This window comes from Bufo bufo, chromosome 1, assembly GCF_905171765.1.
Source record: "Bufo bufo chromosome 1, aBufBuf1.1, whole genome shotgun sequence".
NCBI classification, from domain to species: Eukaryota; Metazoa; Chordata; class Amphibia; order Anura; family Bufonidae; genus Bufo; species Bufo bufo.
This window is the reverse complement of record NC_053389.1, coordinates 559,404,317-559,548,495: the sequence shown is the minus strand read 5'-3', so window position 1 is coordinate 559,548,495 and position 144,179 is coordinate 559,404,317. Positions and strand designations below refer to the sequence as shown.

The 144,179-nt window shown below is 42.5% G+C and overlaps 1 protein-coding gene across 1 annotated transcript; it reads right to left on the bottom strand.

Annotated features, from left to right (window-relative positions):
• Positions 1–52,756: 52,756 nt before the first annotated feature.
• Positions 52,757–120,074, bottom strand: CD36 (CD36 molecule). The gene is made up of 13 exons (XM_040414068.1): positions 119,955–120,074; positions 116,139–116,296; positions 111,748–111,892; positions 108,786–108,959; positions 100,109–100,200; positions 96,834–96,883; positions 95,250–95,319; positions 88,852–89,039; positions 88,211–88,329; positions 72,933–73,006; positions 67,879–67,933; positions 65,480–65,637; positions 52,757–52,982 (listed from the first exon to the last, which is right to left on the bottom strand). Exons 1-13 carry the CDS (start codon positions 120,072–120,074, stop codon positions 52,757–52,759), a joined length of 1,629 nt encoding a protein of 542 aa, XP_040270002.1.
• Positions 120,075–144,179: the final 24,105 nt, after the last annotated feature.

Genomic DNA, 144,179 nt, shown 5'->3' with positions numbered 1-144,179 from the left:
GAGGTGTGCAGCAAAGGATTTGTGAAGCCACAACACGCACAACCTTGAGGCGGATGGGCTACAACAGCAGAAGACCCCATCTCCACTACAAATAGGAAAAAGAGGCTACAATTTGCACGAGCTCACCAAAATTGGACTGTTGAAGACTGGAAAAATGTTGCCTGGTCTGATGAGTCTCGATTTCTATTGAGACCTTCAAATGGTAGAGTCCGAATTTGGCGTAAACAGAATGAGAACATGTATCCATCCTCTGATGGCTACTTCCAGCAGGATAATGCACCATGTCACAAAGCTTGAATAATTTCAAATTGGTTTCTTGAACATGACAATGAGTTCACTGTCCTAAAATGGCCCCCACAGTCACCAGATCTCAACCCAATAGAGCATCTTTGGGATGTGGTGGAACAGGAGCTTCGTGCCCTGGATGTGCATCCCTCAAATCTCCATCAACTGCAAGATGCTATCCTATCAATATGGGCCAACATTTCTAAAGAATGCTATCAGCACCTTGTTGAATCAATGCCATATAGAATTAAGGCAGTTCTGAAGGCAAAAGGGGGTCCAACACCGTATTAGTATGGTGTTCCTAATAATTCTTTAGGTGAGTGCATATTTTAGCTTCTTCAGAGTGCTCCTTCATCATTGTGTTTCTTCACTACAGTTATAGTGGATTTGCATCTGGACATTTATTTCACTTTGTAAGGAGTATAATACAGGTGACATTTTGGGAAAGTACGGTATATTAGGCATAAATACCATCCAGGTCATGGGTTTAATGACCTAAAGTACCAGAAAACCATAATTAAAAATTCACCCTAATTACATTTTCATGAAACCATCCTATTTTTTTCTTTCTTTGCATAACCCAAAAGAAATCCTCTTGAGGCTTGCTACTCTCCTCAAGCTAGCGATATATTTGTTAAATTCCAACATTTGGAAAATTTCTAAATTTTTCTAAGAAATGGGAGAGAAAAAATATTCTCTCTTCAGTTCAGTATATACAGTTACCAGGCATGGGATTCACCCAGTTCCCTCAGGTTCTCCAGATCCGGTTGTTAAAATTACAGCGGCAGCTGGAGATGAGCGATTCCATTCCATAGCTCCTTAGGCTTTTGAAAAGGTGGGTGGTACGTGTATAGTGTATACATGGTGTATTTATGTGTATGTATACCATGTGTATGGTGTATTTATGTATGTTGCATATATATGGTGCATGTATATTTAAACGTGTCGTGACGCTGCATGTGCGCAGTTAAGTAGGGAACCTGTTAAAAATTTGAATCCCACCCCTGTACAGGACTTATGGGAATTGGAGGTGCATTTCAATACTAGAGATATGATACCATTTATTTTTATATGTTTTTCTGTTTTTGCTATGTTTCTTCTGAGGACTGAGGACAATATCTAAGGAAACCCTCATGTGCCAATATTTAGGTAACACATATTGCATTTATTGTTTTGGTTGCCATTTATCATCTGATTTATCATATCTCTGCTTTTTACATGCCTGTAACTTCACTGCACTTTATCTGTTAGTCATCTGTCATAAATCTTAATTATGTAGTAAATATTTTCAAGTATACATGACACATACAGCTAGAAGCTGCAATGTTTTTTATTTTTACCAAAACCAGCATATAATATTATTATTATTATTATTATTATTTTAGGCGTCATTACCTTAAAGTGTCTACAGAACATTTTAATAATAATAATCTTTATTTATATAGCGCCACCATATTCCGCAGCGCTTTACAATTTAGAGTGTTTATGTACAAATCAAAAGACATCACAAAATGACAGGGTAAGGGTGCATTCACATGACCATAATTCTGGGTCCGCATCCGTTCCGCAATGTGGAACAGGTGCGGACCCATTCAATTCAATGGGGCCGCAAAAAAAATGCGAACAGCACACTGTGTGCTGTCCACATTCATTGTTCCGTTCTGCGGCCCCTCAAAAAATATACTGAATGTCCCATGTTGTGGTTGGCTTTGTATGTCATTTCCAAAGAATATATTGATAGTGCCTTTTGTAGCATTTTTTTTAAAATAAGGACAGGAAAATATTTTTCTTTCCTTTTTATATTAAAAAAAGATAAACAATTGTGTAAATTTAGCAAAAATATCATGTGTGAATGTGCCCCAAGTCTTCTATTTGCAGAAAGTGTTGGGGAAAGTATATTTTTGCAGTTCCCCTGACATAACTTTTAAAGTGACTCTAATCTAACAAGTCATTTAAAAAATATTTTATAATGGAAGTGGTTGTTCCTTAGAATGTTTTTTTTTTTTTTTTCTCATTTACAGGATTATTATGCACTGATACAGTGGTCCACAATTACTATTGATACTGAATCTGAATTCTGGTGTAAATTGTGCCAAAATAATTTTTAGTGCATTTCATTATGCCACATTTGCTAAGGGAGCATGGATTTGTGGGAAAAGGGGCATGATTACTTGGTGAAAGGGGAGTGACCTAAGGTGACATTTTGAACCAAAATTCTATTGCGAAGTGAGCTAACCAATGGTATCTAAAAAGTGTCTAACCCTGCATCATATTTATTATTCAGTCTAAGCCAATATTTTTAAAGCTTATGCCATTATTGGATTTGTAAATCTGCCACAGTATTTTCCATTTTCTAAAATAAAGAGAAAACATGGATTGCACATCCACATGTAATCCAATACTTCTCAGCACAATTTATAAACTTGTACACGGCGCATTTATTATATAGTTTTTGATGAAAGTACATACGCCTGATCACCATATCAAGGTAGCCTCTTTTGAGTGGGTCCCTACACTAAATTAGCGCAGCACTGCATGGCAACCACCACTGCTGAAACACCACACCCACAGGCAGGGCAATCCAGCAGCCCAACAGCACCCCTGGTGTCAGGCTAAGCCTTCTTTGGCACTGGGCCACACCAACTCAGCACCACAGTGACAACATACCTCTTCATGTGGTCTCAGAAATTAAGAAGATACAAGTTTGAGCCATCTATAGGATGTATTTTGGATTTTACAGAGACATAAGGGCTTAAGATTTTAAAAAAACTGTCTAACATTTAGACTGTATGAACCTACTAGACCAGGCAGTCCAACGATCACAGGGGCTCATAGGGGCTGTGTGATAAATTTAGTGCATTGTTAGACACTTTTGTCTAACTTTGAGCCCATTGTTGGTTGGCTTATTTTGCACCAAACTCCTGGCATAATTTCAGTGCATATTGTGGTATCTTGAAACATCCCCACATTTCCTGCTAAACTACATACACCCCCTTGTCAAGCATGATGCAAAAATTTGTCTACAAAATTCGGTCAAAATGTAAATTTGAGTCGATAATCATGTTAAGCCAGAATTTGCCACACATTTTGGTTAGTAATTCTGCCAATTGCTGTCAGAAATTAAACCATTACTAATTATTTATTTCCTAACCATGCAAAAATTTACCTACAGCTTTACACATAGCTATGGCTGCCTAGTTTTCATAATCATATAGTTTATTAGATTTCACTATACGGAATGCTTTTCAATAATTATTAATAAATATTGTATTTTTGCAATGCAACAGAAGAACTAACTCCACCAACATGTTTTTACACCAGTCTGTAACGGGGCTTAGGCCAGGCCTCTGCTTTTTTTATTTTGGCCTAATTTAAGTGTTGCATTGGTCTACCATGTAGGGAAGAGCAGGAACTCAGCTGTTTTATGATGGCCAGGCTCCTGCTCTAATGGCATGGATCGGCAGAATTATTGTTCTGGGCCATTAAAACTCTTAGATGATGAGATCCATAGCGACATTGGTTTCTAAGTGGTTTCAGAGGCAATGTGCTACCTCTGTCAGCCATTGGGACCCCCACAAATCGGACTGCAGGATGCTGATGTCTTTACAAAGCAGTATGGATATACAAAAACTACAATCACCTAAAATAATTGTCATACGATACAAATTAGGGTGGGTTCACATCTGCGTTCTGGATTCCATTATGGCTTTTCGTTATAACATGATTATAATGGAAGATAACAGAATCCATAAGACGGAAGTCAAAACTGAAGCCTTTAAAAGGCATTCCGTTTTGATCCGTCTTCATAAAAGTCTATGGGAATCATAACGGATCCATCTGGTTACTGTTATGCAAGACAGAAAACAAAGTCCTGTCGACAGGACTTTTATCTCCGTTCTGCATAACGGAAACGGGACGGATACGTTATGATTCCCATAGACTTCTATTAAGATGGAATGCCTTTTAAAGGCTTCCGTTTTGCATTCCGTCATAATACAAGTCTATGTTATAATGGAAAGCCATAATGGAATCCAGAACGCAGATGTGAACCCACCCTTAATAAAATATGAATCTTAATTAGTTAATAGATATCATAACAATAAAATGGTGGAAAAGTGCATAAACGAGAGATGATAAAAACACGAAAATCCACCTTCCAAAGGGGATAAATATAACAGAAAAATAAAAAATGCAAAAAGACAAGAGCAAAAACCATTGAGACTCTCTCAGAAGGAAGCTAAGTCGAACCGTATGTTGGAGTTTTCTTCCTCCCTGGTAGGTAAAATGTTTACGTACATATTCATCATATGTTGGTTTTACTTGGAGGCGGCTAGATAATGTGTATACCTGCAATACATGTTAAGTTTATATACAACTTAGGGCTCATGCACACAAACGTTTATTGTGTTCCCTTTACAGGCTGTATTTTGATTCGTATACGGAACCATTCAATTCAATGGGTCCGCAAAAGATGCGGACAGCACTCTGTGTGCTGTCCGCATCCGTTGCTCCGTTCTGTGGCCCCGCAAAAATTTATTGGCATGTCCTATTCTTGTCCATTTTGCAGACAAGAATAGGCATTTCTATAATGGGCCTCCTGTTCCGTTCCGCAAATTGCGGAAGGCACACGGGCGGCATCCATTTTTTGCGTATGCGGTCGCGTGCATGAGCCCTTATAGTTAGGTACCTTACTAGTTGCCAATCTTACGGGTTTTTTGCACTGGCTTTTTTTTGCTTTTTTTAATTTTCTGTTATATTTATCCCTTTTGGATACTGTATATTGTTATAATCACCAACAGGAAGTTGCCTTTTCATGTTTTTATTATCTTCTGTGTATGCACTTTGAAATATTTTTATTGTTATTATGATATTGATAAACTTAAAGATTTATATTTTATTAATTTGTATCGTATGACAAGTACTGTAGCTGACTATACTACAAGTAGTAGTCAATTATGTAAGCAGTCGCATGTCAACATCCCCTTATGGGACTAATAAGTGATATAATTAAAAATCAAATAGATTTCTGTTTAAAAAAAATCTCCAAGTTAAAAAATCCTCTCTTTTGAACTATACAACTTGAACTATAAAATTATCGATATTTATCCTGCACAGTGAATGTCATAAAAATGGCAGATTTGTTGTTTTGTTTTTATTACCCATGTGCTAACCCAAGAATGGAATGAAATGTGGTCAAAAAATCTTATTTACCACATATTAGTACCACTGAATACTACAATCGTTCCTTCAAAAATCAAGCCCTCACACAGCTCTCTAGAAAGAAAAATCTTATGGGTCTTTGGGTGAAGTAATGCAAAAGCATTTTCTTTTTTCTTATTTTTTATTGTGAAAAAGTATTAAAACTTAAAAACGAAATATATATGGTATAGCTGAAATCATCCTGACCCAGCTGATAAAGTTACCATGCTATTTATGTTGCAATGTCGCAAAATGAAAAACATGAAAAAAAAACTATTGTGGTATTGCTTTTTTTCCATTCCTCCATAGAATGAGGTCCTATAAGTTAATCAATGAGTTAAGTGTAACCCAAAATGATGCCATTAAAAACTACAAATTGTCCCACAAAAACACAAGCCGTCATATGGCTATATTGATGGAATAGGCCCAAAACAGGTATGTCACTAAGGCGCTAAAGTAGGAAGTCCCAATTTATTGATCTGTATCACTGCCACACAAAGTAGTGTTCAACATTTCTGTATTCTACTGTATATATGTAGCATGATGGCATTCTGTATGATCTATGGGTCTGATATGCAGAAAGCTGTCATGCCATTGCTCAAGTCTTTGAAAATATCCACTTTTGGATAAAACTTACAGATTGCAGTTTCTGGCCAATCCGAATTATGAAGAGAAATGTAAGTTAATTAATAATGGACCACACAAAGTATCAGGGTCACTTAGGGTAATTTGATAAGTATAATTTATGGACAACTTTTATTAATAGATTATGTAACTATGGCCATCTGAGCTTAATGTCCCTGGGCTTTGATATATTAATTAGAACAGATAGAGTGATTTTATTTTTTTATTACACAAAGATAAAGTACTTCCAGTTCCAAAAAATCAAAAGTCATCTTTTCCTGCTCAGTGTTCAGTCTGTCACAACCTGAAGAACTGTCCAACAAAATGCAGTTGCAATGTATTGGTAAATGATTGGCCTGTTTTTACAAAAAGTGGTAGACAGGAAGAGATGTTTAGATGATATTGCCTGGTAACTACTTTCAGGTTGATGTTGAAGCCTTTCTACACTGCGTGCAGAATTATTAGGCAAATGAGTATTTTGACCACATCATCCTCTTTATGCATGTTGTCTTACTCCAAGCTGTATAGGCTCGAAAGCCTACTACTAGAGTTGAGCGAACACCTGGATGTTCGGGTTCGAGAAGTTCGGCCGAACTTCCCGGAAATGTTCGGGTTCGGGATCCGAACCCGAACCGAACTTCGTCCCGAACCCGAACCCCATTGAAGTCAATGGGGACCCGAACTTTTGGGCACTAAAAAGGCTGTAAAACAGCCCAGAAAAGAGCTAGAGGGCTGCAAAAGGCAGCAACATGTAGGTAAATCCCCTGCAAACAAATGTGGATAGGGAAATGAATTAAAATTAAAAAAATAAAAATGAACCAATATCAATTGGACAGAGGTCCCATAGCAGAGAATCTGGCTTCACGTCAGCAGAGAATCAGTCTCTTCATGCCATAGCAAAGAATCTGGCTTCATGTCAGCAGAGAATCAGTCTCTTCATGCCATAGCAGAGAATCTGGCTTCATGTCACCCACCACTGGAACAGGCCACTGTCACATATTTAGGCCCCGGCACCCAGACAGAGGAGAGAGGTCCCGTAACAGAGAATCTGGCCTTATGTCAGCACAGAATCTGTCTTCATGTCATAGCAGAGAATCAGGCTTCACGCCACCCACCACTGGAACAGGCCACTGTCACACATTTAGGCCCAGGCAGAGGAGAGAGGTCCCGTAACAGAGAATCTGGCCTTATGTCAGCACAGAATCTGTCTTCATGTCATAGCAGAGAATCAGGCTTCACGTCACCCACCACTGGAACAGGCCACTGTCACACATTTAGGCCCAGGCACCCAGGCAGAGGAGAGAGGTCCCGTAACAGAGAATCTGGCCTTATGTCAGCACAGAATCTGTCTTCATGTCATAGCAGAGAATCAGGCTTCACGTCACCCACCACTGGAACAGGCCACTGTCACACATTTAGGCCCAGGCACCCAGGCAGAGGAGAGAGGTCCCGTAACAGAGAATCTGGCCTTATGTCAGCACAGAATCTGTCTTCATGTCATAGCAGAGAATCAGACTTCACGTCACCCACCACTGGAACAGGCCACTGTCACATATTTAGGCCCAGGCACCCAGGCAGAGGAGAGAGGTCCCGTAACAGAGAATCTGGCCTTATGTCAGCACAGAATCTGTCTTCATGTCATAGCAGAGAATCAGGCTTCACGTCACCCACCACTGGAACAGGCCACTGTCACACATTTAGGCCCAGGCACCCAGGCAGAGGAGAGAGGTCCCGTAACAGAGAATCTGGCCTTATGTCAGCGCAGAATCAGTCTTCATGTCATAGCAGAGAATCAGGCTTCACGTCACCCACCACTGGAACAGGCCACTGTCACATATTTAGGCACAGGCACCCAGGCAGAGGAGAGAGGTCCCGTAACAGAGAATCTGGCCTTATGTCAGCACAGAATCTATCTTCATGTCATAGCAGAGAATCAGGCTTCACGTCATCCACCACTGGAACAGGCCACTGTCACACATTTAGGCCCAGGCACCCAGGCAGAGGAGAGAGGTCCCGTAACAGAGAATCTGGCCTTATGTCAGCACAGAATCAGTCTTCATGTCATAGCAGAGAATCAGGCTTCACGTCACCCACCACTGGAACAGGCCATTGTCACACATTTAGGCCCCGGCACCCAGACAGAGGAGAGGTTCATTCAACTTTGGGTTGCCCCGCAATATAATGGTAAAATGAAATTAAAAATAGTATTGAATGAGGAAGTGCCCTGGAGTAGAATAATATATTGTTAAGGGGAGGTAGTTAATATCTAATCTGCACAAGGGATGGACAGGTCCTGTGGGATCCATGCCTGGTTCATTTTTATGAACGTCAGCTTGTCCACATTGGCTGTAGACAGGCGGCTGCGTTTGTCTGTAATGACGCCCCCTGCCGTGCTGAATACACGTTCAGACAAAACGCTGGCCGCCGGGCAGGCCAGCACCTCCAAGGCATAAAAGGCTAGCTCTGGCCACGTGGACAATTTGGAGACCCAGAAGTTGAATGGACCGAACCATCAGTCAGTACGTGGAGGGGTGTGCACAGGTACTGTTCCACCATGTTAGTGAAATGTTGCCTCCTGCTAACACGTTCCGTATCAGGTGGTGGTGCAGTTAGCTGTGGCGTGGTGACAAAACTTTTCCACATCTCTGCCATGCTAACCCTGCCCTCAGAGGAGCTGGCCGTGACACAGCTGCGTTGGCGACCTCTTGCTCCTCCTCTGCCTTCGCCTTGGGCTTCCACTGGTTCCCCTGTGACATTTGGGAATGCTCTCAGTAGCGCGTCTACCAACGTGCGCTTGTACTCGCGCATCTTCCTATCACGCTCCAGTGTAGGAAGTAAGGTGGGCACATTGTCTTTGTACCGGGGATCCAGCAGGGTGGCAACCCAGTAGTCCTCACACGTTAAAATGTGGGCAACTCTGCTGTCGTTGCGCAGGCACTGCAGCATGTAGTCGCTCATGTGTGCCAGGCTGCCCAGAGGTAAGGACAAGCTGTCCTCTGTGGGAGGCGTATCGTCATCGTCCTGTGTTTCCCACCAGCCACGCACCAGTGATGGGCCCGAGCTGCTTTGGGTGCCACCCCGCTGTGAACATGCTTCATCCTCATCCTCCTCCACCTCCTCCTCATCCTCGTCCTCCTCGTCCTCCAGTAGTGGGCCCTGTCTGGCCACATTTGTACCTGGCCTCTGCTGTTGCAAAAAACCTCCCTCTGAGTCACTTCGAAGAGACTGGCCTGAAAGTGCTAAAAATGACCCCTCTTCCTCCTCTTCCTCCTGGGCCACCTCCTCTTCCATCACCGCTGATAACGGCGTCATCGCCACTGGCCATGTTGGTGGAGAACTCGAAACAAAGCAACAGGGCACACAGGTCTCGCATGGAGGCCCAGTCATTGGTGGTGAAGTGAGTCTGATACGCAGTGCGACTGACCCGTGCGTGCTGCAGCTGAAACTCCACTATGGCCTGCTGCTGCTCGCACAGTCTGTCCAGCATATGCAAGGTGGAGTTCCACCTGGTGGGTACGTCGCATATGAGGTGGTGAGCGGGAAGGCCGAAGTTACGCTGTAGCGCAGACAGGCGAGCAGCGGCAGGGTGTGAACGCCGGAAGCGCGAACAGACGGCCCGCACTTTATGTAGCAGCTCTGACATGTCGGGGTAGTTGCGAATGAACTTCTGCACCACCAAATTCAGCACATGCGCCAGGCAAGGGATGTGCGTCAAACCGGCTAGTCCCAGAGCTGCAACGAGATTTCGCCCATTATCGCACACCACCAGGCCGGGCTTGAGGCTCACCGGCAGAAACCACTCGTCTGTCTGTTGTTCTATACCCCGCCACAACTCCTGTGTGGTGTGGGGCCTGTCCCCCAAACATATGAGTTTCAGAATGGCCTGCTGACGTTTACCCCGGGCTGTGCTGAAGTTGGTGGTGAAGGTGTGTGGCTGACTGGATGAGCAGGTGGAAGAAGAGGAGGAGGAAGCTGAGTAGGAGGAGACAGAAGGCAAAGAATGTTGCCCTGCGATCCTTGGCGGCGGAAGGACGTGCGCCAAACAGCTCTCCGCCTGGGGCCCAGCCGCCACTACATTTACCCAGTGTGCAGTTAGGGAGATATAGCGTCCCTGGCCGTGCTTACTGGTCCACGTATCTGTGGTTAGGTGGACCTTGCCATAGATGGCGTTGCGCAGTGCACACTTGATTTTATCGGACACTTGTTTGTGCAGGGAAGGCACGGCTCTCTTGGAGAAGTAGTGGCGGCTGGGAACAACATACTGTGGGACAGCAAGTGACATGAGCTGTTTGAAGCTGTGTGTGTCAACCAGCCTAAATGACAGCATTTCATAGGCCAGTAGTTTAGAAATGCTGGCATTCAGGGCCAGGGATCGAGGGTGGCTAGGTGGGAATTTACGCTTTCTCTCAAATGTTTGTGAGATGGAGAGCTGAACGCTGCCGTGTTACATGGTTGAGATGCTTGGTGACGCAGGTGGTGGTGTTGGTGGTACATCCCATGTTTGCTGGGCGGCAGGTGCCAACGTTCCTCCAGAGGCAGAGGAAGAGGCCGAGGCGGCGGCAGCAGCAGCAGAAGAGGCCGAGGCGGCAGCAGCAGAAGAGGTAGCAGGGGGAGCCTGAGTGACTTCCTTGTTTTTAAGGTGTTTACTCCACTGCAGTTCATGCTTTGCATGCAGGTGCCTGGTCATGCAGGTTGTGCTAAGGTTCAGAACGTTAATGCCTCGCTTCAGGCTCTGATGGCACAGCATGCAAACCACTCGGGTCTTGTCGTCAGCACATTGTTTGAAGAAGTGCCATGCCAGGGAACTCCTTGAAGCTGCCTTTGGGGTGCTCGGTCCCAGATGGCGGCGGTCAGTAGCAGGCGGAGTCTCTTGGCGGCGGGTGTTCTGATTTTGCCCACTGCTCCCTCTTTTGCTACGCTGTTGGCTCGGTCTCACCACTGCCTCTTCCCCTGAACTCTGAAAGTCAGTGGCACGACCTTCATTACATGTGGGGTCTAGGACCTCATCGTCCCCTGCATCGTCTTCCACCCAGTCTTGATCCCTGCTGAACCCACTCATGAGACGACCTTGACGCGGTGAGTGGCTTACTATGCTTTGGCCAAAATATAAACCAATGTCTCATCCAGCATGGAGGACAGAGTGCTGGATGTAGTGTGCGATCACATTTGCATTTTCCGTTTATATATGTATTTCGCCATAGTGATCTGCACCTACAGGCAGGTTGTGCTGACCCAACCCCTTATTTTTTTCTTTGTAGTATATATTGGAGGCGTGGCGATCTCCTTGGAGTCATTGCACACCTGACCAGTTAATCTGTCCTTGAGGCTGGTTTTAAAGTCAGTATAAAACTGAGTCTGCTTGTATAGAACCTACCATTAGCCATCTGGCTCCAGGAGAAGTGTATGGTGGGTTCAGCATGCATGTTGGTACTTGCATCCCTGGATCCGATGAAAGCTGTAATGGCACCGGACGGGGTTACAAGCAAAGTGTACTTGGCTTGCATGCTGACCTGCATTCCCTGGATTTTATGTGGCTGTCATGGCCCATGAACAGGTGGGAACAAGAGTTAGGGACCACTCATGAGACGACCTTGACGCGGTGAGTGGCTTACTATGCTTTGGCCAAAATATAAACCAATGTCTCATCCAGCATGGAGGACAGAGTGCTGGATGTAGTGTGCGATCACATTTGCATTTTCCGTTTATACATGTATTTCGCCATAGTGATCTGCACCTACAGGCAGGTTGTGCTGACCCAACCCCTTATTTTTTTCAATGCCTGTACCTGCTCAGACCTTACCATCCTTAGAACAGCATTGGGCCCCACCAAATATGGCTGTAAATTCTGGCGGCTACTGGGACCTGAGGTAGTTGGTACACTAGGACGTGTGGCTGTGGCAGAACTGCCACGTCCTCTCCTAGCACCAGAGGGTCCACTAACACCACCACGACCATGTCCACGTCCGCGTCCCTTATTAGATGTTTTCCTCATTGTTCCCGTTCACCACAATTTTGAGAATGGCAAATTTGGGAATAGTTTTTCAACCCAGAACAAAAAATGTGCTTTTACGGTCACTACAAATAACTTGACCAGCTAAAACAGTACAGATTTGGTTGAATAGAAATATGAGGCCTGTTTTTTTTTTGCGCTGTGTGACAGGTATAGGTTTAATCACAGAATTAGACTTCTATCTGCCTGGTAGCGTGTGTCTTAGGTTTTTCTGAATGACACTATCAGCACCTTCAATGTAAGATATCCTTTTTGGGATAGATTTCAAGTAGGCCTCATATAGCAGAAACTAGTTATTTTGAGAATGGCAAATTTGGGAATAGTTTTTCAACCCAGAACAAAAAGTGTGCTTTTACGGTCACTACAAATAACTTGACCAGCTAAAACAGTACAGATTTGGTTGAATAGAAATGTGAGGCCTGTTTTTTTTTTGCGCTGTGTGACAGGTATAGGTTTAATCACAGAATTAGACTTCTATCTGCACGGTAGCGTGTGTCTTAGGTTTTTCTGAATGACACTATCAGCACCTTCAATGTAAGATATCCTTTTTGGGATAGATTTCAAGTAGGCCTCATATAGCAGAAACTAGTTATTTTGAGAATGGCAAATTTGGGAATAGTTTTTCAACCCAGAACAAAAAATGTGCTTTTACGGTCACTACAAATAGCTTGACCAGCTAAAACAGTACAGATTTGGTTGAATAGAAATGTGAGGCCTGTTTTTTTTTGCGCTGTGTGACAGGTATAGGTTTAATCACAGAATCAGACTTCTATCTGCACGGTAGCGTGTGTCTTAGGTTTTTCTGAATGACACTATCAGCACCTTCAATGTAAGATATCCTTTTTGGGATAGATTTCAAGTAGGCCTCATATAGCAGAAACTAGTTATTTTGAGAATGGCAAATTTGGGAATAGTTTTTCAACCCAGAACAGAAAATGTGCTTTTACGGTCACTACAAATAACTTGACCAGCTAAAACAGTACAGATTTGGTTGAATAGAAATGTGAGGCCTGTTTTTTTTTTGCGCTGTGTGACAGGTATAGGTTTAATCACAGAATTAGACTTCTATCTGCACGGTAGCGTGTGTCTTAGGTTTTTCTGAATGACACTATCAGCACCTTCAATGTAAGATATCCTTTTTGGGATAGATTTCAAGTAGGCCTCATATAGCAGAAACTAGTTTTTTTGAGAATGGCAGATTTGGGAATAGTTTTTCAACCCAGAACAAAAAGTGTGCTTTTACGGTCACTACAAATAACTTGACCAGCTAAAACAGTACAGATTTGGTTGAATAGAAATGTGAGGCCTGTTTTTTTTTTGCGCTGTGTGACAGGTATAGGTTTAATCACAGAATTAGACTTCTATCTGCCTGGTAGCGTGTGTCTTAGGTTTTTCTGAATGACACTATCAGCACCTTCAATGTAAGATATCCTTTTTGGGATAGATTTCAAGTAGGCCTCACATAGCAGAAACTAGTTATTTTGAGAATGGCAAATTTGGGAATAGTTTTTCAACCCAGAACAAAAAATGTGCTTTTACGGTCACTACAAATAATTTGACCAGCTAAAACAGTACAGATTTGGTTGAATAGAAATGTGAGGCCTGTTTTTTTTTTTTGCGCTGTGTGACAGGTATAGGTTTAATCACAGAATTAGACTTCTATCTGCACGGTAGCGTGTGTCTTAGGTTTTTCTGAATGACACTATCAGCACCTTCAATGTAAGATATCCTTTTTGGGATAGATTTCAAGTAGGCCTCATATAGCAGAAACTAGGTATTTTGAGAATGGCAAATTTGGGAATAGTTTTTCAACCCAGAACAAAAACTGTGCTTTTACGGTCACTACAAATAACTTGACCAGCTAAAACAGTTCAAATTTGGTTGAATAGAAATGTCAGGTCTATTTTTTAGGCGCTGGGTGACAGGCTCAACTTGCCCCTGATGTAGTATATGGCCAAAAAATAACCACACTATTGATGGTTAAATGCACTTGGGTGACACAGGCTCAGCCTGCACCAGATGTAGTATATGGCCAAAAAATAACCAGACTGTTGATGGTTAAATGCACTTCGGTGACACAGGCTCAGCCTGCAGCTGATGTAGTATATGGCCAAAAAATAACCAGACTGTTGATGGTTAAATGCACTTCGGTGACACAGGCTCATCCTGCAGCTGATGTAGGATATAGCACAAAATAACCACACTATTGATGGTTAAATACACTGGTGATAGCTTGTGCTGGCGCACCACAAGTCACAAAATGGCCGCCGATCACCCCAGAAAAAAGTGATCTAAAAACGCTCTGGGCAGCCTCAAAAAAGTGAGCAAGTCGATATTAGCACTTCAATGATCCACAGCTGCAGATCGATCACAGAATGAAGTCTTTTGGAGGAGTTAATCTGCCTAATCTCGCCCTAACGTCGCAGCTGCAACCTCTCCCTATGCTTGAATCAGCAGAGTGACGTGCAGCGCTACGTGACCCAAGCTTATATAGAGGCTGGGTCACATGCTGCACTGGCCAACCACAGCCATGCCAATAGTAGGCAAGGCTGTGATGGCCTCTTGGGGCAAGTAGTATGACGCTTGTTGATTGGCTGCTTTGCAGCCTTTCAAAAAGCGCCAAGAAAGCGCCGAACACCGAACCCGAACCCAGACTTTTACGAAAATGTTCGGGTTCGGGTCCGTGTCACGGAAACCCCAAAATTCGGTACGAACCCGAACTATACAGTTATGGTTCGCTCATCCCTACCTACTACCAATTAAGCATATTAGGTGATGTGCATCTCTGTAATGAGAAGGGGTGTGGTCTAATGACATCAACACCCTATATTAGGTGTGCATAATTATTAGGCAACTTCCTTTCCTTTGGCAAAATGGGTCAAAAGAAGGACTTGACAGGCTCAGAAAAGTCAAAAATAGTGAGATATCTTGCAGAGGGATGCAGCACTCTTAAAATTGCAAAGCTTCTAAAGCGTGATCATCGAACAATCAAGCGTTTCATTCAAAATAGTCAACAGGGTCGCAAGAAGCGTGTGGAAAAACCAAGGCGCAAAAAAACTGCCCATGAACTGAGAAAAGTCAAGCGTGCAGCTGCCAAGATGCCACTTGCCACCAGTTTGGCCATATTTCAGAGCTGCAACATCACTGGAGTGCCCAAAAGCACAAGGTGTGCAATACTCAGAGACATGGCCAAGGTAAGAAAGGCTGAAAGACGACCACCACTGAACAAGACACACAAGCTGAAACGTCAAGACTGGGCCAAGAAATATCTCAAGACTGATTTTTCTAAGGTTTTATGGACTGATGAAATGAGAGTGAGTCTTGATGAGCCAGATGGATGGGCCCGTGGCTGGATTGGTAAAGGGCAGAGAGCTTCAGTCCGACTCAGACGCCAGCAAGGTGGAGGTGGAGTACTGGTTTGGGCTGGTATCATCAAAGATGAGCTTGTGGGGCCTTTTCGGGTTGAGGATGGAGTCAAGCTCAACTCCCAGTCCTACTGCCAGTTTCTGGAAGACACCTTCTTCAAGCAGTGGTACAGGAAGAAGTCTGCATCCTTCAAGAAAAACATGATTTTCATGCAGGACAATGCTCCATCACACGCGTCCAAGTACTCCACAGCGTGGCTGGCAAGAAAGGGTATAAAAGAAGAAAATCTAATGACATGGCCTCCTTGTTCACCTGATCTGAACCCCATTGAGAACCTGTGGTCCATCATCAAATGTGAGATTTACAAGGAGGGAAAACAGTACACCTCTCTGAACAGTGTCTGAGAGGCTGTGGTTGCTGCTGCACGCAATGTTGATGGTGAACAGATCAAAACACTGACAGAATCCATGGATGGCAGGCTTTTGAGTGTCCTTGCAAAGAAAGGTGGCTATATTGGTCACTGATTTGTTTTTGAATGTCAGAAATGTATATTTGTGAATGTTGAGATGTTATATTGGTTTCACTGGTAAAAATAAATAATTGAAATGGGTATATATTTGTTTTTTGTTAAGTTGCCTAATAATTATGCACAGTAATAGTCACCTGCACACACAGATATCCCCCTAAAATAGCTAAAACTAAAAACAAACTAAAAACTACTTCCAAAAATATTCAGCTTTGATATTAATGAGTTTTTTGGGTTCATTGAGAACATGGTTGTTGTTCAATAATAAAATGAATCCTCAAAAATACAACTTGCCTAATAATTCTGCACTCCCTGTATTAAACATTCTTTGGTGACAACTGGGGCATTCTTTGGTGACAACTGGGGCATGATATGTAAGGTAAAACAATACTGTATCTACTAAAGGAATCGGGTGCTAAACTGCTTAGGCCCCTTTCACACGAGCGAGTTTTCCGTGCGGGTGCAATGCGTGATGTGTGTACATGGGTCTGTGTACATGAGCGTTTTTTTCACGCATCCATTCTGCATTGTGTGACAAACGTAGCATGTTCTATATTCTGCATTTTTCACGCAGCCCTGGCCCCATAGAAGTGAAAAACGCATTGCATCCGGAAGCAAGTACGGATGCAATGCGTTTTTTCACTGATGGTTGTTAGGAGATGTTGTTTGCAAACCTTTAGTTTTTTTATAACACGCTTGAAAAACGCAACAAAACGCTTTGCACCCGAGAGGAAAAAACTGAACAACTGAAAGCAATTGTAGACAAAACTGACTGAACTTGCTTGCAAAATGGTGCGAGTTTCACTGAACGCACCCTGAAAGCATCTGGACCTAATCCGTCACGTTCATGTGAAAGAAGCCTTAGGCTATCATGGTAAAGCATCAGCGTTCTACAAATGCATCCTGTTTGTACATTATAAATGCAAATTTTATATTATTTGGTTGCTCGCCTATGTGTTGATTTAGTTAATTTTGTTTACTGTTTAAAGTCACTGATTTTCAGAACACTTTTGATCTCATAGAGACATATTAAAAGTTTTGATCAGTGGAGGTCTGAGAGCTGAGATCCCCAGCAGTCGCATTTGAATAGCATGCTCTTTCCTTACTGCAGTAGATGGAATCAAGGTGAGCTCATAGACTTCTGCAGTGAGGAGAGACAGCCTGCTTTGTGAATGACTTTCCTTATTCTACTGATCGGTGGGAGTCTCTGCACACAGACCCGTGTTTATTGGATTTGCTCCATGGGTGCCCTCATTTTTTTTTTTTTTTTTATGAGGAAATCCTATATACCCCAGACATTACACACTGTTTATTTTATTTTTAACTAGCAGAAGAACTACGGGTATATTTAATTTATTTAAGTAAATGTTTGTGTGTGTGGTTAAAAGATATCGACAGTATCCACTATAACAGTGACATCTATTAACATTGACCTCCATAGTCCCCCACCACTTAACACTGACCCTCCCCCACAGTGACCGTCTCCTTAAAATGGGACCTCCACAGCAGCCCACCCCCTTAACTTTGATCTTCACAGCAGCCTGCCCCTTTAACAGTGAGTTCCACAGCACCCCACCTCCTTAACAGTGAACTCTACAGCACCCGCCCCTTAAAGGGAACCTGTCACCAGGATTTTGTGAATAGAGCTGAGGACATGGGTTGCTAGATGGCCGCTAACACATCCGCAATACCCAGTCCCCATAGCTCTGTGTGCTTTTATTGTGTAAAAAAAAAATATTTGATTCATATGCAAATTAACCTGAGATCAGTCCTGTCCCTGAGATCAGTCCAGCGTGAAGGAGCCCAGCGTCACCCCGCATCCTCAGAATCTCCTCCTTGCTCCCCTATGTCATAAAGCTAGAGCGCCGTAATCTCGCAATGTGTCAGGCTGTATTACCGAGTTCTGCTCAAGACTCGATGTGCCCGATATGGAAACTGAGAGCAGACTGGTGCAGGCGGCATGTATAGCTAATTTTGTACTAGCTTATAGTGTGCTTTCAAAACTTAAAATACCTTTGACAAAAAATTTACAATGGAAAATAGATCATTTTGTATTCATGTTACCATATTACTACTGTAGACAAAGAACCTGCTGCTGTCAGAGGTGTTTTAGTTTATTTTTTGTGTTGCCCTGGTCTGGTGGGGGCCCATTCCTGGAAACACATTCCTGCTGCAAACTGAGAACCTGCTGCTGTCTGTCCTGAAGAGTTAGGCTAAGCTATGTGTAGGCCTTATACTCAAACGTTACCATCTACCTGCTGCTGCTGTCTGTCCTGATTATGCTGAGTTATGTGTATGCCTTATACTAAACCATTACCTTTAGCTGCTGCTGCTGCCTGCACTGCTGAGTTAGGCCGAGCTATGTGTAGGCCATATACTTGACCATTATCATGTAGCTGCTGCTGCTGTCTGTCCTGATCATGCTGAGTTATGTGTAGGCATTATACTACACCATATCCTTTAGCTGCTGCCTGCCCTGCTTAGTTAGGCCGAGCTATGTGTAGGCCGTATACTCGACCGTTATCATGTAGCTCAAACTGGTGTGCATGTTTCATATTCGCCCATGCCAGGGATGGCCAACCTGAGGCTCTCCAGCTGTTGCAAAACTACAACTCCCATCATGCCCGGACAGTCTACAGCTATCAGCCTACAGCAGGGCATGGTGGGAGTTGTAGTTTTACAACAGCTGGAGAGCCGCAGGTTGGCCATGCCTGGCCAATGCGCTCTGTTCATCATATATTGTCAATATTTATATATTTTTATATATATACAGTACAGACCAAAAGTTTGGACACACCTCATTCAAATTAATTTTTTTTTTTCATGACTATGAAGGCATCAAAACTATGAATTAACACATGTGGAATTATATACATAACAAACAAGTGTGAAACAACTGAAAATATGTCATATTCTAGGTTCTTCAAAGTAAACCTGACAGGGCACACCTGTAAAGTGAAAACCATTTCAGGGGACTACCTCTTGAAGCTCATCAAGAGAATGGCAAGAGTGTGCGAAGCAGTAATCAAAGCAAAAGGTGGCTGCTTTGAAGAACCTAGAATATGACATATTTTCAGTTGTTTCACACTTGTTTGTTACGTATATAATTCCACATGTGTTAATTCATAGTTTTGATACCTTCAGTGTGAATCTACAATTTTCATAGTCATGAAAATAAAGAAAACTCTTTGAATGAGAAGGTGTGTCCGAACTTTTGGTCTGTACTGTATATATGTATGTGTATATATATATATATATATATATATATATATATATAATCTTTTTAATAAAATACAATCATGCGGTGTTACGCTTCAATCACAAAATAAAATTTTTATACTTTATTTTATATTTTATTATTTTGCTTAACTTGGGTTTTGGGGGGCCCTGTTTTGGTTCTTACTGTAGCAAGGTGGGGACCGCATGTGGCCTTCTCTTGTCAAAAGGTCTTGTGCAGTTAACATTGTACAGGACTGATTGATGAACCTAAATTTTTTTTTATTGTTTGTTTAAATACAGATTTAGGTTCAAACACGCTGTTGTCTGTCGTCCTGAACAAGATGCCTGACTTCTGTGTTGACCTCTCGACATGGTTGGGTGAGACTGACGTTATACTCATCCATGTGGTAATCTGTTTTTGGGAATGGAGCGTTATTGCCACATGTAGATATCGATATATACAGTCGTGGCCAAAAGTTTTGAGAATTACATAAATATTGGAAATTGGAAAAGTTTCTGCTTAAGTTTTTATAATAGCAATTTGCATATACTCCAGAATGTTATGAAGAGTGATCAGATGAATTGCATAGTCCTTCTTTGCCATGAAAATTACCTTAATCCCAAAAAAAACTTTCCACTGCATTTCATTGCTGTCATTAAAGGACCTGCTGAGATCATTTCAGTAATCGTCTTGTTAAATCAGGTGAGAATGTTGATGAGCACAAGGCTGGAGATCATTATGTCAGGCTGATTGGGTTAAAATGGCAGACTTGACATGTTAAAAGGAGGGTGGTGCTTGAAATCATTGTTCTTCCATTGTTAACCATGGTGACCTGCAAAGAAACGCGTGCAGCCATCATTGCGTTGCATAAAAATGGCTTCACAGGCAAGGATATTGTGGCTACTAAGATTGCACCTCAATCAACAATTTATAGGCTCATCAAGAACTTCAAGGAAAGAGGTTCAATTCTTGTTAAGAAGGCTTCAGGGCGTCCAAGAAAGTCCAGCAAGCGCCAGGATCGTCTCCTAAAGAGGATTCAGCTGCGGGATCGGAGTGCCACCAGTGCAGAGCTTGCTCAGGAATGGCAGCAGGCAGGTGTGAGCGCATCTGCACGCACAGTGAGGCGAAGACTTTTGGAATATGGCCTGGTGTCAAGAAGGGCAGCAAAGAAGCCACTTCTCTCCAAAAAAAACATCAGGGACAGATTGATCTTCTGCAGAAAGTATGGTGAATGGACTGCTGAGGACTGGGGCAAAGTCATATTCTCCGATGAAGCCTCTTTCCGATTGTTTGGGGCATCTGGAAAAAGGCTTGTCTGGAGAAGAAAAGGTGAGCGCTACCATCAGTCCTGTGTCATGCCAACAGTAAAGCATCCTGAGACAATTCATGTGTGGGGTTGCTTCTCATCCAAGGGAGTGGGCTCACTCACAATTTTGCCCAAAAACACAGCCATGAATAAAGAATGGTACCAAAACACCCTCCAACAGGAACTTCTTCCAACAATCCAACAACAGTTTGGTGAAGAACAAGGCATTTTCCAGCATGATGGAGCACCGTGCCATAAGGCAAAAGTGATAACTAAGTGGTTGGGGACCAAAACGTTGACATTTTGGGTCCATGGCCTGGAAACTCCCCAGATCTTAATCTCATTGAGAACTTGTGGTCAATCCTCAAGAGGCGGGTGGACAAACAAAAACCCACTAATTCTGACAAACTCCAAGAAGTGATTATGAAAGAATGGGTTGCTATCAGTCAGGAATTGGCCCAGAAGTTGATTGAGAGCATGCCCAGTCGAATTGCAGAGGTCCTGAAAAAGAAGGGCCAACACTGCAAATACTGACTCTTTGCATAAATGTCATGTAATTGTCGATAAAAGCCTTTGAAACGTATGAAGTGCGTGTAATTATACTGTATTTCACTACATCACAGAAACAACTGAAACAAAGATCTTGTCACGACCATGGTCATGGTCGTGACTCCCCCGCATGCAGTTGCCTGCGGTTTGGTCTTATTGTTCAACCACTGGTGAGTGCTGTTAATTTGTTGCCTCACGTGTGGTTGCCGCTGGCAACATGATGTTTTGGCAGTATAGCGGCCTGAGCGGTTGCTAGGCAGCTTGCTGTCAAGTGCATGCGGTTGCACCTGGCTTGGTGTGTTTGTATGTGTGTACTTTCCCGGTTTCTTGTGCACGAGGTTTTGTATGTGTGTATTGTGACACTTTTCGTCACCTGCGGTTGCCCGTGGCAACGTGTGGTTTGTGTACATGTGGTGGCAGTGTCTCGGCCTTCTGGCTGTTTCCCAGGACATGGTTGCCACGCATGTCGTTGCCGGCGGTAACAGCTGCAGTGTGATTGTTGTTTGTACACTTTCCCTTTAAGTGGCTTTTCCCCTTGCCTGGTGTAGGAAGGGTTAACTCCCTTCTTAGTGTGTGAACACTGGGTGTGTGTGTGTGTGTGGCCACTTGGGGCTATTTAGCTCCTGCTGGATGCCAGACTCTGAGGGGTACTTCAGCCATGGTTAGCTGATGTCATCCTCCTGGTTTATACCATCTGCCAGTGAGGGCCACCCTTGTGGTCATAAAGTTTATGTCTGATGTTATGAAGATGTTTCTTTGGTCTCTTTGTTTATTGCAGCTATGGTTTCCTGGGTTCCTGTGTGATGTGTGGTGTGTGCTGTGTCCGTTTGTATTGTTGTGGGTTCCAGGCTGTGTGTCTGTGGCAGGTAGGTGGTGTTACTAGTTGCATTTACCTGCCATTGCCATAAGCTGTTTATGTTCCCCTTTCTTTGCAGCTTGGCCAGTGAGACTCCTGTTCATCCGTATCTAGGAGGAACAGGTCGTCTTACACTGCTTCTAGTTCAGGGTCATCCTGAGGTCTAGTAGGGACCCCAAGGTTCCGGAGTATGAGCCCTCCTACCATCAGGGTCGGCTCATACAGCTAGGAGTCAAGGTCAGAATTAGGGACGTATTAGGAGGTGACCTGCTCCCTGATTCCTGTCCTGGCCTAGCAGCGACCACCATCTTCAGTCATCGCACGGCTGAGGGTTTTCCCCATCCTCAGCCGTGACAGATCTAAAAGCAGTTTAGCAGCAAACTTTGTGAAAACTAATATTTTTGTCATTCTCAAAACTTTTGGCCAAGACTGTACATTTATATTTTATGTTACTTCTTGACAAATATGTAATGATAATTTGCACATGCTAATTTTATATAAACACAACTTAAAAATTTGCAGTATAAACTGTGGAGTATATAATATTCTTTAAGCCATGTCACCATTTTGCGAGTGGTTATACTGATTTCCATGGTTGCGATCATGTGACCGCTTAGATATGATGCGTTTGTGGCTCAGCTTGCGTTTAATTTCAGGTGTGAACACGTGATCTTTTATCATGTGAACGCTCTGTGGAAGGACGCTCACGGCCTTTGTGCGTTCATCAGTCGATGCGAACACATGATTGCATCACATGTTTCTTTCTGCACAGTTAGGCCTCCTGCACACGGACGTTTTTTTTTCCTGTTTACTGGCCGTTTTTTGCGTTCCGTATACGGTCCGTATACGGTCCGTATACGGAACCATTCATTTCAATGGTTCCAAAAAAAACGGAATGTACTCCGTATGCATTCCGTTTCCGTATTTCTGTTTTTCCGTTCCGTTTTAACATAGAACATGTCCTATTATTGCCCGCAAATCACGGTCCGTGGCTCCATTCAAGTCAATGGGTCCGCAAAAAAAACGGAACACATACGGAAATGCATCCGTATGTCTTCCGTTTCCGTTCCATTTTTTCCTGAACCATCTATTGAAAATGTTATGCCCAGCCCAATTTTATCTATGTAATTACTGTATATGCCATACGGAAAAACGGAACGGAAAAACGGAACAGAAACGGAAACACAATGGAAACAAAAAACGGAACAGCGGATCCGTGAAAAACGGACCGCAAAACACTGAAAAAGCAATACGGTCGTGTGCAATAAGCCTTAACAAAACGGGACACTATCTCGGATCAATGCTGGTTAGTTCTTAGCCCACTCCATTATGTTTTTAATCGGAACAGCTGATTTCTTTAAGATACAATTGGTTTTTGACAATTTTTTTTTAAACTTGTCACTCTGATTAACCCCTTCAGGACCCTGCCATTTTTCACCTTCAGGACCAGGCCATTTTTTGCAAATCTGACATGTCATTTTATGTGGTGATAACTTTAAAATTTTTACTTATCCAGGTCATTCTGAGATTGTTTTCTCGTCACATATTGTACTTCATGACAGTGGTAAAATTGAGTTCAAATAAAATAAAATAAAAATTATAAAAAAAATTCCAAATTTACCAAACCTTTTTTTAAATTAGCAAATTTCCAAATTTTAATTTCTCTACTTTATAATAGATAGTAATACCTCCAAAATAGTTATTACTTTACATTCCCCATATGTTTACTTCATGTTTGGATCATTTTGTGAATGCCATTTTTTGGGGGGGGACATTAGAAGGCTTAGAAGTTTAGAAGCAAATCTTTAGAAGCAAACCCACTTTTTAACCCCTTCACGACTGCAATACGTTTATATACGTGATATTTGCACATGCCCTGTGCAGCTATCACGTCTATAAACGTCAAACCAGCTCTTTAATATAATCGCTGCAAAGCGCTTGGATTAAAGCTTCTGCCCCTGTCCTGCTACTGTCACGGACAGCATACAGTGCAGTAATGCTGGCAAGGGACCAATCAGAGTGGCCCCTTGCCGACAATCGATTCGATTGGTTAGTCTGTGCAGACTAACCAATCGGATCACGGCAGTGAAAAAAATGCCGGTTTCAGGCTCTGATCTGCGCTCTGCAGATCAGAGCCTGAAATCAGGTAGTGTCTCTGTGCCCTCCGATCTGTGTGCCTCCAACACCCCCTGTCCGCGCCTGCCCCTGATGCAGTTCCCCCGCCCGATCCATATTCATGTAGTCCCTGATGCGGTCCGCCCCATGCATTCTCCCTGCCCCTCCTGCCCCAGCCTCCCTCAATGTTGGCGGCCATACCCCCCTCACCCCCCTTTCCAGCACTGCCCCCGATCCCCCTGCTGTGTGTGATGGCGGCGGCTCCATTCCTGAGCCGCCGCCATCAGCAGCGGGTGTCAGCTCTATGCTGACACTCTGCTGTAACCCCATAGATGCCGCGGTTGCTGCATCCATGGGGTTAATAGAGGGAGGGAGCTCCCTCTCTCAACCATCGGGGCTGCAGCGCTGTGATGGCAGTGCCCGATGGTTGCCATGGCAACCGGACGCTTTGCAAAGGCATCCGCTTGCCATGTCAAAGGCGTCCGGTGCTGCCACCTACAGGGCATCTAATAGTATTATACTTTGCAATGAAAGAGTATATAAATATATATATAATAAAAATGAAAAAAAATAAATAAAAAAATTGTAAATTAAAAAAATATATTAAATATATCACATGATAGACCCCGTCCGATAAACACCATTAAAAAATAATAATAATGAAAAGTGCCAAAAAAGCTATTTTTGTCACCTTACATCACAAAAAGTGCAGCAAGCGATCAAAAAGGCTTATGACCCCCAAAATAGTACCAATCAAACCGTCACCTCATCCCGCAAAAAATGATACCCTATTTAAGACAATCGCCCAAAAAATATAAAAGCTATGGCTCTCAGACTATGGAGACACTAAAACATCATTTTTTTGGTTTCAGAAAATCTATTATTGTGTAAAACTTAAATAAATAAGAAAAAGTATACATATTAGGTATTGCCACGTCCGTAACGATCTTCTCTATACAACTATCACATGACCTAACTCCTCAGATGAACGCTGTAAAAATAAATAAATGAAAACTGTTCCAAAACAGCCAATTTTTTGGTCACCTTGCCCCATAAAGTGTAATAATGAATGATCAAAAAAATCCTATGTACCCAAAAATGGTACCAATTAAAACCTCAACACTTTCTGCAAAAAACGAGCCCCTGCACAAGACGATCGGCAGAAAAATAAAAAACATATGGCGTTCAGAAAACCAATCCAGCAAAATCTGCCTTCCAAAAACCGTATGGCATTCCTTTCCTTCTGCGCCCTGTCGTGTGCCCGTACAGCAGTTTACGACCACATGTGGGGTGTTTCTGTAAACCGCGGAATCGGGGTAATAAATATTGAGTTTTGTTTGGCTGTTAACCCTCAATGTGTTAAAGAAAAAAATGTAATAAAATGGAAAATCTGCCAAAAAAGTGAAATTTAGAAATTTCATCTCCATTTTCCTTTAATTCTTGTGGAACACTTAAAGGGTTAACAAAGTTTGTAAAATCTGTTTTGAGTAACTTGAGGGGTGTATTTTCTACAATGGGGTCATTTATGGAGGTATACACTATGTAGGCCCCACAAAGTGACTTCAGACCTGAACTGGTCCTTAAAAAGTGGGTTTTGGAAATTTTCTTAAAAATTTTAAGAATTGCTTCTAAACTTCTAAGCCTTCTAACGTCCTAAAAAAATAAAAATGACATTTCCAAACTGATGCCAACATAAAGTAGACATATGGGGAATGTTAAGTAATACATATTTTATTAGGTATCACTTTCTGTTTTAGAAGCAGAGAAATAGAAATTTGGAAAATTGTGAATTTTTCAAAATTTTGGGTACATTTTGGATTTTTTCATAAATAAAGGTGAAATATATTGACTCAAATATATGACTATCATGAAGTACAATGTGTCACGAGAAAACAATCTCAGAATGGCTTGGATAAGTAAAAGTGTTCCAAAGCTATTACCACATAAAGTGACGCATGTCAGATTTTTTAATTTTGACCTGGACACTAGGGCATCAATGACCCTTGGTCATGAAAGGGTTAAAGACAGTTCAGGTCTGAAGTCACTTTGGGTGGCTTACATAATAGAAACCACCCAAAAATGACCCCATTTTAGAAACTACACCCCTCAAGGTATTCAAAACTGATTTTACAAACTTTATTAACCCTTTAGGTGTTCTGCAAGAATTAATGAAAAATAGAGATAACATTTCAAAATTTCACTTTTTGGGCAGATTTTCCATTTGAATCCATTTTTTTCAGCCAAACAAAACTCAATATTTATGGCCCTGATTCTGTAGTTTACAGAAACACCCCATATATGGTCGTAAACTGCTGTAAGGGCACACGGTATTGCACCGAAGGAAAGGAACGCCATATGGTTTTTGGAAAGCAGATTTCACTGGCATAATTATAAGCTGCCATGTCACATTTGAAGACCTCCTGATGCACCCCTAGAGTGCAAACTCCAAAAAGTGACCACATTTTAGAAACTACACCCCTCAAGGGATACAAAACTGATTTAACAAACTTTGTTAACCCTTTAGGTGTTCCACAAGAATTGATGGAAAATAGAGATGAAATTTCAGAATTTCACTTTTTTGGCAGATTTTCCATTTTAATCCATTTTTAGCAAGGATTAACAGCCAAATAAAACTCAATACTTATGGCCCTGATTCTGTAGTTTACAGAAATACCCTATAGGTGGTCGTAAACTGCTGTACGGGCACATGGCATTGTGCAGAAGTTTTTTTTGACACCATGTCCCATTTGAAACCCCCCCTGATGCACCCCTAGAGTAGAAACTCCCAAAAAGTGACCCCATTTTGTAAACTACGGGATAAGGTGACAGTTTTGTTGGTACAAATTTAGGGTACATATGATTTTTGGTTGCTCTATATTACACTTTTTGTGAGGCAAGGTAACAAGAAATAGCTGTTTTGGCACCGTTTTTTATTTTTTGTTATTTACAACATCTGACAGGTTAGATCATGTGGTATTTTTATAAAGCAGGTTGCTACGGACTCGACAATACCAAATTGGTTGTTTGTTTCAGTTTTACATAACAAAGCATTTTTGAAAAAAAAAAGATTTTATACTGTCTCCACATTCTGAAAGCAGTAGTTTTATTTATTTTTTGGGCGACTGTCTTGTGTAGAGGCTCATTGTTTTCGTGATGAGATGATGGTTTGATTAGTACTATTATAGGGTGCATATGAATTCTTGATCGCTTGCTATTACACTTTTTGGGATGTATGTTGACAAAAAATTGCTTTATTTACACCGTTTTTTTTTTTACGGTTAGGTCATGTGACATTTTTATAGAGCAGGTTATTACGGACGCGGCGATACCTAATATGTCTACTTTTTCTAATTTATGTAAGTTTGACACAATGATTAGATTTTTTAAACAAAAAAAAATCATGTTTTAGTGTCTCCATAGTCTGGGAGCCATAGTTTTTTCAGTTTTTGTGCGATTGTCTTAGGTAGAATATGATGAGATGATGGTTTGATTGGTACTATTATAGGGTGCGTATGACTTTTTGATCGCTTGCTATTACACTTTGTGATGTAAGGTGACAATAAAATAGCTATTTTTACACCGTTTTTATTTTATTTTATTTTGTACGGTATTCACCTGAGGGGGTTAGGTCATGTGATATTTTATAGAGCAGGTTATTACGGATGCGGCGATACCTAATATGTCTACTTTTTTATTTATTTATGTAAGTTTTACACAATATCATTTTTGAAGCAAAAAATAAATCATGTTTTAGTGTCTCCATGTTCTGAGAGCCATAGTTTTTTCAGTTTTTGGGCGATTTTCTTAGGGTATTATTTTGTGGGATGAGATGACGGTTTGATTAGCCCCATTTTGGGGTGCATATGACGTTTTGATCGCTTGCTATTACACTTTTTGTGATGTAAGGTGACAAAAAAATTGCTTTTTTGACACCGTTTAATTTTATTTTTTACGATGATCACCTGAGGGGTTAGGTCATGTGGTATTTTTATATAGCAGGTTGTTACGGACGCGTAAATACCTAATACGTATACTTTTTTTTATTCACTTAAGTTTTACACAATAACAGCATTTTTTAAACCAAAAAAACTATGTTTTAGTGGCTCCATATTCTGTGCCATATTTTTTTTTTGGGGCAAATGTCTTAGGTAGGGGCTCATTTTTTGCGGGATGAGGTGACGGTTAGATTGGTACTATTTTGGGGGGTATACGCCTTTTTGATCGCTTGGTGTTGCACTTTTAGTGATGTAAGGTGACCAAAAAATGGTTTATTTAGCACAGTTTTTATTTTATTTTTTTGACAGTGTTCACTTGAAGGGTTAGGTCATGTGTTAGTTTTATAGAGTCGGTCAATACGGATGCGGCGATACCTAATATGTGTACTTTTTTTTTTTCCTATTTTTTTATGATTTTTTTCCCTTTATTTTGGCAAAAGGATATTTTTATTTATTTTTTTACTTAAACTTTTAAAAATTTTTGGGGGAAACTTTTTTTTTTCACTCTATTTTTTTTCCTACTCTGGGACTTCAACTTTTGGGGGTCTGATCCCCTTTACAATGCATGACAATACTTCTGTATTGTCGTGCGTTGGCTGTAAGTGTATTACACAGTGTAATACACTTATAGCTTCCTGCCTGTGACATCCAGGGGGCTTGATCTCACAGGCTCTCCCGGGAAGGCAGCCACGATGCCTAAGGAAGTTATCGGGTTGCCTTTCATGCCATCGGGTCCCCGTCACAGCAGCATGGAGACCCGGAGGCAGCACCGAAACCAGTAAGGACATCGTATGGCAGCGCTGACCGTGGCTCATCAAGGGTTAATGCGCCGTCATCGGTAGGGGTCCGGCTATCGTTAAATGCCGGACCTCTGCCGCGGATCGGGCGGGTGCATCTCCTGCACCCGCCCGATCACAGTGCCGTATAAATGTACGGCGCTGGTCCTTAAGTCACGGACATCTGCGCCGTACATGTACAGCGCGGGTCCTCTACGGGTTAATTAAGCACATATTATTAAGCAACATAGTGTTAGTGAAGTTATTATTCTCTTCACTGTATGGATACTTGTCTATCATGTACCTTATTTTTTAAAGTATAATGTATTTATAGACACATTACGAATCAGGCACATTTTTGGTGATGCACGTAATAATATTTTTATTTGAAAAATCACCTGGGTATTTAGCTTTGTACTTGGCACTATTTACTTTTGTCACTGCTTGAGAAAGATCCCATTGTGTGGACCAAAAAGTAGCTTTTTGCTTACTAAACACACAATTTCTTGAGGAACTGATGAGGCATTTGGTATTCTACCTCTATAGGGGCCTTTACAATCTTAAAAAAATTAAATAAAAAATTTACTATGGAAAATATTTTTTATGCATTGGATGTAAGCGAAGAGCAAACATACTGCTGTTGGGGTTGCATAAGTTTATTTTAGTTGTTTCACCATTATGGCAGGGGCCCATTCCTGGGAACACTATCCTGCTGCAAACTAAGAGCATGCTGCTGTCTGTTCCTGCTGACTTAGGCCGAGCTATGTGTAGGCCTTAAACTACACCATTAGCTTACCATCTACCTGCTGCTGCTGTTGTCCTGATCCTTCGGAGCTATGTGTAGGCCTTATACTACACCATTAACATTAAGTGCTGCTGTTGTCCTTATTCTTCTAAGTTATGTGCCTGATCATGAAGAATTTGCCCCTGGACTAAAGGGTCCTTACAGCAAAGTTATCATTTAAAATTGCACTATAACATAACATTATTAAAAAACAAAAGCACATGTTAAAACGGAAAACTATTTAGTAATAACTTTTAAATAAATAAAAATTTGCACTATGGCAATTTGGTCAGTAGCTCCTGGAGGTCCCATAATTCCTGCAGATCGGTATGCTGCATCTCCTCCAGCTGCTGCACCCTTTTGTTCAGACTCCGCAGCTGCACCCCGATGTCTGTCACGGCTCTTTGCTGAGTCTGCTGCATCTTTTAATTTTTTTTTTAAAATTTTAATGATTACTGTAATAAAAATTAAAAAAATTTAAGAAATTCAGATTAAGAGGCAATTAGTGCATAGTGTGTAGTATTTGGTTAAGCACTGCCGATTGACATCTCAATCAGTTATTTAATGATATTTATGATCATATTTATACAGTTGGTTAGGTAATGATAGTTCAGTAGTGTATAATGTTAGTTATTTGGTTAGTTAATGGTTTTTATGTCAAATGAAGAGTTTGTGTCCAGGGTTGTTGTTTTCTATTACTGTAGGCACCTAAAGGGTTTACAAAGTTTGCAAAATCATTTTTTAATAGCTTGAGGGGTGTAGTTTAAAAAATGGGGTGATTTATGGGTGGTTTACACTATGTAAGCGCCAGAAAGTTACATATTAAATGAATTGGTCGTTAAAAATTGGGTTTGGTGATTTTTCTTATAAATTTTAATATTTGCTTCTAAACTTCTAAGCTTTGTAACGTCAAGAATAAATTAAATGTCATTTTAAAAGTGATCCAAACATGAAGTAGACATATGGGGAATGTTAAGTAATAACTATTTTTGAAGGTATTGCTATTTATTATAAAAATTGAGAAATTAAAATTAATAAATTTGCTGTTTTTCCAATTTTTGATAAATTCAGGAATTTTTGATAAACTAAAATACATTTTATGGACTATATTGTAAGACTGTCATCATGAAGTACAATAAGTGATGAGAAAATCTCACAATAGCCTGGATAAGTAAAAGCGTTTTAAAACCCACCTCTGTATAACGGCGCTGTACCTAAGAGAGACTTGTAATAATCAGAGGAGGCTAACAACTTCAAAAGGTCACCCAATCTGAGCACAGAAAATGAGTCCCACACCGGGTTTGTCTTAACCACTCTGTCAGAGAGCACATGAGGCAACATGTTGAGTGGGGTTACCGGGGACATGAGGCTGTTACTAAGGTTCAGAGCAGAGGACTTTTGGCACCAGTTAATAGTGATTCTGGTAAGGTCTCTGAGGTGTTGGGGAGAGGCACTTTGTGCCATAACAAATGCTCTCTCTGTTTCCCCAGTACAGCCCTCTCCATGGGTACATGTAAGAGCGCATCACTCGGTCTGGTTAAAGCTCAGATTTTGGTGAAAAAAGATGATCAGCCGACTTCTTATTTGAGAGATTGGGAAATTGAGCTAGGAATTAGGTTAGAAGAGTCTAGTAGATCTTTCATACTGACCCATTCGCATGGGTTTTCCAGATGTGTTAGGGTGCAGGAAAATTCGCTAAAAATTCTTACTAGATGGTACCGCACACACTCCTTTATAGGACTCATTTAATTACATTAGACAAGTGTTGGAGGTGCTTTGAGGGCACAGGCAGTATGTCTCACATTTGGTGGTTTTGCCCGAAAATCTAACAATTTTGGAGGGCCATAGAGGACGTTATCAATAAGATCTGCCCTGGCCATTTAACACTTACTGCCCCGTTAGTGTTGTTGTGGAAACCCGAAACTAACTTCACACCTCATAAAAATACTCTGCAGACTCACATGATTACAGCAGCCAAGCTCCTCATTCCTGTGCTCTGGAGGGCCTCGGATCCGCCAACCGTATCCATGTGGTATGAGAAAATGAATCACTTGTGCAGAATGGAGGAGTTGGCAGGCTGTGAGACTCATAACAGAAAGGGGTTCCTAAACATTTTTGATAAATAAAAATAGAATTATGAAAAGAAAAGAAGTTATTAACACATAAAGTGACACATGTCAGATTTGCTAAAAATGGACTTGAGCGAAATCAAATTTTTCAACCCATGGAGGTCTGGATTTGGTGTCACACTCAAAATTAAAGTGGAAAAACACACTACAGGCTGATCCAACTTTGATGTAATGTCCTTAAAACAAGTCAAAATGAGGCTCAGTAGTGTATGTGGCCTCCACGTGCCTGTATGACCTCCCTACAACGCCTGTGCATGCTCCTGATGATGTGGCAGATGGTCTCTTGAGGGATCTCCTCCCAGACCTGGACTGAAGCATCTGCCAACTCCTGGACAGTGTGTGGTGCAACGTGACGTTGGTGGATAGAGCGAGACATGATGTCCCAGATGTGCTCAATTGGATTCAGGTCTGGGGAACGGGCGGGCCAGTCCATAGCATCAATGCCTTCGTCTTGCAGGAACTGCTGACACACTCCAGCCACATGAGGTCTAGCATTGTCTTGCATTAGGAGGAACCCAGGGCCAACTGCACCAGCATATGGTCTCACAAAGGGTCTGAGGATCTCATCTCGGTACCTAATGGCAGTCAGGCTACCTCTGGTGAGCACATGGAGGGCTGTGCGGCCCTCCAAAGAAATGCCACCCCACACCATTACTGACCCAATACCAAACCGGTCATGCTGGACGATGATGCAGGCAGCAGAACGTTCTCGACGGCGTCTCAAGACTCTGTCACGTCTGTCACATGTGCTCAGTGTGAACCTGCTTTCATCTGTGAAGAGCACAGGGTGCCAGTGGCGAATTTGCCAATCTTGGTGTTCTCTGGCAAATGCCAAACGTCCTGCACGGTGTTGGGCTGTAAGCACAACCCCCACCTGTGGACGTCGGGCCCTCATATCACCCTCATGGAGTCTGTTTCTGACCGTTTGAGCAGACACATGCACATTTGTGGCCTGCTGGAGGTCATTTTGCAGGGCTCTGGCAGTGCTCCTCCTGTTCCTCCTTGCACAAAGGTGGAGGTAGCGGTCCTGCTGCTGGGTTGTTGCCCTCCTACGGCCTCCTCCACGTCTCCTGATGTACTGGCCTGTCTCCTGGTAGCGCCTCCATGCTCTGGACACTACGCTGACAGACACAGCAAACCTTCTTGCCACAGCTCGCATTGATGTGGCATCCTGTATAGGCTGCACTACCTGAGCCACTTGTGTGGGTTGTAGACTCCGTCTCATGCTACCACTAGAGTGAAAGCACTGCCAGCATTTAAAAGTGACTAAAACATCAGCCAGGAAGCATAGGAACTGAGAAGTGGTCTGTGGTCACCACCTGCAGAACCACTCCTTTATTGGGGGTGTCTTGCTAATTTCCTATAATTTCCACCTGTTGTCTATCCCATTTGCACAACAGCATGTGAAATTGATTGTCACTCAGTGTTGCTTCCTAAGTGGACAGTTTGATTTCACAGAAGTGTGTTTGACTTGGAGTTACATTGTGTTGTTTGAGTGTTCCCTTTATTTTTTTGAGCAATGTATATATATATATTTATATACTCATAGCGAGGTAGAGATGTATGATGTAACCGTAACTGGCTGATTTAGTAATTACCACACCAGGTACTACTAACTAATCATTTGTAAAGGGATGAAATAATTATTTGCATAACTGTATATATACATTACAGAGTGTTGGCGAACGATACCAAAGTAATGTAAGCATTGTACCTGGGCATTTTCTATCATGGATCTTTTTGATCCGCTCCCCGTGCCTCCTCTTAATATCAGACCATTTTTTCACAATGGCCATCTTCTTGTGGCTTGTTTGGAATTCACGCCAAAGTTTAAAGCGGATCCCCTCACAATCCGCAGTTTTTTATCATGGGCCCGGGTCCTGTCATACCCCTGCTCCAACATGCGCTGCAAGATAAAGATGCAAGCATATAATCCCAAATTATTTACATATACGGATTGAAAAGAATGTCATCAACAACACAGCAAAAAAAAGTATTTAAAGGTCAAATATTAGATTTAGGGCTCATGTACACAGTGTGCCGGCCTTTCTGTGCATTGGGGACCACAATAGACCGTGAAAGGGTCCGTGATCTGTCCGTTCTGCAAAGAAAATTGTGCATGAACTCCTTTTTTTTGGTTCGGAGGCACAGCCAAAAACACCACGGAAGCACTCTGAGGTGCTTCCGTGGGGTTCCGCACCAGGTCTCCTGGATCGCGGACCCACTGAAGTGAATTGGTACGTTTTCCGTGATACAGGGGGCACACGGCCGGCACACGGCCGGACCGCAATACGGCCACGGGCAGCACACGTTCGTAAAGTTACCGTTATAAGATCGCATTGTATTGCTTTTGTATGTGTGTGGGGTCTGAGCAATCGTATATTGGCCAGCTGAGCAGATGTACCTGTCTAGTGAAGTGAGGTGTACGGTATGGGGTGTACAGCTGGTTCGCCTCCCCGTAGTGCATCCTGGGTAACGCTAAATGAACCAGCAAATTATGGTGGTCAGACAAATAAAGCTTCTCCTGACCAACAGGACAAAAACTTTAATCTATAGATTATGTATGTGTGGGGGGTATATAGTGTGTGTTATTATATATAGGAAAATAAATGTGCAATGTGCTAGTGAGAGAGATTTCTCTGCTGTCCATACATACATGCTACAGAAATAGTGCTGTGATGTCCCAACAATACTAAGTTCAACAATCAGTATTATGTTGTCAGACCTGATTAAAGGTGAAGTTGTATGTATTGAGCTAAAATATTCGAATCAATAGTGGCGATTTGCGATCTCGAATACTTTGAAAAACTCTATCTGCATATAAAGCTATGATTATGACAAGCAGGGAATTTAAAGAGGACCTTTCACTAGATTAAAAAATCTAAACTAACTATACAGACATGGAGAGCGGCGCCCAGGGATCCCCCTGCACTTACTGTTATACCTGGGCGCCGCTCCGTTCTCCTGGTATAGGCTCTGGTATCTTCTCATGTTATGCTCCACCCAGTGGAACCTGCCGGCGTCTCTTTCTCCCATGCTGTAGCGCTGGCCAATCGCAGCGCTCAGCTCATAGCCTGAGAGGTTTTTTTTTTCTCTCAGGCTATGAGCTGAGCGCTGCGATTGGCCAGCGCTACAGCATGGGAGAAGGAGACGCCGGCAGGTTCCACTGGGTGGAGCCTAACATGTGAAGATACCGGAGCCTATACCGGGCGAACGGAGTGGCGCCCAGGGATAATAGTAAGTGCAGGGGGATCCCTGGGCGCCGCTCTCCATGTCTGTATACTTAGTTTAGATTTTTTAATCTAGTGAAAGGTCCTCTTTAAATCTAAAACAGTGCTGTAATGTACAATTACTTACCGTGATCAGGAGTTCTTCCTCACCATCTCGAAAGTTGCTGCCAACCATTTTCATCACTTATGTAGCTAATAGTGCGTGCGTGCGTACGTGCACGCGTGCATAATAGCACAATCGAAAAGAATTTCACAAATATCACGAAATCATGAATATTTGGCGAATATTTGCTTAAATATTTGTGATATATTGCGAATTTGAATATTGCCCCTGCCGCTAGTCCCCAAGGCTTATCACAAGCTTGTGTTAGATCTAGCCCACCAACACGTTCTCAGGGGTCACCTGGGGCTGCAGAAAACTCAGGATTGGATTCTACAGCGGTTTTACTGGCCCAGCATATTCAGAGAGGTTGAAGAGTTTTGTAAATCTTGCCCGACCTGCCAGATAACTAGCCCCCAGCCACATTTCAGTAGTCCCCTAGTGCCACTCCCGATTATCGAGGTACCGTTTGACCGAATAGCTATGGATCTCATAGGCCCAGTACTGAAGTCTGCCAGAGGGCATCAGCACATCTTAGTCATTCTAGACTACGCCACTCGGTACCTTGAGGCGGTGCCACTGCGACATACTCATAGCTAAGGAGTTAATAGAGATGTTTTCCTGAGTAGGGCTACCTAAAGAGGTTCTGACCGACCAAGGACCCCTTTTATGTCCAAGGTGATGAGGGAACTCTGTAAGTTACTGCACATAAAACAACTATGGACATCCGTTTACCATCCGCAAATGGGTGGTCTGGTAGAACGCTTTAACCAAACATTAAAAATATGTTGAAAAAGGTAGTGTCTAAAGATGGGAAGGACTGGGACCTCCTTCTGCCCTATCTCATGTTCGCAGTGCGAGAGGTACCCCAGGCCTCTACTGGGTTCTCACCCTTCGAACTGCTATATGGCAGACACCCTCGCGGTCTCTTGGACGTGGCCAAAGAGGCGTGGGAACAACAACCCACTCCACATAAAAGTGTCATTGAGTACATTACTCAGATGCCAGATCGGATAGAGACAGTGTTGCCTCTTGTTAGGGAGCATATGGAGGCAGCTCAGCAAGCCCAGAGTCGGGTGTATAATTGGCAGGCTCGGGTCCAGATCTTTAACCCGGGTGATCGGGTTTTGGTTCTGGTGCTGACCATGGACAGTAAGTTCCTGGCTAGGTGGCAGGGGCCCTAAGAGGTACTTGAGAAAATTGGAGATGTAAACTACAAGGTACACCAGCCAGAGCGGTGAAAGCTGGAGCAGGTTTACCATGTGAATTTACTCAAACCATGGAAAGATAGGAAAACCTGTACAAAAGACAGCCCGCGGCAGGGTTTTCTGGGAGAAGAGGTACCAGCCCCTCTGTCTGATGCAAGAGAGGCGGTTTCCACAGTAAAAATTGGTGACAACCTCTCCTCTAAACAGATTCAGGAGGCCACGGAGTTCGTTAGTCAGAACACGGATGCACTTCCATAATCCAGCATGACATTGTCACTGAGCCTCAGGCAAAAGTCTGGTTAAAACCATACCGGGTACCCGAAGCTCGGCGACAAGCCAGATCGGAGGAGGTGCAGCTAATGTTGCAGCTAGACTTCATTGAGGAGTCAAAAAGTGAGTGGGCCAGTCCTATAGTATTGATACCTAAGCTAGACGGGACGTTACGGTTTTGTAACGACTTTCGTAAACTTAAAGTATAACTGTCATATTTTTTTTTTTTTTGAGTATTGGATTGTGGTGATTAATATCTCCTTGGTGGCCCTATTTCAACTTTTCACTGTGTACTCAATTACCCCTTAATTCCACAGTTTTGTTCCCTGTACTGCCTATTTTTACCTGTGCTTAAAATCAGGTTGCTATGCAGGGTCCGTCTATGTGTTGAAGGACGGAGGACGCAGAAGCAGGCAGCGTGCAAGGTCAGATTACAGACAGCCAGGGACTGTAAGTAAATGATTAAAGCCAGGTCCTCCCCAGCAGCTGATAACAGTGCCTGGGCTGTGTGCACTTCTCCCTGTCCCTGCGCTTGGCAGACTCTCCCTCACTCAGCAGAGCTGGAGAATGCAGAGTTGAAGCAGCGCAGACCAGGGAAGGGAGATCTGCCATCTGCTCAGTGTATAAATGAAAGCAACATGTGGTAAGAGGACCCCTTTGTGCTGCAGGAGATTAACCCTTTAGGGGGAGGGCTATGGTTACTGACACTTTTGGGGGGCTATTGTTACTGGCTAGTGAGGGCAGGCGGGATTAGCCTCAGGGTGAGGGCAGTGGCGGCCATCTTAACTGAATAGTGAAATTGCAGTTTTATGCAGACTGGTTGCTAAGGGCTGAATCTTATTAAATATGGGGTAAGTCAGTCTAATAGTAACTGATTCTGGAATATCATGTTATTAGTAACTACATATATGAAAATTGAAATTAGGGTCTAAGTGTGACAGTTATCCTTTAATGATATTTCTAAGTTTGATGCGTATACCATGCCCCGGGTGGGTGAGCTAGTCGAGAAGTTAGGACAAGCACGGTACTTTTCTGTTTTGGACCTCACGAAAGGGTACTGGCAGGTGCCCTTAATGGAGGCTGCCAAAGAGAAAACTTCCTTTATCACACCTAAGGGGCTTTATCACTATAAGGTGTTACCCTTTGGTCTGCATGGCGCCCCTGCCACTTTTCAGCGACTTATGGACATTGTGCTTCGTCCACATCATCAGTATGCTTCTGCTTACCTGGACGATATTGTCATCCACAGTACCAACTGGGAAAGTCACCTACCCAAAGTGCAGGCTGTAGTGTACTCCCTTCGGAAGGCTGGACTAACCGCTAACCCAAAACAATGTGCAAATAGGGTTAGAGAAGACTAAGTACCTGGGGTATGTCATTGGGCGCGGAGTCATCAAACCCCAAGTAAACAAAATAGAGGCGATAAGAAATTGGCCCCAACCTGTCACCACTAGGCAAGTAAAGTAATTCCTGAGAATAGTGGGCTATTACATGAGGTTTGTTCCCCACTTTGCTACGGTGGCCGCGCCATTGACAGGACTTTTGAAGGGACAAAAGTCAGGGATGGTTCGCTGGGATAAGTGGGCGGAAGAGGCGGTCTCCGCTATGAAGTCAGCCCTGTGCGGGTCCCCGGTTTTGGTGACGCCCGACTACAAAAGGGAGTTTATAGTACAGACCGATGCCTCCGAAGTAGGCCTCGGTGCTTTACTGTCTCAGGAAGTCAACGGGGAGGAGCATTCCATTGTCTTCCTCAGCCGTAAGCTCACCCCAGCCAAGACCAGGTATAGTATAGTAGAGAGAGAGTGCCTCGCCATCAAGTGGACACTCGAGTCTCTCCGCTATTATTTGTTGGGGCGAAAGTTCTGCCTGGTGACTGACCACTCCCCTCTCAAATGGTTGAGCCAGGCCAAGGACAGAAATGCCCGGGTCACCCGATGGTTTCTGTCCTTACAAAACTTTGGTTTCCAGCCAGGTGAGGTCAAATACAAGACTGGAGTTTAAGTGCCGGTCCAGGTTTTGGCAGCACCTGGCTGTACTTTAATAGGTAGCTGGGCTCAGCAGCTGAGTCTATGTGTTTGGGATCTGAGGCTTTGTGCTGTGCTGGAGGGCTGAGAGCCGCACAGTGGGAAACAGGCCCCCTAAAGCCTGCTGTGGACCGCTTGAGATTTTTTGTTCTGTGGACTTTCCATTGTATGAACTAACACCAAGACTGCAAAGTGTCGTTTTGTTTTTGCCTTATGTGTGAATAAACACTGAAGTTTTGCTTTACAAACTTGTTGCCTCTATATTGCGTCCGCTTACCCTGCCTACCAGAGCGTATCCCCACACTCTGCAGAGTTTGAGTCACAGACATCTTAGCTTCCTCGCTTTTCTATCATCATCCCCCAACTTAGAGTCCCAAGAGTGTTATCCTGCTGCTCGTTGTGCTCCCCAATACCCCCAAATACTAGCCTGAAAAAAAAAGTGCTATACAGATAGTCCCCCCCATAGTAATAGTGCTCCTTAATGTCCCAACAATAGTAATTCCCTTCTAGAGTGCCATCATTAGTTACAGATAGTCCCCCCCATAGTAATAGTGCTCCTTAATGTCCCAACAATAGTAATTCCCTTCTAGAGTGCCATCATTAGTAATACTGCCCCTACTGTGCCCTCAAAGAGCCCCCAGTAAAAATAAGCCCCCCATATTGTTCCCCTAGTGGTAATAAAGCTCTCTACAGACCCCTCAGTAGTAATAAGGCCCCCCATAGTGTTCTTAGTAGAAATAAGGGGGATCTATAAGTCCCTCCTATACAGCCCCCAGTAGTAATAAGAAAGCCTAATTTCCCCTGTATTTAAAATGCCCACACAGTGCCCCCAGTATTTATATTGCCCCCTACTCTTATAATGCTCGCCTTAAAGTGCCCCCAGTATTTATAATGCTTCCAGTAGTGTCCTCAACCACTACCTTTTGCACTGATCAAATGACTGTGATGTCATCACATGTCCTTCAGCTTGTCCAGTGCATTAGATTCAATTGTATAGGTTTTCTGAGGAGGGCAATACAGTTGTATCTATCTGGCAGGCAGTACATTTGGGGCTTGGGACAAAACAATCGGGGCCCAGGCCCTGAATGTTTTAGCCTAGCAACTCCCCTGGTTATACAAAAAGCCCACCCTGGATGGGCAGAGCAGCATGGGGGAGGACAACCTGAAGCACCAATGAGGAAACAGGAGTGTGCCTCAGACTACCTCAGTGTAGACTTTGTAATCACAGGTCTGCCCTGTCACCTAGAAAAATCTGAAAAAGAAGCAAGCACTGGAGAAATTGTGTCTATAGATATTGACTATGTCCTTTATGAGCTCACAATTGGACATGCTGGACAAAAATCACAAACTTAGGATAAAGAAATTATTTAGAATGTTAGAAAAATACAGAAAGTACATAAAACAATACATTTTTGATACAAAAGTACAAATAACAGTGGACATCACTCACATTAAAATAGAGAAAAACTAATTAACCGTACTACATAAAAAATGTGTGTGGAAAGATTGGGGGAAAGACAGGAAGGAATGAGGAACAAGTAGAAAAAAAAAAGGGTAAGGCCTCTTTCACACTACCATTTTTTTTTTCCATTTTGCGGGCCGTTTTTTGCGTTCCGTATACGGTCGTATACGGAACCATTCATTTCAATGGGTCCGCAAAAAAAACTGAATGTACTCCGCATGCATTCCGTTTCCGTGTTTCCGTATCTCCGTTCCGTGCAAAGATAGAACATGTCTTATATTTGGCCGCAAATCACGTTCCGTGGCTCCATTAAAGTTAATGGGTCCGCGAAATGCATCCGTATGTCTTCCGTATTGGTTCCATTTTTTGCGGAATCATCTATTGAAAATGTAATGCCCAACGGAAAAAAAAAATGGAACAACGGATCTGTGAAAAACGGACCGCAAAACACTGAAATAGCCATACGGTAGTGTGAAAGAGGCCTAAAGAATACGTGGAAATTGGAAAATAATGAAAAGAGGGGGAAAGAATGGACAAAGGGAATTAAAAAAAATATATATTTAAGGACCTCAGAGGTATATGAGAGTATTTTAGGCCTACAAGTGGAATAAAAAAAACAATGAAGATTTAAGGAAGTGAATTATCATGAAAACAATTCAAAATAATCATCTTAATATAAGTACTGACTATATTGCACTCTATGGGCCCAAGTTCTCTATAGAAATGGCTGCATGTTGTGCATGGAAACATGAGACACACACAGACCCATTGTCCCAAGATCTCAGTCCCAGAAATATAAACTGAAAACTGTGAGTATTCAATGTACGTAGATGTAGTTCAGACCATGTAAAACTGTACTATTTAAAGTGTTCCTAAACCTTCAAATAGACTTTATTTAAACATATTCTAAATGCAAGGCCTCCTACACACGAACGTGTGCGCCCCGTGGTCATGTGGTCGCAAAATGCAGGCCGCAATGCACGAACACAGTCCGCGGGGCAGTCGCAGCGGATCGCGGACCCATTCACTTTAATGGCCGTTCCACAAAAAGATAGGACATGTTCTATCTTTTTGCGGAATGGAAGTACGGGACGAAACCCCATGGAAGCACTCCGTAGGGCTCCCGTAAGGTTCTGTTCCGTGCTTCCGTTCCGCACCATTCCGCATCTCCGGATTTGCGGACCCATTGAAGTGAATAAGTCTGCATCCGTAATGCCGAATGGCCATGGAACGACGCCAATGTATTGCGGATCCGCAAATGCGGTCTGTAATACGGCAACGCGAAGCACACATTCGTGTGCAGGAGGCCTAAGGGAATTTTTTTTTGTAATATACGTATTTTTCAAATATATATATTTTTTTTTTACTTTTCCTAGTGAAATAAGCACCTGACGTTCAGATGCATATCGCACTTTGAAAACTGTATGCTTATACACCACTGTGTACTGTGGTATGGTGTGCAGTACATGCCTGAGCATACATTTCTGATCCTGCCTGTACCATCATTGCTCTTCTCAAGCCTTACATAGATGTGTCTGGCCGTATCCCTGGTGAAATCCTTAGCCTTTGAGGCGTTAGCACAGTGGGCACAGGTAAAGCAACAATGTGCTATGTGCTGTGAGCTCCTGTCCTGTGCTCTCTCCACTCTGCTCATAGCCTGTACCAATGTGGTATGCAGGCTATTAGCAGTTCAGAGTGAGCACAGGGCAGGGGCTCACATAGCACATTGATGCTTTACCTCTACAGTGCTCAATATGGCCATAGGGGAATCCATACTGCAGTACACAGTGGTGTATGGGAGTATGGATTGCAAAGTGCGATAGACACCTAAACTTCAGGTGCCTATTTCACTTGGAAAAGTAAAAAAATAAAGTATAATACAAAAATAATTTCCCTCACATCCAGAATAATTGAAGGTTTAGGTACTATTAACCATATCTGAATAGACAATCATAAAGCACTCTGATAAATGTGGTTCATTTTATGCAGTTATGTTCAAAATAATAGCAGTGTGTTTAAAAAATGTGAATAATGCTCAAAATCCTTCTAATAGCTTTTATTTCCATACACACAAATGCATTTGGAACACTACACATTCTATTCCAAATCAAAACATGAAGAAAAATATATCAAATTTATGTTGTTCCTCTAAAAAAAAATTGAAGAAAAGGGAATATTAGGTTGTTCAAAAAAATAGCAGTGTTTGTATTCTTCTTTACAAACTCAAACATTCACTATATAAACTGAAAAATGTTTGAAGATTTAGCTTTCCTTCGAATCACTTAACTAATATTTAGTTGTATAACCGCTGTTTCTGAGAACTGCTGTACATCTTTGCTGCATGGAATCAACCAACTTCTGGCACCTGTGAACAGATATTCCAGCCCAGGATGATTGGACTACATTCCACAGTTCTTCTCTATTTCTTGGTTTTGCCTCAGAAACTGCATTTTTGATGTCACCCCACAAGTTTACTATTGGATTAAGACCCGGGGATTGGGCTGGCCACTCCATAACATCAATCTTGTTGGTCTGGAACTAGGATGTTGCACGTTTACTGGTGTGTTTGGGGTCATTGTCTTGTTGGAACGCCCATTTAAAGGGCATTTCCTCTTCAGCTTAAAGAGGACCTTTCACTTGTATAAACTATGTGAACTGAGTATGCTGCCATATAGAGCGGCGCCCGGGGATCTCACTGCACTTACTATTATCCCTGGGTGCCGCTACGTTCTCCCGTTATAGGCTCCGGTACCTTTTGCTTTTTAAGTTATAGTAGGCGGGTCTTCCCTTGTCCTGCGGGCGTCTCCTTCTCCTAGGCTGCAGCTCTGGCCAATCGCAGCGCACAGCTCACAGCCTGGGAGAAAAAAACCTCCCAGGCTGTGAGCTGTGCGCTGCGATTGGCCAGCGCTGCAGCCTAGGAGAAGGAGACGCCCACAGGACAAGGGAAGACCCGCCTACTATAACTTAAGGAGCAAAGGTACCGGAGCCTATAACTGGAGAACGGAGCGGCGCCCGGGGATAATAGTAAGTGCAGTGAGATCCCCGGGCGCCGCTCTATATGGCAGCATACTCAGTTCACATAGTTTATACAAGTGAAAGGTCCTCTTTAAGGCAGCATGACCTCTTCAAGTATTCTGATGTATTCAAACTGATCCATGATCCCTGGTATGCGATAAATAGGCCCAACACCGTAGTATGAGAAACATCCCCATATCATGATGCTTGCGACACCACGCTTCACTGTCCTCACAGTGTACTGTGGCTTGAATTCAGTGTTTGGGGGTCATCTGACACACTGTCTCCGGCCACTAGACCCAAAAAGAACAATCTTACTTTCATCAGTCCACAAAATGTCGCTTTAGGCCAGTCAATGCGCTCTTTGGCAAATTATAACCTCTTCAGCACATGTCTTTTTTTCAACAGTGGGACTTTGCGGGGGCTTCTTGCAGATAGCTTGGCTTCACATAGGCGTCTTCTAATTGTAATAGTACTCACAGGTAACTTTTGACCTTCTTTGATCTTCCTGGAGCTGATTGTTGGCTGAGTCCTTGCCATTTTGGCTATTCTTTTATCCATTCGAATGGTAGTTGTTTGCTTTCTTCCATGTCTTTCAGGTTTTGGTTGTCATTTTAAAGCATTTGCGATCATTTTAGCTGAGCAGCCTATCATTTTTGCACTTCTTTATATGTTTTTCCCTTCTCCAATCAACTTTTTAATCAAGGTACGCTGTTCTTTTGAACAATGTCTGGAACGACCCATTTTCCTCAAAATTTCAGAAAGAGATGCATTGTAACCAGCATGTACAACATTTGCTGCCTTCTTTCCTTAAATAAGGGCAATAATTGCCACCTGTTTTTCAAAGAATGAATGACCTCACTCATTGAACTCCACACTGTTATTATTTTGAACATGCCCCTTTCAATAAGTAATTGAAATACAGAGAATCAGCAGCATGCATGGCATTACTGTTAGGTCTGTTGGGTTTCTATTAATCTACTACACCTGCTAGTAAATTATTTGCCATGTAGAAATATAATTTCAACCAAAAACAGTGATTTATCAAGTTAGTGATGTCTAACTGCTATTATTTTGAACACAACTGTATGAGATTTAGTGTTAATTGAGCTACGCAGCCAAAAAATGTGCAGGTAAGTACTGCCCTCACTGTAATGCCGTAGCCATGTTGGTTACTGGCATTACAGTGATTGGCTTGCCGGAACGCGTCATCGGGTGCTATATAGCACCCGATGACGCATGTTCGGCTCAGTCTTAGTCAGGGAGAGCTGAGCATAGGAAGAGACAGACAGTGTAGGGAGTATTATTATGGAAGATTTCCGCTACTTCCGCCGGCTAGATCGGGATGTTGGGGCCGGCGCATGTGTAATAAACGCTTAGATGCCGATGCCCATAATGGGTAATGCTGTGCGCCGGCGCGGCATTTCACACTGAAGGGAGGAAGTTATCAGAAGAACCTAGGGCGGGCCAGAGTGGTGAAAGGGGAGGGGTTTCAGATAAATAGCGACGAGTGGCCTGGGCACCGTCAGCTTGACCGCCGCCCCATGGCACCTTCAGACCTAATTTTCATATTGGATAAAAGTGTTTTTTGAAGAAAATAAGCGACGGCCAGCTAAACAGTAAGTAGCATTCAATTATGGGGACTATAATGCTAATAATGGTGTTAGTGTTCTATAACGGTCAGTATAGGTGAAAGACTCCCTTTAAGGACTATTGTGTTTGACAGCAGCAATATATATTTTTAGTGCATCCTGCGCTAAATAACATCTAATAGGCCACTGCGGACAGTTAAATTATCTGCGCCACATCTCCTGTGTAAAGTGTTTGCATCCCTAAAATATCAGTGACATCCAGTGTACTTTTTCCGTAGACGGTGTCTGCTGCGGACAGTGACATTAGCTGCGCCACATCTCCAGTGTAACGTGTGCGCTTCAGAAATGTATCTATGACATACAGTGTACTTTCTCTGTAGACGGTGTCCGCTTCTGACAGTGACCTTACCAGGGCCACATCTGCAGTGTAACGTGTGCGCTTCAAAAAAGTATCTGTGACATACAGTGTACTTTGTCAATAGTGTCATATAATGTTTTAGTCTGGTTTCACACGGGCGTTGCTGGAAAAGATGCGGGTGCGTTGCGGGAGCATGCGCGATTTGTCCGCGCAAGTGCAAAACATTGTAATGCGTTTTGCACGCGTGTGAGAAAAATCGGCGTGTTTGGTACCCAGACTCGAACTTCTTCACAGAAGTTCGGGTTTGGATTAGGTGTTGTGTAGATTGTATTATTTTCCCTTATAACATGGTTATAAGGGAAAATAATAGCATTCTTAATACAGAATGCATAGTACAATAGGGCTGGAGAGGTTAAAAATAATAAAAATAATAATTAAAAAAAATAGTAATAGAGTAATGAGCGAGCACTCATACACTTGGCAACCAAATTGACATGTGCAGAAAATATTTATTATATCCCCATAAAATACAAGTAATAAAATTTATAAGAACAACGTAGCAATAATATACAACATTACAGTCACATATATTGTGGTAGATATGATCAACACTATATTCATATGACTCAATAGTGTCGATAAATTCAATAATATATATCACACCAAGAAACTTCAAGTATATGCTGTTATTTGGGAAAGAGGGGGTATTATCTTCTAGCGCTCTATCCCAATTTAGGAAACTGAATGTCACTGAAAATGTTGTAAGTGTATTCACTGGGAGCGCAACATGTTCATAAAGTGTCCACAGGAATCCTGATAATGTGAAAAGTCTCTTATAGCATATCCTTTTATGGTCGATATGAGCTTTGGATTGAAGAAAACTTTAAATCGATATTTGGCTTACCGTCTAGCGTCTGCTGTCTCCCTATTGCTTCAATGGAGCTTTAAATATTTGCCGGCTTATTCAGTCGCTCCATACAGCAAGCTGGTTTAAATTTCGCGGGAGTTCCAAAGATCGCGGGAGTTGCCACTCTGTTCCGCAATTTCCTTTGCTGCAGCTTTCGACGATAAGAATAGTTAATCCTTTACTGTAGAGATTTTCTTCTGTATGGCCATACAGTATTATCGGAGGCTTTTCAATGCAGGTACATCACTTGTTTCACCATACGCGTTACGGGTAGATTCACTCTCCCTTCCTCAGTGGTCCACTGAGGAAGGGAGAGTGAATCTACCCGTAACGCGTATGGTGAAACAAGTGATGTACCTGCATTGAAAAGCCTCCGATAATACTGTATGGCCAGACAGAAGAAAATCTCTACAGTAAAGGATTAACTATTCTTATCGTCGAAAGCTGCACCAAAGGAAATTGCGGAACAGAGTGGCAACTCCCGCGATCTTTGGAACTCCCGCGAAATTTAAACCAGCTTGCTGTATGGAGCGACTGAATAAGCCGGCAAATATTTAAAGCTCCATTGAAGCAATAGGGAGACAGCAGACGCTAGACGGTAAGCCAAATATCGATTTAAAGTTTTCTTCAATCCAAAGCTCATATCGACCATAAAAGGATATGCTATAAGAGACTTTTCACATTATCAGGATTCCTGTGGACACTTTATGAACATGTTGCGCTCCCAGTGAATACACTTACAACATTTTCAGTGACATTCAGTTTCCTAAATTGGGATAGAGCGCTAGAAGATAATACCCCCTCTTTCCCAAATAACAGCATATACTTGAAGTTTCTTGGTGTGATATATATTATTGAATTTATCGACACTATTGAGTCATATGAATATAGTGTTGATCATATCTACCACAATATATGTGACTGTAATGTTGTATATTATTGCTACGTTGTTCTTATAAATTTTATTACTTGTATTTTATGGGGATATAATAAATATTTTCTGCACATGTCAATTTCGTTGCCAAGTGTATGAGTGCTCGCTCATTACTCTATTACTACATTTGCCTTTAAGAGAGGGTGGGGTGATTCCCTCTATATGAGCTTGCAGCACCATACCTTAACTACTTGCTAGTGAGCCACCACAACCTACCACAATAAAAAAAAATAATTAACTCACCTTAATCCACTTGTTCTCGCAGCCCAGTTTCTCTTCTGTCTTCTTCTTTGAGGAATAGGACCTTTGATGAAGTCACTGCGCTCATCACATGGTCCATCACATGATCTTCTTACCATGGTGATGGATCATGTGACGGACCATGTGATGAGCGCAGTGACGTTACCACAGGTCCTTTTCCTGTGCATAGCAAAAATGAAGACAAAAGAGAAGCCGGGCTGCGCGAACAAGTGGATTAAAGAGGACCTTTCATCGGTCCAAACATTGTGAACTAAGTATCATGACATATACAGCGGCACCCAGGGATCTCACTGCACTTACTATTATCCCTGGGCGCCGCTCTGTTCTCCCGTTATGTCCACCGGTATGTTCGGGGACTTGGTTATAGTAGGCGGAGACTTAGGGGACTTGGTTATAGTAGGCGGAGTCTGCCCTTGTTCTGCTGGGTGTCTCCTTCTCCTAGGCTGTAGCGCTTGGCCAATCGCAGCGGAAAGCTCACAGCCTGGGAGGTTTTTTCTCCCAGGCTGTGAGCTCTGCGATGCGATTGGCCAGTGCTACAGCCTAGGAGAAGGAGACGCCCAGCAGAACAAGGGCAATCTCCTCCTACTATCCTACTATAACCAAGTCCCCGAACATATTGGAGGACATAACGGGAGAACGGAGCGGCGCCCAGGGATAATAGTAAGTGCAGTGAGATCCCTGAGCGCCGCTGTATATGTTATGATACTTAGTTCACAATGTTTGCACCGATGAAAGGTCCTCTCTAAGGTGAGTTTAATTATTTTTAATTTTTTTTTAACCCCTCCAGCCCTATTGTACTATGCATTCTGTATTAAGAATGCTATTATTTTCCCTTAAAACCAAGTTATAAGGGAAAATAATAATGATCGGGTATCCATCCCGATCGTCTCCTAGCAACCATGCGTGAAAATCGCACCGCATCCGCACTTGCTTGCGGATGCTTGCGATTTTCACGCAGCCCCATTCACTTCTATGGGGCCTGCGTTGCGTGAAAAACGCCGAAAATAGAGCTTGCTGCAATTTTTACGCAACGCACAAGTGATGCGTGAAAATCACCGCTCATGTGCACAGCCCCATAGAAATGAATGGGTCCTTATTCAGTGCGGGTGCAATGCGTTCACCTCACGCATTGCACCCGCGCGGAAAACTCGCCCGTTGGCCTTACAGGGTCAGCTCACCAGCAGGCCTTCACCTACAATATTTTACAGGGTCAGCTCACCTGATGGCCCTTGCATATAATTTTTTAGAAGGTCAGCTCACCAGCATGCTCTTGCATATAATGTTTTACAGGGTCAGCTCACCAGCAGGCCCTCGCATATGTTTTACAGGGTCAGCTCACCAGCAGGCCTAAAACTACAATCTTTTACAGGATCAGTTGACCTGAAAGCCCTCGCATATAATTTTTTAGAGGGTCATCTCACCAGAAGGCCCTCACCTACAATGTTTTACAGGGTCCGCTCACCAGCAGGCCCGCACCTAAAGTGTTTTACAGGGTCAGCTCACCTGCAGGCCCTCACCTAATTATACCTAATAGGTAATTTGCGCGCATGATGCCTTGCTTGGATGTGGTAGTCGTTTCTCAGGCTCCCTCTCCGGATCGAACCCTGATTCCCTGTTACCCGTAGTCACCATGGTTTGCACTGACAATAACATTGAAAGTTGATAGGCCAGACATCTGTCACGGCAGCAGGCCCTCACCCATAATGTTTAAGATGGTCAGATCAGCAGGCCCTTGCTCCAAATGTTTTTGAGGGTCACCAGCAGGCAATCAATCATAATTTTTCAAGCCTGTTTATGATGCCCTCCTTTATGTGTAACAAAGGGTGTATTGCAGTGCCGGTTCCTTGTAATTTTTGGCAGCCCTTTCACTTAGTGCATAGGCATTATGAGTGTAGGAGTCCCACTACCTGAACAATTGTACCACAATGTGAATGAGGCCTTCCTTTATGTGATATACAGGTTGTATCGTAGTGCCTCTTCGTTGTAATTTTTGGCAGCACTTGCACTTTATATACAAGTACATATGCAGGAAGGAATGTTTCCTAACAATTTTTCCTCTAAATCGATTTTTTCTTCAGTTTTGTGCGTATTATTGTCAGTCTGTAAAAGTGGCATACTGCTAGGACAACATCGTTCCCAGCAGCGACCTGGGAGTCCAAGATGCATCCAGACATCCTCCCCATGCTGTTCCCGAACCATTTCGGTGGTGTTTCCATCAATTTCTGACCTTTTCCTATGAACCAGGCACCCTCCCCTCTTCAGAGCAGGGGGTGTCAGGTTTAATGCTCGGGTTTTCCCATTGACTTCCATTATACTCAGGTATAATGATGTGTTCCATTATACTCAGCATCCCGATGTGTTCGGCCCAAGCACCCGAGCAATATGGTGCTCGATCAACACTAGGGACAGCACTTCACAGATTGGTAAAAAAAATAATGATCTGTGTTGATTCTATCACCTTAGTGCTGGTTCTTATGTCTTGATCAACACTAATGAGATTTCCTCTTTAAATGGCTAATGCACTGTGTTATCTGCGTAAGTTATGTAAAAACTTATTATGTTTTGAACTTTATATCAACTCTTTTTATCTATAATTGTAGTGGAAATCGAGGTTAGTGCAATGTGACTTCAAGCTAGACATCAGATAGTGATTAGCCTTTGACTCCTTTGATATGAGGCATAAACAGGACTTTTTATAAGCTGTGCAGTAACTCTGATTAGGGCCGCTGTATTTTATATATAAGAATGGATATTATATTTAGCTCAATTGTAATAAATAATAATTATTAAATCAGAGGCATGCTTATACATTTGTGTTCAAAATAATAGCAGTGTGTTTAAAAAAGTGAATAAAGCTCAAAATCTTTCTAATAGCTTTTATTTCCATACACACAAATGCATTTGGAACACTACACATTCTATTCAAAATCAAAACATGAAGAAAAATATATCAAATTTATGTTGTTCCTCTAAAAAAAATTGAAGAAAAGTGAATATTAGGCTGTTCAAAAAAATAGCAGTGTTTGTATTCTTCTTTACAAACTCAAACATTCACTATATAAACTGAAAAATGTTTGAAGATTTTGCTTTCCTTCGAATCACTTAACTAATATTTAGTTGTATAACCGCTGTTTCTGAGAACTTCTGTACATCTGTGTTGCATGGAGTCAACCAACTTCTGGCACCTGTGAACAGATATTCCAGCCCAGGATGATTGGACTACATTCCACAGTTCTTCTCTATTTCTTGGTTTTGCCTCAGAAACTGCATTTTTGATGTCACCCCACAAGTTTTCTATTGGATTAAGACCCGGGGATTGGGCTGGCCACTCCATAACATCAATCTTGTTGGTCTGGAACAAAGATTTTTGCACATTTACTGGTGTGTTTGGGGTCATTGTCTTGTTGGAACGCCCATTTGAAGGGCATATGTTTTCCCCTCTCCAATCAACTTTTTAATCAAGGTACGCTGTTCTTCTGAACAATGTCTGGAACGACCCATTTTCCTCATAACTTCAGAGAGAAATGCACTGTAACCAGCATGTACAACATTTGCTGCCTTCCTTCCTTAAATAAGGGCAATAATTGCCATCTGTTTTTCAAAGAATGAATAACCTTACTCATTGAACTCCACACTGTTATTATTTTGAACATGCCCCTTTCAAAAGGTGATCGAAATACAGAGAATCATCACTATGCATGTCATGACTGTTAGGTCTTTTGGGTTTCTATTAATCTACTACACCTGCTAGTAAATTATTTGCCATGTAGAAATATCATTTCTACCAAAAACAGTGATTTATCAAGTTAGTGATGTCTGACTATTATTTTGAACACAACTGTACATGGAGGGTTATTTACTGTCTATGTACAGTGTTCAAGGGCAAATTGGAAGCTAGCTCACATTAATGATGATGTCACTGTATTTCTTCAGTTATAACTGTATAGATATTAGGCTTTAGTGTTCAGCTTGATTGTTGTCGGATAATGATGGCCATATACATTAGACTAAAGTTGATTAATGTAAGGCTACTTTCCCACTACCGTTCAGAGCGGGTCCGTCTGATGTCTGCACAGACGGATCCGCTCCTATAATGCAGACGTTTGGATCCGTTCAGAACGGATCCATCTGCATTATAGTTTAAAAAGATTTGTAAGTCTGTAAGTCTGGACGGATCCGCTTGCCTCGGCACGGCCAGGCGGACCCCCGAACGCTGCAAGCAGCGTACAGATGTCCGCTTGCTGAGCGGAACGGAGGCTGAACGCTGGCAGACTGATGCATTCTCAGCGGATCCGCGTCCACTCAGAATGCATTAGGGCAGTACGGATGCGTTCGGGGCCGCTTGTGAGACCCTTCAAACGGAGCTCACAAGCGGACACCCGAACGCAGGTGTGAAAGTAGCCTTAGACTGATTATTTACTGACTGGATTTTCAGTTTCCAATGTTTCTGTCATGTTCACAATTACCATCATTCATTGGATAATATTTAACTAAATACAGGCTATAATTGTTTAAAAAGAAGTTGTGGACTGTGTATGAAATTTTCATCTGATAGTCATAAGAGAGATCTTTCATTCATAGATGAGAAATCTTTCACTGCAAAACACCACAAAACACGGACACCTGCAATGTGCGATCCGCAATTTGCGGATCGCACATCATAGACACTATAATAGAAAATGCCTTCTTTGGTCCGCAATTGTGGACAAGAATAGGACATGTTCTTTTTTTTTTCAGGAATGGAATTGCGGATCCCGTAAAAACAGATCCAAAAAAATGGATGCGGATCCCGAAAATGCGGATGCGGCTCCCGGAAATCACTTTTGTTCCAGCCCCATTGAAAGTGAATGGGTCCGCAAATTGCGGAACGAATGCGGACCCAAATTATGGACGTGTGAATGGACCCTAATATGTAGAATTTTAGTCAGCAGATTGATTAATATTTATAGAGAATACAATGCTGTATAATGTAAGCTTCAGCGAAGCAGCAAATGTGAACACAAACAACTGTAAACTATCAGTGCATTTAATGTTTAACTAGACTGATAAAATAAAGGCATTGTTATCTGGTTAAATGGTATATCTACTCCCAGTACAAATGTTAGTATATGTAAGACTAATCATTTACTGACTGGATTTTCAGTTTCCAATGTTTCTGTTAAAGCTATCCTATAAGCTTTGCTTTAGTACCACTTGCAGCTTGTATTCCATAGATGATAAGATTAACTACATCTTTCTTCTTCTCGTACTTGTAGAGTAGACACTTGGCCTCTTAACTACAAGGTCAACTCTAACTTCCAAGACCATAAGGAAGTGAAGGAATATTAGAATATTTTCCTTTGCTTAGCCATGTGCTTATGGACTTACAGTTGATAATTTTTATGGCCCAGTAAATAACAACTAAATCTACAAAGGTCACAGTACATAACAAGATTGAAAAAAAAAATAAACTTTGTTCATCCTTAAAAACATTTCAGTTTCCCAGATATTATTATAGTGCAGTCTGTTTGTGAAGGTGGCTGCAGACTTGTAGACCATCATTTGGAACTTTGGGCTTGGACATCAAATTTGCTTAACCAAGCCCAGGGGGAAAAACCTGGCTGTCGCATATTAAGAAACCTTGTATAATACCGAACTGCATCACTCAAGGGATCATCAAGGTCTTTCTAATGTTGAATTAAAAACACTTACATATTTCCAGTCCATCACCACAAATGCCAGCCAATCTATTTCCTCAACTGCTAAGACCATCTCAGTGCCAACAACTTGGGAGAGACTGATAGACTTGACAGCTGTGCATGTGCCACTTTTACTGAGGTGTACATAGAAAGGCTGCTCATCAGAAACAGAAGGTGCTAGTCTAACATTATTCCTGCAATATCTGAAAATAAAAGTATTTTTTTATAATATGTAAATACAATTCTTTTTATAATTAACCTTATAATTAACACCTTCAGGACCCTGCCATTTTTCACCTTAAGGACCAGGCCATTTTTTGCAAATCTGACATGTGTCACTTTATGTGGTGATAACTTTAAAACGCTTTTACTTATCCAGGCCATTCTGAGAATGTTTTCTCGTCACATATTGTACTTCATGACATTGATAAATTTGAGTCAAAATATTTCATTTTTATTTATAAAAAAATACCAAATTTATGAAAAATTTGGAAAAATTCTCAATTTTCAAAATTTCTATTTCTCTGCTTTTAAAACATATAGTGATACCTCCTAAAATAGTTATTACTTTACATTTCCCATATGTCTACTTCATGTTTGGATCATTTTGTAAATTACCTTTTTTTTTGGGACGTTAAAAGGCTTAGAAGTTTAGAAACAAATCTTGAAATTTTTCAAAACCCACTTTGTGAGGCTTACATAATAGAAACCACCCATAAATGGCCCCATTTTAGAAACTACACCCCTCAAGGTGTTCTAAACTGATTTTACAAACTTTCTTAACCCTTTAGGTGTTCTACAAGAATTAAGGAAAATGTAGATGAAATTTAAAAATTTCACTTTTTTGGCAGATTTTTCATTTTAATCAATTTTTTGGAGTAACAAATCAAGGGTTAACAGCCAAACAAAACTCAATATTTATTGCCCTGATTCTGTAGTTTACAGAAACACCCCATATGTGGTCGTAAACTGCTGTACGGGCACACGGCAGGACGCAGAAAGAAAGGAACGCCATATGGTTTTTGGAGGGAAGATTTCACTGGAATAATTTTAAGTTGCCACGTCACATTAAGTTGCCACGTCACATTTGAAGACCCCCCTGATGCACCCCTAGAGTAGAAACTCTAAAAAAATTACCCCATTCTGGAAACTACGGGATAAGGTGGCAGTTTTGTTGCTACTATTTTAGGGTACATATGATTTTTGGTTGCACTATATTATACTTTTTGTGAGGCAAAGTAACAAAAAATAGCTGTTTTGGCACCATTTTTATTTTTTGTTATTTACAATGTTCATCTGACAAGTTACATCATGTGGTATTTTTATAGAGCAGGTTGTTATGGACTTGACAATACCAAAAATGACCGAATATTTTTTATTGTCTCCATAAACTGAAAGCAATATTTTTTTTTATTTTTTGGAGATTGTCTTAGGTAGGGGCTCATTTTTTTTCGGTTGAGGTGACTGTTAGATTGGTACTATTTTCGGGGGCATAAGCCTTTTTGATCACTTGGTGTTGCACTTTTAGTAATGTAAGGGTACAAAAAAATGTTTTTTTAGCACAGTTTTTAAAAAAATTTATGGTGTTTACCCGAGGGATTAGGTTGTGTGATATTTTTATAGAGCCGATACGGACGCGGCAATAACTAATACATCTACTTTTCTTTTTTTCCCTATTTAAAAAAATGATTACTTTATTTTGGGAAAAGGACACTTTGTTTTTTACTTGAAACTTAATTTTTTTTGTAAAAATAAATTTTTTAATTTTTCACTTTTTTTTCCCCACTCTGAGACTTCAAATTTTTGGGGTCTTATCCCGTTTACAATGCATCACAATTCTTCTGTATTGTAATGCATTGGCTGCTAGTGTATTACACATTATAATACACTTACAGCCTGCTTCCTGTGAGATCCAGGGGGTTGGATCTCACAGGCTGTCACGGAAGGCAGGCACGATGCCTAAGGAAGGCATCAGGCTACCTTCCCTGCCATCGGGTCCCCGACACAGCAGCGCGGGGACCCCATGGCCACCCCGCACCCGGCAGGATCCTGCACATGCCGCGGTCAGTGCGGACCGCGGCAGTGTTAGGGTTAATGTACCGACATCAGTGTTTTCACCGATGCCGGCGCATACAACAGGGGTCTGGCTATCAGTGAATGCAGCTCCTGCACCTGCCCAATCAGCCCGCCGTACATGTACGGTGCTGGTCCTTAAGTCACGTCCACCAGTGAAGTACATGTACTGCGTGGGTCCTTATGGGGTTAAGACATGGATTATAAATATTTTGTTTTCTGTAAAAAAAAGTTTAAGTTAGTAAACCAGTTTATAAATGTGGGGAATTTTATGTTTTTAACAAATTTAAGTCAATCATTTGATTTTGGCCTGCCTTGATACAAAGACAGCTCTAAAGAGATCTATAAACACGGCTTCAAGGGGTATTCCACTTTTAACAAGTAATGCCCTATCCCTATGACCCCTATTTTTCACGAGATTGGGGTCTCTAAAATAAATAGAGCAGTGTTTCAAGCATGTACACTTCCACTCCATTTATCTCTATGAGACAGGTTTAAATAACTGCGTGCTTGTACTTGGCTAACTTTAGCAGTTCCATAGAGATGAATAGAGCAGCAGTGTATGTGGTCGACCTGCTAGTCCATTAATTTTGCAGGGCCCTACGGGGTATAGAGTCCCCATTCTCCACAATACACAGTAGATAAGAATAGAAAGCAAATATGACTTATTGGTTAAATAGTATGTTGTTAAATGAATATATAACTAGGGATGAGCGAATCGACTTCCGAAGTCGATTCACATAAAACTTTGTTGAATGTATTGGCTCCGATGAGCCGAAGTTATTACTTTGCGAAGTCTCGCGAGACTTCACATAACTTCAGAAATTGAGTTATACTGTAAAAAACCATTTCCCAAACTCCGGTTCGGTTCCAAGTGGTAATGTTTTTTTACAGTATAAATCAATTTCTGAACTTATTATGCAAAGTCTCGCGAGACTTCACAAAGTAATAACTTCGGCTCATCGGAGCCAATACATTCTAAGGCTACTTTCACATTAGCGTTTTTTGCACATCAGTCATGGATCTGCAAAAACGCTTTCATTACAATAATACAAAAGCATGCATCCGTCGTGAACGGATCCGATTGTATTATGTCTTCTATAGCCATGACGGATCCGTCTTGAACACCATTGAAAGTCAATGGGGAACAGATACGTTTTCTATTGTGTCAGAGAAAACAGATCCATCCCCATTGACTTACATTATGTGTCAGGACGGATCCGTTTGGCTCCACTTCGTCAGGCGGACAGCAAAACGCTGCAGGCAGTGTCCGCCCTCAGAGCAGAATGGTGACTGAACGGAGGCAAACTAATGCATTCTGAGCGGATCCTTTTCCATTCAGAATGCATTAAGGCAAAATTGATCAGTTTTGGACCGCTTCTGAGAGCCCATGACGGTAGCCTAATACTGTACAGAGTGCTCACTCCGTACAGTATTGAAACAAAGTTTTATGCGAATCGACTTTAGATGTTTTATTCAAAGTCGATTCGCTCATCCCTACATATAACCACACAGACAACTTTAAGAAATATAAATGAAAGATTCTTTTATTTTTGCATGGTATGCACAGAGCATATCTCAGTGTCTGTTATAAAGCATACAAATGTATTCATAAGAAAACTGTACATCATGACATTACATTTTTTTTATTCTGAATTGTATAATCATCTATGTCTACACAGTATTGCATAAAACAAAAAGGACAGGTCAAACATAATGTGCAACTAGAATTGTGCATTGGTCATTATTACATTTTGGTATAGCTACAAAACAAGATATTACACCAGGGGTCAGCAACCATTGGCACTCCAGCTGTTATAAAACTACAACTCCCAGTGTGTTTGGCTGCTCTTTTAAGTCCTATAGAAGTGAATGGAATATTCTGGAGGTTGAGTTTCAAAACTGCTGGAGTTTCGGAGATTGCTGATCATACTTGTCTATTCTTTAATTGTACCGCAGTCCCTATAAATATATATTTTGGCTATAAACATATATATTGACTTGTATACTGTTCTAATGAAAAATATTCTCATATTAATATTTTCCGACAGCTTTGTAAATGGTTTCATCCTCAGTTAATTTCTATTATACATTTTGCATTAGTCCTTTTTTATTTTTTCCATCATTATTTTCTGTGAACTTTGCGTTACTATTTATAATCTGATTTCTCTTTTTTCCTGAAAAAAAAACAAAAAACATGTTTAGTCGCAAAGTATAAAACTGCAAAGTACATTTTACCTACAGTGTAACATTGTAACATTAATGATGTAAAGTTTAAAACATACAAAGTGTGGCAGCTGCATTTATCCCTAGATCCTGTATAGGGTTCAAAGGAGGGCAACTAAAGTAATAACTGGAATGGGGGTACTACAGTACCCTGAAAGATTATCAAAATTAGGGTTATTCACTTCAGAAAAAAGATGACTGAGGGGAGATCTAATAACTATGTATAAATATATCAGGGGTCAGTACAGAGATCTATCCCATCATCTATTTATCCCCGGGACTGTGACAAGGGGACACCCTCTGTGTCTGGAGGAAAGAAGGTTTGTACACAAACATAGAAGAGAATTCTTTATGGTAAGAGCAGTAGTGATGGACGAACACGATCAAATGTTCGTGAACAGCTCGTTCGCAGCGGGCCCCATTGACTTTAATGGCAGGCAAACCTGAAAAACATTCAGGTCATATTTGCAGCTACCAATTACTTACTGGAAGTGTGCAAATAGTCCCACAACATGGACAGTGACATACCAGAGGGGGGTCATTGGCAAAAATGCCAACAAAATATATGTATTTTAATCAGGGGCCATTTTATGCGTCTTAAAGGGAAACTCTCAAAAATGTGTACTGCTGGAGCCTAGAAAATTATTTTAAGCCACGGGAATACAGGCCCCAAAAATTAGGCATTCACCTGACAGAAAAGAACTTGTGATGATGTGGCTGGAAGAACATTAGGCGGTTGCTGGATAACAATTTTACTGTAGGCCACTGGAGTACAAGCCCCAAAAATTAGGCATTCATCTGACAGAAAAGAACTTGTAATTATGTGGCTGGAGGTACATTAGGTGTTCACTGGCTAAAAATTTTACTGTAGGCCAGTACAGGCCCCAAAAATTTGGCATTAACGTGACATAAAAGAACTTGTGATAATGTGGCTGGAGGTACATTAGGTGGTAACTGGATAAAATTTTTACGGTAGGCCACTGGAGTAGAGGCCCCAAAAATTAGGCATTAACCTGACAGAAAAGGCCTTTTATGCCGCTGTATATACATAAGACCAGGACCATTTTTTGTTCTGGGTGGTGGCGGATATGTGTGAGCTGGCATATGGAAATTTAATTACACGTGATCGTCAAAGGTGTTGAATTCCTCAGAAATCCATGCCTCATTAATTTTTAGAAATGTGAGGTAGTCCACACTGTCGTGAGCTAGGCGAGTGCGCTTATCGGTCACAATATCCCCTGCTGCGCTGAATGTCCTTTAGGACAGGACACTCAACGAGGGGCAAGCCAAGAGTTCCATGGAAAATTGTGCCAGCTCTGGCCACAGGTCAAGCCTGCATACCCAGTAGTTCAGGGGTTCCTCGCTTCTCAGATCGTCCACATCTGCCGTTAACCCGATGTAGTCACCTGTCGGTCTATGCGTTCCCTGAGGCTGGATCCGGAGGGGCGGCTGTCGATGGGTTGGTTGCAAGAATGATCTCATATCCGAAGTCACCAACACATCTTCAAACCTGGAAATGCTGCATTTTGCCAGCCCTCTGTGATGCTGGTAATATGTCCGCCATTTTGTTTTTGTACCGGGGGTCTAAGTACGTTGCCACCCAGTAATGGTCTTTGCCCTTTATGATTTTTATACGGGGTACCTCTTCAAATACTGGAGCATAAAGACCCCCATTTGCACTAAATTGGAAGCGGTGGTACGCCCCGAAAAGTTTAAAGTCCCCCTCAAAGCCTGCTCTTCTTGATCCTCCTCCTCCCCCCAGTCACCATCCTCCTCTGACTCCTTTTCAGACTTCTGCTGACTTGTCTCAGATGAAGTAGCCCCCCCTGAAAATCTATTCAGCATTGTGACTTCCTCATCTTCCAGCTCCTGCTCCTCGACAGCTTGATCAATGACACAACGCAATGCATGCTCCAGAAAGAAGGCGTAAGGTACGATGTCACTGATGGTGCCCTGGCTGCGACTGACCAGTTTGGTGATCTCATCAAATGGCCACAGAAGTCTGCATGCATCGCGCATGAGAAGCCACTGGCACGGTGAAAAGAAACCAAGCTCCTCAGAACCTGTCCTGCTGCAGAGTTCGTACAGGTAGTCGTTAACGGCACATTTCTGCTGGAGCAGCCTATCAAGCATATACAAGGTGGAGTTCAAGCACGTTGGGCTGTCACAAATCAGATGTATGACGGGCAAGTGGGGTCGCCGCTGAACATCAGCAAGGCGAGCCATGGCTGTGTAAGATCTTCTAAAATAGCCAGAGATTTTCCTGGCCTGCTGCAAGACATCCTGGACCCGGGGTATTTGGCAACGAATCGCTGCACGACTAAGTTCAGGACGTGTGCCATGCATGGCATGTGTGTCATTTTGCCCTGTTTCAGCTTGCTCAGCAGATTGGCACCGTTGTTGCACACCACTTTACCAACTGTCAAATTGAGCAGAGTTAGCCACTGATCGGCCTGAGACCGCAGAGCTGAAAGCAGTGCAGGAATGGTGTGGCTCTTGGTTTTCAGGCACAACAGCCGCAGCACAGCATGGCAACGTCTCAGCTGGGGCATCAAGTAGGTTCTGGGAGCTTGGGGGGCACAGCGGAAGAGGCGGTAGCAGTGGAAAAGGAGGAGTCAGCTGAGGACGAGATGGAGGATGGAGTAGGAGGAGGAGAAGAAGAGGCAGGCCTGCATGTTATCCTTGGCGGTAACAACAAATCCACACGGGAGCCACGGATTGCATGCTTGACGGCTGTCAGAAGGTTCACCCAGTGGGCAGTAAAAGTTCTGTGGTCAGATGTATCTTGGCACCGACACTGTGTGCCAGAGATATATTCACTTGCTGCTGAACGTGGCCATATAGCTCTGGGATGCCCTTCTTGGAGAAAAATTTCCTTCCATTGCAGTGTGCCAATGGCCATAAATTTTCTAAAGGCCTCCGAGTCCACCAGTTTATATGGAAGTAGTTGCCGGGCTAGCAGTTTTGACAAGCCAGCGGTCAGCCATTGAGCAAGAGGGTTATCCAGTGTCATCAACATTTTACGCTAGAACATTTGGGCCACAGAAGCCTGCCTTCTTCCAGATAAATGCGACAACGGCATGGTGGATGGTAGAGTGGAGGACAAATGGGAGGAGAGAGGAGAAGGAGAAGAGGCAGGACGTGGAGCGCCGGGAGTGTGGCTTTGTGGGTTCTGACGGCGTTGCTCCCACTGGGCTCGGTGATGGCAGGCAAGGTGCCTTCTTAAGGCGGTCATCCCTAGGTGAGTGTTGGACTTACCACGACTTATGCGTTGACAGCACAGGTTGCCTATGGCAACACTACTGTCAGCAGCTGACTCGTTAAAAAAAGCCCACACTGCAGAGCCATGTGCCGGCGTCCTGGAAGTGGCTGTGCATGGTGGATGGATCGCTCCAAATACATTTGCAGTCTGCTTTTTGCCTTCTGTGCCCTGCGAGCTCTGCCTGCTTCTCCTCCTCTTCCTCCCTCTTTGCTGCTCTGTCTCTCCCTCTGAACTCCCCTCCTCTTCCTCTTTTGTGGGCACCCACGTGACGTCCATCAACACGTCATCATTGTCACCTTCACCACCACTGACATTAGAGATCTCGGAGTAGGCATCAACAGCGGGGACCTCCCTCCTTGGGTTGATCTGGGTACTGTCGTCAGACCGCTGGGTGGCGGCCGTTGCTACCTCCTCTTCCTCATCTGATGTTAAGAATGGCTGCGCAAAAGTCTGGGAATGGATAGGAAAATAATTCCTGTGACTTGAGTGGAGGGGCTATGGTGGTGGTGTATTTGGGGGTGCACACAGCAGAGAGTGAAGAGGGTGCAGATACAGAGGATGAGGAGGGTGCAGAAGCGGAAGTCTGAGTGAGCCACTCAACCAACTCTGGTGCGCCCTTTGAAGTAATTGCACGCGCCTTCTCCAACTTCCCACTTAGGCTCCGGCCTGGTGCACCTGCCCGACCCCTGCCACCCCTGCCAAATGGCCTGCCTCTTCCTCTGCCTATCATTTTCAAAATGACCCTGTGCCTAAATCCCTAGGGAAGAGCAATATTTGTGGAAGCAGGTATCTCGCAGGCCCCAATCAATATTTGGTGGAAACAGGTATATCAAACCCCTTAATGGGTATTTTGTGGAAGCAGGTATATCACAGGCCTCAATCAATATTTGGTAGAAACATGTATATTGAACCCCTTAATCAGTATTTTGTGGAAGCAGGTATATCGCAGGCCTCAATCAATATTTGGTAGAAACAGGTATATCGAACCCCTTAATCAGTATTTTGTGGAAGCAGGTATATCACACCCCTCAATTATTTTTTTGGCCACAACAGTTATATCACACCCCTCTGTGTATCACACCTATCGATAGAACACTTATACCCGTCCTTAAAAGGACTTTTATGGCCCTATTAGCTAGCATTTGGTGTCCCTAACAGCCTGTCCCTGCTCCACAAAGAAACCTCTCCCTACACTGGCAAAACACAGAATGTAAAATGGCTGCCAGATCGGGTTCTTTTATAGGGCGGTGGTGTGTCCATGTGCTGAAATGTCTCAGTTGGCTGTCCTATCCCACCTGATGGATGTGTCATGGGTAAAAGTTTTGCGCAATGCAAAAGAATATGGCACCGGCGGACATCGCCATATGTTTGCATGTTCGGCGAAACGCGAACGTGCAAAGTTCACCGCAAAATGACCGCTGGGCGAACCACAAGGCCATCTCTAAAGAGCAGTGAGACTATGGAACTCTCTGCCTGAGGAGGTGGTGATGGTGAGTTCACTAAAAGAGTTCAAGAGGGGCCTGGATGTATTTCTATAGTGTAATAATATTACAGGCTATAGTTACTAGAGATGGGTTGTTGATTCAGGGAGTTATTCTGATTGCCTGATTGTAGTCGGGAAGGAATTTTTTTCACCTTAAGTGGGGAAAATTGGCTTCTGCCTTTTACCTACTTTTTTCAGCCTTATAAACTATGTTACTATGTTACCCTGTTCTGTGAGTACTGAAGCAGCAGGGACAGGTACAGTATAAGGGTAAGGCCACACGGTCAGGTTTTCTGATTCAGTTTTGGAAGCCAAAACCAGGAGTGAATTCAAAACAGAGCAGAAGTCACATTTGTCCTTTATACCTTCTCTCTTTTTATAATCCACTTCTGATTTTGGCTTCTAAAACTACATGAGGAAACCTGACCTGGTCATACCCTAAGATATCTGTCCCATACTGACTCATAATGCTGTGGGGACCTGCATTATCTATTATGCCCATAGATGCATAAGGTGGTAGAATGTTAAATGTGCTGCAATAGAGGTGATATACTATCTACTAGGGTGAGGGAACACAATTTCCTGTAGTAAGTCTACTGTAGGTTCACACCACAATTAGTGGGAACGTTTGGAATGGTCCACTGGTATATTTTCCTGAATGTGTATGGATCTCTGCCGGTCCCCATTTTAGTTAATAGGTCTGGATGGAGACTTACAAACTTCTGGCAATTCCAAAATGCAGAAAGATCCGGTCAGCTGTTCCCTGCTAGAACAGCCGACTGTATCTTAAGTACTAGTGTGAAAATAGTCTTATCCAACCAATGACAGGCCATTGTTGTCTGAAAAGAAGTCGAGAAAGAAAGATATTTTCTTGAAAGAACGTTCCAGGAAAGACCTTTTGTCGATCGCCTGATTTTGTTTAAAAAAAAAAAAAAAGTAAGGTAGTATGTTAGCCAGTAGAAAACAAAACAAGAGTCTTGCAGGTCTGATACCTTTTTAATGGCTAACAAAAATAGAAGCAATGATGTTACATAGTGAGCTTTCAAGACATCTCAGGTCTCTTCCTCAGGCAGCATGGAGAAACAGCAATTTTTATATACACAAAGAGCAGCAACATGGTATAATGGGTGGATATTTGAAAAACAACGCAATATTGAAAAAAGCTTGAGAATGATATACATAAGCAGTGTGAAAGTTTTATGGTCTCTAAATTGATGTTAGCTCAGAGACCTGGTGCCCCCCCATCTCTGGTGTAGATCTTGCAGTGTGCCATAAAACTTTAGGACAAATTCAGTCCAGTTTTCAATGTGTCAACAGACGAGGACAAACGACATTTGGATTTCCAAAAGATAGCAGGACCTCAAAAACCCTGGGAGATTCACATGTTCTGCAGCCAATGTGGTGTACCTGATTCTCTGCACTTTATGTCACCTTGGGGGTCTCTATGTTGAAGAAAAGGACAGAAACTTAAAGGAAAGGATGAAGTCTCATCGCCACACAATTAAAAAGAAAAGGTACACTTTCCTGTGGCTAAGCATTTCTATAGCTTAAGACACAATGAAGAACACATGAGGGTAGTCTTATTAAAAGGCAATTTTATATGTCAAAGAGCCAGAAGAATTTTTGAATACAAATATGACACTGTATGACACACTGGAAACTGGACTAAACTTGCCCCAAGGATTTATGGCACACTACAAGATCTAAAGAATCTAGACCAAAGATAGTCAGGGCACCAGGTCTCTGAGCCAACATCAATTTAGAGACAATAAAACATTCACACCACTTATCTGTAAAGGTCTCTTTACTGTCACGGCAAGTGGGGATAAGAGGAACACCAAGAAAACAAAGAATAACAGGTAAACAGACTAGGACCCAAAGCTAGGGAGGAAGGAATAGTAACCTCCTAACAATCCCTGAGCCTCTCCCTGACTGCTGACAGTATGAACAGGTCCTGATGGTGAACAAACTCATACGCTGGAACCCAAGCCCTGCTGACACTGTATCAAACCCTAACTTAGGGAGAGAGGAATGAGTCATCTAGTACCTTCCACCGTGACAAACACACAAAGGAGAAAACAGGAGGACTTAGCTTGAGACAAGCGGGAAGTAGAGGATCCACAAACAACCAGTATAGAACTCCAGAAGTAAAATATCAACTGCAAAGTCAGCAGTAGGGGCCGGACTTAAATAGAGCCTCTTAAACAGCTAACGGGCAGAACCTGTGGAGAGGTGGGATTCAGAGCACAACAACAAACAGAAAGGAAACACAGAAAGACCTGTTAGATAGACTCACGTGCTGCAAGTCTATCCGATTTTCTCTCTCACGGGGCAGGCAGTTACACTGCCCAAACATCAGGCAGGTTAGTGCTATCAAGCCTGTGTAAAGGTGCTGATCTTTCATCGGGTAACAGGATCATTAATGTGGTCATCTAAATCATTATTTGCCGGCAGAAGATCATGCTGTCTAAACAGCACTCTGCTGCCGGCAAACAATGATTCAGTATGGGGGAAAAGCGATGGCTTAGTAATAGCAACTCCCCATACTGTGGAGGAGATTGCAGCATGTAAATGCAGCTTTCTCCTCCACTGACAATCATCTGCTCTATTGAGTAGTGCAAAAGGACCTTAAGATATTAAAGGACTCATTCTCAAGCTTTTTTTTTTTATATGCTTTTGTTTTGTTTTCCAATGTCCAATCATTACACCATGTGTCTGTTCTTTTATATAAATATTGCTATTTCTTCAGACTGTGGTATTAAGCCTGAGGAAGTGACCCGAGTTGTCTCTAAGTTGTCTCAAAAGCTTGCTATGTTGCATCACTGCTTCTATATTTGTTATTAAAAGGTATCATACAGGCAAGACTTTTGTTACTTTTAATGAGAGCAATTAACCTAGTTTCATTAAACATATATGGGCAGCCTTATCAACTGTAAAGGCCAGAATAGATCAGTCTTCAGATGATTGATTGCTCAACTGATGTTATACCAACTTCTACCTAATGTGCATAGCCACCTTAGGCATGTATAGATTGTACAAATAGTACAACATGAACAAAGTCAGAAATGTTGGGTTTCTACATAGTTACTGAGTAGAAGCAGACAAATATCTATCAAGGTCATCTTGTCTTAAGGTCCATTTACACTGGCCAATTTTGCAGGCGATTGTCAGGAAAGAGGTCTTCATGCAGTGATCTCCTCCACAGTATGGGGAGGTGCGATCGTTAATGCTATCGCTCTTCCCTATTCAGAGTCGTTGTCTGCCAGTACCAGAGGCTGTTTACACAGCACAATCTACTGCTGGAATTCGACGATTTAGTTGCCTGCACAAACGATCCACTTACCTAACGAACAAGTGTTTAGCTTGTTCATCGGGTAATCAGTGACACCGTTACACTGCCAGATAGTCGCTAATCAGCATTTCCGATCAACGCTCATTAACGATTATATGGCAGATTCCTGGTCCATGTAAAGGGCCCATTAGGTCTAGCTATTTTGGCTATATGAAAGCAAAAGCAAACCCCCTTGAGTGATTGTGGCCAATAATGTCCTTCCTGACTCCACAACAGCAGTTGTCTACATCTCCTGGTTCAATTAGTCTTCATAGTCATTATCATTAATCAAACAGGTAGCAACATGAAACAATTTTGTACTCACTTTCCTCCACAGCTTCTGACAATAAGTGTTATGGAGCAGGCAAGGAATATAACACAACCAAGGCAAAGAAACAAGATCTGTATGATCCCTAATGCAGTCAATGGGGTTGTTACGCTGGATTTAAATGTATTTGCTGAATCTTCACCAATCATGGCAGTCTAGAAAATAAGGCACAGATATATTTTATACCAAAACTCAGACAGCTCTGACAAAAGTAACCATGACCATAACAATTGGAAGCCAGTAAGTTAGACTTTCAGGAATTTTTGGGCATAAAGTAACATTAAAGGGGTTGTGCAGGGGTTTTATATTGATAACCTATGCTCAGGATAGGTCATCAATATATGATCGGCAGGGGTGCAACATCCGGCAACCCCACCAATGAGTTGTTTGAAGAGGAAGCGGCGCTCTATGTGAGCTCTGGTTCCTCTCCATTACACTGCCTGTCGCCTCAGAAGCAAGTGTAGTTACAAGTACTTGCTCCATTCAATAGAATGGAGCGAGTACTTGTAATTACACTACACCGCTGCTGCAAGGGAGACAATGCGTAGTGTATAGAAGAGGAAGTAGCGCTCGCATGGAGCCCGCCTAATCTTCAAACAGCTGATCAGTTGGGGTGTCGGGTGTCTGACCACTACTGAGGATAGATCATCAATATAAAACCCCTGCACAACCCCTTTAATTAAATCCTTTTTTTTTTTTCATGCACATAAAATCTTGAACTATTGTAGTTCTCACACTCGGCACAGGAGCTGTTTCAATAAATAGTTTTTTTTACTATTCTCAGTAGCTTATATGTCAGATTTGCTGTATATACAGTACAGGCACCGGATGAGAAGATTGTTCTCATTATCATTAGAGAGTGGGTGACTTAAAAGGGTTGGCCACTTTCTGGGTTACTGTTGACCAATGTGCATGTAAGATCGCTATATGGCACTAATACAGTCGTTGCTGATATTCTCTGCCGCTTGCTATATTTCATAAGCCATGTCTCCTTGTTGAGCAAATCTTCTGTGCTGTCCACATAGAGGTCCTGTCTAAGATGGCCACTGATGGAATGTCATGCGACATATCACTCAGCCATCTCCATTCAAACACACTGCACAGTGCAATTGCAGGTGGCAGATGCAGGGTATTTGAATAGGGGAGACTGGGTGATTTGCATGGTCACATTACCCTCCATCAGCAGCCATTTGGCTAGGGCCTCCATGTGGATAGCACAACAGGCTTGGCAAACAAGGGTCATACCTTATAAAATATAGAAAATGGTGCAGAGTATCAACAAAGGTTATATTAGTAAGCGCCATATACTCATCTTACAAACACACTGATCAACAGTTACTAAAAAGTGGCTGACTCTTTAAAGGGGTTGTCCACTCTAGGAGCCAACAACTCCTATATTCCTAATGTGTGCCCCATTAAAAAAAAACACTCACCTGTCCATAGTTCCCAAGAGGCTTGGATAGGTTAGTGTGCTTGTGTTCTTTTAAAAAAAATTTTTTGGGGGGGGGACACTTTAGGACCAGATGGATTGTTGGCTCTTAGGTCAGAAAAACCCTTTAATGACCATTTTATTGTACTACTGGATAGCTAAATGAGGTAGGATAGTAACACCCAGATAAGATTCTGTATGCCACTCCCTGCTCTCTGGATATGGGGGCTGTACTCCATGTAAGCACACACATCCTGGCATTAAAAAGGAATTTCCACTAAAGTAAAGGGATGGCATGTCACTGAGATAAGCCATCACTTACTGGTCAAAGGCGATCTGACTGCTAGCACCTCCACCATTCCTTAGAATATAGGGGGGACCTTAAATGATTATCCCTGCAGAGCAACAATCCCAATACCCGGGAACTAAATCGCAGCCCCATTTGCTGGAACAGAAGTGGATGACTAGGAGCTGTGTAGGAAAAATACAGAAGGGTCCTCCATTCCTTTGCTCTGTGGATTGAAGACCCCAATGGCTAGATCCCCATGTAACATACATAATACTGTGGCATATTCTAGCAATATGCCATAACATTGAATGACATGCACATCCCTTTACAAAATGCTCCCTAATAAAATTCTTTAGTTGTATTTTATACAATGAATGTGGCCATAATTACTGCCCCCGTAAGGCTGGTCTCTCAGCTTTCAGTGAATACAGACAGTGAAGAAAATGAACTCCCACCATATTCCTACACAAATAGGCAGATTTACCATTCAAAACAATGGGTAAAGTGTATAACCCCTGTGGGAGCTGCAACCATTCCAGTTTTCTACATTTATAACTAAAAATGGCTAAATAGAATGTTTATTTATTTATGTTTATTTCAGGGTTTAAATAATATGTAGAGACATAGAAATAACTGAACAATGCAATTGTTTCCAAGTAAACCTCCTCAAATGCTCACCTCATTTAACCACACGACAGGAAACATAAATTCTGACTGAAGTTTTGAAAAAATTCTGAAATATAAAATGTGAAAAAGGTAGTAAGTAATGTAAAAGATTGCATCTCACATTAAATGTACATCTAATGGTACCTTCACACTTGCGTTAAACTTTTCCAGTATTGAGTTCCGTCTTAGGGGCTCAATATCGGAAAAAAAACTGATCAGTTTTATTCTAATGCATTCAGAATGAAGAGAAATCCGTTCAGGATGCAACAGGATGTCTTCAGTTCAGTCACTGTACGGTTTTTGGACGGAGAAAATACTGCAGCATGCTGCGGCATTTTCTCTGTCCAAAATTCCGGAACACTTGCCGGAATTCAAGATCCGGCATTATTTTACATTGAAATGCATTAATGCCGGATCCTGCCCCAAGTTTTCTGGGAAAACTGATCCGGTTTTGCGGTCTGCGCATGCGCATGCGCAGACCTTTAAAAATGTGAAAAAGATAAATACCGGATCCGTTTTTTCCAGATGACAACCGGAATGACGGATCCGGTATTGCAATGCATTTGTGAGACGGATCCACATCCGGATCTGTCTACAAATGGTATCCGATTGCGTCCAGATTGGCAGATTGGAGACGGGACTGCCTGCTGGAATCCAGCAACGCAAGTGTGAAAGTACCCTAAGAGAGAGTTCACATCACCATTTAATTTTCCGTTCTTCTGATTAGTCATAAAAACAGGGGAAAAAAACAGGATCCTGTAAAAAAAAAAAAAAGGATCCTGTGCATCAGTTATGCACATTTGGCGTCCATTTGAGCCATTTCCATCTGAGATTTGTTTTTCTAGACAGAAAAAAAAGTACTACATACAGTCCATTCTTTTACAGGATCCATTTTTCCTGTTTTTTTTCTGACAGATCAGAAGAGCGGAAAATGAAACGGTAATGTGAACTCTTTCTTAGAATGTTATGTTCTATCTTCAATGATAAAAGATTCAATATCTTAACAGATGGAAAAAAAAAATATTTAAAGGCTATAAACACCATTGAAAGAAAAAATTTTCACTCATTAAATTTATTATGTGGAGAATTGGTAGCGTTAATTTTTTCCATTTTTGTTTTACAGTCTGCATGTGCTTCCTATACAGGGAGTGCAGAATTATTAGGCAAGTTGTATTTTTGAGGATTAATTTTATTATTGAACAACAACCATGTTCTCAATGAACCCAAAAAACTCATTAATATCAAAGCTGAATATTTTTGGAAGTAGTTTTTAGTTTGTTTTTAGTTTTAGCTATTTTAGGGGGATATCTGTGTGTGCAGGTGACTATTACTGTGCATAATTATTAGGCAACTTAACAAAAAACAAATATATACCCATTTCAATTATTTATTTTTACCAGTGAAACCAATATAACACCTCAACATTCACAAATATACATTTCTGACATTCAAAAACAAAACAAAAACAAATCAGTGACCAATATAGCCACCTTTCTTTGCAAGGACACTCAAAAGCCTGCCATCCATGGATTCTGTCAGTGTTTTGATCTGTTCACCATCAACATTGCGTGCAGCAGCAACCACAGCCTCCCAGACACTGTTCAGAGAGGTGTACTGTTTTCCCTCCTTGTAAATCTCACATTTGATGATGGACCACAGGTTCTCAATGGGGTTCAGATCAGGTGAACAAGGAGGCCATGTCATTAGATTTTCTTCTTTTATACCCTTTCTTGCCAGCCACGCTGTGGAGTACTTGGACGCGTGTGATGGAGCATTGTCCTGCATGAAAATCATGTTTTTCTTGAAGGATGCAGACTTCTTCCTGTACCACTGCTTGAAGAAGGTGTCTTCCAGAAACTGGCAGTAGGACTGGGAGTTGAGCTTGACTCCATCCTCAACCCGAAAAGGCCCCACAAGCTCATCTTTGATGATACCAGCCCAAACCAGTACTCCACCTCCACCTTGCTGGCGTCTGAGTCGGACTGGAGCTCTCTGCCCTTTACCAATCCAGCCACGGGCCCATCCATCTGGCCCATCAAGACTCACTCTCATTTCATCAGTCCATAAAACCTTAGAAAAATCAGTCTTGAGATATTTCTTGGCCCAGTCTTGACGTTTCAGCTTGTGTGTCTTGTTCAGTGGTGGTCGTCTTTCAGCTTTTCTTACCTTGGCCATGTCTCTGAGTATTGCACACCTTGTGATTTTGGGCACTCCAGTGATGTTGCAGCTCTGAAATATGGCCAAACTGGTGGCAAGTGACATCTTGGCAGCTGCACGCTTGACTTTTCTCAGTTCATGGGCAGTTATTTTGCGCCTTGGTTTTTCCACACACTTCTTGCGACCCTGTTGACTATTTTGAATGAAACGCTTGATTGTTCGATGATCACGCTTCAGAAGCTTTGCAATTTTAAGAGTGCTGCATCCCTCTGCAAGATATTTCACTATTTTTGACTTTTCTGAGCCTGTCAAGTCCTTCTTTTGACCCATTTTGCCAAAGGAAAGGAAGTTGCCTAATAATTATGCACACCTAATATAGGGTGTTGATGTCATTAGACCACACCCCTTCTCATTACAGAGATGCACATCACCTAATATGCTTAATTGGTAGTAGGCTTTCGAGCCTATACAGCTTGGAGTAAGACAACATGCATAAAGAGGATGATGTGGTCAAAATACTCATTTGCCTAATAATTCTGCACGCAGTGTACACAGCAGGCTGCTCTGTCTGATTTTACAGAAAATCCATCATCTGACGGGCTTTCTGCAACTCCTCCCGTCACCACAAGAGAGCGTGCACTGTAGTGCGCTGTAGAGCAAGTCTCAGTTACAATATGAAGCGCTTTGGGCTCCTGCAGGGGCTGCTCAGAGCGCTACAGCAGAGAGGTGATAATGGAAAAACCTAGTGACAGAGCGCACACAGGACTAGCAATGACAGTTCATAAAGGGGTTAGCAGGGTTCTTTTCCTATAAATATATATGTTAGTAATCCATATAACCATCGGTCATCAATCCACTCTGGCTGTCTTTTTGAAGCACTGATTTATTGATGAGAAATCAGCGCTTCACCAATCCTGCGCTTGGCCAGCGGTGTCTGTACTGCACGCTGTATCGCTGAGCAGAGGAGTAGCAAAGCTGCGATTGTGCACGTGAAAAGAAAACATTCTGGGGAGAGGCCATGTGAGTAGTGCTGAGGGAGCGCCCACAGAGCCTGAACCAAGAAGAGACAAGTGCTTGAAAACCAGGTACTAACAGAGGTTAAGCTGATTCCCAAAAAAACAAACAAGTGCATTTTTATTTTCTGCTGCATTTCAGTAAGATATTAGTTTATTGATTTATCATGCACAAAGGTTTCCATAGCCTTTAAATGTATATTCACTGGTAATCCAGCAATTACGTGATCCATGTTCTCCCAGTGTGGCATTAGATCACTTATAATTTGTGATTTGCATACAGAGGTCCCAGCTTCCTACAGCCCCAGGAATAAAAAATAAAAGTAATAAACTACTACTACTACTATCTGCTAAAAAATGTCTCCTATGTGTCATGGCTTTTTACACAGGCATCATAGATCCATGTAATATTGTGTCTAGACTACAGAATCTAAGAAAAAATGGTGAGCTTTAGGTCAGGGCTACACGGCGACACTGGTCACGCGTCAGCTGAAATCCAGCTGTGTTGTATTTCTAGCGACTACAGCAGCGATCCCATGCATTTCTATGGGATCACTGCTACTCAGCTGTCGCACGACCAATGTCACCGTGTAGCCCGAGCCTTATTCCTGGGCATTATATTGAGGATGTAGTGTAGACAAAAAAACACATACCGGTATTTGGTATTGATACCCCCCCCCCCCCGCCGCCCCCGAGGGATTATTTTGTGGAATACATTTTTCTGGTTCAACTAATTACATTTAACTGCAAAAGAAAAAAAAGGATAAAAGTTTAACTATCTTCCTATTTTCTCCCGTTTTAAAAAACTTAAAAAAAATAACCCACTAAGGCCCCTTTCACACGGGCGAGAATTCCGTGCGGGTGCAATGCGTGAGGTGAATGCACTGCACCTGCCCTGAATCCTGACCCATTTATTTCAATGGGGCTGTGCAGATGAGCGGTGATTTTCACGCATCACTTGTGAGTTGTGTGAAAATCGCAGCATGTTCTATATTCTGCGTTTTATCATGCAACGCTGGCCCCATAGAAATGAATGGGGATGCGTGAAAATCGCATAGCATACGCAAGCAAGTGCGGATGGGGTGCAATTTTCACGCATGGTTGCTAGGAGATGATGTTAGTTAATTGATAAAAGTCAATTTACTGTATTATTTTCCCTTATAACATGGTTATAAAGTAAAATAATAGCATTCTTAATACAAAATGCTTACTAAAATGTGGATTGAGGGGTTAAAAAATACAAAATAATTAACTCACCTCATCCTCTTGTTCGCGCAGCCGGCATCTTCTTCTTTCTTCTTCTTTCAGGACCTGCCAAAGGACCTTTGATGATGTAATCGCGCGATTACGTCATCAAAGGTCCTTTTGCAGGTCCTGAAATATGAAGAAAGAAGACTATGCTGGCTGCTCGAACAAGAGGATGAGGTGAGTTAATTTTTTTATTTAGTTTTTAACCCCTCAATCCACATTTTAGTAAGCATTTTGTATTAAGAATGCCATTATTTTCCTTTATAACCATGTTATAAGGGAAAATAATAAAATGAATAGAACACCTAACCCAAACTTCAGTAAAGAAGTCCGGGTTCGGGTCTGGGTATCACATTCAGTTTTTTCTCACGTTCGTGCAAAATGCATTGCACACGCGCTGAAAGCAATCGCAGTAAAAACTGACTGCAATTGCGTGCCTACTCGTGCGGTTTTCCCGCAATGCACACGCGACGCATCCGGAGCAAATCCGGGACGCCCGTGTGAAAGAGGCCTAAAGCTCCATCTGTGGAGAAGAAAAAAAATGCCAAAAGTTGAGTAAATCTTTGACTATGTATCACATGTCAATAGAACATAAATTGCACAGATGAGAAGTCCTGCTGCAGGAAGCAGATTATATTGTATACTTACTCTATTCTACTTGTCTGGTTAAAGTAAACATTCACCTGCAATCTCTTAGCGAAATGCATAGTAAAGCCTGTAGTCTGAAACGAAGGAAAACAGTGTTCTGGCTAAGCAATTAATAATTACATATAAATAGGCATAGCTTTTACTTAAGGCAAGGTTCACATGTCAGGTTCAAACAGGAGGTTCCATCGCAGATTGCCGTAAAATAAAAGGATGATATACCAGAATTTTGTCTAGCAAAATGCTGGCAGACTCAATTATATTGAATTGGATCTGTCAGAGACCAGTGGTATTCTCTAATTATGCTAAAATGTCAATGTGAACCTAGCCTTGGTACATTTTCTCATTGAAAAAACAAAACAAAAAACAGTAGTTCACTGATCACTGCAGAATCTTTCAGATTAAAAGTTTTTTCCTAGATTTTAATATTGATGACCTATCCTCAGGAAAAAGTCATCAATATCAGATCGGCATTGGTCTGACACCTGGCACCCCCCCCGATCAGCTGGTTGAAGAGAAGGCCATGCTCCATGCGAGCCAAAGGAGGATTGGCCATAGACTTTACAGGGAAATTTCCCGATGGGCCGATGTCCAGGGGGCAACCTGGGCCCTCCTCACAGCCGGCCAGTGGAAGTTTTTTGGGATGTATTTTGTGCTACTGGAGCAGTATTTTGAGATGCACTGTGGTATTTGGCTCTGTTGGGGTGGTATAATGTGCCACAATGTGGTATTCCTGGCCCTGCCTCCCATCAGTTTGGACCAGACTTCAAACCGGGGACACTTTTCACTTTTACTTTTTCAGGGCCACTTTAAGTTCCCAGTCCGCCCCTGGTGCGAGCGCTGCCTTCCCTTCATTGTTTACCTTCTCTCCATCGACTTTGCAGCAGTGAGCAGGTAATTACACGAAGCCGTCCCATAGAAGTGATTGGGACAGCTTGTAGTTACACCCGCTCATCTCTGCGCTGCAGACAACGAAGGGAAGGCAGCGCTCGCACGGAGCACGGCCTCCTCTTCAACCAGATGATCTCATACTGATGACCTATCCTGAGGATAGGTCATCAATATTAAAATCCCGGAAAACCCCTTTAAGGGTATGTCCACACGGGACATTTATGGAGTGATTTTTCCACCATGGAATTATGGTCAGAAAATCTTCGGCGTATTGAAGTATCAGTAAAATGGGTGTGATTTAAACGACTGTCATCCAAATGTCATGTAAAAAATAAATTTTAAATCCATGGCATGACCATTTATGCTGGGGCAAGTCCACAACAAAATCCACATTAAAATAAGTTTGCAGATTTGGATGCGGATTTGCGGCAGATTTTCTGCAGCAAAATACATCCCATATGGATGCATCCTAAATGGTCTAATGTGGCGAGACAACAGCTTTGCTCAAGCATTCTTGGGTATTCATTACTCATATATACAGTATATTAAAGTTAGGATTTGTATGTGTATAATTCTATATGATTATACACCATAGAACCATGTCCAGCCTGCGAATGTGTTGTGAAAATGATCTATACAATATTCAATAATATAAGAACTCCAGCAATAGCGTTGCAAAAAAGGAATCTTTTAATAGACACGTGCGGCTGTTTACAATTCATGACGTTTCGGCCCTATATTGGCCTTCATCAGACTACAGCAAAAAAGGAAAGAAAGAAAAATGAAATAAATAATGCGATCACATCTTGTATGTACATATTTATAAAGTGTGCCAAGGCAAGTGACATGGAGTAGGACACACAGGTATTGGGCAATAATCAAGGTCCAGAGGGTTCTGTGGTCATGTCCTCCTGTCAGTCCGTGGACGGACATATCATCGGTGCAGGTATTGTAATTCAAATCCATCATCATTGGGAGCATGTTAAGGTATATAATGTTCAACTAAACAGAAGTCCATAAAGTGCTGAAAAGTCCATGGGTATCAGCAACGCAACAGGAGTGGAAAAAATGGTCTAGGTGGAGCTTAAATCAAAGTAAAATGTCCCTATATTGAGGATAGAACGCTGGTGTATAAAACCACTGGGGGTGAGAACAGTTGGCCGCAAATCCATGGATAGATAAAAGGGATTTGGGAGGGGGAAGGGGGGGAAAGAGAGAGAGAGCGTGCAGGGCAGGAAAAGAGATAATGAAAATGCATAGATATGTGGCTGGGTATCCAGGAAGGATTACATTGTCATTAGATACTAAACTAATATACACTGTTGGCATTATGCAATTGAATGATGTCCTACCTTCTGCCGCTTTGGGGTAGATATCCAGGATACAGGCGTCTGTGTGGATGTGCAATTGCACTGTCTGGGATGCGCCTCTGGTGTAGTCGGACGCGCGCCCTTATTTAAGAGAGCGCGTCCGGTGGTAAAGGGGATGGCGCATGCGCACTCAATTCCAGTGCGTGTCGCGCCTCGTTCCTGTTTCTGGATGAGATCCGGTGTGTCTGTGCCGATGCATCTCAAGCCTCGCTTGTGATGTTAGTGTTGCGCATGCGCAGATGATGTTAATGCGTACCAAGCCTCGCTCTGAACCCCGGCAGGAATATAGGGGATAGTTGGAACGTGTGGAATATTAATAGCTGGTACAGAGGGAAAGTACAAATAGGGAGATATAATGGAAAGACGACATGTTTACATAGGGGAAGGGTAAAGTGGGGAGATGAAATAAAAAGATATAGGAAACATGAGTACAGATAGATGATAATGTTATTAGAAATATGGACATACAGACATAAACCATATATAGGTAACATACCAAAAAGGATACTATACCATAACGTGAAAAGGATACTATGGATGACCCAATATTGTGAAGGGTGGTGTGACTAATGCATCTAAAGAGGAACAACAGAGAGCATGAGATTGTGGTGGAAAAAATATATCCACATACTATCACTTATATAGATATACAGATACACAAATGTAGACTATACGATATATAGTATATATGATATATATGATATAATGACCTAGGTGGACTGATCGTGGGAGGGTCTTTGGGTATGGTAAGAGCCGGAGTAAAATGTGTAGGGTGAGGGGAGGACGTCATGGATGCTGGCCGTTAGGTATCGTAATGTACTATCAAATAAGGCTGTGAATTTCATAGTCCCTATTTAACCCCTTGGGTTCCAAGCTGTCAAGTGTGTGAATCCAGTATGCTTCCCTCTTTTTTAACAGTTTAATTCTGTCGCCTCCCCTCCTACTAGGTGTGATCTGTTCAATTACTTGGTATTTGAGTTGCGAAAGATTGTGGCCTGCTGATTCAAAGTGTGCTGGTACCGGGAGTAGTAAATTTTTGCGTCTAATATTGGATTTGTGCTGGCAAACCCGATCGCGTATTTTCTGGGTTGTTTCCCCCACGTATATCTTCCCACAGGGACATTTTAATAAGTAGACGACAAAATTAGTTTCACATGTAAAGAAACCGCGGATCGGGAAGCTTTTGCCTGACTGTGGGTGATGAAATTGGGGTCCTTTTAGTACATTCGAGCACTGGGTGCAATGTATGCAGGGGAAGGTTCCTATCTTTTGTTTTTGCATGAATGTTTGTCTCAGGGTAGTCTTGGCCGGGCCAATGTCAGCCTTCACAATTAGGTCCCGTAGATTCTTGGGACGGCGTGTACAAGGTAATATTGGATTTTTAAATTCGTTGATATCTGGATAGGCTTTTTGTAAAAGGGGCCAGTGGTTCCTAATGCTGTTGATTATTTTGTTAACACTCGGGTGAAAAGTGTGAACGAACGGTATCCTATTGGCTATTCCTGTCTGTTTTTTTGATTTGGGTTTGGATGTTTCATGGAGAAGATGTTGTGGATAACCGCGTGCTAGGAATCGTTGTTTCATTTCGGTGATTCTGGTTTCTTGAAGTGGGGCTGTTTTAACTATACGGCGTATCCGTTCGAATTGAGAATGTGGGAGTGACTTTTTGGTGTTTAAGGAGTGAAAACTGGAGAAGTGTAATAGGCTATTGCGATCTGTTGATTTTCTGTATAGATCTGTGGTAAGGGAACCGGTAGGAAGTTTGGTGACCATGGTATCAAGAAAGTTAATGGAATCAGAGTGGTAGTGTATAGTGAATTGTAATTCTGGGTATATAGAATTAAGGAATGTGTGGAATTCCAGTAAGGAGTCCAATGGGCCATCCCATATGCAAAAAATATCGTCAATGTAACGTTTCCATATTTGTACTTGTGTGAAAAGTGGATGTGGGTAAACGTGGGTTTCTTCAAAATCTGCCATGTACGAATTTGCATAGGGGGGCGCCACATTGGACCCCATAGCGGTACCCTGTTGTTGTAAATAGTAAGTATCTTGGAACAGGAAAAAATTATTCAATAGGACGAGCTCAAGTAGGTCCATGTAGAAGTCAGTTAAACTAGGTTGTATGTCCTGTGAAGAGAGTAGTCTACGAGCTGCTTGTAGGCCTTTTGAGTGTTGGATGGATGTATATAGGCTTACTACGTCCCATGTGACTAAAAGGGTGTTTGTGGATACTGGGGGTAGGTTGTGAAGTAAAGTTAAGAAGGAGGATGTGTCAAGCAGGAATGATTTAGTGCTTCTAATGATGGGGGTGAGGACTTTTTCCAGTAGAATGGACAGGGGTGAGAGAACCGAGTCAGTAGAGGCCACTATTGGTCGGCCTGGAGGATTCAAGAGATCCTTGTGTACCTTCGGTAGTATATAAATGACTGGCATAGTTGGATTAGATTTGGATAGAAAGGTCACTATCGACTCGTCAATAACTCCTTGTCCAAGGTAGTGTTGTAGGACTGTTTGTATTTTTTCTGACACTGATTTAGTGGGATCTTTTGTTAATTTGATGTATACGGATTGATCACTTAGTTGGCGATTGATTTCATCTATATATTTATGTTTGTCCATGACGACCAAGGCCCCTCCCTTGTCAGCTGGTTTGAGGACAAGGTCTTTCTTCTGTATGAGAGTTGAAAGAGCTTGTCTCTCTGTGTTATCTAGGTTGTGCATAAATTTATATTTGCCCATGGTTAAGTTTTTCCTGAATAGGGACATGTCACGTTGGATAAGGGTGATGAAGGTCTCAATGGCAGGTTGAGTTTTGGGGGGTGTGAAATGACTTTTGTTGCGTAGACCAAGGTCACGGATGGATATCCCTGATTTAGGCAAGGGGTCTCCTCTGTTGGTATCAATAGGATTACCGGAGAAATGGACCTTAAGTCTAATGTTCCTAAATAGTCTCTGTAGATCTATATCAAGTTGGAAGGTATCCAATTGATTAGATGGACAGTAAGAGAGCCCCTTTTCCAATAGGGACAACTCTGCCGGCCCAAGTGTGTGTGAGGATATGTTAATCACTAATGATTGTACCTGTGATCTTGTGGTGATGCCGGAATTTCCTCGTGTTGTGGTATTGGTTCCTCCTCTTTGGCCTCTTCTGCCCTGGGATCGCTGTTGTCGGTTGTCCGATCTGTATTGGAAATTAGTGTCGCCACTTGAACCTGACTGCGCTGAGTCCCTGGATGATGATCGTCGGTTGGCATAGTTGGGTCGGTTGTTGGTGACATCTGACCATCTGTAGACTCGGTTGTGTCTGTAGTCTTCAGTATCCCTGAAGAATTTGTTCCTCTTTGTTGTCTCCACTTCTTTGCGTTGCTGTGCCAGGGATGTCGTTAATTTCTCCTTGAGTTGATTGTAGTCTTCTGGTGTTATGATATCTTGTAGTTGTTCTTCAATTGCATGAATTTCTGTTTTGGTTGTGCTGATAGCGTTATGTAGATATGAAAGGGTTAGAGCCATCAGGTCAAAAGAGCACTTGTTGAGTATTTGCTCGAATTTCTCACAGAATTCCTGGTTTTCTTTGAAGAATGTTGGTCTAGTGCGTATACGTAACCCTCGCGGGATCCGTTGTACCTTTAAGTATTCGGCTATCGTTACGCTGTGCAATTCGTAGTTGAGCAATCGCCGTGATTCTCGCTCTAGGTCGCGTGCCTTGAATTCAGAAGGCGGTGTTTGTAGAAAATTCCCGGAGAGTTTGACATGGGACAGGATTTCAGAAATCTCCTCCTGTTGGTATGATAATGTGCCACTTGCCATGGTTAGGCAGGTGCACCACTCCGTCAGGGAGAGTAAATATATAGGCAAAACTTCGTGGCACTCTGCCGTCTGTTTGCCGCTGGAAGTCGGGTTCCCACCCCGTATAAACAATAATATAAGAACTCCAGCAATAGCGTTGCAAAAAAGGAATCTTTTAATAGACACGTGCGGCTGTTTACAATTCATGACGTTTCGGCCCTATATTGGCCTTCATCAGACTACAGCAAAAAAGGAAAGAAAGAAAAATGAAATAAATAATGCGATCACATCTTGTATGTACATATTTATAAAGTGTGCCAAGGCAAGTGACATGGAGTAGGACACACAGGTATTGGGCAATAATCAAGGTCCAGAGGGTTCTGTGGTCATGTCCTCCTGTCAGTCCGTGGACGGACATATCATCGGTGCAGGTATTGTAATTCAAATCCATCATCATTGGGAGCATGTTAAGGTATATAATGTTCAACTAAACAGAAGTCCATAAAGTGCTGAAAAGTCCATGGGTATCAGCAACGCAACAGGAGTGGAAAAAATGGTCTAGGTGGAGCTTAAATCAAAGTAAAATGTCCCTATATTGAGGATAGAACGCTGGTGTATAAAACCACTGGGGGTGAGAACAGTTGGCCGCAAATCCATGGATAGATAAAAGGGATTTGGGAGGGGGCAGGGGGGGAAAGAGAGAGAGAGCGTGCAGGGCAGGAAAAGAGATAATGAAAATGCATAGATATGTGGCTGGGTATCCAGGAAGGATTACATTGTCATTAGATACTAAACTAATATACACTGTTGGCATTATGCAATTGAATGATGTCCTACCTTCTGCCGCTTTGGGGTAGATATCCAGGATACAGGCGTCTGTGTGGATGTGCAATTGCACTGTCTGGGATGCGCCTCTGGTGTAGTCGGACGCGCGCCCTTATTTAAGAGAGCGCGTCCGGTGGTAAAGGGGATGGCGCATGCGCACTCAATTCCAGTGCGTGTCGCGCCTCGTTCCTGTTTCTGGATGAGATCCGGTGTGTCTGTGCCGATGCATCTCAAGCCTCGCTTGTGATGTTAGTGTTGCGCATGCGCAGATGATGTTAATGCGTACCAAGCCTCGCTCTGAACCCCGGCAGGAATATAGGGGATAGTTGGAACGTGTGGAATATTAATAGCTGGTACAGAGGGAAAGTACAAATAGGGAGATATAATGGAAAGACGACATGTTTACATAGGGGAAGGGTAAAGTGGGGAGATGAAATAAAAAGATATAGGAAACATGAGTACAGATAGATGATAATGTTATTAGAAATATGGACATACAGACATAAACCATATATAGGTAACATACCAAAAAGGATACTATACCATAACGTGAAAAGGATACTATGGATGACCCAATATTGTGAAGGGTGGTGTGACTAATGCATCTAAAGAGGAACAACAGAGAGCATGAGATTGTGGTGGAAAAAATATATCCACATACTATCACTTATATAGATATACAGATACACAAATGTAGACTATACGATATATAGTATATATGATATATATGATATAATGACCTAGGTGGACTGATCGTGGGAGGGTCTTTGGGTATGGTAAGAGCCGGAGTAAAATGTGTAGGGTGAGGGGAGGACGTCATGGATGCTGGCCGTTAGGTATCGTAATGTACTATCAAATAAGGCTGTGAATTTCATAGTCCCTATTTAACCCCTTGGGTTCCAAGCTGTCAAGTGTGTGAATCCAGTATGCTTCCCTCTTTTTTAACAGTTTAATTCTGTCGCCTCCCCTCCTACTAGGTGTGATCTGTTCAATTACTTGGTATTTGAGTTGCGAAAGATTGTGGCCTGCTGATTCAAAGTGTGCTGGTACCGGGAGTAGTAAATTTTTGCGTCTAATATTGGATTTGTGCTGGCAAACCCGATCGCGTATTTTCTGGGTTGTTTCCCCCACGTATATCTTCCCACAGGGACATTTTAATAAGTAGACGACAAAATTAGTTTCACATGTAAAGAAACCGCGGATCGGGAAGCTTTTGCCTGACTGTGGGTGATGAAATTGGGGTCCTTTTAGTACATTCGAGCACTGGGTGCAATGTATGCAGGGGAAGGTTCCTATCTTTTGTTTTTGCATGAATGTTTGTCTCAGGGTAGTCTTGGCCGGGCCAATGTCAGCCTTCACAATTAGGTCCCGTAGATTCTTGGGACGGCGTGTACAAGGTAATATTGGATTTTTAAATTCGTTGATATCTGGATAGGCTTTTTGTAAAAGGGGCCAGTGGTTCCTAATGCTGTTGATTATTTTGTTAACACTCGGGTGAAAAGTGTGAACGAACGGTATCCTATTGGCTATTCCTGTCTGTTTTTTTGATTTGGGTTTGGATGTTTCATGGAGAAGATGTTGTGGATAACCGCGTGCTAGGAATCGTTGTTTCATTTCGGTGATTCTGGTTTCTTGAAGTGGGGCTGTTTTAACTATACGGCGTATCCGTTCGAATTGAGAATGTGGGAGTGACTTTTTGGTGTTTAAGGAGTGAAAACTGGAGAAGTGTAATAGGCTATTGCGATCTGTTGATTTTCTGTATAGATCTGTGGTAAGGGAACCGGTAGGAAGTTTGGTGACCATGGTATCAAGAAAGTTAATGGAATCAGAGTGGTAGTGTATAGTGAATTGTAATTCTGGGTATATAGAATTAAGGAATGTGTGGAATTCCAGTAAGGAGTCCAATGGGCCATCCCATATGCAAAAAATATCGTCAATGTAACGTTTCCATATTTGTACTTGTGTGAAAAGTGGATGTGGGTAAACGTGGGTTTCTTCAAAATCTGCCATGTACGAATTTGCATAGGGGGGCGCCACATTGGACCCCATAGCGGTACCCTGTTGTTGTAAATAGTAAGTATCTTGGAACAGGAAAAAATTATTCAATAGGACGAGCTCAAGTAGGTCCATGTAGAAGTCAGTTAAACTAGGTTGTATGTCCTGTGAAGAGAGTAGTCTACGAGCTGCTTGTAGGCCTTTTGAGTGTTGGATGGATGTATATAGGCTTACTACGTCCCATGTGACTAAAAGGGTGTTTGTGGATACTGGGGGTAGGTTGTGAAGTAAAGTTAAGAAGGAGGATGTGTCAAGCAGGAATGATTTAGTGCTTCTAATGATGGGGGTGAGGACTTTTTCCAGTAGAATGGACAGGGGTGAGAGAACCGAGTCAGTAGAGGCCACTATTGGTCGGCCTGGAGGATTCAAGAGATCCTTGTGTACCTTCGGTAGTATATAAATGACTGGCATAGTTGGATTAGATTTGGATAGAAAGGTCACTATCGACTCGTCAATAACTCCTTGTCCAAGGTAGTGTTGTAGGACTGTTTGTATTTTTTCTGACACTGATTTAGTGGGATCTTTTGTTAATTTGATGTATACGGATTGATCACTTAGTTGGCGATTGATTTCATCTATATATTTATGTTTGTCCATGACGACCAAGGCCCCTCCCTTGTCAGCTGGTTTGAGGACAAGGTCTTTCTTCTGTATGAGAGTTGAAAGAGCTTGTCTCTCTGTGTTATCTAGGTTGTGCATAAATTTATATTTGCCCATGGTTAAGTTTTTCCTGAATAGGGACATGTCACGTTGGATAAGGGTGATGAAGGTCTCAATGGCAGGTTGAGTTTTGGGGGGTGTGAAATGACTTTTGTTGCGTAGACCAAGGTCACGGATGGATATCCCTGATTTAGGCAAGGGGTCTCCTCTGTTGGTATCAATAGGATTACCGGAGAAATGGACCTTAAGTCTAATGTTCCTAAATAGTCTCTGTAGATCTATATCAAGTTGGAAGGTATCCAATTGATTAGATGGACAGTAAGAGAGCCCCTTTTCCAATAGGGACAACTCTGCCGGCCCAAGTGTGTGTGAGGATATGTTAATCACTAATGATTGTACCTGTGATCTTGTGGTGATGCCGGAATTTCCTCGTGTTGTGGTATTGGTTCCTCCTCTTTGGCCTCTTCTGCCCTGGGATCGCTGTTGTCGGTTGTCCGATCTGTATTGGAAATTAGTGTCGCCACTTGAACCTGACTGCGCTGAGTCCCTGGATGATGATCGTCGGTTGGCATAGTTGGGTCGGTTGTTGGTGACATCTGACCATCTGTAGACTCGGTTGTGTCTGTAGTCTTCAGTATCCCTGAAGAATTTGTTCCTCTTTGTTGTCTCCACTTCTTTGCGTTGCTGTGCCAGGGATGTCGTTAATTTCTCCTTGAGTTGATTGTAGTCTTCTGGTGTTATGATATCTTGTAGTTGTTCTTCAATTGCATGAATTTCTGTTTTGGTTGTGCTGATAGCGTTATGTAGATATGAAAGGGTTAGAGCCATCAGGTCAAAAGAGCACTTGTTGAGTATTTGCTCGAATTTCTCACAGAATTCCTGGTTTTCTTTGAAGAATGTTGGTCTAGTGCGTATACGTAACCCTCGCGGGATCCGTTGTACCTTTAAGTATTCGGCTATCGTTACGCTGTGCAATTCGTAGTTGAGCAATCGCCGTGATTCTCGCTCTAGGTCGCGTGCCTTGAATTCAGAAGGCGGTGTTTGTAGAAAATTCCCGGAGAGTTTGACATGGGACAGGATTTCAGAAATCTCCTCCTGTTGGTATGATAATGTGCCACTTGCCATGGTTAGGCAGGTGCACCACTCCGTCAGGGAGAGTAAATATATAGGCAAAACTTCGTGGCACTCTGCCGTCTGTTTGCCGCTGGAAGTCGGGTTCCCACCCCGTATAAACAATAATATAAGAACTCCAGCAATAGCGTTGCAAAAAAGGAATCTTTTAATAGACACGTGCGGCTGTTTACAATTCATGACGTTTCGGCCCTATATTGGCCTTCATCAGACTACAGCAAAAAAGGAAAGAAAGAAAAATGAAATAAATAATGCGATCACATCTTGTATGTACATATTTATAAAGTGTGCCAAGGCAAGTGACATGGAGTAGGACACACAGGTATTGGGCAATAATCAACTCAAGGAGAAATTAACGACATCCCTGGCACAGCAACGCAAAGAAGTGGAGACAACAAAGAGGAACAAATTCTTCAGGGATACTGAAGACTACAGACACAACCGAGTCTACAGATGGTCAGATGTCACCAACAACCGACCCAACTATGCCAACCGACGATCATCATCCAGGGACTCAGCGCAGTCAGGTTCAAGTGGCGACACTAATTTCCAATACAGATCGGACAACCGACAACAGCGATCCCAGGGCAGAAGAGGCCAAAGAGGAGGAACCAATACCACAACACGAGGAAATTCCGGCATCACCACAAGATCACAGGTACAATCATTAGTGATTAACATATCCTCACACACACTTGGGCCGGCAGAGTTGTCCCTATTGGAAAAGGGGCTCTCTTACTGTCCATCTAATCAATTGGATACCTTCCAACTTGATATAGATCTACAGAGACTATTTAGGAACATTAGACTTAAGGTCCATTTCTCCGGTAATCCTATTGATACCAACAGAGGAGACCCCTTGCCTAAATCAGGGATATCCATCCGTGACCTTGGTCTACGCAACAAAAGTCATTTCACACCCCCCAAAACTCAACCTGCCATTGAGACCTTCATCACCCTTATCCAACGTGACATGTCCCTATTCAGGAAAAACTTAACCATGGGCAAATATAAATTTATGCACAACCTAGATAACACAGAGAGACAAGCTCTTTCAACTCTCATACAGAAGAAAGACCTTGTCCTCAAACCAGCTGACAAGGGAGGGGCCTTGGTCGTCATGGACAAACATAAATATATAGATGAAATCAATCGCCAACTAAGTGATCAATCCGTATACATCAAATTAACAAAAGATCCCACTAAATCAGTGTCAGAAAAAATACAAACAGTCCTACAACACTACCTTGGACAAGGAGTTATTGACGAGTCGATAGTGACCTTTCTATCCAAATCTAATCCAACTATGCCAGTCATTTATATACTACCGAAGGTACACAAGGATCTCTTGAATCCTCCAGGCCGACCAATAGTGGCCTCTACTGACTCGGTTCTCTCACCCCTGTCCATTCTACTGGAAAAAGTCCTCACCCCCATCATTAGAAGCACTAAATCATTCCTGCTTGACACATCCTCCTTCTTAACTTTACTTCACAACCTACCCCCAGTATCCACAAACACCCTTTTAGTCACATGGGACGTAGTAAGCCTATATACATCCATCCAACACTCAAAAGGCCTACAAGCAGCTCGTAGACTACTCTCTTCACAGGACATACAACCTAGTTTAACTGACTTCTACATGGACCTACTTGAGCTCGTCCTATTGAATAATTTTTTCCTGTTCCAAGATACTTACTATTTACAACAACAGGGTACCGCTATGGGGTCCAATGTGGCGCCCCCCTATGCAAATTCGTACATGGCAGATTTTGAAGAAACCCACGTTTACCCACATCCACTTTTCACACAAGTACAAATATGGAAACGTTACATTGACGATATTTTTTGCATATGGGATGGCCCATTGGACTCCTTACTGGAATTCCACACATTCCTTAATTCTATATACCCAGAATTACAATTCACTATACACTACCACTCTGATTCCATTAACTTTCTTGATACCATGGTCACCAAACTTCCTACCGGTTCCCTTACCACAGATCTATACAGAAAATCAACAGATCGCAATAGCCTATTACACTTCTCCAGTTTTCACTCCTTAAACACCAAAAAGTCACTCCCACATTCTCAATTCGAACGGATACGCCGTATAGTTAAAACAGCCCCACTTCAAGAAACCAGAATCACCGAAATGAAACAACGATTCCTAGCACGCGGTTATCCACAACATCTTCTCCATGAAACATCCAAACCCAAATCAAAAAAACAGACAGGAATAGCCAATAGGATACCGTTCGTTCACACTTTTCACCCGAGTGTTAACAAAATAATCAACAGCATTAGGAACCACTGGCCCCTTTTACAAAAAGCCTATCCAGATATCAACGAATTTAAAAATCCAATATTACCTTGTACACGCCGTCCCAAGAATCTACGGGACCTAATTGTGAAGGCTGACATTGGCCCGGCCAAGACTACCCTGAGACAAACATTCATGCAAAAACAAAAGATAGGAACCTTCCCCTGCATACATTGCACCCAGTGCTCGAATGTACTAAAAGGACCCCAATTTCATCACCCACAGTCAGGCAAAAGCTTCCCGATCCGCGGTTTCTTTACATGTGAAACTAATTTTGTCGTCTACTTATTAAAATGTCCCTGTGGGAAGATATACGTGGGGGAAACAACCCAGAAAATACGCGATCGGGTTTGCCAGCACAAATCCAATATTAGACGCAAAAATTTACTACTCCCGGTACCAGCACACTTTGAATCAGCAGGCCACAATCTTTCGCAACTCAAATACCAAGTAATTGAACAGATCACACCTAGTAGGAGGGGAGGCGACAGAATTAAACTGTTAAAAAAGAGGGAAGCATACTGGATTCACACACTTGACAGCTTGGAACCCAAGGGGTTAAATAGGGACTATGAAATTCACAGCCTTATTTGATAGTACATTACGATACCTAACGGCCAGCATCCATGACGTCCTCCCCTCACCCTACACATTTTACTCCGGCTCTTACCATACCCAAAGACCCTCCCACGATCAGTCCACCTAGGTCATTATATCATATATATCATATATACTATATATCGTATAGTCTACATTTGTGTATCTGTATATCTATATAAGTGATAGTATGTGGATATATTTTTTCCACCACAATCTCATGCTCTCTGTTGTTCCTCTTTAGATGCATTAGTCACACCACCCTTCACAATATTGGGTCATCCATAGTATCCTTTTCACGTTATGGTATAGTATCCTTTTTGGTATGTTACCTATATATGGTTTATGTCTGTATGTCCATATTTCTAATAACATTATCATCTATCTGTACTCATGTTTCCTATATCTTTTTATTTCATCTCCCCACTTTACCCTTCCCCTATGTAAACATGTCGTCTTTCCATTATATCTCCCTATTTGTACTTTCCCTCTGTACCAGCTATTAATATTCCACACGTTCCAACTATCCCCTATATTCCTGCCGGGGTTCAGAGCGAGGCTTGGTACGCATTAACATCATCTGCGCATGCGCAACACTAACATCACAAGCGAGGCTTGAGATGCATCGGCACAGACACACCGGATCTCATCCAGAAACAGGAACGAGGCGCGACACGCACTGGAATTGAGTGCGCATGCGCCATCCCCTTTACCACCGGACGCGCTCTCTTAAATAAGGGCGCGCGTCCGACTACACCAGAGGCGCATCCCAGACAGTGCAATTGCACATCCACACAGACGCCTGTATCCTGGATATCTACCCCAAAGCGGCAGAAGGTAGGACATCATTCAATTGCATAATGCCAACAGTGTATATTAGTTTAGTATCTAATGACAATGTAATCCTTCCTGGATACCCAGCCACATATCTATGCATTTTCATTATCTCTTTTCCTGCCCTGCACGCTCTCTCTCTCTTTCCCCCCCTTCCCCCTCCCAAATCCCTTTTATCTATCCATGGATTTGCGGCCAACTGTTCTCACCCCCAGTGGTTTTATACACCAGCGTTCTATCCTCAATATAGGGACATTTTACTTTGATTTAAGCTCCACCTAGACCATTTTTTCCACTCCTGTTGCGTTGCTGATACCCATGGACTTTTCAGCACTTTATGGACTTCTGTTTAGTTGAACATTATATACCTTAACATGCTCCCAATGATGATGGATTTGAATTACAATACCTGCACCGATGATATGTCCGTCCACGGACTGACAGGAGGACATGACCACAGAACCCTCTGGACCTTGATTATTGCCCAATACCTGTGTGTCCTACTCCATGTCACTTGCCTTGGCACACTTTATAAATATGTACATACAAGATGTGATCGCATTATTTATTTCATTTTTCTTTCTTTCCTTTTTTGCTGTAGTCTGATGAAGGCCAATATAGGGCCGAAACGTCATGAATTGTAAACAGCCGCACGTGTCTATTAAAAGATTCCTTTTTTGCAACGCTATTGCTGGAGTTCTTATATTATTGTTTATACGGGGTGGGAACCCGACTTCCAGCGGCAAACAGACGGCAGAGTGCCACGAAGTTTTGCCTATACAATATTCAGTAATTCAACTTACTGGTTCCACATCTACAAAAGTCTCGTGCTCATGTTGATTAGGACTCAAACCTTCAAGGGTGTCCAAAATCTCTTTACTGGCATCCAGAAAATGAGGTGATGAAAGGAAGATGGGCTTTCCTACAAAATCAGGAAATGAAGAAGCTATTAGTAATATAATAGAGATCTCGAAGGCCTGTGTGCAGTCTATGGGGTGCAGGTGGGGGGGTACATCAAATCTGATGTAAAGGAAAACTGGCACAGTTACCCAAAACAACCAATCAGATTTCACCTTTCATTTTTAAGCACTCCTTTGGAAAATGAAAGGTGGAATCTGATTGGTTGCTATGGGCCAGTTTTGATAGTCTCCCCCTAAAAGTCCTTTTATATAAACAGATGACAAGTGATATTTTTTGATGACATACAAGATTCGATCAGCAGCACATAAACAGTGCGATATTTGATTTTGACCACATTACATTTACATGAATGAATGCCCCTGCATCCGGTTCTCAGCCCATATAAACAGGCCTTAATACAGACTGCCTTAAATGGTAGCCTGAATTCTGCTGTAGATGCAGGTCCAACACGACAAAAGAGAATTTCCTGGTTATAGTGCAGGTTATTTGAACAGCTCACAGTAGATTTTATCAGCATACTTACCACCTTGGCAGGGTCGAAGATCCAGCACACCGGCAGCAGTACAGTTTCTAGAAATATCTATATCTCTGCAGTAACAGTGGTTGTCTGGATTGTCAACTGGGGAGGCAAAAGCTCGTTTTGGCACTACAAATCTATTCACTTTAATTCCTCTCAACTTATGTTCTTTTTCAAAGTCACCGAATATAGATCTGCCAAAGACACAACAAATGTTGTTTAGAAATTTTTATGTCTTCTGTGTCCATACTGATGACTTAAAGGGGCTCTCGGGAATTGAGGCAACCAGTCCAATTCACATTCTAGGACAGGTTAAATCATTTCTGGAGAAACCCTTTAAACAGGACCTGTCACCTCTCATGACATACCTGTTTTAGTATCTTGCACTCCTCGTGTAATTACAATTCTGCATCATTGTTTTATATACTACTATGCTGTATCGTTCCTCTATTGTTCCTATCAGAAGTTGAATGAATTGCTTAGAGTCTGCAGTGTTACTAGTGTTGGGCGCGAATATACGAATCGAGAATATTAATCACGAATATCAGATCTTCGAGAATATTTAGAATATAGTGATATATATATATACAGTACAGACCAAAAGTTTGGACACACCTTCTCATTCAAAAAGTCTTCTTTATTTTCATGAGTATGAAAATTGTAGATTCACACTGAAGGCATCAAAACTATGAATTAACACATGTGGAATTATATACATAACAAACAAGTGTGAAACAACTGAAAATATGTAATATTCTAGGTTCTTCAAAGTAGCCACCTTTTGCTTTGACTTCTGCTTTGCACACTCTTGGCATTCTCTAGATGAGCTTCAAGAGGTAGTCCCCTGAAATGGTTTTCACTTCACAGGTGTGCCCTGTCACGTTTAATAAGTGGGATTTCTTGCCTTATAAATGGGGTTGGGACCATCAGTTGCGTTGAGGAGAAGTCAGGTGGATACACAGCTGATAGTCCTACTGAATAGACTGTTAGAATTTGTATTATGGCAAGAAAAAGCAGCTAAGTAAAGAAAAACGAGTGGCCATCATTACTTTAAGAAATGAAGGTCAGTCAGTCAGCCGAAAAATTGGGAAAACTTTGAAAGTAAGGGCTATTTGACCATGAAGGAGAGTGATGGGGTGCTGCGCCAGATGACCTGGCCTCCACAGTCACCGGACCTGAACCCAATTGAGATGGTTTGGGGTGAGCTGGACCGCAGAGTGAAGGCAAAAGGGCCAACAAGTGCTAAGCATCTCTGGGAACTCCTTCAAGAAGCTCATCAAGAGAATGCCAAGAGTGTGCAAAGCAGTAATCATAGCAAAAGGTTGCTACTTTGAAGTACCTAGAATATGACATATTTTCAGTTGTTTCGCACTTGTTTGTTATGTATATAATTTCACATGTGTTAATTCATAGTTTTGATGCCTTCGTAGTCATGAAAATAAAGAAAACTCTTTGAATGAGAAGGTGTGTCCAAACTTTTGGTCTGTACTGTATATATATATATATATATATATATATATGTAATTTCGAATTTTCAAGATTTTTTTTTCATCAGTAACCTCCCTTCCTGCTTGTGGGCCAATGAGAAGGCATCAATATATTTGTCTGAACTTAGCAACATCCCTAGCAACCAATAGGAAAGTTGCCTACCCCTTTACTATATAAGAACCTCCCCAGCAGCCATTTTCTACAGTTTTTTTGCAGTTCAGAGAGAGAGAGAGACAGCAGTGTCATTGCTGTGATCTGTGCTTTCCACACTACATTAGAATGATAGCTATATAGCTTATATATATAATACAGATAGTCAGTGTAGGTTATATCCTGATATAGTGTAGCTGTTGCAGTGCAGGGTGTTAGGTAGTGTGATAGGTTCTGCTGTCCATACATACATGCAGACCTGCTAAAATGTGAAGTTTCACGCCAAAATATTCGCATCATTAGTGCCGATTAGCACAATTGCGAATATATTGGAGCACTGCAACTGCATATAAAGAAATTTTTTATGTTTTGCCGTGCCTACCATTTTCTCCAGTCTCAGGAAACTTCTAGCAGCTTGGAAAATGTAGCAAAAGTGACCCACGCCTGTATTTAGTGCGCATTACGTGAATATTACATTGTCGATTTTTCGCAATCAAAAAATAACCTTGAATTCGCGAACATATGACAAATATTCACCCAAAAAGTTTGAATATAGCCCCTTCGGCTCATCACTAAGGCCTCTTTCACATGGGCGTCGCGGATTTGCTCCGGATGAGTAGCGTGTGCATTGCGGGAAAACCGTGCATGTAGGCACGCAATTGCAGTCATTTTTTACTGCGATTGCGTTCCGATGTTCAGTTTTTTTCCGCGCAAGTGCAATGCGTTTTGCACGCGCGTGAGAAAAAACTGAATGTCGTACCCAGACCCGAACCCGGACTTCTTCATTCAGCAGGACCTGCGCTGACGTCACCGTGGTGAGCGCGATTACGTCATCAAAGGTCCTTTTGCAGGTCCTTGAAGTTGAAGAAAGAAGACATGCCGGCTGCTCGAACAAGAGGATGAGGTGAGTTAATATATATATTTTTTTTAACCCCTCATGCAACATTTTATTTAGCATTCTGCATTAGGAATGCTATTATTTTCCTTTATAATTATGTTATAAGGGAAAATAATACAGTAAATTGACTTTTATCAATTTACTAACATCATCTCCTAGCAACCATGCGTGAAAATCGCATTGCATCCGCACTGCTTGCGATTTTCACTCATCCCCATTCATTTCTATGGGGCCTGCGTTGCGTGAAAAATGCAGAATATAGAACATGCTGCGAAGTTAATGGGTCCGGATTCAGTGCGGGTGCAATGCGTTCACCTCAAGCATTGCACCCACACGGAATTCTCGCCTGTGTTAAAGGGGCCTAAGTGTTACCACTGGGGGTATGCCCCTGCACAGCCTGATACTACCCTATTACTGCTGCAAGTTTCAGATGGTGGAGTGTCACACCCACAACTAATATGGCCCAGTTGGCCCTTTATTGCAGACTGCTGGCAATTTATTCATAAACTCCTATAAGGAATAATACACTGTAGAGGAATGGTACTAGAGTTCTAAGAAAAGATGCTTCAGAATCATTACACTGAAAATGCAAGACATTACTAGGACCCTGAAAGCTAAATCTGTCTAGCTATGGCACTATTTAGTAGTAGGGAGGGGGGTTTATATTTCATATATTTAGTATTCTGCAGTCTTTGTTACAGCTCCATATGGTGTTAACCTAGCTTTCCCAGGACTCTGAAATGCAAATCTACCTAGCTTTGCTACAGTATACAGGAATTGTCACTGAGGTTCTTACTCAGCTTTTCCAGGCTCTTGGCTAGCAAATCCAGATAGATATTCTACACTACTGGAGATTTACCAATTCATAAATAGACTGATCTGGCATTCTGCAGTCTGGGAAAGCAGGGTAACAATCTCTGTGGGACAGTGATGGTTGCATACTGGTTATATAAAACACACACTATGCTGCCCTGATATATTGTGTGAATCTATCATATGGCACCAGGGCAACATAATCATTTGTCACCAATGCAGCTCTACAGTCTTATCACTCAGCTTTTCCAGAACCCTGAAAGGCAAGCTTGTCTAGCTTCACAAACATAGAAGAGGATTCTTTACGGTAAGAGCAGTGAGACTATGGAACTCTCTGCCTGAGGAGGTGGTGATGGTGAGCACAATAAAGGAATTCAAGAGGGGCCTAGATGTATTTCTGGAGTGTAATAATATTACAGGCTATAGCTACTAGAGAGGGGTCGTTGATCCAGGGAGTTAGTCTGATTGCCTGATTGGAGTCGGGAAGGAATTTTTCCCCCCTAAAGTAAGGAAAATTGGCTTCTACCTCACAGTTGTTTTTTTTGCCTTCCTCTGGATCAACTTGCAGGATAACAGGCCGAACTGGATGGACAAATGTCTTTTTTCAGCCTTTTAAACTATGTTACTATGTAAAGGGATTTATTGTTGCATAACTATGCAAATTCAGCAGTCTGGGAAAGCTGGGTAACAACCTCTGCAGACATGTACTGGAGGTCACACTTAGAACATATATTATGCATACAGTATATCCATAAATATGATATCAGGACAGTTGTGAATATATATTAAACTTGTAGTTTGTTCCCCAGAAATACCTCTACATACTCACTAGCTTTCCAAAGCTGCTAAAAGGCAAATCTGCCCATTTGTGCATTGAAAGGTGGAATTATCACAATGTAACTAGACAGATGAGCTATTCAGCTATATGTACTATGGCTGGTACTTCAGTATGCATTACTACAGCTGGTACTACTGGTACTATGGTAGCTACCAAGTCTATTTGGTCCTCTTGGTAACCAGGAGATTCCTTCCATCAAAATGGCCACACTCACTTTGTAGACAAAAATTATCCAGCCTAACCTCAGCCCTCTCCTCCTAAACTTCCCAGCTACATGCTCTAGCATCAGAGGCGTAGGGGGTAGAAGACATAGCTGCAGCCTAAGAGAAGAATATTCTGGTTTTCTATTATATTTTTCATGGTCTGTGTGATATCGTACAAAACAAGAAGAAAAATAAGAAGATTATGTTATGTTTTATTGGTTTTTTTTTAGTATGTTTAGTGGTTCTTTAAGGAACATATGTCAATATTACTTATTAGGGCGTACAGACGTCATAGAAGAAGACCCAAGTGTGGAACACTTTCTCTGTTAGTCAGAAGCCACTTGAAAAGAGTCTCCCATAGTTTACTAGTTTAATTAGTTCTTTAGGTTTTGCAAATTGATACAAGAAGGCAAAGACACATTTTAGGCTTGGCCAAGGTCTAAAGGAAAATTCCAGTTAATATGTAACATTGTAACATTTATGAAAGCCTTGTATGACAGCGGTCCCCAACCACTGGGGGCCAGCTGGTACTGGTCTGAGGGGAGAGCCGTTGTTGAGAGGTGGGGGCGGTAACTATTGGTTTCTGTGCCCCGCCGTTTAGCCTCATAGGCTGAAGGCCGCTAGGTGCTAAAGTGCAGGAGGTCGTGATGACATAATTGCGACCTACTGCGTCTGGTCACAGGCGGCATGATGACATAACGCCAGCAGAGACCCTGTGCCATAACGCAGGCAGCCAAAGCAACAGCAGGGTAGAAGAATAACAGCAGGAGTGAGGTGAGTTCTTTGCTCTTTTTTTTTTATAAATGATTATTATTATTTGGTTTATGGACACTACTGGGGGTACTATTTGTAAAGAGGCACTACTGGGGGCCAGGCTATATTTAAATAGACCACTACTGGGGGGCTTTATATGTATAGAGGCCACTGCTGGGGGGCATTATATGTAAAGAGGCCAGTACTGGGGGGCATTATATGTAAAGAGGGCACTACTTAGAAGCTTTATATGTAAATAGGTAACTACTGGGGCTTTATATGTACATAGGACACTACTGATGGGGCATTAGATCTACTGGGGAGTAAATGGGGATGATTACCAAGTAGGGGCATAAACTGAGGCATTAATACTAAATAGGTGTGTTCAATTTTGAGAAGTTGTGGTCAACAGACGTGATCTGTGCAAGACTGAGGAAAAAAAGGAAAGAGAATGACTCCAGCCAGAGGAGACATCACCTGTAAGTCACTGAGTGGGGGCCTAAACAGGATTATGGTGTAGCAGTATTATTGGCCTTTATAAAGTGTTATTATTGGCAATATTGTACAGTATTTTGTTATGTGCGTGAATAACATCACCTGCCCCGACATGTGTCCCGCCCAGTCCGTGGGAAAAATGTCTTGAATGAAACCGGTCCCTGGTGCAAAATAGGTTGGGGACCACTGTTGTATGATATCGGTGAATCTCAGGCATGATAATTGTTAAATGGAATTGTATAAATCTGTTATTTATATTGCAGTTAGGTCATATGATGGATTCTTCTTATTCTTAGCTGTAACGTGACTATGTGCAACCTGATACCTCGGCTGGAAAAGTAAAGTGTATAGCTGATCTATTTCCATTTGTAGGAAAATAGGTGTTATGGAGTTAAAAACCAATAGCTGTTACAATATAGAAACGTAATTGTAATGTAATATATAGGAGTACCGTATATAATACCAGTATTATGTGAATACATCAAATGTACACTTATGATGCAGCTGATCTTTAACTACTTATGAACATACTACCCCTGCTTGACTCCCTACTCTCGCTATGAGACAGAATGGAGAGCCTCTCTATAACAGTTCTCTATAACGGGAGAGCCCAGTGCAATGTTTTACTATATAATACTACATAATAGTAGTATATTTACTCTGCAACAGCCAGTAACAGAGATAATGCATTATATGTTACAGCTCCAGTATTTTTTTTTTGTCAAATACCTCTTTAAAAGATATCAAAATTTATCTCATTTCTTACCTGCAAATTTCTGATGAAAAGAAATATAGAGGAACTTTGTTGTTCACAAATGGAGGAAATGAAGCTGCATCTGTATTACATATAAATATACAAATTATTAATGCTTCAAAGTTGCAGCAGAGAATTTATTTCAAAACCCGAAGCTTTAAAAAAATGCTATCGAACTGGTACTCTACACCTTAGTATGCTTTCTATTTAGGACACTTTACATCAAAGTAATCTGATGATTTCTTATACAACCATTCATATGAATTACAATACACGCTCATACAATTGCTTAATAAATGAACAGTATATTGGAAACTTTCCCAGTATAATATCTAATGGGCAATGGTTAGAATTCTCAGAAAATGACTTGTGCTCTTAAAGCGGTTGTCCAGCTTGAATCCCGATTTTATCTCAGCCCTTGACCGAGCTATACCTAACATTAAAAAGGCACTCACCTGCTCTCCACTGCTCCATTCTAACAACAAGGCTCCATTCTGACTTCTTTCGATCCCCAGCATGTAAGATTCCAGACAAGGTCATGTGTGCCACTGTGACGAGTCCCCAAGAGGCACTTTACTGCTAGGCCACGTTCCTCATGGAGAAACGTCACTGCTGACGCCAGTGGTTGGCCACAGCGGTGCATATGATCTCATCTGGAAGTTTAAATGCTGGGAACCAGAAGGAGCTAGACAGGACACTTGGTATTGGAATGGAATGGTGAGGAGCAGATAAGTGCTCTTTTTATATTAGGAACTGTGCTGTCCAGGGCTGAGATAAAATTGGGATTGAAGCTTGACAACCCCTTTAATGGACAATCATTTATGTAATAAATCTCTGAGCTTTACCAGCAGACTACCTTGCCAATTTAATAAAATTATTGTCTCTCTGCACATTGCCATTTTTTTCTGCATCTACATTCTTCCCCTTACTTTAAGAGATCATCCTCCCAACTGATCACAGGGCAAGCTGTCTTTCAGTAACTGCCTCTGTATTCACAGAGGGAAGGCTTGGACTGGCCCAGCAGAGTACCAGAGGTTGTTCCAGTGGGCACCAGCGCACACAGTAATAAAATGGTAATAAAACAGAGTCCTTAAGATCTAGCAGAAACTAGAGCTGACTTTCTAACAAAAAAACAGATCTCAGATGGACATCCATATATGCAGCCTCTGCAACTACAGAGGGGTACAGTAGAAAAGGGGGAACACCACCAACAACAATGCTGTCTGTCTGTCTCAAAAACAGATATACTATTAAACCATATTAATAATGGGCACATGTCCTGTGTACACAGAGGGTGGGCCCTCAGGAGCTTCAGTCCAATGCTGAACTTGGTGCCCTGTTGTCCTCCCACATAAATTCATGCCTGTGGCCACAACATTTAGTTCTGTTAGTTATCTAGGCTATGGTCACTAACATAGGAAGGGATGTAATTTGTATGTCATTTGATACATCTAGGAAGACCTCATTTGGAGTACAAGGGGGCATCACTCAGGGCTTCAAGTATGCTACATATCTTCCTGCATCTGTTTTGTAAGTCATATGTTGTTTTGTAATTGAACCTAGGTTTCAAAAGTCTGCTTTAAATGTTATACATACCTGTACCATTTATCATATCACAGTAGTCATCTTTCCAATAAGAGAGGGTGCTGAAAAAAGTTTCAGTTTTGGATCAGTGAGATAGCCTTAGGTCACTCTTTACAAAAGACAATCACTCTAAAGGGGTTGTCCTGGTTTAGAAAAACATGTCTGCTTTCTTCCAAAAACAAGACCACCCCTGTACATGGTCTGGTACTGCATTTTGGCTATGTTGGAGTCAATGGGGACAGAGCTGCGATACTCAACCTATGGACAGGGGTGGAGCTGTTTTTGGAAGAAACCAGCCATGTTTTTCTAATCCTGAACAACCCATGTAATATAAGTACAGTAGATACAGTACAGACCAAAAGTTTGGAAACACCTTCTCATTCAAAGAGTTTTCTTTATTTTCATGACTATCAAGGCATCAAAACTATGAATTAACACATGTGGAATTATATACATAAGAAACAAGTGTGAAACAACAGAAAATATGTCATATTCTAGGTTCTTCAAAGTAGCCACCTTTTGCTTTGATTACTGCTTTGCACACTCTTGGCATTCTCTTGATGAGCTTCAAGAGGTAGTCCCCTGAAATGGTCTTCCAACAGTCTTGAAGGAGTTCCCAGAGATGCTTAGCACTTGTTGGCCCTTTTGCCTTCACTCTGCGGTCCAGCTCACCCCAAACCATATCGATTGGGTTCAGGTCCGGTGACTATGGAGGCCAGGTCATCTGGCGCAGCACCCCATCACTCTCCTTCATGGTCAAATAGCCCTTACTTTCAAAGTTTTCCCAATTTTTCGGCTGACTGACTGACCTTCATTTCTTAAAGTAATGATGGCCACTCGTTTTTCTTTACTTAGCTGCTTTTTTCTTGCCATAATACAAATTCTAACAGTCTATTCAGTAGGACTATCAGCTGTGTATCCACCTGACTTCTCCTCAACGCAACTGATGGTCCCAACCCCATTTATAAGGCAAGAAATCCCACTTATTAAACGTGACAGGGCACACCTGTGAAGTGAAAACCATTTCAGGGGACTACCTCTTGAAGATCATCAAAAGAATGCCAAGAGTGTGCAAAGCAGTAATCAAAGCAAAAGGTGGCTACTTTGAAGAACCTAGAATATGACATATTTTCAGTTGTTTCACACTTGTTTGTTATGTATATAATTCCACATGTGTTAATTCATAGTTTTGATGCCTTCATAGTCATGAAAATAAAGAAAACTCTTTGAATGAGAAGGTGTGTCCAAACTTTTGGTCTGTACTGTATATTGCAGCAAAGCTACGGACCTGAACCAAATACAGTTTATAGAAACTGAAGGATATAAAATATTGACATTGCTATTGTAAAAATCCATGAGACAATAGAATGATTCCTACATAAACCAAAAACAACAACAAACCATCCCCTTTGTGGCATTATTCCTTTTAGGCCAAATATTGATTACATACACAAACCTACAAAAATTACCACACCACATGCAATTACAATAGTTCTTATACTTTATAAATTCATATGATAAAAACTGTTAAAAAGGGGGTTTGCAAAAAATGCCACATCATTGGAGGAAGAAAGACACAGACAGGACTTAGCTGTATACATGTATGTAAAAAAAGAGATTCAACTATGCAGATAAAAGGCTAATCATAAAGTGCAAAGAAAATCACAAGCCTAATACAATGATCTGCAAGTGGTTATACAAAATGAAATATAGTTCAAAAGAGAGCCATTACCAATACTGCGTCCCACATTCCAAGATGGTGCCTACACCTGCAGATCATTGTATTAGGCTTGTGATTTTCTTGGCACTTTACACTTTATGATTAGCCTTTTATCTGCATAGTTGAATCTCTTGTTTACATATATGCATACAGCTAATTTTGCCAGTCCTATCTGTGTTCCTCAAGGATGTTGCTTTTTTTGCAAACCCTCTTTTTATCATATGAATTAATATAGTATACAAACTCGGTCTGGTACTCTATGTGGATTTTTCCATGTGACAATAGGTAGTGTTACTTAGGACATTGAATATGAATTGAGCAGGCAAGAGCAATATACCTGCTGGTAAAATGTATCCTAGGGTTATCGGGAAATGTTCCCTGCATACAAGACAACTGGAACTAGACCCAACGCACTGAGTGAGCACAATATATGCTAATGGTCCCCACTGTATACATCATTTTCATGTTACTAGTTACAAGTAAGGGGTCATTGAATATACTGAAACATGAGAATCCAGGAATTGAACAACTAGTGATACAATACATTCATATTATAACCATGAGCTAAAGATATGTAGACACTTAATACTACTGAATATTCTACGGGTTACTAGGACATAGACCTTGTAGGCACAGCTGGGTACTAGAGACGCTGTTTATATACTTAACTAGGCTTAGGCTACTTTCACACTAGCGTTTTGGTTTTCCGGTATTGAGATTCGTCATAGGGGCTCAATGCCGGAAAAAAAATGCTACCATTTTGTCCCCGTTCATTGTCAACAGGAACAAAACGTAACTGAACAGAATGGAATGCTCCAAAATACATTCTGTTCCATTTGGTTGCGCTCCCATTACCGGAGAGCAAACTGCAACATGTTGTAGTTTGCTTTCCGTCCTGGGATGCGGAGCATCCGGCAGGTCCCGCATGACACCCAATGCAAGTCAATGGGGACGGATCCGTTTTCTCGGCCACAATCTGCCACAATAGAAAACGGATCCGTCCCCCATTGACTTTCAATGGAGTTCATGACGGATGTTAGTGATAACACAACCGGATCCGTTCATAACGGATGCAGATGGTTGTATTATCAGTAACGGAAGCGTTTTTGCTGAACCCTGCTGGATGCAGCAAAAACTGTATTTGGAAGTAGCCTTAGACAGGGTGCTAAACCTTCTTAAGAAGACCAGTCCTGGATGGAGACATAGTGGGAGCACATATCATAGCAATGCCCCATGGGAAATGAATATGGAAAGAGGTATCTCCCAAGAGAACCATCTTGTAAGCGCTAGCTATTGGAAAGCCTCCAACAAGGCTTGGGATTTGACAAGGGAATAAAGATGGATATCTGGCTTGGCTATATTCTCTTGTCAAATCCCAAGACTTAGGTCGGAAAGTCGAATCATAGGGAGCCACTTCCAATAGGTGGCGCTAGTGAGATGATTCTCTCTCTTGGGAGATACCTCTTCGCATATACTTAACTACATATTTTTCTGTAAATCAAGACTAAAATGCTGTATATGAGTAGACTCTATATTTAATATTAGAACAATAAATCAGTTAAAATACCTTTCTCCTTTGTATTTGGTAATCAGGTTAACTTTACTGATGTCATCCTTTCCATTAAACACGACATATGGGCCGTCATAAGTTCCGTTGTACTGGATATAGAAAAATAGATTTATTTTCCATTACTGTTATGCATTTCATATTTATGGGTGAATGCCAAACACATAAATACTTGATGATCTGCTAGCTAAAGACGATAGATGTTTGCCAACTTTAGAATTTTCTTAAAAGGAATAAAAAACATTGGGTTAGATTTACTAATCTTATAGATCATGTAAACATAGACTGTCTAGATCTGCAGTGACTCATGCTGGATGATACATATGATGCAGGGATAGGCACCTTTCTCTGACTCTACACCAACTGGGTGGCTTACTCTGAGACAGAAATTGACTCCAGAATTGTGATGCACACCAATACAAAATTGGTGTATCTTAGGCCACACAAGCCCTCATCCTTTTTCGGGACGGAAAGGGTTTTTAAAACACTAATTGCGCTAATTTGCAGCACCCTATAGACAGATTGCAGGAATAGAAACATTAGTAAATCTGAGCCAATGTTGTTGCAACTTAAAGAAAAGGCACAGTCTATCTTCAGTGACAAAAATGTATTCTGTGTGCAACTAGAACGTATGAAATTTTCCAATAAACTTTCTTAAACGATCTTTTTTTTTTTTTTTTGCGAGATGTCAGGTTGAAGGAACCTTCATTTTTTGGCCTCTTTCACACGAGCGTGACGGATTAGGTCCGAAAGCATTTAGGATGCTTTCAGTGAAACTCGCACCATTTTGCAAGAAAGTTTAGCCAGTTTTGTCTGTTCAGTTTTTTTGATGCGTTATTCACGCGCGTGATAAGAAACTGAAGGTTTACAAACAACATCTTTTAGCAACCATCAGTGAAAAATGCATTGTACCCGCACTTGCTTCCGGATGCAATGTGTTTTTCACTGAAGCCCCATTCGCTTCTATAGGGCCAGGGCTGTGTGAAAAACGCAGAATTAGGCCCCTTTCACACGGGCGAGTATTCCGCGTGGATGCGATGCGTGAGTTGAACGCATTGCACCCGCACTGAATACCGACCCATTCATTTCTATGGGGCTGATCACATGAGCGGTGATTTTCACGCATCACCATTTTCACGCAGCAGCATGCTCTATATTCTGCGTTTTTCACGCATCGCAGGCCCCATAGAAGTGAATGGGGCCGCGTGAAAATTGCAAGCATCCGCAAGCAAGTGCGGATGCGGTGTGATTTTCACGCACGGTTGCTAGGAGACGATCGGGATGGAGACCCGATCATTATTATTTCCCCTTATAACATGGTTATAAGGGAAAATAATAGCATTCTGAATACAGAATGCATAGTAAAATAGCGCTGGAGGGGTTAAAAAAAATAAAAATATAATTTAACTCAACTTAGTCCACTTGATCGCGCAGCCCGGCATCTCCTTCTGTCTCCTTTGCTGAACAGGACCTGTGGTGACGTCACTCCGGTCATCACATGATCCATTACATGATCTTTTACCATGGTGATGGATCATGTGATGACCATGTTATAAGGGAAAATAATACAATCTACACAACCCCGATCCCAAGCCCGAACTTCTGTGAAGAAGTTCGGGTTTGGGTACCAAACATGCGCGATTTTTCTCACGCGAGTGCAAAACGCATTACAATGTTTTGCACTCGCGAGGAAAAATCACGCATGTTCCCGCAACGCACCCGCACATTTTCCCGCAGCGCCCGTCTGAAAGAGGCCTTACAGAACATGCTGAGTTTTTCACGCAAAGCAGAACTGATGTGTGAAAAAAATTTACACATACACATTGAAATGAATGAGTCAGGATTCAGTGTGGGTGCGATGCGTTCACGTCTTGCATTGCACCCGCGCGGAAAACTCGCTTGTGTGAAAGGGGCCTTTTACTGGTAGTTGATAAAAATCTGTCCTGATTCTCTGATGGACTCACAGGTGCTCATCTAGCTCTGCATCTGTGTAAGCATCTCATGACCAGGGCAGATTTTCTTTAACAGTGGAAGGAAATAATTTAGCTTCCTATTAAATTACTGCAAACAAAGATCTTGAAATTTGTGAGAAATTGATACAGATATCTTTTTTAAAATTACTAATATGTATTCATGTTTTATGTATTATTTTTATTGCATTTATTTTCATGTTATGGTGTTAATTACATAATAATCCACATTGATTAGCCATAACATTAAGGCTACTTGCCTAATATTGTGCCCCCCTTATGCTGCCAAAACAGTTCTAAGCTTTTGACTACACAAAATCTCTGAATATGTCCAGTGGTATGTGGTACCAAGACATTAGCAGCAAAACCTTTAAATCTTGTATGTTGTAAGGTGGGGCTTCCATGGATAGGACTTGTGTTTCTAACACATCCCACGGATGTACTAATGAACTTAGACCTGGGGACTTTCATCATTACTTTTTATAATTTTCCTAAAACCATTCCTTAACAATTTTTGCTTTATGGCAGGGCATGTTGTCCTGTTGAAGAAGGACACTGTCATCAAGGAGTCCCATTGCCATGAAAATATCTGCAATAATGTTTGGGCAGATACTGCATCCCAAAGTAACATTAATGCAAGGGCCCAATTTATTTATTAATGATATTGAAGATGGGATTAATAGCACCATTTCTATCTTTGCAGATGACACTAAGCTATGTAGTACTGTGCAGTCTATGGAAGATGTCCATAAGCTACAAGCTGACTTGAACACTCTGAGTGATTGGGCATCAACTTGGCAAATGAGGTTCAATGTGGATAAATGTAAAGTTATGCATCTTGGTAGTAATAATCTTCGTGGATCATATGTCCTAGGGGATGTAACATTGGGGAAGTCACTTGTAGAGAAGGATTTGGGTCCTTATAGATGGTAGATTAAATAACAGCATACAATATTGGCAAATGTGGTGCCAATATTCAAAAAGGGTCCAAAAACAGAGCCTGGAAACTATAGGCCGGTAAGTTTAACATCTGTTGTGGGTAAACTGTTTGAAGGTTTTCTGAGAGATGCTATCTTAGAGCATCTCAACGTAAATAAGCAAATAACGCCATATCAGCATGGCTTCGTGAGGGATCGGTCATGCCAAACTAATTTAATCAGTTTCTATGAGGAGGTAAGTTTTAGACTTGACAGCGGCGAATCAATGGATGTCGTATATGTGGACTTCTCCAAAGCATTTGACACTGTACCACATAAAAGGTTAGTATATAAAATGAGAATGCTCGGACTGGGAGAAAACGTCTGTAAGTGGGTAAGTAACTGGCTCAATGATAGTAAACAGAGGGTGGTTATTAACGGTACACACTCAGATTGGGTCACTGTCACTAGTGGGGTACCTCAGGGGTCAGTATTGGGCCCTATTCTCTTCAATATATTTATTAATGATCTCTTAGAAGGCTTGCATAGTAAAGTATCAATTTTCGCAGATGACACTAAACTGTGTAAAGTAATTTACACTGAAGAGGACAGTATACTACTACAGAGGGATCTGGATAGATTGGAGGCTTGCGCAGATAAGTGGCAGATGAGGTTTAACACTGACAAATGTAAAGTTATGCACATGGGAAGGAATAATGCAAGTTACCCGTACATACTAAATGATAAAACACTCGGCAACACTGACATGGAAAAGGATCTAGGAATTTTAATAAACAGCAAACTAAGCTGCGAAAAACAGTGTCAGGCAGCTGCTGCCAAGGCCAATAAGATAATGGGTTGCATCAGAAGGGGCATAGATGCCCGTGATAAGAACATAGTCCTACCACTTTACAAATCGCTAGTCAGACCACGCATGGAGTACTGTGTACAGTTCTGGGCTCCTGTAAACAAGGCAGACATAGCAGAGCTGGAGAGGGTCCAGAGGAGGGCAACTAAAGTAATATCTGGAATGGGGCAACTACAGTACCCTGAAAGATTATCAAAATTAGGGTTATTCACTTTAGAAAAAAGACGACTGAGGGGAGATCTAATTACTATGTATAAATATATCAGGGGTCAGTACAGAGATCTATCCCATCATCTATTTATCACCAGGACTGTGACTGTGACAAGGGGATATCCTCTGCGTCTGGAGGAAAGAAGGTTTGTACACAAACATAGAAAAGGATTCTTTACGGTTAGAGCAGTGAGACTATGGAACTCTCTGCCTGAGGAGGTGGTGATGGTGAGTACAATAAAGGAATTCAAGAGGGGCCTGGATGTATTTCTGGAGCGTAATAATATTACAGGCTATGGCTACTAGAGAGGGGTCGTTGATCCAGGGAGTTATTCTGATTGCCTGATTGGAGTCGGGAAGGAATTTTTTATTCCCCTAAAGTGGGGAAAATTGGCTTCTACCTCACAGGGTTTTTTTTTTGCCTTCCTCTGGATCAACTTGCAGGATAACAGGCCGAACTGGATGGACAAATGTCTTTTTTCGGCCTTATGTACTATGTTACTATGTTACAATGTCAATCAGCTGCTTCTAAGGCCACCAGGATATTGTCATGCATTAAACGAGGCATGGGCTCGCAGGGCAGGGATGTAATATTACCACTTTACAAAGCGTTGGTGCGGCCTCATCTGGAATACGCAGTCCAGGTCTGGGCACCAGTCCATAGAAAGGATGCGCTGCAGCTGGAAAAAGTACAGAGGAGAGCGACTAAAATGATAAGGGGCATGGAGGGTCTTCGTTGTGAGGAAAGATTAAAAGAATTACATTTATTTAGTCTTGAAAAGAGACGTCTAAGGGGGGACATGATTACCCTATACAAATATATACATGGGCCATACAAAAAATACGGTGAAAAGCTGTTCAATGTAAGATACCCTCAAAAGACAAGGAGGCACTGCCTCCGACTGGGGAAGAAAAAGTTCAGTCTCCAGAAGCATCAAAGCTTCTTTACTGTAAGAACTGTGAATCTGTGGAATAGACTTCCTAAGGACGTGGTCACAGCACGAACAGTTTTAGGCTACATGCACACGAACATTAGGGCTCCGTGCCCGTGCTGCGGACCACAAACTGCGGTCCGCAATGCACGGGCACAGACCGTTGGGCAGCCGCATGCGGATCGCAGACCCATTGGACTTGAATGGGGTCCGCGATCCACATTTGACTGTCCGCACCGTAAAAAAGTAGTGCATGTGCTACTTTTCTGCGGTGCGGAGGCACGGCCAGAAACACCACAGAAGCACTCCGTAGTGCTTCCGTGGGGTTCCAATCAGTGCCTCCGTTCCGCATCTCCGTGATTGCAGATCCATTCAAGTGAATGGGTCCGCGATCCGTGATGCGGAATGCACACGGCTGGTGCCCGTGTGTTGTGGACCCGCTGCATGCGGTCCGCAATACGGCCACTGGGGGCACACGGTCATGTGCATGTAGCCTAATGCTTATAAAAACATGTAGAAATCTGAGTCTCACTTCCTTCTGGGATTCACGTCCCCACCTATCCCTTGGTTGAACTTGATGGACTTATGTCTTTTTTCAACCGTATTAACTATGTAAGTATGTGTGGTGCCCAGGAGCAGGGATACTTTGAAGTCTGGACATTTGTGGACATTTGCCCCTGTTTCCCCTATGCAAAGTCATCAACTCTTTACTTTATTTCACTTTAAAGGGTTAACTTGCACTTACTTATACTTTTTAATCCTGTTTAACTGCATTTTATATGCATGTTGTGATATGTATCCTATTCATTTGCACTGTGGAAAAGGTTATTGAATACTGAGAGAATTTTGGGTAAGGTTTAACCCCTTAGTGACCAGCCTGTTTTGGGCCTTACTGACCAAGCGTTTTTCTTCCTTTTTTCATTGTTGCGTTCCAAGAGCTATAACTTTTTTATTTTTCCATCTATATAGCTTTATCAGGGCTTGTTTTTTTGCAGGACAAGATGTAGTTTTTAATGGCACCATTTTGGGGTACACATAACTTTCTGATTAACCTTTATTAACTCTTTCTGGGAGGGAGATGGGAAAAACAGCAATACTGCCACTGCGTTTTTACGTTATAAATTTTACAGCGTTCATTTTTTGGTATAAATAACATACTAACTTTATTCTCTGGGGAAGATTTTTTTTGCAATCATTTTCATTAAAAAGCGTATTTTCAATGGGAAAAAAAGCGTAATTTTTTAATGGGATTTTTTTATTAAATAAATGAGTTTTCTTTTAACTTTATTTTACCACTTAATAGTCCCACAAGGGGATTATAACTGACAGCTTTTTGATTGCTCTTAAAATGCAATGCACTATCCGTATAGTGCATTGCATTTTAATGGCAATGCTATTCTGACATTGGCCAGCAGACTGCACCAGAGAGGCGCAGCCTGCTGGAAAGTACTCAAGGCTGGTCTAGGGCCTACATCAGACCCCAGGCAGCCTTCACACACATCGGCACCGCGTGATCGCATTTGCGGGGTGTCGATCGGAGACAGAATGAATCCGCTCCCTCTGTCAGCACTTTACATGGGGCGGGCGCCATGTAAGGTGTTAGCCCGGATCGGCTTTTCTGCCGGTCCAGGCTGTTAGAGCAGGGCCGCGGCTCTCATGTGAGAGCCGGGTCCCTGCTCTCCGCTGCACGGGAGACTGGGCAGCTGTAAAAAGGCGTATGGGTGGTCACTAAGGGGTTAAAGAAGAGAATGTTTTAGAGGGAAAAAGCCAGACTTGTTTGCCACCAAAACCAGACAGACTGACATTTTGAATGTCTGGTTTATCTCTTTAATTATGTCTCAAAACCAGGTTTGTCTGGAAAAAACTGCTGTGTCATTGCCATTGAGTATCATTGAAGCTGTAATCAAGTCTATGAGAGACGGGAGTTGTAACATTGTATTTGTTTGTGCTGAGTTTCTCCACTCCACCCCTCCCAGTAGAAGTTTGTAGTTTAGACAGAAAATGTATATAAGGAGAGCAGTCAGAGCCCCTAGTGTTCTGCAGGTAGGGACTAGTTCTTAGAAGAGTAGACTTTGCCAGACTACTTGAGTGACCAGAAGAAGAAGATGCTGAGATGAGGGTACTCTGCCACAGACCATGAGCCTCCAGCCTTTGGCCACGGTACTAGCCTTCTGAGAGAGAGAGAGAGAGAAAGGGACAGCTAGCTCAAGCCTTTCCTCAGTATCAAACCCTTCTTATGTCAGTGAGGAGACTGGAGAAGCCAGCCCTATGCCATTGTTTTGCACCTGAATTCCTCCAGTAAAGAAGCATACTAATTTACTGCAGATCCTGACTCTTTGGACTTATTTCCCATTGGGATACACCATGCCTTACCATCCCTTCCGGAGAGCAGCAACACGTGATGACACCTCGATGATGTCCGGTGGACCCAGCATAGCGTTGGGGCCACCCCAAACCCCCCCACTGCACATGTAGCCTGACTTTCCTTCTTCCCATTCTGCAGTCTGGTGCCATCTTTTTTTCATGTCAGCACATGAATCTAGATGGGCCGTTACCCTCCTCATCATTTCGCTAGATTTCCTTCCTTGGACCCCTTTGGTAGGTTCTACCAGAAATATACCAAATGACCTGCCATTTAGGAAATGCTCTGACCCATTTGTTTAACTGTTGGAATTTGAGTCTAGTCAAAGTCACTCAGACTACAAGATAATAAATTTTTTACTGATTTTAGTGTTATGGCTGATCGGCTGTGTAATCTCTTATTCCAAAATATACAACATTTAAAAATGTGCAGCATGCTCACTTTTCTGGATGTCATTTTTCCATTATGTGCAGTTGTGGTTTTGAAAATCAGAATCAGAAATTCTGCCAATTCATAGCAGTTGTACCATGTGTGGACATGGCCATAAGACAAATATTTTTTTGAATGTACATAAATTTCAGATTTCTAAATTGGTTTCTATTGCTCTATTTTATGCTTCTCCTGGACTTACTGCAGCTTGGCTGACCTGAACTCACTGTTTCATATTGATCAATGGTGCTATGAGTTTCAGCCTGACCAGGGGGGCCACTGTACCTTACTCAGTTGAGTATTGGACAGTAAACCTGGGATGCAGTGAACTTGGTCAGCTGAGTCTCAGTTGGTCCAGGAAATGTGTCATGCTTGTCTAAAACCAGCCTTAGAGTAGGTTCAGGTTGCTGTAAATTTTTTCTACCAAGTATCTCTTGACAAACCCACATTGACTGTAGCGTTTAAATATTTTTTTAACAGATTTCATTCTATACATGGGAAAATGTGAAGTTTTATAGAGAGATAATGAGCATTCTTCATATTTGATTTTTATCACTACATGTGGATGGGGTTTTCAAACTATACATTGCTGAAAATTTGCAATGTAGAGTCTGCTCCTCAAATCGGCAGCAATTATGCCACAGGATTATATGGTCTTAATATATATATATATATATACTGTATATATATATACGAAGATCGGACAGCACTCCAAAAATAACAACATTTTTATTCACCCATGTGGCAAAAAAGCAGCAACGTTTCGGCTCAACAATAGAGCCTTTCTCTTTGCTTGAGAAAGGCTCTATTGTTGAGCCGAAACGTCGCTTCTTTTTTGCCACATGGGTGAATTAAAATTTTGTTATTTTTGGAGTGCTGTCCGATCTTTGTTTTTTATATTTTGGCATTGAGCACATGCCCTGGGACATAGTACCCGCCCTAAGTTTATTTGTTCGGTGCCTAAGGTTATATCATTAGTTTATACATACCGGGTAGAATACGCCAGTGGTTTTTTCTGCTATTGGTAATTGTTCCAAGAAGGGATCTTTGTAGCCCCACAGGACCTCATGGACACTTCTTATTTGAAACAATGAAGAATTTGATCGTTTAACTGCATTATTCACCAATCCCAGTAAAAAATCTGGAAGCAGAGCAGGAGCAGCCTGAAACACATTCATTTATTTCACATTATGAATTTCAGGGTAACCAACTGTCAATTATTTTACAGACAATTTGTTAAATTAGGGGACAGTTTTGAAAACTGTCTGATAAAACTGATTTGTTTTTCTCTATAAGCCACTTATGGGCACTTAAGTCTCATGCACATGACTGTATTTTCGGTCCGCGAATCTCTTTAACCTTTACATTTTTTCTAAATACCAATGATAAAGCTTTAAATGAAAGTGTACCAATGTGCCTGACCCATACACCATTCACTATTCCTCCCAACTCCTACATTCATGCACACTCGGCTTAAATGATTGGGTATGCCTTTTCAATGGGGAAAGTGGAATAAGCCAAAAGCATATCTCCTCCAGGGAACAAAGATTTAGGCATGTTCAAATCCAACATGCACAATGCTTTTCTGCCATCACAGAAGAGTCAGGATACCCCCATTAACAATAGATAGCCAGCCCATTTTGCCAAAATTCACCTTTTCTCTTATACTCTAGTCTAGACACACATATAATGGACATTGTCCTAAACATTTAAACAGGATTTTAAAATGAGATCTCGGCTACTTTTGTAATGTATTCAAAATAGAGGTTTTAATTAAGTTGGGGTAGATCTACTAAACCTATAGATGTGGTAAACTTAGACACTGGTGAACATTTACACTACTGTTGTGGCGTAATAAAGTTGCAGATTTTGTTGCACTCCATATTTGCGGCAAAATCTGCAACTCTTCCCCCTTCACACCACTTTTAAGAAGTGGAGAGAAAGAGGGGTGTGGCGAGGGGGCTGCATGCCACATTTATCTTTATTCACGCCGATTTTCTGCAGTATATAAAGATAGAAATCTATGATAGCTAGGAGGCTGCCCTAGATTTTACACACGGCCAGCAGGAGCGTCCACCAAATCTATGAGCGGATTGCGCCTCTACATAAATTTGGCGCATCTTCTGGTGGTGTGGAAAAACGTTAAAACGTTAGTCTTAATAAATGTTCCTCATTGTTTATACCTACGAGCCACACTACTGAGACAGAATGGCTATCCATTGAAGGACTGCACCCTGCAGTTGAGAATTGCAGAGGTATTGAGAAAGAAATTGCACCCCTTGTTGAATTGGGATGTTGCTTGAATTAGTTGGGAGCCGACTAAGAGAGACATGTATTGTACGACCTATATCCCCATATACAGCCTTGGGGAATCTGCATATGTAACCTGGAGAGACTGAACTTACTTTTGCTAGTGCCTGTGTGTTATGTGCAGTAAAGTAGAGTGAACTTGTAAGGTGCAGGACATATGCAGAAGAATAGGAGCGGATAATGCTTTAAGATAAGACTTTACTGTGAAACTGGCAGAACAGCAGAAAGCTAAATTCGGTAGACAATTCTAGGTCAACCCTGTCTTCAGCCACGCGCCTGTGTGAAGGGGTGTCCCCTTCTCTCACATGTGGTCTCTCAGGGTTTAGCTCCAAATAATATCCCTTTAAATAGCAACTGGGAACGAGAACTTGCTTGTGAGATATCTGAATAACTAACTTTTGGTGGATGAAAATGGCACTTGGTTACGTTCATTATACTGTGTTAACTTCCTGCCCCAGAAAGAAGCTCCGCTCGCCAGCTGTTGTCTGCACACACGTGTCACTATGAACGCTGGCCCTCAAGTGGTTCTCTATGGATTCCCTATTGATCCGAGGCAATCACTATCTGTTTGCCTTGGATCTGGTGCTGGCATACATCTCAAGCTCTAGTTCTGGGCTGCAACTTCCAGATTTCTATGCAGCCCTTGTTCTCTGATTTCAGCGGTTCATACTTGGCCTTCAGCTTCTCCCACCATAGTGTGTCATCACTCTGCTCATGGCACATGGCAGACTCTCCTCCTTCCACACAGTACCAACAGTTCCTGTCCAGCCTCAAAAACCTTCCCCTGTTGTCTCATGAACTTTGGTTCCATCTCAATCTTACTGACAGACTGCCATACATACCCTAGCAGGCTTTGCATGCAGAGAAAGGGCAGATTTTCTGAGTGTTAAAAACCTGCCTTGCACCCCACTGCTCACAGGTTCACCCCACTCATAGGTGCCCATGTTAAAACGTATACTGTGTGGTATACATTTTTTAAAACTAGATGTCTTTGTACGAAATAGCACAGTCTGCTGCTCTATTACTTCCAGTATAAACAGCACCCTATACTGGTTCAACATAGGCCCAAGAATACTCTTTTGGCTTTTTTTTGCTAAATGAGCCAGGCCTGTTCTCTGTATGCCACTTATCAGTTTTGCTGTACATCCAAGCAAAGCATGAGAAGCATCACCTTCACACACTGTGGAATTTGTTGCAGAAATTTCTGCGACAAAAATCAGATCCATTCATCTGCTTGCCGCCCTATTCAAATGAATGGAACTGATTTTCAGTCGTGGACATTTTTGCAACAAAATCTGTAGCGACACTATACACGCAGATAAGGCTCTGAATGCCAAATCAGTGGTCTCTGGTAGTAGTGGCTGTCCCCTATTACCTCCTGTAGAATGTACAGATCTGACTCCCATTCACTTCTGCTACCATAAAGACTTCAGTTTGCGATCTTCCACCACAGCTCTCCCTAAAGCCTGCTCAAGCCTCTTCCAAAGACATATTTAATTTCTAAAAGGCATCATTTGATGCCATCCGAATCACTGAAACTGAGGATAAATGCAAAGATTTGTTCAGAATTGGAAGGTAGGTTATCTCCAGACCAATGACATTCACAGTATGTGATGATCTTAAAGGAAACTGCTTACTTACAGCAACGCCAAGATTTAGAACTGTATATGTATCGTCATCAGATCCAATAGACATATGTCTCTGAAATATGGCGTTATTTGGCAGATAAAAAGTCACTGTGCTGTTATTGTTCTGTGTCACATTAGTCTTTGGTAAGTGACGGACCCTTTGAAGAAAAAATGAAAACGAAGAGGAAAAAAATGATGTAGCATGTAAAATGGCACGTTCACAAAAACAGCAGAAATATTTGGAGTTGCTAAGTGGAATCAATAAGACTATGGCTCTCAATTTGTCTGAATTATGGAGTAAAACTTTAGAGAAGAAATCAAAATGGCACCCACGGCTAACATAGCAGTAGTGGTCGGAATAACTAAGCTATCTTCTGGGTATAACCATATGTAAAAACAGTGACTCGTGACAAGATGTCCTATACCTCAGCAAACCGCTAAAATAATGGGGGTGGGGGAGACCTAGTAGCTATTATTTCATTTATATGTAATGCCACTGAACTGGAAATAAAAGAGTTACCATTGAAATCAATGGACTATCCATGTAATGAACAGCTGTTCCTAGGACTGTCCGCAAAAGCAAAAGTCACTATTTCTAGCTGCTCACCACTCTGCTTTAGGCCAGACACACACGAGCAAGTTCAATGTGAGGGACTCGCAGCATGTGTCAGTGTGAGGTCCTGTTCTGCTACAGGATAGCACATCATTATGATTTATAATAATAATTCTGGCAGGCTGTTCCAGCAGAGAATAGAGTTGAGCGCGAATATTCGAATTACGAATATCGCAACTTTGAGAATTCGCTAATATTTTGAATATAGTGCTATATATTCGCTATATCGAATATTCGTCATTTTTTTAACATCTGAAAACATGAGTCATTGGCCCACAAGCAACTTAAGCATGGAGGAATCATGTTTTCAGATGTTAGAAAATTACGAATATTCGATATAGCGAATATTTAGCACCATATTCAATATAGTGCTATATATTCATTTTTTAGAATATTTGTCATTTTTTTCCCTTCTTAAGTCATGATTTACTCCTTATTAGGTTGCTTTTGGGCCAATGACTAATTGGGGGCCCAGGAGGTCTGACTGGGGGGGCCCAAAAGGTCTGACTGGGGGGGCCCAGGAGGTCTAATGGGGGTCTGATTGGGGGTCTGATTTGGGTCTGATTGGGGTCTGATTGAGGGTCTGGAGGTCTGACTGGGGGGTTTAGAGGTCTAATGGAGGTCTGTTTGGGGGTCTGGAGGTCTAATGGGGGTCTGATTGGGGGTCTGAATGGGGGGTCTAGAAGTCTAATGGGGGTCTGATTGGGGGTTTGGAGGTCTGACTGGGGGTCTGGAGGTCTGATATGGGGGTCTGGTTTGATATGTGAGTCTGGAGGTCTAATGGGGGTCTTATCTGAGGTCTGATATTGGGTCGGGGTCTTACATGGAGGTCTAATGGGGGTCTGATCTGAGGTTTAAAACTGGAGTCTCATATGGGGTCTGACATAGAGGTCTAAAAGGGGTTTGGTCTGAGATTGGGGGATCTCATTTAGGTTTTATATGGGGGTCTGATCTGAAAGGAAGGTGTTTTTTATTACTAGCGCCAATATAAAGGGGTGTTTTTGTACATCTGTGTGGTACTAGTATTTTCAGGGGGATTGTTTCTGTAGGAAAATATTGGGGAGCACAGTGGATACGGTATTGGGAGCGGCAGGATGGGGTGTTAAAAAGGTGGGAGGATGATGGAAATGTAGGAAAGTATGATGTCTATTTGTAAAACTGCAGATACGAGGTGCGGCTAAAAGAAGTCACCATGGTGGTTTGGTCTAGCAGGAGAAGAAGAGGAAAGAGAATATCTACATCAGAGAAGAGAAGTCACTGGATGTAAGAGGCATGTGGTGCTGTATTACCCTGTATGTTCTGTAGCGCTGTATGTAATGTTTTCCAAGTATATCTTTAAAGGGGTTGTCACCTTTTTTTGTATGAGTGCTGCCTTCTATGCTCTGTTTACCTGCTCATCACTTCAAATGCTACAGCGAGCAGGTGAACAGAACAGAGAAAGCAGCTCTCATATGAGCACTGCCCTCTCTTCAAACAGCTGGGGGCACAGAGGGAATTACTACAATGGAGGGGGCACAGAGGGCATTACTAATGTAAAGTGGGCACAATGGGAATTTCTACTATGGAGGGGGCACAGAGCCAGAGGGCATTACTAGAATGAGCATTATTACTGTGAAGGGGGAACAATGGGGATTTCTACTATGGAGTGGGCACAGAGGGCATTACTAGCACAGTGGGCATTACTACTATTAAGGGGGCACAATGGGCATTATTACTATGAAGGGGGCACAGTGGGCATTATTACTATAAAGGGGGCACAATGGGGATTATTACTATGAAGGGGACAAAATGGGGATTATTACTGTGAAGGGGGCACAATGGGGATTATTACTGTGAGGGGGGAACAATGTGGGCATAACTACTGTGAGAGGGCACATCTGTACAAAACTACTGTGAAGGTTGTACAATGAGGGCAATACTACTGTGAGCAGGTACAATTTTTTTAAGTATTGTGGGGGAGGGGGGTGCCAGAGAAAGGACCCGCCCCAGGTGCACCCTAGGCACGCCACTGCATTAAGCTACTAAATCAGGCATGTCAGGATTTGGGAAAGGTCCTCTTTAAGAAAAGATGGATCATGGAGATGGAGTAACAACACCTTTACAAGTAAGAACTTTTGATGTAGGCTCCATGATCTTTCTCAGGCCATTTGCCAGGGCAAATATACTGATGAAAGAGGACCTGTTACTACTCTGGACATGTCGGTTTTAGTAACTAATTGTATTCTCAAATGAAATGACAATTCTGGAAAATGTATTCTTATGACTCCATGTTATGCAGTTCCTCTGTTATTCCGGATATTCCCTATATTCCCTATATAGGGTGTGAGTGTTAGACTGTCCAGGGACTCATTCCCAACTGGTAACATACAGTTGTACCATTATTCTAGTAGGAATAATAGAGAAACAACATAACACAGAGGCATGAGAAAAAATGCTCCAGAATTATTACACAGGGAATGTAAGTAATTATTAAAACAGACTTATTAAGGGATGTGAATAAAAAAGACCAGTGACCACCAGCATATAAATAGCCCAACCAAACAACTCTGCACATTTCGACTTCCTAGATCCTTGTGAACGCTGTAATACAGAGATCATTTTGAGTGTAGGCTACATGAACATAACTCAATAGAAAGTAGCAGAATTAAGATTTTATTTTATAAAAAAAAAATTGTGGTCCGTAGCACTGAATCTAGCAGTAAATACATTACAATATACAAGTTTTTCACTAGTGCAATGCTTTTGCATTCGTATGAAGCTGGACAATTATATATTTTATGCAGGATCATCATACTACATGTACGGTATGTAAGTATAGATCTTACTTTTCATAATTGATTTCTGGGATTATGTTGTTTGTAGTAAGAGCTGGGGCATGAAAAACAATTGAGAAGCCCCATAAGATTACAAATCAGGAGCTTTTTCAGTGACTCTGACTATAGATAATATCCTGATTATTGTAACTAGAGATGAGCGAAGTTTACAAAAATTCGACTCTGCTGCTTTTCCAAATTTCACAAAGAAATTTGCATGGTGATGAATTACTTTGAACAAAGCGCATTTCTTTCTAGGTAGTGGGAATAATCACAGGGAATGGCAATTTTGTAACCCCCCCTAATTGAACACCTCAGATGCCGCTTTCATCACTGATCGCGGCATCTGAGATGACAAATGAGGGCTTTCAGGGGTTAATCAGTTAAACAAAAATAATACTCACCTCATCCATTTGAGCGTGAAGAGGCTGCCGCAGCCATCTTGATTGAGGATCCCGCCCGAAATCCCACGTGGTGCGTGATGACATCATCCCATCGCCCGGTGTGGTGATGTCATACGTCACCGCGCACAAGATTTTACACGGGATCTTCAATCAAGATGGCCGCCGTGGCCTCTTCACGCTCAAATGGATTTGGTCCGCATCCGATCCGCATGTTTTGCGGGTCAGATGCGGATCCATTCAATTCAGTGGGGCTGCAAAAGATGCAGAAAGCACACCTGTATGCTGTCCGCATCCATAAGTCCGTTCCACGGCCCCGCAAAAAAATTGAAAATGTCCTATTCTTGTCTGCTTTAGAACTGTTCTATACAGGGCAGGACGTTCCGTTCCACAAAATGCAGAACACACAGCCGGTGTCCGTGTTTTGCGGATCCACAATTTGCAGACCGCAAAAACGGCAATGGCTGGAGCCCTTAGACATACTGATTAAAAATATTGATTGTGTGAAGTTGGCCAAATACATGACTGATTACATGACACTTGAAATGGACAATTCAGAAGTGTAAAGTTTACTTACAAGTATGTGTATGGTCCTTGTTGCTGTAATTTAGGTTTTCCTCCATTTATGATTTCATCTGGATTTGAAACATTAAATATCCAAAACTGCCGATACACAGGACTTCCGGGCACTATCCAATTATCATAGGCAATGGTTCCTTCTTCAACAACAGCCTCCTGTTTGTAAGAAACAAATATTGAATAAAAAAAACTCTTAATCCATTCTACAATAGCCAGTTTCTTCCAAAGAGTGAGGCACTGTTCACATAATGTGGTAATATGATAGCTTTTGGTGAGGAAAACAGAATAAGGGCTACAACTCTATCACAAATGTGTGGGCAACCTTATGACTGGCGGAACACAAGTGTATATGACAGCTCGTTCCAAATTCTGGAACGTTGTCTACAGTAATACAGTCAGTAGACAGAGAGGAGGAGGATGTAACTGCACCTTGTATCTCTGGTTAAATCTGTGTTTCTGGTAAGGTGCCATTTAGTCTCCATACACACGCATACATAGTTTGACCAAATATTCATGTTTTCTCAGTAGGAAAAGACGAATAAGCTGCTGCCAGACACCGTTTATGTCAAGAGAGAACAAAGGATCAAGCAGGCTGAAACCCATCTTGCCTTATCCTGAAAACCCAAACATCTTCTGTCAGGAGGACAGTCAGGACATTCAAGTACACATCAGATGGTCATAAAAATGCAGAAACAGGAGGTCCACTTTAATCTTTATTCTGCATAGATGTCTGTCTACCATATCACACAGTGAAGTAGTATACCAGCATTGTATAATTGTATATCTATCATCACCAGCAGTCCGTGTCTAATTAGCATATCATTGATAGCTTTCATAACTCAAACTCAGTTTGGAATGAAAAAAGTCAACCATCATGGCTGATAATAAATGTATCCAATATTAAAGAGGACCTGTCATTAAGACATTAAAAAATGCAATGCAATTTGCAGGCATCCGGTTATAGAACAGGGGCAGCTGAGCAGATTAATATAGTTTTGTAATTTAAAAAAAAGAGTCAGTAAAACTTGCAATTTATACATTTATATCTCTGCTCTTTCTATACTTAAGACCACCCAGTCACTGAAACCTGCATAGACATTTACACTGGGAATTATATCAGTCACTGGTAAGATGGCCCCTGTGTACAACTGAAGTGAGAAAAAGCAAGATATAAATGTATAAATTACAAGTTTTACTGAATCTTTTTCCCATAAAACCACATATCCATCTGCTCAGCCCCTCCTGCTCTATGACATGCAGCCTGCAGATTACAATACATTTTGTTGTGACAGGTTTTCTTTAATTAAAGGAACATTCAAGTCAAAAATGAAAAGTCTGCCATTACTCCGTGTAATGCTTCATGCTTAATGCATACTTAGGGAACTTTCACACTAGCGTTTTTCTTTTCCGGCACTGAGTTCCGTCCTAGGGGCTCAATACCGGAAAAGAACTGATTAGTTTTATCCCCATGCATTCTGAATGGAGAGTAATCCGTTCAGGATGTCTTCAGTTCAGTCTTTTTCACTGATCAGGACAGAGATAAAACCGCAGCATGCTACAGTTTTATCTTTGGCCAAAAAACTGAACACTTGCCTGGCATTTTTTTTACATAGGAATGTATTAGTGCCGAATCCAGCATTAAAAATACTGCAATGCCGGATCCGTCCTTCCGGTCTGTGCTTGCGCAGACCTTTAAAAATGTGGGGAAAAAAATAGAAACAGATCCGTTTGTCCGTATGACAAAAGGACAGACGGATCCGTTCTTGCAATGCATTTGTGAGAAGCATCCGCATCCGGATCCATCTACAAATGCTGTCCGGTGACGGAACTGCTTGCCGGATCACTCTGCCGCAGGTGTGAAAGTACCCTTACTCCTATTTGCTGTTAATTTATACTTTTACATGTCACCAGTCAATGGCTGCAACTTTTGTAGGCCAGCAATTTCCCTTTGAGGGTGCCTTAACATGTGGCAGATTTTGTTGCAGAAATTTCTGGGACTGAAAATCAGTTCTATTCATCTGAACAGTGTTGTTTTGGCAGGAAGCCCATGCTTTTCAGCAAGCCCCATTCACATGTATGGATAGGATTTCCAGTTTCAGAAATTTTTTCAACAAAATCCACCAAATGTGAAGACCTAATCCACCCTAATGTTCTGAAACAGGAAAATCTACACCTGTCCGCATGTTTTTCAATGGTGCATTACAATTCCGTCATGATTTTCAGAACTGCCATGGATTCTGTACACAGAATCCTCAGTGTGAGGACATATCCATTGCCTCGAAAACCTTAACACTGACAGGAATAGAAAAGGTAGAAGCAGGGGTGCACCACCAATGAGGCCAGGTGAGGCAATTGCAGTGGCGGATTGGCCATAGACCTTACAGGGAAATTTCTCGGTGGGCCAATGCCCAGGGGGCCGCCTGGGCTATCCTCACGGCCGGCCAGTGGAAGTTTTTGGGGATGTATTTTGTGCTGCTGGTAGTATTTTGCAATTGACTGTGGTATCTGGCTCTGTTGGGGTGGTATAGTGTGCCACAATATGGTATTACTGGCCCTGCCTTCCATCAATTTGTACCCAACTATAAAATGGGGCCACTTTTTGTATTTTTGCCACTATAAGTTCCCAGTCCGTCCCTGGGTGATTGCCTCAGGCGGCAAGACCTAGAGACAAGTGGTAGCTGTGGGAATATCTCTCTATATTCAACTGTATCACAGTATGCCTTAAACAGTCGTGCTGGAGGGGTTGGGTGCCATTTCAATCTTTGCCTCAGGCAGCAGAAGGGCTAGGTTCACCCCTGGGTAGAAGCACACTACCTGTACAGTGTTATTATATTTATCATATTTAAAGGAGTTGTCCGGGATTAGAAAAGCAAGCCTGCCTTTCCTTTTCAGAAGCAGCTCTTCTACATGGCTGAGCTGCAATATCAGATGTAACCCCTTGCAAAGGTGACACTAGATCTGATTTAAATAAAACAAAGAAAGAATATAACTAATTAGAATAAATGTTACATATCAGCAAAGCAAATACAGGGGGAATTGCTATGATTACAATAATAATCTGTAGTGTACAATGATGAATGACTATTAAACCTCAGTAATAAAGATAATACAGTGAGTATTACTGCAGCAGTACAGTGAGGAATCTATCATTCTTCCATGCCCTGGCATAGAAATCACAGATTTTGCTGCAAATCCTATTTTGGGCAAAAATATGCAATTTTTCCCAATTTCCAACACCCACACCGCTGTTTCAAAATTCTCTGGCTGCATATGCGACCTCTGTGACCTGACACATTCAACATTATGTGCACCAGAGGATTTGAGAACATTATATCTGCCTCTTAATAATTGTGGCACATCATGCAACAGTGAGGTTTCTGATTAAGACTGTAATTTTTCCCAATAAGTAGGATTTGATCAAACATTGCAGAAACGTGCAACTTTATTCTATGCTCCTTTTCTATCCAAATCTGTCTTTGGTTAAAAATGAAATCTGCACCCAAAACTGCATGTGTAAATCCAGCTTAATACCTCCCTGTTGGATACATTCAGAATAAAACATTTCTGTGTAATGTCCGCTACATTGTGTTAGGGGATCCTGATATATGTCATTGGCAGAAAGCACTAAGTTGCCTAGTACATATTGTACAATACATGCTATTATATTTAAATGAAGTCTTCACAAAATAATATCATCACAGAAAAAATCAAGATTTGATTCAAATAGAAATGAGAAATTCTGCGCATTTCCAAAAAAAAGAAAATAGCTCCATGCTGCCAGGTCTGGTAGTAATAACATATGGAGTTACTGTACCTTGTCTATTTGATCTTTAATAATGATATCTCCAACAGGTATTAAGACCCCTCCAAGAATAGCCAGCAGCGCCCCGATAATAGATCCCGCTATTAGCCAGCATTTTCCACTGCAGCACATGGTGTTTTGTTGATGGTGGAGTCCGGAGAGTGCTGTGGACTGATTCTAAAGTCTCAAGCTCCTTATATAGTGTTTCTTTGTACTTTGACTGATCATTATAGAATTACCATTAACTTGAGTGATAACGAAAAATTCACTCCATCATTAGAGATCAAGGTTCAAAAAAAAATTGCAAGTTTAAGATTAGATAAGTTAAAGGAGCAGCCTGCAAATAGGGGACTAGGATGGAAAATGGTGTTATCAATTAGAAGCAATGACATGACATTAGCTTTCATTTTTTTTTTTTTGGGGGGGGGGTCAAATTGTTTATTAAAAAAATGGCAAACCCCCGACTCACGGAGAGTCACCCTCCAGCACTCAGGAGTGGAAAACCCCCTGTGGAGGAAACCTCTAGGGAAACCATGGCTGGAGGGCTGCCCTTCCCTTGGGCTTAGAGGGTAATGCCACTATGTAGCTGCCATATAAATAGTAGGGGTGCAGCAGCCGGGCTTATCTGGTTGGCTAGACAGATGTCCCTTTCTTCCCATTGGGCGATGGGCTTCCTGCTAGAACCTCCAAATTTCAAGGTACGGTGGGAATAATCAAGCTTAAGGTCTTCAGGTCTTCAGGTCATCAAGTATGGCCTTAGCTTTCATTTTTAAAGCTGAAGTATGGGGAGATTATCATATGATTTGCAGCAACGACCATTTTTGCTTGCAGCAGACAACGATTTTCAACGATGTGGCAGCGACATAAGATTTGTACCTACAGGGGAAAAAGCACCCACCTGTTGCTAGATTGACAGGGCCTGACATTGTGCTCAGCCCTGACAATTAGCACCACTGCTCTGATGAGCGGAGCAAGGGTAGAGACTCAGCTTCAGCTTTGGCAGCTTAGGCACCACTACAGCAAAAATATAATACTTATAATACCTTAAATATACCGAATAATTTGAATAAGGACATAGTTGTGATAATAATAATATAATGTCTATTGATATCACATTTTATCCGAATGATCTGAAAACTGTTGAAAACATAAGTGGTTGAGGAAAAGCAGAATGCACATTGATTCGGCCATGCACATATTACTCTATAGGTTCCACAATAGGCAAGGCTATTAAAAGTGCAGTGGCCATGTTTGGGTTGGACCCAACACTATGTTGGGTCCCCCGGACACCATCGAGGTGTTACCACGTGTTGCTGCTCTCCAGAAGGGTTAGCAAGGCGTGGTGCTCCCCAATGAGAAATAAGTCCAGAGAGCCAGGGTCTACAGTAAACCAGTATGCTTCTTTACTGGAGGAATTCAGGTGCAAAACAATACAGGTGAGGCATAGGGCTGGCTTCTCCAGTCTCCTCCCTGCAGAAGAAGAAGTGTTTGATGCTGAGGAAAGGCCTGAGCTACCTGTTTCTCTCCCTCTTCAGAAGGCTGGTACCCTGGTCAAAGGCTGGAGGTCCATGATCCGTAGTTCAGTAGTCCGGGTGGCTCCTTGGTCACAGGGATGCTGACACATGGTCTGTGTCTCAACACCCGATACCAGCGTCCACATCTGTCCACTCATGCTAACTGGCATGAGTCTCCAACTCCAAGCTCTAGTTTTGCAGCGAATTTTTCTTGTTCATGATTCGCCGAACATGCGAACATATGGCGATGTTCGCATGGGCCATATTCTTTTGCATTGCGCCGAACTTTGACCCATGACACATCACAGGACAGCCAATTGAGATGTTTCAGCACATGGACACACCCCCACCCTATAACAGAACCTGATCTGGCCCCATTTTATATTCTGTGTTTTGCCAGTGTATGGAGAGGTTGCTTTCTGGAGCAGGGACAGACTGTTAGGGACACCAAACGCTAGCTAATAGGGCCACAAAAGTCCTTTTAAGGACTGGTATAGGTGTACTATCGAAAGGTGTGATATACTGAGGGGTGTGATATACTTATAATATACTTTCTAAAATAGAAAGTATATTATAGTGCATTTTTATTGTGCAGCAGTTGTGTATGGTTCTGCTGCGATACCGCAGCTATATAAAGGGACACACGCTATTGGAATAACTAATTGCAACTGGTGTGATATACCAGTTGCCCCCCAAAAAACTGATTGATGGGCGTGATATACCTATAATATACTTTCTAACATAGAAAGTATATAGTGCATTTGTATTGTGCAGCAGTTATGTGCGGTTCTGCTGTGATACCGCAGGTATATAGAGAGACAAGCATTATTGGAACAACTATTTGCAACGGGTGTGATATACTGCTTCCACAAAATACTGGTTAAGGGGTTTGATATGCCTGCTTCCACAAAATACTAATTGAGGGGTGCCATATACCTGCTTCCACCAAATATTGATTCAGGTGTTCTATATACCTGTTTCCACAAAATACTGATTGAGGGGTGCGATATACCAGCTTCCACCAAATATTGATTGAGGCCTGCGATACACCGGCTTCCACAAAATACTGATTGAAGGGTTTGATATTTCAGCCTCCACCAAATACTGTTTGAGGCCTGCGATACACCTGCTTCCACAAACTACTGATTGAGGGGTGTGATATACCTGCTTCCACCAAATATTTATAAAGGGGTTTGATATACCTGCTTCCAGAAAATACTGATTAAGAAGCTTGATATACCTGCTTCCACAAAATACAGATTGAGGGGTGCGATATACCTGCTTCCACAAAATACTGATTGAGGGGTTTGATATACCTGCTTCCCCAAAATACTGATTGAGGGGTGCGATATACCTGCTTCCACCAAATATTGATTCAAGTGTTCTATATACCTGTTTCCACAAAATACTGATTGAGGAGTGCGATATACCTGGTTCTACAAAATACTGATTAAGGGGTTCGATATACCTTCTTCCACAAAATACTGATTGAGGGGTGCGATATACCTGCTTCTACCAAATATTGATTCAGGGGTTCTATATACCTGTTTCCACAAAATACTGATTGAGGGGTGCAATATACCTGCTTTTACAAAATACTGATTAAGGGGTTTTATATACCTCCTTCCACAAAATACTGATTGAGGGGTGCGATATACCTGCTTCCACAAAATACTGATTGAGGAGTTTGATATACCTGCTTCCCCAAAATACTGATTGAGGGGTGCGATATACCTGCTTCCACCAAATATTGATTCAGGTGTTCTATATACCGTTTCCACAAAATACTGATTGAGGGGTGCGATATACCTGCTTCCACAAAATATTTATTGAGGTGTTCTATATACCTGCTTTCACAAAATACTGATTGAGGGGTGCGATATACCTGCTTCCACAAATACTGCTCTTCTCTAGAAACTTTGGCACAGCATCTTTTTGAAAATGACAGGCAGAGGAAGAGGCAGGCCGTTCAGCAGGGGTGGTAGGGGTCGGACAGGTGCACCAGGCCGGAGCCTAAGTGGGAAGTTGGAGAAGGCATGTGCAATTACGTCAAAGGACGCACCGGAGTTGGTTGGCTCACTCCTCATCCTCTGTATCTGCACCCTCCTCACTCTCTGCTGTGTGCACCCGCAAAGATACCCCCACCACCACCACCATAGCCCCTCCACTCGAGTCAGAGGAATTTTTTTCTCATCCATTCCCAGACCTTACTAATGCGCAACCATTCTTGGCATCAGATGAGGAAGAGGAGGTAGCAACGGCCGCCACCCAACGGTCTGACGACAGTACCCAGATCAGCCCAAGGAGGGTTGTCCCCGCTGTTGCTGCCTACTCCGAGATCTCTAATGTCAGTGGTGGTGAAAGTGACGATGATGACGTGTCGATGGACGTAACATGGGTGCCCACAAGAGGGGAAAAGGAGGGGAATTTAGAGGGAGAGACAGAGCAGCAGATAGGGAGGAGAAGGAAGAGAAGCAGGCAGAACTCGCAGGGCACAGGGCGCAAAAAACAGACTGCAAATTTATCTGGAGTGAGCCATCCACCATGCACGGTCACATCTTGCGCTCCCAGGACGCCGGTACATGGCTCCGCAGTGTGGGCTTTTTTAACGTGTCAGCTGCTGACAATAGTGTTGCCATCTGCAGCCTGTGATGTCAACGCATAAGTCGTGGTAAGCCCAACTCTCACCTAGGGATGACTGCCTTAAGAAGGCACCTGGACTCCCATCACTGAGCCCAATGGGAGCAACACTGTCAGAACCCACAAAGCCACACTCCCAGCGCTCCACGTCCTGCCTCTTCTTCTCCTATGTCCTCACATTTATCCTCCACCTTCCACCGTGACATTGTCGCGTTCATCTGGCATAAGGCAGGCTTCCGTGGCCCAAATGTTCGAGCGTAAAAAGTTGATGACACCGGATAACCCTCTTGCCCAACGGCTGACTGCTGGCTTGTCGGAACTTCTAGCCCGCCAACTACTGCCATATAAACTGGTGGACTCTGAGGCCTTTAGAAAATTTGTTGCCATTGGCACACCGCAATGGAAGGTCCCCGGAAGGAAACATTTCTCCCAGAAGGGCATCCCAGAGCTATATGGCCACGTTTAGCAGCAAGTGAATATATCTCTGGCACACATTGTTGGTGCCAAGTTATATCTGACCACAGACACCTGGTCTAGCAAACACGGGCAGGGAAGGTACATAACATTTACTGCCCACTGGGTGAACCTTCTGACGGCTGTCAAGCATGTAATCCATGGCACCCGTGTGGATTTGGTGTTACTGCCACGGTTGCATGCAGGCCCGCCTCTTCTTCTCCTCCTCCTACTCCATCCTCCGTCTCCTCCTCGGCTGACTCCTCCTTTTCCACTGCTACCGCCTCTTCCGCTGCACCCCCCAAGCTCCCCAGAACCTATTCGACGTGCCAGGTGAGACGTTGTCATGCTGTGCTGCGGCTGTTGTGCCTGGAAGCCAAGAGCCACACCGATCCTGCACTGCTCTCTGCTCTGCAGTCACAGGCAGATCAGCGGCTAACCCCGCTCAATTTGACAGTTGGTAAAGTGGTGTGCGACAACGGTGCCAATCTGCTAATCGCCCTGGATTTTATTGGTACTGGAATCCAATTGCTATTTTCAGACATTCAGGAACCTGTACACACACTAGGTGAGCTGACTATTTTTACATGTTGACGGGGTTGTCTCTCTTCAGTAAATGTCATTTATCATGTGGATAAAGTTAATACAAGGCACTTACTAATGTATTGTGATTGTCCATATTGTCTCCTTTGCTAGCTTGATTCATTTTTCCATCACATTATTCACTGCTTATTTCCAGGGGTTACAACCACTCTGCAATCCAGCAGCAGTGGCCGTGCTTGTACACTATAGGAAAAAGTGCTGCCTATGCGCAATCCCACGTTCCCTGCCACTAAAGAAGTCAGAGCTTTTTCCTATAGTGTGCAAACACGACCACCACTGCTGGATTGTGGGGTTGTTGTAACCATGGAAATGAGCAGTGTATAATGGAAAGGAAAAACTATTGAAGCCAGCAATGGAGACAATATGGACAAACACAATACATTTGTAAGTGCCTTGTATTAACTTTTTCTACATGATTAATGCCATTTCATGAAGTAGGGTTGTGAAGCAGCATAGTGCCATGGAGTCAGACTGGTGTCAAGTTGTTCCTTCATACAATCTTCTATCCAATCATATAATCTCTTCTTCCATGTAATATGATAATTATTACATAAAGGTTACTAAATATGAAAACAAATATTAACATCTTAAAATAAGGTAAATTTATTTATACACAAAGAAAACTCCTCAATAGCGAGCTGACTCTGAATGAACAGAATAACCTAGATGAAAAAGAAAGACCTGTCTATATATATGGGCTGAAATGTCTATATATAAAGCTGTTTGACCATCAAGCAAAGTTGTTCCATTTTATTAGATAAAAAAGAGGATTAGAAAAAAAAAGATGTAGCAGAGCTGATTCTGTACAGCTAGCAGGGTTTTCATGTGTTACTAATCATTTTCCTTTTCACTATATTAGAATTAGAATTGTATCAAGTCATCCACCTATAACACAATTTTACATTTTTATGTATGTTTTGTGTGTGTGTGTGCAGTAAAAATCTAACTTGTAGTCTAGTAATGAGACTCTGAAGGCACCAGCAGAGGGAAAGAAGGTGTGCACTGTGCTCCTATCTTATCTATAGATATTTATCTTCAATTAGCCTTGTCCTCAATTTGTTTACCCTTTAACCAAACACTGTAATCCATATTCCATGCAGCGGTCATATAGAGGTAAAATACCAGCTCTGCACAGGTGATCTGCAGGATGTCATCCCGGTGAGACAACCCTGCTGCCTGGTCTACAGTGCCTAGCTGTCAATACGCTGCATGCTGCCTCCATAATCTGCATAAGATACCACAACATGCAGGAGAGCCCTGATAAAAGTGTACACTGCGTGCAGAATTATTAGGCAAATGAGTATTTTGACCACATCATCCTCTTTATGCATGTTGTCTTACTCCAAGCTGTATAGGCTCGAAAGCCTACTACCAATTAAGCATATTAGGTGATGTGCATCTCTGTAATGAGAAGGGGTGTGGTCTAATGACATCAACACCCTATATTAGGTGTGCATAATTATTAGGCAACTTCCTTTCCTTTGGCAAAATGGGTCAAAAGAAGGACTTGACAGGCTCAGAAAAGTCAAAAATAGTGAGATATCTTGCAGAGGGATGCAGCACTCTTAAAATTGCAAAGCTTCTGAAGCGTGATCATCGAACAATCAAGCGTTTCATTCAAAATAGTCAACAGGGTCGCAAGAAGCGTGTGGAAAAACCAAGGCGCAAAATAACTGCCCATGAACTGAGAAAAGTCAAGCGTGCAGCTGCCAAGATGCCACTTGCCACCAGTTTGGCCATATTTCAGAGCTGCAACATCACTGGAGTGCCCAAAAGCACAAGGTGTGCAATACTCAGAGACATGGCCAAGGTAAGAAAGGCTGAAAGACGACCACCACTGAACAAGACACACAAGCTGAAACATCAAGACTGGGCCAAGAAATATCTCAAGACTGATTTTTCTAAGGTTTTATGGACTGATGAAATGAGAGTGAGTCTTGATGGGCCAGATGGATGGGCCCATGGCTGGATTGGTAAAGGGCAGAGAGCTCCAGTCCGACTCAGACGCCAGCAAGGTGGAGGTGGAGTACTGGTTTGGGCTGGTATCATCAAAGATGAGCTTGTATGGCCTTTTCGGGTTGAGGATGGAGTCAAGCTCAACTCCCAGTCCTACTGCCAGTTTCTGGAAGACACCTTCTTCAAGCAGTGGTACAGGAAGAAGTCTGCATCCTTCAAGAAAAACATGATTTTCATGCAGGACAATGCTCCATCACACGCGTCCAAGTACTCCACAGCGTGGCTGGCAAGAAAGGGTATAAAAGAAGAAAATCTAATGACATGGCCTCCTTGTTCACCTGATCTGAACCCCATTGAGAACCTGTGGTCCATCATCAAATGTGAGATTTACAAGGAGGAAAAACAGTACACCTCTCTGAACAGTGTCTGGGAGGCTGTGGTTGCTGCTGCACGCAATGTTGATGGTGAACAGATCAAAACACTGACAGAATCCATGGATGGCAGGCTTTTGAGTGTCCTTGCAAAGAAAGGTGGCTATATTGGTCACTGATTTGTTTTTGTTTTGTTTTTGAATGTCAGAAATGTATATTTGTGAATGTTGAGATGTTATATTGGTTTCACTGGTAAAAATAAATAATTGAAATGGGTATATATTTGTTTTTTGTTAAGTTGCCTAATAATTATGCACAGTAATAGTCACCTGCACACACAGATATCCCCCTAAAATAGCTAAAACTAAAAACAAACTAAAAACTACTTCCAAAAATATTCAGCTTTGATATTAATGAGTTTTTTGGGTTCATTGAGAACATGGTTGTTGTTCAATAATAAAATTAATCCTCAAAAATACAACTTGCCTAATAATTCTGCACTCCCTGTATATGGCTAATACACATGCTGCGGTGTTCACTACATCCATGACCTGAGGACACAGATACAATTAAACGCGGTGATCATCAATCTAGACTACTAGTTGAATAACCCAGAGGGTAATTTATCAAGAGAGATTTTTTTTAAGTCCATTTTTTTTGAGTCTGTCTTAGATTAAATTTGTGTGAAATCTATATGCCAAATGTCACACATTGTTTGATAAATTTTGGTAAGGCCTCATGCACACGACCGTATTTTTTCACGGTCCGCAAAACGGGGTTGCGTTGGTCCGTGATCCGTGACAGTTTTTTCGTCCGTGGGTCTTCCTTGATTTTTGGAGGATCCACGGACATGAAAAAACTGTCGTTTTGGTGTCCGCCTGGCCGTGCGGAGCCAAACGGATCCGTCCTGAATTACAATGCAAGTCAATGGGGACGGATCCGTTTGACGTTGACACAATATGGTGCAATTTCAAACGGATCCGTCCCCCATTAACTTTCAATGTAAAGTCAGGAGTTAATATACCATAGGATCGGAGTTTTCTCCAATCCGATGGTATATTTTAACTTAAAGCGTCCCCATCACCATAGAAACGCCTCTATGTTAGAATATACCATCGGATTTGAGTTACATCGTGAAACTCAGATCCGACAGTATATTCTAACACAGAGGCGTTCCCATAGTGATGGGGACGCTTCTAGTTAGAATATACGACAAACTGTGTACATGACTGCCCCCTGCTGCCTGGCAGCACCCGATCTTTTACAGGGGGCTGTGATCAGCACAATTAACCCTTCAGGTGCCGCACCTGAAGGGGTTAATTGTGCGTATCATAGCCCCCTGTAAGAGATCAGGGGCTGCCAGGCAGCAGGGAGCAGACCCCCCTCCCTCCCCAGTTTGAATATCATTGGTGGCCAGTGTGCAGCCCCCCCCTTTCCCCCCTCTATTGTAATATCATTGGTGGCCAGTGTGCGGCCTCCCCCGCCCCCCTCCCTCTATTGTAATATCATTGGTGGCCAGTGTGCGGCCTCCCCCGCCCCCCCTCCCTCTATTGTAATATCATTGGTGGCCAGTGTGAGGCCCCCCCGGCCCCCCCTCTATTGTATTAATATCATTGGTGGCCAGTGTGCGGCCTCCCCTCTCCCCCCCCCCCCGATCATTGATGGCAGCGGAGAGTTCCGATCGGAGTCCCAGTTTAATCGCTCTGGGGCTCCGATCGGTAACCATGGCAACCAGGACGCTACTGTAATATCATTGGTGGCTAGTGTGCGGCCTCCCCGCCCCCCCTCCCTCTATTGTAATATCATTGGTGGCCAGTGTGCGGCCCCCCCCGGCCCCCCCTCTATTGTATTAATATCATTGGTGGCCAGTGTGCGGCCTCCCCTCTCCCCTCCCCCGATCATTGGTGGCAGCGGAGAGTTCCGATCGGAGTCCCAGTTTAATCGCTCTGGGGCTCCGATCGGTAACCATGGAAACCAGGACGCTACTGCAGGCCTGGTTGCCATGGTTACTTAGCAATATTACAATATTAGAAGCATCATACTTACCTGCTGGCTGCTGCGCTGTCTGTGACCGGCCGAGAGCTCCTCCTACTGGTAAGTGACAGGTCTGTGTGGCGCATTGCTTAATGATCTGTCACTTACCAGTAGGAGGAGCTCCCGGCCGGTCACAGATGATCGGGGGGGGGGGAGGGGAGAGGGGAGGCCGCACACTGGCCACCAATGATATTAATACAATAGAGGGGGGGCCAGGGGGGGCCGCACACTGGCCACCAATGATATTACAATAGAGGGAGGGGGGGCGGGGAGGCCGCACACTAGCCACCAATGATATTACAATAGGGGGGCGGGGGGGGGGGCGCACACTGGCCACCAATGATATTACAATAGAGGGAGGGGGGCGGGGGAGGCTGCACACTGGCCACCAATGATATTACAATAGGGGGGGGCAGGGGGGCCGCACACTGGCCACCAATGATATTCAAACTGGGGAGGGAGGGGGATCTGCCCCCTGCTGCCTGGCAGCCCCTGATCTCTTATAGGGGGCTATGATATGCACAATTAACCCCTCAGGTGCAGCACCTGAGGGGTTAATTGTGCGGATCACAGCCCCCTGTAAGAGATCGGGTGCTGCCAGGCAGCAGGGGGCAGTCATGTACACAGTTCATAGTATATTCTAACTAGAAGCATCCCCATCACTATGGGAACGCCTCTGTGTTAGAATATACTGTCGGATATGAGTTTTCACGAAGTGAAAACTCATCTCTGAAAAAGCTTTTATGCAGACGGATCTTCGGATCCGTCTGTATGAAAGTAACCTACGGCCACGGATCACGGACGCGGATGCCAATCTTGTGTGCATCCGTGTTCTTTCACTGACCCATTGACTTGAATGGGTCCGTGAACCGTTGTCCGTCAAAAAAATAGGACAGGTCATATTTTTTTGACTGACAGGAAACACGGATCGCGGATGAGGCTGCAAAACGGTGCATTTTCCGATTTTTCCACGGACCCATTGAAAGTCAATGGGTCCGCGAAAAAAAAAAAGAAAACAGCACAACATTTTCTCTCCTATGCTTATGGCTATTTCTGTGAATGTAGCTGCTAAGAATATTGTCTGGGCCTAGTGTTATATAGCTGCACATGCAGTAAAGCAGGGCTATATTGCACACAACTCTTGTCTAGTGGTTTGCATATGTACACACTGCCAATGTCTATTTCTAATAATTGGTTATAAATAGTTAAAAGGGTTATTCCAAGACTAATGTAAAAAATGAAAATCAAAGATCATATAGTACATGACCATCTCTTCGTAACAAAGCTAGAACCAGTCCTGTACCTCACATGGATCCAGAGATCTCCCCATTCATTGCTCTGCTAGATTTAAATTAACCTGGCAGTTCAAGGGGAGTGTCTTATGCTGAGGCTCAGGAGATGTGTCCATGCTCTCCCTATCACAGCTCAGGATCCAGTTGAAGGATGAAACTGAGCATTTGTGGCCATCTCAGTGAGGAGGACACAGAAATAAGAGAAAAATACAGGTGTCGCTATACAGATACATTTTATTGAATAACTCGGTGTGTATGGTAAACTTTTAATTACATGCCATTACAAAAGTATTCATATCCGGGTGCTGGTTTGAAAACTATATTTTTTGTGGGACAACCCCTTTAACCCTTAGAGGACCCTCGTACATGTACGGCGCTGGTGGACGTGACTGTCACCTGGATTTTACATACTGAGCTAATAACATCACCACATCAGTCTCCACGATTTACATTAAATCAGTTTCATTAATATGCAAAGTACCTCAATAAAGAGCCCAAGGGGACGTCCCTGCGGCAGTTAAAGCCTAGCCGCGCCCATTACTTCAGGGGTCCAGCACGGCCCAAATGCTAATTTATTCATGCCTCTTCACCAACGTAATCTTTGTGTAGCGCCCGTAATCGTGCGCATGCGCCCTGTATACACATGTCAGCGCCCGCGCGGTGTCCTGGCATCAGCCTCACAGAAGTCATTGTGCATGCGCCAGCTTCGCTCGACCCGGAAATGAAGAGCGTAGCATCGCGACTTGCCGGGAGGGCGGAGGACGGAGGAGCAGGAGCGGAGAAGCTGATGCATGCTCAATGACTTCTGTGAGGCCGATGCCAGGACACCACGCGGGCGCTGACATGTGTATCCAGGGCGCATGCGCGGGATTACAGGCACTGCACAAACATTACATTGGCGAAGAGGAGTGAATAAATTACCAGTTGGGCAGTGCTGGGCTCCAAAGTAATGGGCGCGGCTGGGCTCCAACTGCCGGAGGGACGTCTCCTTGGGCTCCTTATTGAGGTACTTTGCATATTAATAAAACCGATTTTATTGACAAAATAAAGGACACAGGGCAGTAATACTAGTATATTTTAATGTAAATCGTGGAGACTGGTGTGGTGATGTTATTATCTCAGTAAGTAAAATCCAGGTGACAGTCTCCCTTTAATGACCAGCGCCGTACATGTACGGCAGGCTGATCGGTTGGGTGCAGGAGCTGCGCTTGCCCGATCTGCGGCACGGACTGGGCAGTCATTGACAGCCGGGCTGCTGCTGCATACGCCGGCATCGGTGACCGCGGCATGCAGAGGGTTTGCGAAGGGTATGGGTGCCCTCCGAATCTCCATCAGGTCCCCGCTCACTTTCCTTAGCGCCGCTGGCATCCCGTTTCTGTGCAGGAGCGAGGACGCGCATAGCGTCCTCGTCTCCTTGGTTATAAGGGTAGGGACGGACCGGCCATGCATGTCTCCTCCGTGCGGCCGGCGTCCTCAGTTCCCCCAGCAACCAGGCGGGATCCGAGCACCGAGCTGGGCACTCGGTGCTCAGCTGTACTTCGTGCTGCGGGTCATATGACGCTGGCCACGTCACATGACCCCAGCTAGCCAGGTTCCTGGCAATTTGTTTGACTCCTGAATACTTACTTGATCCTGTTCCCTGACGATTGTCACAACCAGACAGCTGAGAAGCTCTGACAGGAGCCTTCCAGATCCTCCTCCTTGAGTTTCTTTGTTTTGGTTTCAGTTCCTCATCTCGTTAGTCTATCTCAGCTGTCATGCAGTTGGACTGATTGCTTCCCTTTAAGTTCCTCCCCATAATGCAGTAGTGTGCGGCTTATACAACTTCCTGGAGTGTGTGTGCATGCTGTTCCTTTTTCCCAGTCCTCTGCAAGATAAGTGCTGTTCCTTTATTTGTGATTTTCTGTCTGCTGGATTTTCAGGTGTCCCTGACTCCCTCCGTGTCTAGTGTAGGGAGCCGGTGGTCGTGTCCCCTCACTATTGTAGGGTCTTCAGGTATTAGATAGCCGAGGTACGTGGATATGCGCCCATCCACCTTTGGGGTGTTCGCATAGGCTGAGCAGTCAGGGAGAGTGGCAAGTCTCATGCAGGGGTCTCCCTTTTGTTCCTTAGTTGTGGATCCAGTGAGTCATTAATTATATTGCATTGTCTTGTTTCCTGTACACCATCCGTGACATTATAAGCCGCCAAAACCGTCTCAAGCATGGATCCGGTTTCACTTTTGGATGAACGCTTCCAGGGTCTTTCATTGGAGGTAGCTGATCTCTGTAAGACTTTTTCTCAGTTTCAAGTGACCGGTTCAGCTTGCGTTCATGGAGTTTGTTCTGAGCCTAAGATCTCGCTCCCGGATACGTTCTCCGGGGGTAGTGAGTATTTTGTGCGTTTTAGAGAGGCTTGCAAACTCCATTTTCGCCTTCTTCCCCATTCCTCTGGTGATGAGGAACGGAGGGTGGGGATCATTATATCGCTGCTCAGGGGTAACGCTCAATCCTGGGCCTTTTCGCTGCCGGAGGGGGCATGGCCCCTCCGTTCAGTGGATGAATTCTTTTTAGCCCTGGGTCAGATATATGATGATCCGGATCGTATTGCTCTGGCTGAGTCTAGACTACGTCTGTTATGCCAGGGTAAACAATCCGCAGAGATATACTGCTCAGAATTTCGGAGATGGGCAGCTGATACTGGTTGGAATGATGCTGCACTCCGAAGTCAATTTTGCCATGGTCTTTCAGAGGGAATGAAAGATGCATTTGCCTTTCATGAGAGACCTACCTCCTTGGATTCTGCTATGTCTCAGGCCGTTCGTATTGACAGGCGTCTTAGAGAGAGAGGAGAGATCTCTCCTTCCTGTCATACTCAGTCCCGGGACAGTGCAGCGGTCTCTTTCTGTGCGCAGGGGTCTCAGTCGCTGTCAGCCCCTTCTGAGCAGGAGCCCATGCAGCTGGGGTTGATTGCCTCTGACAATAGAAGATTCAGCCCGCATGGGAGGGTTTGTTTTTGTTGTGGAGGTATAAATCATTTGGCAAATGTTTGTCCCTCTAGGAGATTTAGGCAGTCTTCTGGGAGTAATAAAGAAACAAAAAGGAAAAAATCTTTTAAAAATGTTCCGTCTGTTACTATTGGCAGGGTTGAGGTGGAAATTGAAGGTTTTCCGTTTGCTTGTAGTTCCCGTTTTGTCCTGCCTGCTAGGGTGGCGCTAGAGAGCAAGAGCTTTTTTTTGTGAGATTTTTGTGGATAGTGGAGCAGCTGTCAATATCATTGATAATCAATTTGCAATAACTCATGGTTTCCAGGTATGCACTTTGGGAAAGGATATTCCTGTTTTTGCTATTGATTCCGCTCCACTTTCTCAGAAATCATTAAAGGGCATAGTTCACAATATCCGTTTAATTGTGAGTGATGCTCATGTTGAGGATGTGTCATGTTTCGTCCTTAGCGGTTTGCCTACTCCTCTAGTGTTGGGGCTACCCTGGCTCACTAAACATAACCCCACCATTGATTGGCAAGCGAGGCAAATAAATGGTTGGAGCGACTTTTGCAGAGAGAATTGCCTCATGACATCTGTTTCTGAGGTTTCTACTAAGACTGTACCACCTTTCCTCTCTGAATTTTCGGATGTCTTCTCTGAGAGTGGAGTTCAGGATTTGCCTCCGCACAGGGAGTACGATTGCCCTATTAATCTCATCCCAGGCGCCAAGCTGCCTAAATCTCGTTTATACAATCTTTCCCAACCTGAGAGGGTCGCTATGCGTGCTTATATCTCTGAGAGTCTGAGAAAAGGACACATACGACCCTCGAAGTCACCTGTTGCCGCTGGTTTTTTCTTTGTTAAGAAAAAAGATGGTTCTTTAAGACCTTGTCTGGATTTTAGGGAGCTGAACAGTATCACTATTCGTGACCCTTATCCGCTTCCCCTGATCCCGGACCTGTTTAACCAGGTTGTTGGGGCTAAAGTCTTTTCCAAATTAGACCTAAGAGGGGCATACAACCTGGTCAGGGTCAGAGAAGGAGACGAATGGAAGACGGCTTTCAATACCCCTGAGGGCCATTTTGAGAATTTGGTTATGCCTTTTGGTTTGATGAATGCCCCAGCCGTTTTTCAGCATTTCGTGAACAGCATTTTTTATCATTTAATGGGAAAATTTGTATTAGTGTATTTGGATGACATTTTGATTTTTTCTCCTGATTTCAAGACTCATAAGGAACACTTACGTCAGGTCTTGCTCATCCTGCGGGAGAATAAATTATACGCGAAACTGGAAAAATGTGTGTTTGCGGTTCCAGAAATTCAATTTCTGGGGTTTCTTCTCTCCGCTTCTGTTTTTCGCATGGACCCCGAGAAGGTCCGCGCTGTGCTTGAGTGGGAGCTTCCTGAGAATCAGAAGGCGCTGATGCATTTTTTGGGCTTTGCCAATTATTACAGGAAATTTATTTTGAATTATTCCTCTGTTGTTAAACCACTCACTGATATGACCAGAAAGGGGGTAGATTTTTCTTCCTGGTCGGTAGAGGCGCGTAAGGCCTTTTCTAATATCAAGGAGAGTTTTGCTTCCGCTCCCATCCTGGTACAACCTGATATTTCGTTACCCTTCAAAGTTGAGGTTGATGCTTCTGAGGTAGGGGTGGGTGCGGTCTTGTCTCAGGGTTCCTCTCCTGCCAAATGGCAACCGTGTGCCCTTTTCTCGAAGAAACTCTCCCCCGCAGAGAGAAATGATGATGTGGGAGATAGGGAATTGTTGGCCATCAAGTTGGCTTTTGAGGAATGGCGCCATTGGCTAGAGGGAGCCAGACACCCTATTACCGTGTTTACTGACCATAAAAATCTGGCCTACTTGGAGTCAGCCAAGCGTCTGAACCCGAGACAGGCCAGATGGTCTTTGTTCTTTTCAAGGTTTAATTTTGTTGTCACGTTCCGCCCTGGGGTTAAGAATGTGAAGGCAGATGCCCTGTCACGTTGTTTTCCGGGAAGTGGGAATTTTGAAGACCCGGGTCCCATTTTGGCTGAAGGTGTGGTGGTCTCTGCTCTTTTTCCTGAATTGGAAGCAGAGGTGCAGGCAGCCCAGTCAGAGGCTCCTGATCTTTGTCCTCCTGGGAGGTTGTTTGTGCCTCTCGCTTTGAGACACAAGATTTTTAAGGAACACCACAATACGGTCCTTGCTGGGCACCCGGGGGCAAGAGCCACACTGGATCTCATCGCTCGGAGATTCTGGTGGCCTGCGCTTCGTAAGTCGGTTGAGGGTTTTGTGGCAGCTTGCGAGACTTGCGCTCGTGCCAAAGTCCCTCATTCACGGCCATCAGGTCCTCTCCTTCCCTTACCCATTCCTTCCCGTCCTTGGACACATCTGTCCATGGACTTCATAACGGACTTGCCTCGTTCCTCGGGGAAGACTGTGATTCTGGTGGTGGTGGATCGTTTTAGCAAAATGGTGCATTCCATCCCTTTTCCTGGTTTGCCCAATGCTAAGACGCTGGCGCAGGCATTTATTGACCACATTGTCAAATTGCATGGTATTCCTTCAGACATAGTCTCTGATAGGGGCACGCAGTTTGTTTCCAGATTCTGGAAGGCTTTCTGTTCTCGCTTGGGGGTTCGGTTGTCATTCTCTTCTGCTTTCCACCCGCAGTCGAATGGCCAGACAGAGCGCGTCAATCAGAATCTGGAGACATATCTGCGCTGTTTTGTGGCGGAGAATCAGGAGGATTGGTGTTCTTTTTTGTCCCTTGCTGAGTTTGCTTTAAATAACCGTCGTCAGGAGTCCTCTGATAAGTCACCATTTTTTGGTGCATATGGGTTTCATCCGCAGTTTGGGACTTTCTCGGGAGAGGGGTCTTCTGCTTTACCTGATGAGGACAGATTCTCCTCGTCTTTGTCATCTATTTGGTAAAAGATTCAGGATAATCAAAAGAGCATGAGTGAGAGATATAAGCGTGTGGCAGATAAGAGACGTGTGCCTGGTCCGGACCTGAATGTTGCTGATCTGGTGTGGTTGTCTACCAAGAATATCAAATTGAAGGTTCCCTCCTGGAAGTTGGGTCCTAGGTTTATTGGGCCTTACAAGATCCTGTCTGTCATCAATCCTGTTGCCTACCGTCTTGATCTTCCTCAGACTTGGAAGATCCATAATGTTTTTCATAAGTCCTTATTGAAACCTTATGTTCAACCTATTGTACCCTTGCCTTTGCCTCCTCCTCCGATTATGGTTGATGGAAATCTTGAATTTCAGGTCTCTAGGATTGTGGATTCTCGTTTTGTCCGCGGTTCCCACCAGTACCTCGTTCATTGGGAGGGTTATGGTCCTGAGGAGAGGATGTGGGTCCCAGTGACGGACATTAAGGCCACTCGTCTCATCAGGGCTTTCCATAGGTCCCATCCTGAGAAGGTGGGCCCTGAGTGTCCGGAGTCCACTCGTAGAGGGAGGGGTACTGTCACAACCAGACAGCTAAGAAGCTCTGACAGGAGCCTTCCAGATCCTCCTCCTTGAGTTTCTTTGTTTTGGTTTCAGTTCCTCATCTCGTTAGTCTATCTCAGCTGTCATGCAGTTGGACTGATTGCTTCCCTTTAAGTTCCTCCCCATAATGCAGTAGTGTGCGGCTTATACAACTTCCTGGAGTGTGTGTGCATGCTGTTCCTTTTTCCCAGTCCTCTGCAAGATAAGTGCTGTTCCTTTATTTGTGATTTTCTGTCTGCTAGATTTTCAGGTGACCCTGACTCCCTCCGTGTCTAGTGTAGGGAGCCGGTGGTCGTGTCCCCTCACTATTGTAGGGTCTTCAGGTATTAGATAGCCGAGGTACGTGGATATGCGCCCATCCACCTTTGGGGTGTTCGCATAGGCTGAGCAGTCAGGGAGAGTGGCAAGTCTCATGCAGGGGTCTCCCTTTTGTTCCTTAGTTGTGGATCCAGTGAGTCATTAATTATCTTGCATTGTCTTGTTTCCTGTACACCATCCGTGACAACGATCCTTTGCCTGCTCCTCCTGTAGTGCGCATCCCTCCTGGTATTTTGACCTCGGCTCCCACCTGACTACTCTTTGCTGACTCCTGTGGTACTTCTCTACTCTCCTGGTATTTGACCCCGGCTTCTCCTGACCATTCTTTGCTTAACCCTCTGTACTGCGTAGCTCTCTTGGTTCTGACTGTTCACGTTCCGTATTTTGTCTTGTCTGTCTTCCCTGCACATATTCTAAGTTAGGGACTGCCGTCCAGTTGTCCCCTGTCGTCAGGACTCATGTGGCAAGTAGGCAGGGCCAGGGGTGACGGTGGAGCGCAGTGTTCACTATCCTCCCCCCCTGTGTGTGTGTGGACGTGACCGTTACAGGCTTGCCTTCTACGGTAGCCAGTGACATTGAGCCCTAAGGCTGGGTCTTATATTGTAATGCATTGCAGAGGGGATCAGACCCCAGAAATTGAAGTCCCAGAGTGGGATAAATATAAAAAGGAAATAAAAGTGTTTTTCATAACAAAAAAAAAAAAAAGTTTCAAGTAAAAAAAACAAAACAAAAAAACTGACATATTGGGTATTTCCACGTCCGGAATGATCCCCCCCCCCCCTCACCTGAACGCCGTAGAAAAAATAAATAAAAACTGCTAAAACAATCATTTTTTTGTCACCTTACATCACAAAAAGTGCAACACCAAGTGATAAAAAAGGCGTATGCCTCCCAAAATCGTACCAATAAAACTGTCACCTTATCCTGCAAAAAATGAGCCCCTATCTAAAACAATCGGGCAAATTTTTTTTTTTTTAATTATGGCTCAGAATATGGAGACACTAAAACATGATTTTTGTTAGAAAAATGCTTTTATTGTGTAAAACTAAAATAATTTTTAAAAAGTATACTTATTAGGTATTGCCACATCCGTAACGCCTGCTGTATAAAAATATCACATAACATAACCCCTCAGATGAACACCGTAAAAAAATTAAAACTGTGTCAAAAGACATTTTTTATCACCTTACATCACAAAAAGTGTAATACCAAGCGATAAAAAAAGTCATATGCACCCCTAAAATAATACCAAACCATCATCTCATCCCACAAAAAATTAGCCCCTACCTAAGACAATCGCCCGAAAAACAAACAAACTATATCTTTCAGTATATGTAGTTAAACTGAAGCAAACAACCAAAAAAAGTAGTCATATTTGTTATTGTCACATCCGTAACAACCTGCTCTATAAAAATAGCACATGATCTAACCTGTCAGATGAACATTTGTAAATAAAAAAACATAAAAACGGTGCCAAAACAGCTATTTTTTGATACCTTGTCTCACAAAAAGTGTAATATAGAGCAACCAAAAATCATATGTACCCTAAAATAGTACCAACAAAACTGCCACCTTATTCCGTAGTTTCAAATATGGGGTCACTTTTTTGGAGTTTCTACTCTAGTGGTGCATAAGGGGGTCTTCAAATGTGACATGGCAACTTAAAATTATCCCAGTGAAACCTCACCTCTAAAAACCATATGGCGCTCCTTTCCTTCTGTGCCCTGCCGTGTGCCCGTACAGCAGTTTACGACCACATATGGGGTGTTTCTGTAAACTACAGAATCAGGGTAGTAAATATTGAGTTTTGTTTGGCTGTTAACCCTTGATTTGTTACTGGAAAAATGGATTAAAATTGAAAATCTGCCAAAAAAGTGAAATTCTGAAATGTAACCTACATTTTCCATTAATTCTTATGGAACACCTAAAGGGTTAACAAAGTTTGTAAAATCAGTTTTGAATACCTTGAGGCATGTAGTTTCTAAAATGGGGTCATTTATTGGTGGTTTCTATTATGTATGCCCCACAAAGTGACTTCAGACCTGAACTGGTCCTTAAAAAGTGGATTTTGGAAGTTTTTTGAAAAATTTTAAGATTCAAGCATAAAATAGAAATATAAGAAATGTAAAGTAATAACTATTATATGAGGTATCACTATCTGTTTTAAAAGCAGAGAAATTGAAATTTTGAAAGTTGCATATTTTTTAATTTTTTTTGTAAATTTGGTATTTTTTTTAAAAATAAAAATTTAAAATATTGACTGAAATTTACCACTCTCATGAAGTACAATGTGTCACGAGAAAACAATCTCAGAATGGCTTGGATAAATAAAAGCGTTCCTAAGTTATTACCACATAAAGTGACACATGTCAGATTTCCAAAAAACGGCCTGGTCCTTAAGGTCAAATGGCAGGGTCCTGAAGGGGTTAATAAATGTATTTATATTTGTTTATACTTTCAGAAGGGACGCCACAAAAAAGTAGAGAATTATGGCGCAAATATGGCATGTGCCATAATTTGTGGCTTATTTACATCGCAATAGTGGTGTAAACACTTTAGTAGATGCCCCTCAATGCTCTGACACAGAGATGAGTGTTACTTTCAAGCTAAAAATAAAAAAATAACCTATAGCCAGACACCACAATGATGTGAGAATGATGATATATAATAAAATCCCTTTATGGAAGGATATACTGGAATCTACTGTATATGAGTGCACTTGGGTGGCACACGTGGCTACATTATATATGTGAAGATAGTGTGTATTTGGGGGCATGTGGCTGCCACTGTTTTGAGAGCTTTGTAATAATCAGTCTATGGGGTCAAGTAACTATGACGGTTTGAGGTGCTGTGGCTCTGACATAAGCCACTTTTACACAGTCATAATTTGGTCAGTATTTTTCATCAGTATTTGTAATCCAAAACCAGGAGCGGTCACAAAACACAGCCAAGGTACAAATCGTACCATTATAGCTTTTCATTGTAGTTTTCATATACAGTATATGGTTACAAAGACTGATCCAAATTACTGACCAGATATCAACCATTTTTTTTGTGTGTGGGGGGGGGGGGGGGGTTAAAAAGGCAGGAATCCTAATGTGCAGGTGTCTTGTACTCCACACTCCACTGTTTCCAGATGCTGTTGATATGAGACCATATGAGCACTTACAAATTTAGGAAATACAAGGAAGGAACCCCTGAGGCTAGGGATATATGGCAATATGTGTTGCAAGACAGAAAGTCTCAGACACATTGCTCAAAAAAACATTTGTGTCACTTGTCTGTCACTTGCTGTTGTGCAACAATTTTAGAGCTGTGATTTGGCTGTAAAAAACTGCCAAATTGCAGAGGTCACAGGAAAGTTGCAGCCACATACAACTTGCATGGCAGTCTGTGTTAGGCAAATCAAATGTGATTTTTGACCAGTGATCCAACAGAGTTGAATTTTTTGCCAATGTCATGTGGCAATTGCACTATATGAGGGGTCCCCATTGACAGCCACTAGATGCAATGTCGCAATGAGATTTTCTGAATACCAATTACCATGTGGTATAAATAACACAGAAGTTTTTACTATGGGCTGTTACAATTATAGTAGTAAGAAACTGATTGTGTTTTTTTCTTTTATATTCTTGAATTGAGTTGTGCAGGAATGGATCTTGAAAGGTGTTGAGGAAAAATTGAACACATTGTTGCCAAAATAAGTGTGGTCGATGGAGTTAAAGAAAATCTATTTATTGTGCAAAAGGGGATAGAATAGGCAATAACTAGCTGATTAGCGGGGGTATGAACGCTGGGAACCCCCACAATCCCAACACCGTCCTCATAAAGCAGCAGGCCGAGCATGAGCCCTGCTGCTCCATTCATTTTCCATGGGACTGTCGGAGCTTGGAAAGTACAATGCTCAGCTATTTCTGACAGTTCCACAGAGACTAAATAGAGAGTGGCAGGGGGCGCATGCTCAGCCTGATGCTCCATCAGGATGGTGACATGGGAGACTCGTTCTTGGGATCGGTGGGGGTCCCAGCCTTCGGCCAGCACTGATCAGTTATAGGGGATAACTTTAATATTTGGCACAACCCCTTTTGCCCCAAAAAATAAAAAAATTCTTTAACTCTAACAACCAGACCAATTTGAATTTTCCCTACGTGTTAAATTTTTCGTCATCACCTTTCAAGACCTGTAACATTTTTATTTTTCCATTGACATATTCACATAAACATAACAGAAAAAGTCCAGCATTATTAAAATCATTCTTCAGCTTTATTTCCACATAGCATAGTGATAAAAATTTGGGGAATACGACCCCCTGGACAAACGTTACGATTAAGGATTTATTCCGAAACGCGTCATTGTTTGCTCACGGAGTTGTGTTCCCCAAATTTGTGTCACCACAATATGTGGAAATAAAGCTAAAGAATGGTTAGGAGTTCAAGAGGCAGGTGATCTGGAGTACTACATTTTTTGTCTAATAGTCACGTAAAGGCTAGTTTATTGTTGGCAAAAGTTGTATTTTTTAATGGCACACTTAAATGTTCCTTATAGTGCATTGTGAAAAATTAGGGGTAGGGTAAAAAAAATAAAAATGCTATGCTACCATTTCTGTTTGAGTTTAATTTAGAGTTTTTCACTATGTGTTAAAAATGACATGCCCTTATTCCATGGGTCAGAATGATTACAGCAAAACCAATTTTCTATGTTTTTATTGTAATTTGCTACTTTAATTTAAAAAAGTGTTTCTTTTTTAACACCCATAATTTTTTTTCAATCAAGACAGCTGTGCGAGTTTTTTTTATTTTTTTTATAGGGTTAGCTCTAGTTTATTGGTATTATTTATTTTGGGGTGCAAGCATGTACTTGTTTCTTTATTCCATTTTGGGGAGAGTTGAGGTAACCAAAAAAATGGCAATTCTGGCATTTTTCAATGGCATTTATCATAAGTGATGAGCGGCAGGGGCAATGTTCGAATTCGCGATATTTTGCGAATATTTGGGCGAATATTCGCCATATATTCGAGAATTCTTGAATTTGTGATCTCCAGGCATTATTTTATTGATTACGAAAATTCAAAAAAAAATAAAATTCGCATAAACTGGTATTTAAAAAAAACGCATATTCGCGATTACGAATATATTTAGCGATATTCTAAATATTCGTGAATTCTCGAAGTGACGATATTCGCAATTAAAATTTGCAATTCGAATATTCGTGATCAACACTGTTTACCATAAGGCATATATAGCATTTTATTTTTGTGTTTCTTACATTATTGTATTTGGCAGACACCAATTATGGTGTTTCTTTTCTTGTTATTTTTAATTTTTAATATGATGTATGGGAATGGGACGCTGTGGAAGAAATGTAAATAAAAACAGAATGCAGTGATTTGCAAATCTCATAAACCCATGTTTTATTCCTAATATATCATAGAACACATATCAGATGCCAAAAGTGAGACATTTTACGATTTAATGAAAAATAAATAACTTTAATAAATTTAGAAATTGTTGGCAGAAACGCATCTCAAACAAGTTGGGACAGAGTCATGTCTACCACTGTGTAGCATCCCTGCTTCTTTTAACAACAGTCTGTAAATGTCTGAGAAGTGAGAGGACCAATTGATGGAGTTTTGGGAGAGGAATGTTGTCCCATTCTTGTCTGATGTAGGAGTCTAGCTGCTCAAAAGTCCTGGGTCATCTTTGTCAGATTTTTTGTGTCATGATGAGCCAAATGTTTTCTATTGGTGAAAGGTCTGGATTGCATGCAGCCAGTTCAGCACCTGGATTCTTCTTCTGTAAAGCCATGCTGTTGTGATGGATGCAGTATGTGGTTTAGCATTGTCTTGCTGAAATATGCAAAGAGAGGTTGTCTCATGGGAGCATATGTTGTTCTAAACCCTCTATCTACTGTTTAGCATTGATAGTTCCTTTCGAGATGTGTAAGCTGCCCATGCCATAGGCAGTAATTAGAGTTGAGCGAACACCTGGATGTTCGGGTTCGAGAAGTTCGGCCGAACTTCCTGGAAATGTTCGGGTTCGGGATCCGAACCCGACCCGAACTTCGTCCCGAACCCGAACCCCATTGAAGTCAATGGGGACCCAAACTTTTCGGCACTAAAACGGCTGTAAAACAGCCCAGGAAAGGGCTAGAGGGCTGCAAAAGGCAGCAAAATGTAGTTAAATCCCCTGCAAACAAATGTGGATAGGGAAATTAATTAAAATAAAAATAAAATAAATAAAAATTAACCAATATCAATTGGAGAGAGGTCCCATAGCAGAGAATCAGGCTTCATGTCAGCAGAGAATCAGTCTTCATGTCATAGCAGAGAATCAGGCTTCACGTCACCCAAAACTGGAACAGTCCATTGTCATATATTTAGGCCCCGACACCGAGGCAGAGGAGAGAGGTCCCATAACATAGAATCTGGCTTCATGTCAGCAGAGAATCAGTCTTCATGTCATAGCAGAGAATCAGGCTTCATGTCATAGCAGAGAATCAGGCTTCACGTCACCCACCACTGAACAGTCCATTGTCAGATATTTAGGCCCAGGCACCCAGGCAGAGGAGAGAGGTCCCATAGCAGAGAATATGGCTTCATGTCAGCAGAGAA

Excerpts from the sequence above, each read along its gene's own strand:
- CD36 (XM_040414068.1), bottom strand. The coding sequence starts at position 120,074 with ATGTGCTGCAGTGGAAAATGCTGGCTAATAGCGGGATCTATTATCGGG. Across the intron at positions 95,320-96,833 it reads TGATATGATAAATGGTACAG|ATGCAGCTTCATTTCCTCCA; the intron begins GTATGTATAACA and ends TATGTAATACAG. Across the intron at positions 89,040-95,249 it reads TTTTCATCAGAAATTTGCAG|ATCTATATTCGGTGACTTTG; the intron begins GTAAGAAATGAG and ends TGTCTTTGGCAG.